The sequence below is a fragment of the Pelodiscus sinensis genome, chromosome 2, assembly GCF_049634645.1.
Source record: "Pelodiscus sinensis isolate JC-2024 chromosome 2, ASM4963464v1, whole genome shotgun sequence".
Lineage (NCBI taxonomy): Eukaryota > Metazoa > Chordata > Testudines > Trionychidae > Pelodiscus > Pelodiscus sinensis.
Genome location: NC_134712.1, coordinates 65,799,557 through 65,927,864, shown reverse-complemented (window position 1 = coordinate 65,927,864; position 128,308 = coordinate 65,799,557). Strand labels below are relative to the sequence as shown.

Below are 128,308 nucleotides of genomic sequence, written 5' to 3'. Positions count from 1 at the left end.
ATGTTCTTAAGCACTTTGTAAAGGCTTACCTACAATACAAAATTAAGATTGATATACAGTCACCACAGTAATTACTGCAGTGGTTCATGTCCACAATACAGCCTCTCAGTCAGTGGTGCACATCTTCACAAGCCTTCCACCAACTTAGCTGCATAAGACATTTTGGGACACTGGCAGACAGAGCTCCCTTCTCCCTCAGCCCTAGGGTTCACAGCTAGAGTCCAGCTACCCCAGGGTCAACAGCCCAGGCAAGGTGATATAAGTAACACAATGTCTACACAGACACTGTGTTGCCCTAACTACACTAAGCGGAAGATTGATGCTGCCGCAGTCTATCTTCTGGAGTTTGATTTAGCAGTTTTAGTTAAGACCCACTAAATAAAACTCAGAGGGCATTTGCCTCTCCTCTCCACCTCCCCCACTGGTGGCCAGTATTCCTGCTTTTGCAAGGAGTAAGGGAAGCTGATGGAAACATTTTTTCCATCGGCCTTCCGCTGTGGGTTGGCAGGGAAACTTGAATTAAGGTACATCGACTCTAGTAAAGTTATGTTAATTACATTCAACTTTCCCCTTTAGTGCAGACCTGGCCTAAATGCTATGCCTCTTGGGGAGCTGGAGTTGTTAGGTAAATGTTGTGGGTGACTTACATCAGCAGGAGCATTGTTATAGGTCAATGTGAGCTGCCTTACGTCAACCTAGCTCTGCAGTGTAGACCAACCCTGAGAAAAAAAGAATTGTAGCCCTCAAAACACTAGATGATGAGGCAGTTCTCTAAGTCCTCCTCTAAACTATGGAAAATAAACAAAGCTATCATATTTCACCATCTGTGGAAGCTGTGACACAGTGCATTCTTGTGCTACATAATTCTCAAAAGAGTACCTTGACAAGGATTACCATCAAACTGACTTCAGATACATCAGTGCATTTTCCACTCAAGTTACCATTCAGATAATCAAGGTCAGCTCATTGTTGGTCTAGTAAATACTGACAGCACTACTTGCATGAAGTCACAATATATGGATGACCTTGCTGCCATGAGGAAAACAAAGCACAAGACAAAGCCCTATCAGAGGACAGAAATAAAAGTTTCAAATTGCTTGATCATAGAGAGAAAAAATAACTTGTTTAAGCATAACCCTAGTCTAAATGAAGGTGGATGATTCATCATCTGCAATAACAGCATTGACAGTCAGATCACAAGGCTTTTTTTCTGTTCTCCTCCCTTTCTTGTAATAAAAACAATTATCTCTCAGTTCCCTATGTATTTGATGAATTGCAAAAGCATAGAGTACCTGTGCCATTTGACCTTTTCAGAATTTTATAACTTGCCTGGCTTTCCATTTCATGCCTGAAGCAGTTTTTAGCCTGTGTAGAAGAAATAATCTGGAAGTGCGATCAAAAAAAAGTAGACTTAAAAGGTCAGGATAGTAGGGCACACCTCTACTGTTCACAAAGTGTACTTGGCATTAAAACAAAAAGAAACAAAAAATGACAAAGCCTTAATCCATTTGTACATGAGGAGGACTTGAGGAGCAGTGCAAAACAAATGTATTTCAAAACAAACGTGTTTCCCTCCCAATGAAATCTTATCTTAACCCATCTGGGAGACTGGATAGAACATTTTTCTTATTTCCTACAGGAAACCATTTCTCAATATTAAAAAGGATTATGCTTTCAAAGTGTTGCCTATGCAGTGGAAAACCACATAGAGTGTCATTTCCTTCAGGCTCTGCTGCATTTAAAATTTGTATCAAAACTTCACTCCTGCCTGAGAGTGGATCACTAAGGTGTGATATTTCCCATTGACTTAAACAGCCTTTGGATCCCACACTAAGGGTATGTCTAGACTGCATCCCTCTGTTGGCAGAGGGATGCAGATTAGACAGGTCAATATTGCAAATGAAGTGGAGATTTAAATATCCCATGCTTAATTTGCATAAAAATGGCCGCCATTTTTGCTGACTCAGCACTTTGTCAGCAAAAAGCAGGAGTCTAGAGGGGGATCTGTTGAGAAAGAAAGCCTTTTTCGACAGATCCTGTAAACGTCCTTGCAAACTTAATAATCTATACCATCATCTAAATCATTGATGAAGATATTGAACAGAACCGGTCCCAAAACAGACTCCTGCGGAACCCTACTTGTTATGCCCTTCCAGCAAGAAGTACTGATTACAGAAAAATAGATTAGCTTTTGTTTAAAAACAATAAATCTCTCATATTCTCCCCAGCCATTCAGCAGGATCAAATAATCTTGTCCTGTAAAGTACAATACAGGAAGGACTGTATATAAATAAGAGCTAGAGCAGGATCATTCTTACACATATGCAGAATATGCAGCTACATAGGGCATCCAAAAATTTGGGGTACCACTAGGTCTTAATATCCACCATACACCTCTTCCTATCCCTAGTCTGTGGCTCTGCTTCCTCAGGAGAGGATCTAGTTAACTTAAAAGTGAAAAAGCCTGCCAGACCTTTTAGCAGACACTGAACCTACGAAAGAGCCATTCAAGTGGTAATGAATTCATTTAACAGGCATTTGCCAGCCTCCAGTACATACTGTCATTTTCTGAATTTGCTATGTTTGTCTACAGGACCTTAGTTTAAAAATATTTCATTAATGTCTTGCTGAAGAGTATAAAATCACATCTCTAAAAATGGTCACCTCTCGGCTGCCATTAGGCATAGGGGTACTAGTTTTATAGTACTGCATAGGGACTCATAAATCCTAAGGTACATCCCTCAGCTAAAAGAAAGACTGTGAAGTTGCAGAACCAATTAATCATTCTTAGAACCCTGAAAAATAAGTGGAGATTGGGGTTTAAATAATGGGGAGTAGTGATCTCTTTCCTCTTCTGAAAGCAATGGGAGATCATGCTTTGCACTCTCTCTGTCTCTGGCATGAAAAAGCCCTGCTCCCCTTCTGCTTCTCCATTGGTTTGTGAAGTATGATTTCACCAGACAAGAATCTGAAGTGAAAGCAATAGGAGAAGCTGGTTCTTGACTGAGAAGACTGCTTTGCTGCCAGTAGGTGGAACAGCTGCAGCATCTGGTGGAAGAAAAAAAACACCTCCCTATCTGGAAGTCCTCTATCTTCATCCTCCCGTCTGTATGAAGAAGATGTTCAGAGCAGTAGCTTCCATTTCTGTTGGGAAGGGAAAAACTGCACCATCCAGCCTCACAGATAATATGTCTGGCACAGAGGATATAATAAATATAAACTTTTTGGTTAAGCCTCCTCAGCGTAGTAAATAGTTTGATTAACATACTGGACTACAACATATGGTAATGATTTCTGGTGTAACTGGTCTCACCCAGACTAACTCAAACAACTTAGAAAGACTTTCCTCTCAGCAGTCCCTGCGTGTCCCCTACCAAGGTAAGAACACAATCAAGGAGCAGTTATTTCTCACTGAGAACAATACACGAGCATTACTTACCGAGTAAAGTATAACTCGTGTTTCCATATTATTTGAATGGAATGTTTGCAACAGTGTAATAGTCCCTCCTCTTTCCTCACTCTGCTCCCACCTTTATCTCAGAAAGCAGAACAAAGAAATAAATCATACAATCCAAATGCCAGTTCTTACACAGCTAATGCATGAATGCTTTCTACTCAGTGTTGCACCATGGTCACACTGTATAAAGACAAGACCTTGGTCTATTAATAATCAGCCTGAAGTTTCAGTCTTTAAATTTAGTTTTAAGCCTTTATCTGCAAACATAGCTTCTGCTAATATGGTATTTTCATTGATGCTGCAAGGATTAACACTATACCATCTGTTCAGTAAATTGAGCACCATGTGATTGACGAATATCATTGACCTAAATTGAACTCTTCCACTTAATGGGGCATGCAAAGCAGAACTGTGTCACTCCATATCCAATTCCTTCTTTCTTCAAGAAGCTACAAATCAAGCCCATTACTTGTACAATGCAATTTTATGGCAAGTTTATGAAGAATGCCTGCATCTCCTGGAAGGCACTCAGTATGCACTCCTTCCTTTTGAATCTTGCCTCCACATACTAAGACAAACATAATAATGAATGTAACCTCTAAGATGGAAGGAACCATGAGTTAATGCTCTGTGGATAAGGCACTGGATCTTAGAAAGCAGATTAGTGCCCCTGCCTGTACTACTGTTAATACTGCAGTAAGGACCCAGTAAACTGCAGGAGGTACAGACATTTGCCCATGTATGAAAGAGATGTTTAACTCTTCTGATGCTGATGCCATTCAGCCCCACATCTGGAATTTGGGTTTGTTTCCTAGTTAAAGGATATTGCTTTTCCAAGAGTGTTCCTTGTGGAATCAGATCCAGGAAGAGCCCCTTATACAAGCAATGTGGAAGCCATATTTGTTCCCCTTTATGGCACTCAGCAATAATGCAGACCATTACAAGGCAAACGAAACCCTACAAAATGAAAATGAGGATGACTCCAAGGACATTCAACAGCTTTTTAAGGTAAGAACAAGTCCAAAGTTATCTAAATATCTTGGGAGGGTGTCTGAAAAGAGTAAGAAAGCACTGATTTATTCACACCAAAAGATTGGTCTTATCTCTAAGCATTCTATAACACTCTATGCATTTAGCATTTCCTTATTACTGAGTCTAGTCAGCTGCAGTCTCATTTCCAGCATATGTGGTAATTGCAGTGAAAAATGGAACTGATGAGTTTTCCCCAAAATTTCTCAGGGTGTTTTCAAACACACGAGACAAAACTGTTTCCCTTTCAGAAAAAGGGATGACACTTTCAGGCGCTAATTTACAATCATCAGTTGAAGGGAATAAGACAATTGTATGGTGGTCCAGTAGAATATAAAGTAAGATGAAGAGATCCAGATTTTTTACTGCCATCACCCCTAGCTGTGTTTTGTTCCAGAATGTCAAGAATACACCCCAAAGAGAATATAAGAAGACAACCTGAAACATGGATGTGCTCAGATATAGGGCAATACAGAAATCACTCAGGGGGGCAACATTAACCCCTTTTTGTAAAATTGCAAATCTCAGAGGTGAGAGCTGTCTGCCATTGGTTTGGAAGCTGTCTGAGGGTTTGAAACAACTCCATCTATGAGAAATATGACATGAGCGCAGTTGCAGGGGAAAGAGAGAAGGGCATAGAGGGTCAAATCCTTCTAGAACTCTGAGGAAGTGGTGCAGTTCCACTGTGTTGTGGAAACAACTTGATTTCTGGAATTCATGCAGGGGTCCCATACCTCCTCTGTACTGCAAAGCCCAGCTCCAGTGGACTCACTAAGCACCAGTGGGGAAGGAGGGAGAGAGTTTGGAGAGCAGTTATAAGGGGTTAGAGACAACAGAGCATGGATGAACCAGCTGTTTCCAGGACCAACACGTCATAGAATCTTAGGATATGTCTACACTACCACCCTAGTTCAAACTAGGGTGGTTAATGTAGTCATTCGAAGTTGCAAATGAAGCCCGGGATTTAAATATCCCGGGCATCATTTGCATCTTGCCGGGCACCGCATTTTTAAATCCCCGTTAGTGCGGATTCCGTGCCCGCGGCTACACACGGCATGGAGTAGGTAGTTCGAATTAGACTTTCTAATTCGAACTACCATTACTCCTCATGGAAAAGCCTAATTCGAACTACCTACTCCATGTCGCGTGTAGCCGCGGGCACGGAGTCCGCACTAACGGGGGATTTAAAAATGGCGGCGCCAAGCAAGATGCAAATGAAGCCCAGGATATTTAAATCCCGGGCTTCATTTGCAACTTCGAATGACTACATTAACCAACCTAGTTCGAACTAGGGTGGTAGTGTAGACATACCCATTGAGATTAGAGATGGCAATGGCTAGTAGCTTATCCATTCCATCTCCCTGGGGCCAGTGCAGGGTTGTCTCCTAGAGTCCATTTTTCTGGTGTGTCATCCAGAACTTGACCCATGATCTACATAGCCCCAATTCTGCTGCTGTGCTTTCTTGTAAAACTGAGGCCCTCACTATTACTGGCTATGCAAGAAGGTGACATGTGTTGTCAGCAATTTCATTGATTGAGAGTACAAAGACATAGTAACTAACCATCCTAAATGTCAGCACTTCCACCAGTTCCCTGAGGAGGCTATTCCACAGCCTATGACATCAGTGGGAGTAAGCTTTTCCTAGTACTCTGAACAAAAGTTTCCTTTCATAATTTCATGTAATTATTCCTAGTGATATACCCACATGCTCCCAGCTATTAATTATTATTGTAGTGGCCAGGAGCCCCAGTCATGGACCATGACCCCCTTGCACATTCTGATACCATATCACATCAGGAAAATTGAAAACATGCTTTGGAGCTACTGAAATGTGTAGGCCACCCTAGCTGACAGAGCCATTCCAAGGCATTTTATGCTCTGGAGATCAGAGAATTCCTTCTTTGTAAGCCCTCAGAGAACCCCTGTACTAAGTTGATGTACTCTAGCAGGGCAAAGAGATTGGCCCATAAGGCTTTGTCTACACTGGCAGCTTCTTGTGCAACAACATCTTGCACAAGGCTTCTTGTGCAAGAAGTCTTGTGCAAGAAAACATCCACACTGCCATGTGCAAGCTGTGCTTTTGCACAAGAGCGCCCATGGCAGTGTGGACACTCTCTTGCTCAAGAAAGCTCTGGTGGCCATTTTAGCCATAGGGCTTTCTTGTGCAAGAAATCCCTGCCGAGCGTCCACACTGCCCTCTTGCGCAAGAGGGCTTACACCTGTTAAAAAAGAGCATAGCTCTTGCACAAGAAGCCCTCTCTTACCACGCTGTACTGTAAATTTCCTTGTGCAAGAGCAGGTGGGCAGTGAGGATGTTCTGGGGATTTTTGCGCAAGAAGGGCCATACTTGCACAAGAAGCCACGAGTGTAGACATAGTCCACAGGTTTAAGGCTTTGTATGTGATGACAGAACTATTACCCTTAGTTACAATATAGTTTTCATGTTAGGCATCATTAGCCTGTGGCTAACACCAACCTCAAAAGCAGTTTGTCTGTTCAGGTACTACAAGATTGGATTTTTTCAGTGATCTAACTCAGGAATCCAGCCTATAAATATGTAACACTACCATCATCACAGATGGGGCTATGTCCAGACGGCAGGCTTCTTTCAGAAGAAGCTTTTCTGGAAGAGATCTTCTGGAAAAACTTTTTCCGAAAGAGCGCGTCCACACTGCAAAAGCGCATCAAAAGAGCAATCTGCTTTTTCGAAAGATAGCGTCCATTCAGCGTGGATGCTATCTCGCATTTCAGCTGTAATTACTGTGGACGGAGGGCACCAGTGCTTTTTCCTCTTCTTTCAAAAGAACTTCCTCTTCCCCATCCACATCTTTTTCTGAAAGAGCTCTTTCAAAAAAAGGCCTCTTCCTCTTAGAATGAGGATTACCAATGTCAGAAAAACCCCTCTGTTCTTTTGATTTTCTTTTGGAAGAATGCAATTGCGGTGTGGACATAATTGAGGTTTTTTCAGAAAAATGGTCATTTTTCCAAAAAAAAACCTCTGTAGTGTAGACATACCCTGGGAAGCTGAGGCAGAGACATTAAATGACTTGCCTAAAGTCACAAAACCTGTGGCTGAGCTGGGGTGAGAACCTAGATTTTATAAAAGATTCAAGACCAACCAGCCTGCTCTAAGCATATGCAAAGTCAGGTTTCTTTGGTTTTGAAGTCTATGAGAAACTCAGGCGCTGTCACTCTGGCAAAAGATTACTAAATATGACATTGATCAGTGACAACAAATATAGTCTTTAGTTCTAAGAGTCTGGTTCACTGTTATTTGAAATGGATGATGGGAATTTGGAGTGCTCCCTAATTCCTGCTCTTCTTCCGTCCTTTGCTGGTGCATGTATTTCTGCCTTCAATGAGTTCTCAAACTTTATTCTTCCAAATGTGAGCACTGCATCTAATGCTAAACTGCCATATGATACATGAAACTTAAAAGCACCCAGTTAAAGTATTTAATAAATGGGACTTAAAAAAATCACGCAAAGTGACTCTTGAGTTAGATTTTAATATATATTCTTGACCATTCTTCCAAAAATCATTTACACTTCCCCTGTAATGTATTTGAAGAGCACTAAGCACCATTTTGAATACTCATTGTGACACTTCAGTTAACTCTGTGAGCTGTTTATTTCTAGACTTAATTTGCAACTGCTTGATTTGCCAGGATGACAGGGAAATATCCGCACACTAGGAACAAACGTGAGAGACTCTGGCAGTGGTTAATGCAACATTAGGGGGTCCAAGGCTTCCTGAAAGCTGTTGTTGGAGCTTAATTAATTACCATTCTAAAGTTCTTTGAGATCTTCTGATGAATGATTTTTCTGTAAAGTGTCATACTGTATTCATTCATGGCATGACCTTTCATAGTCACATGGACCATTAACATGGCATGACCATTTCATAGTCACAGTCCACTAACATTCTATTTGGGATCAGCTCACACATTTCTCAGGTAAAGTGGGGAGGTGTAAAAGTGTGGCTGTACCCTATAGATCCTACTGCTGGCTAAGCATGGCTCTGAGATGCCCTGACTCAATCTCTCCTTCACGAGTTCCCATACCAAACCCTCATTTGGGGAAGTGATTCATCGACATAATACCAAGAAAAGGTTTCTTCCACCCCAGTTACAGACTGGGCACAGCCCTGCCTCCTTAAAGTCTGTCTGGCTCCAAGTCTCTACACTAGGTGCAGTTATTAGACTTTCCCAGGCTCTGCTCATTTAATTTGTCCCCTGGAGATCAGGGGTAGTACAGTCCCACTTTTGGGTCTTTGTTTACTAGATTTTTGGTCTGCTCCTCCAGCTGCTGCCTTCCTCAGCCTTTGAGCTGCAACTCTTCTCTCTCTTCCTAGCCTCTCTGCACTGAAAGGGTGGTAGCCCTTTCCTGCAATGGTCTCTCCCTTTAGCCCAATTGGACAGCAAAGAGGGAATCTGGACAACCTTGCTCCCTCCTCCAGGGGCCAATCAAGCCATTTGCATAATTCTAGCATATAAACAAATCACCACATTTCATTCTCAGAATACTTTATAAACCTTTGGTCACACGCTCTTGCTCACTGACTTGAGTTGGAGCCTCTCTGAATACATGAATGATCAGGGCTTAAATTAAACCTTATAAAATCGTGGGGAGATGTCATAGCTGTGCCTCAGTTTACCTTTCTTCTCAGTGACATACCAGCTATGCTAGAATGCAACCCAAACATTTTGGCCTCAGCAGTAACCCCTTGATCGCAAGTTCCTATACAGATAGTTTTCCAGCTCCCGGCTTGTCTCAGTGTGCTCAGCATTCCAGTCTATTCCCCTCAAGTGAAAGAGTTTAATTTTAGCTCCTTTAAGAGGAATGATGCACTTTGATCTTTCGTACTTCTGCTTGAATGCAAGAGCTGAGGGTTAGCTTTGTCAGGAATGACTGTATTAGGTAGAAACAAAGAAAAAGATCAGCACAGCTTCTTTTCCATGCTATTCTGCAATTGCAAGAACATAAAAAATTAAACATGAGACATTTTTATTCACAAAGGCTTTTACTTTAGCATCAAGAAAATTTGCTGACAGATTTTATGACTATATGCAGTGTTCAGTGTTTTCTGAGAGCCTGGAATAATTCCACAGGCTATAATTAAAGGGCAATTTCTGCATAAATAGTCTCAGTGATAACTTATGCACATTAGTGGGCAGATTACTTGCCTATTAATTAAGTGTACGCTATTCCAGTCTTCAGACCATTTTGTACAAATTTGCAATCTTGCTATTTTCACAGTTGTGTGACCAATGTAGTTTTTCTTTGAAATAGCTCCCAAATTCTCTCCTCTTGCCATGAATCTTTGAAATGTAAATATGCTAAATCCTGGGTTAATTAGGATAATGCTCTCAAAAATGCAAAAATATAACCCTCTGTCACACTAATTCAAACACCTGAACATGATTCCATTCCTTGTTTAGCAAAGCAATCCTAGACTGTCCTGTATCAAAGGGGTATATGTTTTCACAACTATATACAGATCTATTTCAGTGAAAGAAAACATCGTGTTAGTTCCTGAATTCTTCTTTCAATCTGAATTCTGAACAGACTAACCATAGGGATATGGAAGATCTAAACACTCCTCCTCACTAACATAGGGAGATTGAAACAGGACCAAGCAATACCACATTGATGGTACAGGAGGGAAAAGTCAGCAGCTCTGCTACTTCTTGCCTTCTTTCCCCTATGACTGCCTAATGAGTCCAGAGCAAGCCAGGGCACCATCTGAGGCATGTTCCTCAGACCTGGGTGAACGGCGACATGGAAGCATGTGGTATTGAAGGAAAATATTGAAGTAAAATGTAGTACCTTTGTGTAGCCTCAGTCCTAGAAACACAGTCAGTGACTTCAGGGCTCACCAGAAAAAACTATTTAAAAGAAACAGAATAGTTTTCAAAATGATCAGCCTCAGAAGCAAGTATCACATTTCACTAATATCATACATATAAAATGTTATTCTAAAGAAAGAACCAGTATAAGTACATTTCCACTGTCAATTGAGAAATATATGAACAGACTACAACTGACAGGCAAAGCTTGCCTGACAACTCCACCTAGTTAACAGGTATGAATGATCTGGCTGGGAAAGGTTACATTTGTTTTGCTCACTCACTGTTGCAAGTGGTTCATTATCCCACCCACACCGTAGGAAGGTGGGAGTGCCTTTCCAGAGACTGAATATCTAGCATGGGGGCTGACTAGTTCACATGGAGAAATGTTAGATTTGGCTGGTGTTAAGGGGAGGATGGCTTGGGCTAGATTTTGTCTCATTTATTTTTCAGCTTCTTCTATAAATAAAACAAATCCCCAGAAAGAGAGCAAGATTTGGCCTGCTACAACATGTGTGCATTGTGTGTTGGAGCAAAGAGAGGAAGTCACTTGTCTACCCATTTGTATTTTATAGTATCTGTTGTTTGTTCTCAAACATTCTCTAAATAAACCTACATGTGGTGGGTTTTTTTTAATATTTAGATAACAAAATCAAGAACAAAACCCTCATAGGTCAGAGTTAGGCTGTTGTGTGGGGAGGAAATACAATTTTATGTATATGTGAATAACAAGTAGGCATTTACTGTGATCAGTGTCATGTTTACGATGCCCTTAACTATTTTTTTAAGTGCTGGGTTTTTGTAAGTGATGTGATAGGTTCTTGTCCCTTTTCAACTTTAACTGTTTTTTTAAACAAGAGCCCAGATCATACCTCTGCTATGGAGGAACACACAGAGAAGGGAACTCTAGTTAGGAACTCCATAAGAGAATTCACAGAGATTCCCTCCCCCAATCACTCCAATAAGAGGATGGTTATTATACCTTTCAGACCTCTCATGGAATAGGCTATGAGACATTATGAGGTTAGTGGCCACTGGGTCAGGGGCAGTGACTGCTAGCTCTGAGCTGGCAGGCTTGGTGCTGGCACAGGCACTGTGGCCAGAGTCAACCCCTTTATGGGCTCCGGGGCAGGGAGGAGGGAGAAGAGTGTTCTTGGTTGAGGCTGGAGTGGCCACCAGGGCACCCTGGGAAGGCTGGAGGCCCCCTATTTCGAAATAAGTGTCTACACAGCACTTATTTTGAATTAGCTATTTCGAATTTGGCATTATTCCTCGTAGAATGAGGTTTACCAAATTTGAAATAAGCGCTCTGCTATTTCGAATTTATTTCAAAATAGCGGTTTGGCTGTGTAAGTAGCAGGTTTAAAACAAACAAAAGGATGCTTTTCTTCATGCTGCGCGCAGTCAACCTGTGGAACTCCTTGCCAGAGGTTGTTGTGAAGACCAGGACTTTAACAGGGTTCAAAAAAGACAAGTTCGTGGAGGTTAGGTCCATCAATGGCTATTATACAGGATAGGTAGGAATGGTGTCCTTAGCCTCTGTTTGTCTGGAAATGGATGACAAGAGAGGGATCATGTGATGATTGCCTGTTGCATTCACTCCCTTTGGGGCATCTGGTATTGGCCACTGTCAGCAGACTGGATACTGAGCTAGATGGATCTTTGGTCTGACTCAATATGGCTGTCCTATCACTCTGGACTCACTCTGGCTCCTCTATGCTATTTTGATAGAATATTGAGGCTAAAATGAACCTTAGGTAGTAGAAATGAATTCCTCTCACTCAGGAAAGCACAAGGCCAATATCAATGACCCTGCATTGCTCTCCACATTCTTCCCACACACAGATATATGCACACACACAAGGCCTGGCGTAGGTGAGGCAGTAACCATAGTGCCCCAGTCTTATGGGGATTTGGGGCTGCAGTGCTGCTCAGGTAAGACCAGACGTGGGATCATATTGGACATATTTCAGCTCCTCCACTAGCCTAGAATCCATATGAAGTAAAGCTACCTTTGCTCCTACTTCCCAATGATCCATGCTGCTCTCCCACATCTCTCAAGAGCCACCCAGAATTAGAACCTGTAGTAATGTACAGTACATTGTTTGTTCCTTTGTAGTTAGGGAAGCATTGAAAGGTATTCAAGTGATAGCCAAGGTCAGAGAAGCCTCTGATAGCATGTTCTAGCCTGTTCAAAGAGAAGTGTGTGATTGAGCAGCCAGGGGGAAGCAAGGGGACTACTAGACTCCACAGGATCTCTCATGATACACCTGGCTCTCAAATGATACATAAGATACTGCCCCTCATTGAAATCTAAGGGAAAATCATCAGCTGGCAAAACTCATCATACTCACCAGTTGACATCAGTGGAGCTCTGACTATTTACACCAGGTGAGGATCTGCTACAAAATCTATGACAAGTACAAAACTAATCTTTGCTGCCTCCAGTTCAAAACACTGTCTGCTCTCCTTCTGCATAATGCACACATGGTTTAAATGCCATGAACTGCCCACTTCACTGTGAGTGCATGGGGAGGAGTGGGGAGACACTCACTGCCACCTATATCTAACAGAAAAAATATCAGGAAACCCTGATAATAGAAACTTGGGAGGGGTTGACACTCTCCTAGGCAGGAATAGTCTACAACGAGGCTAACACCCATAATCACTGGTGTTATTAGGTATAGTCATACTCTTAGGGTGTGTCTAGACTACTGAGTTTTGTCGACAAAAGTGGACTTTTGTCGACAAAACTATACCAGCGTCTACACTACCGCTGAGTTCTGTCAACATAACGTCGACAGAACTCAGCAGTTTTGTCGACGCTGGTATACCTCATTTTACGAGGCATAACACCTTCTGTCGACAGAGTTCTGTCGACAGAAGGTGTTATTGCCTGTAGGGTTGCGTCTAGACTACAGGATTCTGTCGACAAAGCAGCTTGCTTTGTCGACAGAACTCAATGTGTCTGGATGCTCTTTGTCGACAGAAGTTTTGTCGACAGATACTGTCGACAAAACTTCTGTCGACAAAACCCGGTAGTCTAGATGTACCCTTAATACCCCAGGAGACTTATCATCATCAATGCTCACTTTTCCCAGTATTACCAGAGTATAGCTGCTCTTTATCATTATACTGATAATCTCTACTTCATGCAGGAATCATTCGAACTTCTCACTTAAATATGTTAAAAGATACATTGAAAGCAAAGTTTGGAAGTCACCCTGCACTTTGTGTGTTTGTGTGAGTGGAGGAAGTGTGATGTGGCTTTGTTGTATTCTTCCTGCTAGACTTTACCAATTCTGAGTATGCCTGTTTGTTTACCTTACCATCTGCTTTTTTCTGCCTGCAAGTAGTTATGTAACTTCAAATCTTTAAGCACTCCCTCACTGGCTTCTGCTCATCTTGTCAATCTTCTTTTTCATGGTAACTAGTATATTTCATTGTAGTTATGAAATAACTTTTACTGCTTTCCAGCCACCTCCTACATGAGTGAATTTTATTTCCTCTGATTGCACACTCCATCCTAAATTGATTGATTTCAGAAAATTTTAGAAATGGGCCTGTTCTTGCTCTCATTTAAATCAGTTACAAAACTCTCACTGGCTTCTGTGGAATAGTATCAGGCTGTAATATTCCTGTACTGACAAGTTCCGCAGTCGTGGCTTCAAGTTATTCTTTGCTATGCTAACTTCAAGTTGCTCAAAAGCCCTGCTTCCACATTTTTCTATTGTTTTCATTTACTGAATAAATTCCTCATGATCAGGAGTAGAACTTGGCCAGTTTCTACTTTGGTTGGAGTCTGTACTTTTCGCATTCACAAGTGTCAATCACATTAATTTAGGAACCTCCATAAATAATATGTTTGACTGTATTTATTATTTACCAGTTGTCTGTGCAGTTAAAATTGTTTATTATGGCCTAGAGAACCCATAGAATTTTCTAGAAATTTTTGTCCTCTTTTTCTGTTCGTGATCTTAAGCAGATATCCAGCATTTTTGTTTTTTATGTCCTATATGGTTGACCACCATGCCTTTTGTTCCCATTATTACTATAAAAACTATTGAAATGTAGCTTCTCCTCTGAATTTCAGCCTCACCGCTCTCACCTATGCAGAACATACTAATACAAATGAGAATAATCATTGAGGTATGCCCCGTAGAGCATGACAGGATAATATCTGTACTAGGTCAAATTTGACTATATGAAGGATTTTAATTTTTCCCTATTATAATGAAAAGAGAAAGTTCTCTGGTCTTCCCTCACTTAACAAACATAATGTGCAAGGCATGCATAATAAAAGAGGCCTCCTTGCAGCACAAGGAAGAATAGTACCCTAGGTTTAACTTCATTAATCCTCAACTGATTTTTCTTCAGAATGTAATTTATAGACCAATAGTGACATCTGCTGGAAATTTGTAATAAGTTATTTAAATTAATAGTATACTATTCCAGTGGTCCCCAACCTTTCGGGGCTGCCGGGCTCCAAGGGGCGGGGCCGTTCATGTGCCGCGCATCCGGGGCGGGGCTGCCCACACGCCCTGCACCCGGGGCCGGCACCACACATGTGCCGCGTGCCCAGGGCAGGGGCCACCCACGTGTCTTGCGCCCAAGGCCAGCACCACACATTTGCCGCGCGCCCGGGGCCGGGGCCACCCATGCGCCACATGCCCAGGGCCGGCACCATGCATGTGCTGTGCACCGGGGGTGGGGCCGGCCCAGATGATTCAACGGGCGCACATAAATGCCCCAGCAGGCACCAAGGCGCCTGCAGGCACCGCGTTGGCGACCACTGTACTATTCCATGCTCTGATCTCAAAGGGTGTGTCTACACAGCACCATAACTCAAAATAAGATACAATTGCGTATCTTATTTTGATGCTATTTTGAAATAGCTTTTTTAATCATTTGGCTAGCTACACAGTGCCAAATTTCAAAATAAAGTGCTATTCTGAAATATCCCTTACCCCTATAAAAGAATGAGGTTTACAGGGATGTCAGAATAACAAGCCTGAAATAATGGGCTTGCTGTGAAAACGTGGGATAGCTATTTCAGGATACTCCAGTATCCCAAAATAGCATTGCAATGTAGACATACCCTTACTGTCTTTTGTTAATTGTGGGCTTTAAAGTAAAATAGGCATTTCCTGACCACCATTTGTCAGATCTTTACTACAATATTTGATTCCATCAGAATATGCTAACAAAGTTTTGCAATAAAAAATGTGTTTTAAAGAATCTTGATTAATCTACAAAGTTTTGTAAATAAAATGGATGGAGTTCATACATGAATGTAATGATTTTAAAATATAATTGCATTACATTTTATTGATTGATTGATTGATTGATTGAAATGTTATCACAAAGAATATTGTATAGATGCCTATTAAATCTAGCAGGGCTTCTTTTGCACAAACATAGGAAATGATGTTTTCTGTCTTTATATCTAGTCAAAGATTCAAATTTTTAAAAGATTCTGAATGCAATTTCTCAATATATAATCATCTCCTGAGTAATCTAAGCTGCAGATTTTGGGGCTTTTCTGCCAGTCTGCCAGAAGTTTGGATTCAATAATGTATTAAGCACATGAGCAGTCTCATAGACCTGAGTAGAAGTGCTTCACACACAGTCTTAAAGTTATCTGCATGCTTAATTGCTGTGGATTGGAGCCAGAATAATTAGCATAATAATTGTTGTCATAGATTGAATTAACTCTTCTAAACTAAACCCCTGTATTCATTATACATAACATTCCTTTTGTCTTTTGAGGCAATGTTTCTCATAGTTAGTTACTGATCAGATTTTGTTGTTGTTTTGTAAGATTTATAAACCATTCATGTTATGTAGAGGTGACTTTTTGTGATTGAACACAGCAGGGATTATTTGTCAAACTTTGCAGTTGCCACAGACTCTGGTCCAGATCCCTAGCTAATGTAAATGGTCAGTGATCCCTTGATGTAAGTAATAGAGGATGAAATTAATAGGCAGCAGGTTTAAAAGAAACAAAAGGAAGTTTTTCTTCATTCAGTGCAGTCAACCTGTGGAACTCCTTGCCAGAGGATGCAGTGAAGGCTAGAACTATAACAGAGTTTAAAAAAGAGATAGATTAATGGAGATTAGGTCCATCAATGGCTATTAGCCAGGATGGGTAGGAATGGTGTCCCTAGCCTCTGTTTCTCTGGAGGTGGGTCACAGGGAGGGGTGATCTTGTGAGGATTGCCTGTTGTGATCTGGGGCATCTAGTATTGGCCACTGTTGGTAGACAGGATACTGGGCTAGATGGACCTTTGTTCTGACCCAGTATGGCCATTCTTATGTTCTTATGTGAGGATAGCACGATAGTTTATGTCAACTGAGTATCAACCCTTAGTTTTCGGTGAGGGCTAATGTTTTTGGTGTATCTTAAGAAATTTGTTTACAGGTAACAGTGAAAGATGATTGAAGATGTGCTATTATAATGACTGTGTTGTATGTATGATCTGTCCAGACTTGCATCATTCCATATTGATCGCTTGGATTTTAGAAAAGGCAAATTACTATACAGGCAGTCCCTGAGTTACGCGGATCCGACTTATGTCGGATCCGCAGTTACGAATGGGGCTTTTCTCGCCCCGGAGGATGGGAGTGGCGGGACGCCCAGATGCGCCGCGGTCCGCCGCCCCCGTCCTCCGGGGCGAGAAAAGCTGCTCCCTGTCTCCCTGGTCTGCAGGGAGACGGGGAGCAAAGCCTTGGAGCATGCCCGCAGCGGGACAGCCTGGGCGCGCTTGAGCTGTCTGCCTGCAGGCGTGCTCCGCAGCTTTGCTCCCCGTCTCCCGACCAGCAGACCAGGGAGACGGGGAGCAAAGCCGTGGAGCACGCCCGCAGGGGGACAGCTCAAGCGCGCCCGGGCTGTCCCACTGCGGGCATGCTCCAAGGCTTTGCTCCCCGTCTCCCTGCAGACCAGGGAGACGGGGAGCAAAGCCTTGGAGCCACCCAGCAGCAACCCAGCAGCACCCCAGCAGCTCTGGAGCAACCCAGCAGCAACCCAGCAGCACCGCCCCAGGCGTCCCCAAGTCAGCCGCTGCTGAAACTGACCAGCAGCTGACTACAGGAAGCCCAAGGCAGAGTTGCTCTGCCCCAGGCTTCCTGGAATCAGCCGCTGATCAGTTTCAGCAGCAGCTGACTTGGGGACGCCTGGGTTTCTTAAGTTGAATCTGTATGTAAGTCAGAACTGGTGTCCAGATTCAGCCGCGGTTGAAACTGATCAGTTTCAGCAGCGCTGACGCCAGTTCCGACTTACATACAGATTCAACTTAAGAACAAACCTACAGTCCCTATCTTGTACGTAACCCAGGGACTGCCTGTACAAAAAGACATTAAGTAAGTATAACAGAGATTGTTCCCTTTGGCAGAATGTTCACTTGGGCTTGTCTGCAGTGGAAAACTACCCGGCTACGTCTACACTGGCCCCTCTTCCGGAAGGGGCATGTAAATTTCACTAGTCGTCGTAGGGAAATCCGCAGGGGATTTAAATATCCCCCGCGGCATTTAAATAAAAATGTCCGCCGCTTTTTTCCGGCTTTTAAAAAAGCCGGAAAAGAGCGTCTAGACTGGCCCCGATCCTCCGGAAAAAGTGCCCTTTTCCGGAGGGTCTTATTCCCTCTTTGAAGTAGGAATAAGACCCTCCGGAAAAGGGCACTTTTTCCGGAGGATCGGGGCCAGTCTAGACGCTCTTTTCCGGCTTTTTTAAAAGCCGGAAAAAAGCGGAGGACATTTTTATTTAAATGCCGCGGGGGATATTTAAATCCCCCGCGGATTTCCCTACGACGACTGCTGAAATTTACATGCCCCTTCCGGAAGAGGGGCCAGTGTAGACGTAGCCTGGGGGTAAAATCTTGCGCCCCACTGAAGCCAAAGGTGGCTTTTGTCTACATTGAGTGCTAAGCCATATTTAACACTATGCTAGTGACCATGACTTCTCAAGGTCATGTGATAACATAATGTAATTTCTCAGTGCAGACAAGCCCTAAGGGTGAAATTTATCTTGGTACTAGGTCTCACATATGGCTGATGCATCTGGCCTTGTATGGGATTTCAGCGGAGGGCTGAATTTCACCTTTTGAAAATAAAAGGACATTGTTTGAAATATGTCCTTATTCCTGAAATAATGGATTGGCTCCAGTTGTTTTTCTGTATGATTACAATGCCTATTTAAACAAAGTATTAACAGGAAGTCTTCAGGCATAGTACAGTCATTTGATGTGAAGACTGCCTCTGCTTTAAACTGCATAGGCTTGAATGTTCAATCCATTTACAAGTTTCTTGTTAATTTTAAGGGAATTTAGGAGTTCCACTGTAATTCAGTACAGATTTTACAATTATTATGGTCTCTGCCTCAGGGTTTTCGGCTGCCACCCATTAGTATTGTACCCAGGTGCCTTTTAGCAATAGGTTAATTAAGGAAAGATAGGACACACTGAAAGTTACTAGTTTTTATCTTAAATATGCTCCAATAAAGTGTTTCTGGTAATATGTGCAATTATGGTAACTTAAAATACATTCTTTTAAAAAATGTAACTATATGTGTGTATTTATGATTTCACTCATTAACAAAGTAACACACATAAAAAAATAATTGCTGGCATGCAAACATTGAAATACCTTTGAAACAAAGATTTTAATTTTGAAAGCTTTCATTTCCCATGACAAATAAGGCACAATAATGGCTCCCTTAGGTTATATTGAAATAATTACATCATCTTAATTTAACTAATCTTACCAAATAATAACTTCTGATAATTGGCTAGTTCCTGCAAGGACCCAGTCTTGCACTCTTCATCCAAGCACAAATTAATAGGATTTGGCTTCAGCAAGGGAGAAATCAGGTATGAGCCCCAGGTACTTATACTAACTCTATTAATGCAAAAAAAAAAAAAAAAAAAAAAAAAAAAAAAAGATGCTAATTTGTGTTTTGCAGTGTGATGGACTGAATATTAAAATATATCAGAAAATTACATAGTAATTAGAATTACAGAATCAGCTGCTACTTTACCCTATTTATGATCATCTTGATCTTAAGATTTCCAGCTAGAAACTTCAAAGGGATTGCATTTATAACATTGCAATAATAACAATTACTGGAATTTTCAATCCCATGAGGAACTAATGATGAAAATATATTGACAGTTCCACACTTTGGAGACTGAACCAGACAGGCTAAGTATAAGGAAAATATCAATGACAATAATATATTTTGGTGTAGCTTTCAGTAAAGTCTATTTGTATCCTTTCCAGAATAGAAGTAAAGGGCTGCATCCTAAAACAAAATTAAATTCCAAGTTATTTGAAGTATGTTATCACTAGCTTGTGTGAATTTAGTTGTTAATGTTCAGCAAAGGTTTACAGAGAGATTTTTCTGATACTCTTATAGAGCTGTTCTCTATTATTTGTTAATGCTGATGTTGAAAGTGAGTCCTGAACCTTGAATGGTGCACAGGGAACTGTCAATATTTGGTTTTATGATGTTTTATTCAAAATACAATCCATGTGTTATGACTCCATTTCTAAATCTTAACAATCTAATAATGCAAACATCAGCGGTGGATTATTGAATAGTGCAGTAGATGGAGAATGCCACCAAAGACCACCATTGCTTCCTTGAACATCTCAGACCTGAAGACAGTAAGGAGCTATCTACAATGGGAGAATGGGTGGCCTTTCAGGACATATTAACTAATATATATTTTAATATATAGTGTTAGTAAATACAGTCCTGTTTCAAAACCTGTTATCTGAATATGGTCCACTCTAAAGGGAAGCCTAAGATGAAGTGTGACCAGAAAATACATTTAAAGGTATTATACCCTCTCTACACAAGTATAAATTAAAGCAGGTTAGTTAGCATGTAAAAACACACCTTAGTTCTTACAGATCATTTTTAGCCTGGATAGGCTTTAAGTTAAACATTTCAGTTAAGTTCTAAATGCCACTGTTCATAAATGCTCCCCACAGGCTGACTATGGCTCTGATTCAAAATCCAGTGATGTCAGTAGAAGTCTTTCCATGGACCTCAAGGTGCTTTGTATCAGTCCCAAAAAGATTCACCACAGACTAATCTCTAGGCATAGATGCTAACCTTGTCCCTGTTGTTCCCCACCCTCTCATGTAGAGACAGTGTTATTTAATCATGGACTTTAAGGCTAGAAGGGACAATTGTGGTCATCTACAATGCACCCATAGGGTGGGTCTACACTGCATCCATAGCCTGAAATAAGCTACGCAAATTGCCTGGCTTATTTCAAGCGTATTTTGAAACAGCTTATTTTGAAATATGGTGTAGTCTATACAGTGCCAGATTTTGAAATAAACCACTATTCCAAAATGTTCCTTAATCCTCATGGAATGAGGTTTACAGGGACATCAGAATAGAGAGCCCATTATTTCTAAAGCTATTTCAAAATAACGGGCTTGTTTAAAAGATGCAGAACAGCTATTTCAGGATACCAGAAGTATCCCAAAATAGCACCACAGTGTAGATATTTCCTCTGTCTGACCTCCTGCACATAACAGGCCACACAGACTCACTCACTACATCTGTGATCGACTTATAACCTCTGGATGAAGATGTTAAATCTGAAGACCTTAAACTGTGATTTAAAGGTGTCTAGTAACAGAGAATTACGCTAATTCTCACCAGCACATCATCCATGCCGTACGCTGCAGAGGAATGCAAAACAAAACAAAAAAACAGGGTTTCAATTCCTTTCCAACCCCAAATATGCTGACCAGTGATCCCCTGAGCATGTTGGTGAGATCCATCAGCCAGACACCCAGGAAATAATTCACTGTCATAACTCAGAGCCCTTCCCATATCACATCCCATCTCCGGTTGTTAAAGGTTTTTGCTACAATCCATCACAAATAGGGCACATGCCACAGCAGGCAATCTCATAATACCATCACTTCCATAAATTTATCAAGCTCTGTTATTGTCAAGCAAACCTCAGTGCCACTAAAACCTCTGCATGTAGGATCACCAGGTGGTAAGTAAGATTTAATAACTGTGAAGAATGGCATAATTAACATCCCAGTGGACACTGTGTATGGGGGAAGGGTTTTACAGAGAAGTTTCATAGACAGCAGAGTTTCTTTGAGTTCAAAGAACGGGGAAATATTCAGCTGATAAAAAAATCAAGCTATATTATTTTCTCCTGGGAATACAGGCCAGCTCATTCTCCCACAACCTTTGATAAAAAATGTTTGGCACTGTTCAATGTGACGCTCAACCAAAAAGGGATGGCTAATACAGTCATACAACCCTACCCTCATTCTCTCCTTTCGTTTCTTCTCAGGGCTCCTTTCGTTTCTTCTCAAGACATGTAGAACAGCACCTCTGGAAAGTCGTAAGAGATAGAATAGCATTGGGGCTTTAACACAGAGATGAGTTCACCAAACAGACCTCTACAGTTCCTGCCTTTTCCTAATAACTCCAGCCTGACAGAGAGATTCACTATAGTAATCAATAGGAGCTGGCAGAGTTGGAACTATTAGCTCTCTGAGTCTCTGATTCCACCAGCTCAGGAGTCCCTAAGGAGGGGTCTTCTTCGCTAACCGGTTGGGTAGATTGTGGCTGAAGTCAATGGCTTAGCTGCTCCACCCTTCGGCAGGTTTTCTCCTATTTTCAGGCCACTTATCCTGCCCGTTTGGAAGGCGTTTTTCCACATGAGGCTAATTAGTTTGCGGCCTTCCCCGGGCTCTGATTACGGCTGACTCACAGGCGTGGTTCCCCCTCACCTCCCAGTCCCCGTCTTAGCTTCCCCCCATTGATCGTACCTAGAAAAAAAGCTCTGCTGCTAAGCAACCGCAGGGTTCCGGTGCGCGTAAGAAACAGCAGCTTCCCCTACTACCCTTCTCGAATCCCACAAGCCGCTTAACCTTGCAATAACAACACCGCCGCCGTGTTCTCCTGCCTCATTAACCAATCGATAGGCTTCCGCTGTGCTCTGCAAGCTTGCCGCATAGCGGGCTTTGTGGGGCGCTTAAAATTCTGACTTTGCGCCTTAGAGAAGCAAGTTTCCCTGTCCCCAGTAGCACAGGGGGAAATGAGGATCAGGGATGAGGATGGGTTTACTGAGGCTTGACAGGCTTGCAGCCTGGATTGGGGAAATGCAAGATCTCCATGGTAGGAACGGAGGAGAAAGCTCAGGTATCACTTGGCGAGTCAAAGAAGTCACTCTAGAAAAAGCCCCGTCCTCTGCCTGGCGGCATGGAGCTCCGTGCCAAGGCTCCCCCAGCAGGGTAGAGCTAAGGAGTGTTTGTGAAAGTGTGCACCCTGCAGCAATAGCGTAGGTAACAGTGTTCAGCAAGGGGCAAGCAGTTTGCCCTCGTGTGTCAGCTTCAGGACCCTGGACAGCAGCTCTGCAATTGCTAGCGGCATTCCAAGCTGCCTAAAATCCTTATCGCTGGCTGCTTCCCCTCCCCTCTTATTCCCCTTCCACGCCTTGCCTTTTCGTGGCATTATTCTCCGTTCCTCTCACCTCCTCGCTGCTGCTTATCATTGGCTGCGTAGGGTCAGGGAAGGGTTGTGCCTGGGCTGGCTACCCATCTTGGTACACTCAATTCTAGGACAAGAGTGAGGTTGACTTCTTGGGGTGGTTTGACAAAGTGTATTAGTGTGAAAAGTTGATCGTGTCTTGATATTAACAAAAATATATAGGATCGTGAGCTTCCGTGGGTAAAACCCACTTCATCATCTGAAAAAAATTGATGAAGTGGGTTGTGCTCACAAAAGCTCAAGATATTATCTATCTATATATCTGTCTGTCTCTAAGGTGCCACAGGACTACTTGTGGGTTTCATAGTTACAGATTAACAGAGAGCTACCCTTCTGGGAAGTATCTTGATATTGTTAAGGGGAGAAAGGGTGTCTTAGAAAACCTCAGTAGCTTGGGTCAGGAAAATGCAGCATTAATTATACTGTAAGCTCCGTGTCTGCTCCTATGTGTCAGTGCCTTGCCCAGGGGCCCGGTGCTGAAATGGTAACTAATGGCTAAAATACCACGTCGGGAGAAGCGTTCCGAAGTGTCAGACATGTAAAGGGAAGGAAACGCCGTAGTTGAGCTGTAACGTTAAAGGAAAACAAAGGGAGGGGGCGCCTCGCACTGTTTCCGAAGGGCTGTAGCAGTTTGCGGTCCCATCCTTCTCCCCCGCCCCCTCCGCCCAACAGTATGTGTCCGGCCTCCGCAGGAATTCGCCCACCAGAGCCTTGAGTGGGGGAGAGTTGCGCGCTGAGCCACTTTTACGCCTACAAAAGTGGAAAATGAGATACTAAGCCCCCCCCCCCCCCGCAAGCCGTCTAGGCGTTGGAGGTTACAGTGGGGAGCAGGCGTGTTTGCCTCTCCAAATAAGCCAATTGCCTTGGGGAAGCAGCATTAAAAGGAAATCGTCTGATTCGGGTGTGGCTGGTGGACCCGCTTAGGAATTAACGTTTATTTTGTTTCTCTCTCCCCCACTCCTCCTTTAGCCTCCAAAAGCTTTCCGGGCCCTCGCCCTGCTGCCCCGCTTCTATCTGTTCCCCAGCTCCTCCTTTCGCCCGCTCCTGTCAGCTCCCAGGCTCTGCCCTCGCTTTGCCACCGCCCTTCTTCCAGCTGTGCCAGCTACCCCTGTGTCTAACATCAGCCCCTTCCCAACAGGGACGCTGGTCTCCAGGAAACAGGCCGCAGCCCCAAGCCAGCTGTGGGCGTTATTAGAAGGCCGCCGGGCCGGGCCCGCACTACGCAGCTACCTCTTCTGGAAACACCAGAGATGCCCCAAATGCAAAGGAGCCGCGTTCAGGAAACACGGAACTTTCCGTGAGCCGTTCATTGCTGTGAGTACCACTTCCTCAGACAGGCTCCCCTCCTCCTCCTCAGGGTGCCTTGATTGCCTGGGGACACCTGGGTCTGCAGCTAGAGCAACCCACGGCAGCTAATTTGAACGAGATTTAACACTGCGATCCCGGCTGTAACTGGAAGATTGCGGGGGAGAGGGGGTGTCGAGGGACTCGCATAAATATTCAAGGCTAAGAGCGGTGACAGCTTAACGCCCCTTGCTGGCCAATGGTAGAAGCAGGGCGGTTGTGACCTATGAGACTGTCGCAGGCAGTGATCCCCGCGCGCCGTTGTTTGTGGCTACACACATGAAGCTGGTTACGATGGTGGTTTTGCCCCCTGGTGCCAATGCAGACGGAAATCTGTCACCATTGCCAGGCTGGTTGTGATCCCTCTCTTGTAACCAGGGAGCCTTGATTCCAGCTCCTGGGAAGTCGGAGGAAGTGACGTGAATGTTATTTATGTATCATATCCATTTCAGTTTCAGGGAAATAGCGCGTCGCCTCCTAACTCCTGCCCAGGCAGAGGGGTCACAAAATAGCAACAATTTTGCAAGCCCTGAGCAGCCCTTCGTGGCGAGCCCTTACATCTGTGCTCTGAGCATAGGACTGTGGTTTCCTTTGGAGCAGTGTCTGAATGCAGTACATACGTAGGGATGTTTCCCTGAGTCAAATACAGGCTAGAGCAGGCAGGATCCATTGATCTCCACACGGATGCATGATTTCCCGTTTATGTTGCCGTTTATGCACAGAATTTTTGCACAGTCAAGCATAACCCTTCCTTTAGATCCGATTCATTTCCTGCTCCGTATGCAGCAATTTATCGGAACAGGGGCGTTTTTACACACACGGAAACCAGCGAAGGGGGGAAACTCGCCCCTGCAATTACCTAAACGCGCCAAGCCATACCCATATAAAGACGAGCCAGATTTAAGGGCGCCTATTAAAAGGAAACCCAAATATGGAACACACCACCGCACGACCTCCTTCCCGTGCAGCCCCTCCCTCTTGCCCCCAACACACTCGCTTGTTTATCCTAGAATATCTCCTCTCTACCACCCAGTGGGGGGTGGGGGGGGGGGAATCAGGTTGGATCCGTGGAACTCTCCACCCCCGTTCCCTCCCCAGTCGGTTAACACAATGTGTTTGTGGCAGATGTGGCCCCAGGTGTAGGCTGCCTGTGATGCACACAAACACGTGTGTGTGTCACCCTCTGGGCGCTCGCTGGGTTTAGGGGAAGAGGCAGCTCTCCTGTCAGCAGGGCAAGGTGTTGTGCAGGGACTGAGGGAGGGACAGAAGCTGTTTTCCAGAGGCACTTGTTAAGCAGCCTCGCTGGCATTCATAGTGCAGTTCTCGTTTACTCTGGGCTAGTCCCTTCCACCGCCCTGTGCGGGGCTGTTGCTTTTCCCTACTCACAACCCGATCCGGGGCAGGTGGGGGACGCAGATCCCGGGCATTCTGGTGGCTGAAGAGGGGGAGGGGGACACGCCAGTGGAATATACAGTCAAATAAGCATCCTATAAAAGCTGGGGACGCATGCGCATGGCTGGCGAGCCGCCGTCCCTGGGTGAGGAGCCCACAGCTAACGGATGTGATCGAGGCAAAGATTTCCATCTGGCTCCCGGGACTGATGGTGAAATTGTAAGTACTCTGCAGCCCCAGGGGGCTGAGCCCGCAGGGCCCAGAGGCTGGGCACGTGGGGCAGCGCTCGGGGCTTTGGCCGGGGCTCTGCCGGCGCCTGGCGCGGTTTGTAAAGTGCATTTTTGGAGCGGGAGTGGGTCGGGACCGAGAGGCGCTTCTGGGCTGTACTCGCTGTCCCTAGCCAAGGGGGAGACAGTGGGTGTCGCTTTGAATCACTCCCCTTCTCTCATCTCCCATTGGAGTTGGGGGGGGGGGGGTGCCGCGCGCTTCTTCCATTGTGTGCCCCGGGAACCCTCCTTCGCTTGAGGAGGAGGCTGCCTGGCCGCGAGCGGCGGAGCCTGGCCCTGGCCGAGAGGGCTCCCGGCTGAGGGAGAAGAGGAGCCGGGGCTGCGGGCACCCAGGTGCAGCAGTGGCTCAGGTGTGATCTCACGCGGGCGGCGAGAGGGGCCCGGCGGCCAGCATGGGAGGAAGCAAGAGCTGCCCTGGTTCCTGGAGCTAGACCTGGCGGGCAGCGAGAGTTCGCTTCAGCCGCTGCAGGTGGCTGTAGCTGGGGCTGGCCTGGGGCGCGGAGCTGGCAGCGCTGCGCTCAGGGCGACGGGCTGCAAGTTCAGGGCGGGGAGGCGGCGAAGCTGGGACGGGCGGGGCGGGGGCACCCGGCCGGTCTCGAAGCGCCTTCCATGGGCTGCCGCCCTTCGGAGCGGGGGGGGTGGGGGAGCAGGCTGCGAGGGCAGCGGGACTAGGGAGGCTGCAGCTGCGGCTTCTCCCAGCGCTGGAGTCCTGAGAAACTTCCGCCTGGCGCAGCCCGCTGGGGACTCCGAGAGCGCAGCCGCGGTGTCCGGGACAGGCGCCGGAGAGAGCCCGCCAGCTGCTGTGGCCCCCGCCCGGAGGAAGGGGCTGTGCCCCCGGCGTGCGCTAGGGGAGAGGCTCCGCGGTGCGCTCTGTCTGGCCGGCCCGCGTGTCCCGCGCGGCGGCTTTTCCCGCCCGCCCCACAGCCAGAGCTGGGTCCTCGCGCTTCACCCCCTGCCTCGCCGCGCTCCTCTGGGCCCCCAGCGCCAGGGGGCGCCGTTTGGCGCTGCAAAGCAGCCAGGGAAGGAGGCCCGCGAGCGGTCCAATTAACACCGGTGTCACCCTCCTCCCCCTCGTGGTCCTTTGAGTTTTCTAGGAATTAAGGAACCGTGGAATTACTCCTAGAGGTTACTACAAATCCGGTCCCTCAGTCCTTAGCCTCCTCTCTCCAACAGCAGCCTCATGGAGCTCAGTGAAAGTCAATAGGATTGCAGCCCCGTAAAGACAGCAGGACTGGCCCATTCTCTTAATGCCTGAGCCCAAACTTACGCGGAATGTCCCAAAACAATCAAGTAATAAAATAAACATTGATTTCAGGGCGAACAAGTGTGTCAGTGTCTCCACCCTCTCAGACCCCTTTAAATAGATTGTAAAGTATACATTCTGTGGGCAAGAAAAAAGACCGTTTGCTGATACCGGTCATTTCTAAATCATTAAATACAGGGAAACAGGTAATGAAAATTAGACGACTGCAGAGGTTCAATATGATTATCTTTGCACATGCCAGTAGAGATTACAATAATTTAATAGAGAAGTAATTTCTTCTGTACAGTCACTCCATTACTTCATTTTTGTTGTTTCATTTCAAGACTCCTGGATGGTTTGCTGAAAACTATAAAGCTATGCTACCCCCTAAATATTATAACATGCTAAAGAAATAACAAGATATGGGCAATCTTATTTGTCCTTCATTCTACTTATCCACATCAATGTATATATGCATATACATATTCATTTTAAAGAATTATGCATGGAAACACTATGGCTACGTCTACACTGGCATGATTTTGCGCAAGAACTATTTTGCAGAAGAGTTCTTGTGCAAAAACTCTTCCAGAAGAGAGTGTCTACACTGGCATGTGCCTTTGTGCAAGAGATGTGCGTTTGCGCAAGAGCATCCATGCCAGTGTAGACGCTTTCTTGCACAAGAAAGCTCCAATAGCCATTTTAGCCAAGAAATCGGGCTTTCTTGCGCAAGAAATGGATGTTGCCTGTCTACACTGGCCTCTTGCGCAACAGTTGCGCAAGAGGGCTTATTCCTGAGTGGGAGCATCAAAGTTCTTGCGCAAGAAGCACTGATTTCACACATTTGAACGTCAGTGTTCTTGCGCAAGAACTCCCCACCAGTGTAGACAGGCAGCAAGTTTTTGTGCTAAAGCGGGCGCTTTGGCACAAGATCGCGCCAATGTAGACACAGCCTATTTTTTCTAAGTCTGTGGTTTCACTTCAAAATGTAATTGTACACACACTTGGAAAAATGGTCTAAATTGTCAAAAGTAATGTGATTTGGGGTGCCTCAGTTTTTGGTTGCTCAACTTGAAACACCTTAAGTGGAGTCTAAGGCTACATCTAGACTACATGCCTCTGTCACCAGAGGCATGTAGATGAGGCTACCAGGCATAGGAAAATGAAGCGGCGATTTAAATAATCGCTGCTTCATTTAAATTTACATGGCTGCCGTGCTGAGCTGATCAGCTGTTTGTCAGCTCAGCGCGGTAGTCTGGACGCGCGGGTGTCGACATCAAAGGCATTTGTCGACCACCCAGGTAAACCTCATTCCAGGAGGCATACCTGGGTGGTCAACAAATGCCTTTGATGTCGACACCCGCTTGTCCAGACTACCGCGCTGAGCCGACAAACAGCTGATCGGCTCAGCGCGGCAGCCATGTAAATTTAAATGAAGCAGCGATTATTTAAATCACCGCTTCATTTTCCTATGCCTGGTAGCCTCATCTACATGCCTCTGGCGACGGAGGCATGTAGTCTAGACGTAGCCTAATTTTCAGAGTATAGAATGTTCAGCCTCTGTGAAAATCAAATCTTTTCAAGACATCTCAAAATGGATTGCCAAAAACAGACAACAGAAAAATCACTAGATGCTTTTGAAAATTCAGGCCAATCTTTCAAAACACTCAAATTATCTGGGACAGTTACCCTGTGGAAGCAGTGCCTCTTGGAAGTATGGCTGAAATATGGTTGCACTCGTGTATAAGCAAAGTCTCCGTAATCAAAATATTCTTGTCAAGGATTGGTGGACCCTGAAGTTCTGTTTAGACAGAGATTAGGTTTAGAACTTTTTGGAGACCTACCAGCCATTTGTTTCTATGACATCCATAAGCTATTATCACTTGATTTATTTTCTTATATTACACAAACAACCATTCTGGACTCAATTCTGATTTCACATCAGATTTACATTGGTAATTTAATAGACTTCAAGTGATGCTGCTCCTATCTTTCACTGATGCAAGCCAGATTATACTCAGGTTTCCTGTGTCGTGTGTGTGTGTGTGTGTGTGTGTGTGTGTGTGTGTGTGTACACACACACACACAGTGTGGTCATACTCCAGTATGGTACAATCTGAAGTGGATTGCAATGATCGGATCCAATAGGGGAATGGTGTGTGAATCAGTATTTAATGCACTACAAGATGAGTCAGCCTGATGCAAACCAGTTTTCAGACCAGTACAGTGCCACTCAGTTCCTAACACAGTTCAATATGAGTCAGATCCAAGCATCTATCACAATATGACTCACAGACTAAAACAGCACCATGTGACTCCAATACCCAGTGTGAGCTGTCAGAGTTCTGTGTGAAATGAGTCAGTTCATAGTACAGTAGAATGGGATTTTTTTGGAGGCCATTCATAATTAAGCATGATGCGACTGAGCACTCAGTTGGGTATGGTATGATGGGAATCAGCAGAGTGTATTAGGTTGAGTAGTAATTTACTATGTTCCATCATTGGGATAGTAAAATATCAATCTGAATGAATTTTTTTAGCCAAATGTATTCAGAAAGAATTGAGGCAAATGCTTTCATTCAATATGAAAGCCAGTACTAATAGTACTAGCAAATTTCTGTATTATGGGTTCTTGGTTCCTTGCTGTTATGTGTCACCTGGTAGATCCTCAGGGCATGTCTACACTGGGAAGTTATTTAAAAAATACCTCCTCTTACTTTGAAATAACAAGGCAAGCGTCCATACGACCAAGTCTGTTATTTCAAAATAATTGGCTTGTTATTTTAAAATATTAATTCCTGCTTGTGAAAAGGAATAAGTTTATTTTCAAATAGTTATTTCTGGAGTTATTTAAAAATAACTTATTTCGAAATAACCTGGTAGCACAGACATAGCCTCAGCTACTATAAATTGTCAGAGCTCTATTATAGTCAACTACAGTTGTTACATGAGATAAGTAAATGAAGCTACAACACTTTGTACCAGCTGAGGATCTGCCTGGTAGTGTATTGTAGAGCCTGACTGTGATTCAACACTGCTTTAGTATTGTGAAGGGGCATTGAAATAGGAGTAAATTATAATTACACTAAAGCACTTTTGCACTGTCAGAACAGTGTAAAGTAACCGTAGCGTTAAATGGGAGTCAGACCATAGATATTTATCACCTACCTTATCCATGGGTATATTTGTGTATGCTATTTTTCTGTATATACAATACATATAGGACTCTGTCTCCAAAGGCTATCACCATTTCTCTTCTTTCTAGCTAAACTGGTACATGGATGCCAGGATGATGTGTGTTAGAATAACCCACTTTTACTGAGGTCACTGGTGAAACAGCTGAAGCCCAGAAAGAAACATTTACATAAAGTTGGTGTAGTATGTGTGGGGCATCCTTTAAAAAAAAAAAAACCAACCCACTGAGATATGGACAAAGTCTGGTCTATATAGGATAACATTTCTTAGAAAGAATGTCAGGTTTTATGTAGAGGACAGTTTCAATGAGAAGATTTTTATGAGGATATAAGGCTGATCATGCAAGGTGCTCTAACTTGTTATGCCTCTTGGGCTACATCTAGACTACATGGCTCTGTCGACGGAGCCATGTAAAATAGTTTATCTGACAGTCAAAGAAGCAGGGATTTAAATAATCCCCGCTTCATTAAAATAAAAATGGCCGCGGTGCTCTGCCGACGATCAGCTGATCCGACACAATGCAGCAATCTAGACGTGGTGCAGTCGACAAAGGAAGCCTTTGTCGATCGCTCTGGTATGCCTCGTCAAACAAGGCTTACCGGAGCGGTCGACAAAGGCTTCCTTTGTTGACTGCGCCGCCTCTAGACTGCCACGCTGTGCCGGATCAGCTGATCGCCAGCACAGCGCTGCGGCCATTTTTATTGTAATGAAGCGGGGATTATTTAAATCCCCGCTTCTTTGATTGTGCCAAATAAACTATTTTACATGGCTCCATGGCTCCGTCGACGGAGTCATGTAGTCTAGACGTAGCCTTGGAGTGGAAGCATATCACATTCAGACTATTGCAGGATCAGCCCTTCCACTGTAAGTGAAATGAGCTGTGTACAGTTCCCTATTACTGTGTAGGTGTGTTACATTTCTAAGTGTTCTCTTTGAAATGTAAAGCAATGCTTTAATCTGTATAGATGAACAGAGAGGAAAAACCACAGATGAAGGCAACCAACCTAGTTTCTCTCCATCTATAAATTATTGTATATAATACTTCTGAGTTTGTCCTGACTAGAGGGAGATTATTTTCTTTTGTACTCACATTCACTGATCACCTGTTGGTCTCTGATCCAATTCTATTCCAACACGCTTTTTAATGCAGCATCCTAGGTGGCTGCTAATATCACCTATACAGGACGCTGATCTTGTTTTCTCCATTCCCACCCACCTCAAGCCACCTAATTATCACTGCCATAACTCCAGCTGTACAAAAACAGCAGCGCCAAGTTTTTCCCAACTCTATCTCATCAAAGAGTCCCAAAGTGTGTGCTGTTTATTAATATAAATGATAACTGCTATCAAACATGGTCCTTTTTGATGCAGAAAGCTTAATCATTATATTAATCAATGGAGAAAAAGTGGAGTAACCATCAAGTTTTCTATGGTCACAGTTTTGCTCTCATTATGGTCAGTAACAATCTTACACTGACTTCAGTGAGACTATGTTCCAGCCTTAAGCACTCCAGTCATTGCAAGTATATACAAACAAGGCTTTTTGAAAGTAAGATTTACCTTGAATCTACACCCACATATAACTTTTTTGTGACAATGGTAAAGAATCACAGAATCATTTTCTTCTAACTCATTGATGATCACCACAGAAAAAACTACGAATAAAAATAATGAATGACAATCAAGAGATTTACATAATATTCATAGTGAGCGTGATCCAAAGACCATTTAAGCCAATGGGAGATTTTTCATTGTCTTCATGGGCTCTGGATCAAGCCCAGTAAAATTATTGAAAGTGATTATGCTGTGATTATGGAAATCTATGCACTCTAGCTGTGAGCCATTATTAGATGCATAGAATACAGAGAACTCACATACTATATAATTATTGTAAATCAATCATACAGTAATGCAAATCAGATCTCCAGAACCAATCAGAGTTCAAGGGATTGCATAATTAAGGAAGAAGCAGGGGAAGACTATTGTACTTATGCTTCAGTAACTGTTCAACATTTTTGCATTGTGGTTAGCTAAGAAAAGTCCATTTGTTGCAATATGAAACAAAGGAAGGATTATGTAATATAAAAGCCTCAATCATTTTTTCAGTGCAATTTTGATTTTAAAAATCTGACCTCTTGAAAATTTATACTGCATGTATTCCTCCTTTGGGTGGTGATTTGCACTATAGGGATGGTGATTTGCACTATAGGGAGCTCACCTTCCTGTTACAGAAATTAGTAAATATTATAAATGTAATAATTCTCTCAACCAAACATAATTTAAGCAGCTTTTAACCAAGGATATAACTTTCATCCCTGATGCTTGTACTCATTTATATCCAAAAGGTTAAACATAGAAATGCCACTTAATCTGAATGTCATACAGGCATTCATTAGGGGTGGAGAGCAGTTAATATTTAATATCTAAGCATTAGCACTAGGGCATATACTTTATCTTTGCATTATTTTTGGATAAGTATGTGGCTCATTTTAACCTTTGACTGAATTTCAGTAACAATGAGCAGCCGACAATTGATTATTGTGTGTTGCATTTATACATATTACACATACAACCTATTTTGATAGGAAACATGGATATATCAGATTATTTTTCTTTATACAGAATATGCTTGTTTGCAGCAACAAGTATTAAGAGCAACCACCACTTATGAGCAACATTTCCCCTGGAAACTCTTTCTCTCCTATGAATTGTCCATTCAGTAATAGTAACATAGCCACCAAATAAGAGCACTATTTGTGGCATTGGGACTTCACATCCAGGGCTGAAGAGGCCTGTGGGGGCATTTCCCCTCCCAACTGCATCTTTCTACTCCCCCTGATACTGATCCTTCAGTGCAGCTCCCAGACACACTGCCCCATCCACTTGCTTTTCCTGACAGAACCTGAATGCAGAGTAGGAGTTCTGAAGGGTATGAATGCAGAGTATGTGTAGGATGGAGTTTGGAGGGAGGGTATGGAAGAAAGGGACTTTTCGGGAAAGGGAAGCTGTGGTCTACAGAGGTGCAGCAGCAAGGTTACCACCTCCCTTCCTCAGTGTCTGGCTTTCAGGATGGGGTGGGGTTGATATTTTGCAGTAGCAAGTATTGGGAACCCCCTACTGTATGCACTGAGCTATTCCCCCATCTTGGTTTCTGGTGGTGGAATGTGTTTGTGCTGTTTTGCAGTGGAGGGTCAGGTAACCTCTCCCCCCTCCAGGGCACTGATCTGCCTCTTTCCAATCTCTGTTTCCATGTTAGGAGCTACCCCTACTTCACTGCAGACTGCACATGGTGGTGTTCTCTACAGACAGCCATCGCTTGCCAAGGTGGAGCATGAAGCTACCAGTGAAAGCATCCTCAACCTGTCCCCAGCAGCTGGGCTCACTCAACTGTTTTGCCAAGTGGGACTTTCCCTACCCCTTTCCTCCCAAATTTGGGATCCTCTTACACCACACCCTTCAACTCCCCCTATAATGTGGCTGCCCCATCTCTTCCAATACACTCTTAGGCTACGTCTACACTGGCATGATTTTCTGGAAATGTTTTTAACGGAAAAGATTTCCGTTAAAAGCATTTTCGGAAAAGCGCGTCTAGATTGGCAGGATGCTTTTCCGCAAAAGCACTTTTTGCGGAAAAGCGGCCGTGGCCAATCTAGACGCACTTTTCCGCAAAAAAGCCCCGATTGTCATTTTCGCGATCGGGGCATTTTTGCGGAAAACAAATCTCTGCTGTCTACACTGGCCCTTTTGCGCAAAAGTTTTTCGGAAAAAGACTTTTGCCCGAATGGGAGCAGCATAGTATTTCCGCAAGAACACTGACAATCTTACATGAGATCGTCAGTGCTTTTGCGGAAATTCAAGCAGCCAGTGTAGACAGCTGGCAAGTTTTTCCGCAAAAGCAGATGATTTTGCGGAAAAACTTGCCAGTCTAGACACAGCCTTAATGCTTCAAACATCTTTGGTCAAATGACATTTGCTATAACAATAGCAGGTGCTTAGGAGCCACATAGCAATACGTTGGTATTAATGAGCATTTACCGTATCTGGTTCATTGCTTTTCAGGGACATTTTTTCATAATTGAGGAGGCCTAGTTTTTTAATATATGCTTGGGAAAGTGCCAGATTAACAGGACTGTAAACTAAAATTTTCCACTTTTCTACAAAACAAGCACATTGTGACCAAGATTTTCAAAAATAGGTAGATTCCAAAATCCTTCTTTAGGCACTGACTAAAGGCATGTTTCCAAGACAATTGAAATCAATGGATGTCTTTCCATGGGCTTTGGTTCAACCCCAAAGTGGCCTGATATTTTTTTCCAATGGTACTGAGTATCCAGCAAAGGAAGGATTTGGAACTGGTGATCGACACTTCAGAAAATCCAGTCATTTACTTATTTGCCTAAATATGGATTTTAGGAGCCTAGCATTGGGCTCTTACTTTTGAGGATCTTGGCCCATGGCAGTGGGAGCAAAAGCTTCTCTGTCTTGGCAATCTGCTTCAGACCAAACCTCAGCTCTGACCTCTCCTCTCTGGGCCAATACTGGCTAATTAGAGGTGAGGGTTTGTGATGTGAACACCTTTCCGTCTGAATGAATGGAACCACCAAATTCTTTTCCCATTGGCTACTGAACAGCCATCAGCTAGTAACAATTTTGGTTCATGCCCCACCTGGATTTGAATAGAAAGCAGGTAAATTAATAATGAACCTATTACAATTGTCCAAGTCATCCAATCCCTCCAAGCAGACACAGCATGCTGGACTGAATGGTAACTATTTTGATTGTTTATATTAGTAAAACCGAGTGTAGATATTTGTTTGTTATTGAGCTTAGATATCAAGATGTTTAGAGTATTTGCCTTGACACTGTAAAGCTGATTGTTTGGATGAAGAACAGCTGGTGGACGCTGAAGCCAAGAAAGACAAACGTGGTGGCGGTAGGCAGAGGAGGTTTAAGCATTTGCAACCATCTCCACAATTGGCCAGTTTGGTCTGTAGTTTAGGAATACAGTTGGATTTTTTGTTGATGCTAAGCTTTCATTTGGCAGCATTGGCGAGTCAGGCTTTCTAGCCTCTCCAGCTGTCTAGGAGACTTTGTCCCATCCTGGCGGGTGATGACCTAGCCCCACACCTTTGTTACTTCTCAGCTAGATTGAGAAGTGAACTGGGCAGCAAGCATCCCTAACCCTTAAGCATTTAGAAAACCCCAACTGGTACAAAATGCACATCTTTTTAGCAGCACAGGCCACCACAAGCACTCCAGGCTTGCCCTCCATTCTCTACTGTCTTGGTCCTTATCATGAAGACACTCCCTGAACTTGAGCCCATGAAGCCTCAAAGACTGCTGAAAGCTCCAGGATTGAAGACTGTGGCTGACATCTTCACTTCTCTGGTGCAGTGGAACTCTCTCCCGTGAGGGTAAAGCTCATCTGTAGAAAAAGCAGGGCTTTCTTGGAAGATGGGGAAATAGTTTGAGACTGCGGAACAAACTCTCGCAGGAACTAAGGACCATCCCAACCTCACCACCTTTCTCTCCAAGTGCAAGACACATTTCTTTGACTTTAACTTCTCTATCATAAACATATAGTAACAAGTATATTGGGGGAGAAAACACACCATTACCAAAACAAGACACTCTACTGCACACAATTCTCCCTCTGGGGAGAAAATGAGAAAGCAAGCATGTGACAGTTGTTAGTCACATCTCTTACAGAACTGGTGGTAGGCACTCCATCGTTATGGCAATTAGCATGAAATGAGAACCTGTATGGCCTAGACTAGTTTCCCCTTTTCTGTTCAGATTGATTTTATTGGATGGTATCTAATTGATTGTTAGGCATGCACTCCTATTCAGCTAAGACAAAACTTCTTTTGTCAAACAGTAACCAGTGCCCTCAGAGCACTGCTGAGTCTCCTGTTGCTGATAGTAAGCTTTCCCATGGCAGCATCAGCGAGTCCGGCTTTCTATACTCTGACTGAAGAGTAAGAAGATTATTATTTTCTGGTCATTTTCCTTTCTTTCCAAGAAAGTCTTACAGGTCTTATTACATCAAAATCCATTTTGAGGAATGTCACCAGATGGAGTGGTAATCGTTCTTCCATCCTCAAAGGAAAAGTGCTAATATCGCATTTAGTTGCTTTCCATATATTTTAGAAATATTCCCAGATTCAGCTATTTTGTGTTGCTTTTGTAACACTGACAGGTGGAATTGAACATGGGACCTCTGGAACCTAGTGCACAAACCTCTACACATGAGCTAAAAGCCAGCTGGCTGTTAGCTAAAGTGGTAGAGCAGATTCTTTCTCTCAGTAAGTGGCCTCAGTGCCAGTAGATAGCCCAGTACACCATACCAAGCAAGTGATGTGTGGGTTTAAACTTTCTTGGTGCAAAGCTACAGTAAAGACAGGTTAACTGGCTAGTTAATATGGATGTATGGCCACTTGTTGTTCAGGAGTCTCTCCAAGCAGGAAGTGTTCAGTGCCATTGGGAAGGGAGCGCTGCTGTTGTGTTGCATTTCATTCTTTAATTTACTGGCACAGAACATTGTTCTCTTATTTGCAGTATTCCCCAAAGAGATTATATGCAAGAGGGGGTTTGCTGGATTTCAGGACATCCCAAAACACAAAGCATTCCATATGCCATAGATCTTACTTTGCACACAAGCATGATACATACACCAGAATAGGATACAGATCCAGTGGATTGTGACATTAAGATTAATAGGTTACAAGATGGAATTTGTCCCAAGCATCGTTGAGTTTTGCATATGTGTCTCCATAAGTCCATGTCATAAAGCGGAGGGAAGGGGTCTGTCACAAGGGCATTTATCAAGTGATCCACCCTTTGTTTCCCATTCCCAGATTCTGGCATATGATTCTGTACTGGTTCTGGCATGTCAAGGTCCTCTCCCATTCCCATTGTAGCTATGCTACCAGGGATGCCTCAGCCATCCTGGAACTTCCTTTGGAGGATTTCCCCTACATTAGATGTGGGGCCCTAGGAAAGGTAACACTGTCCCTGCACTGGCTGAATAAATGCTGGTAATTTATTACATTTTTTTAAATTAAAGCTGGTCATGCTGGCTTTGCTTACTGATATCCCTTCCAACAAACAGCCAGAGGAACACCAAGGCCAAGTGAGTCTGAGCCACATAGTTAGGATTCCCATCTCCTGGTTGAAATTACTGTGTATGTGATCAGAACAGCACAACAGTGAACACAATACTATTGGTCCTTCAGCAACAGCTTTCACAGGTTATGTTAACAAGAGCTTCCCTTTCTTTCATTCTGCAGGTACGTGGAAACTTTCTCTTGCAAACTTTATTAGCCAAGTTAAGATACTTAGATTCCATCTCAGAAATGTATTTTCAGTCTAGAGGTGAAATCAATTAAAGTCGAAGGAAATGCTGCCCTTGACTTCAATGAATCGAGGTTTTCACCCTAGATAATTGATGAAGGCTTAATTAAGTGCCATACTCTCTGAACTGCAGTATAAAAGCTATGCCTCCTACCATCCCTGAAAAGTCCCAGTAGCAATTATCCAGAGTGATGTCACATCTCTGAATGATGAAAAATCTACCAGCCACATCCTGAGGAATGTATCAACTTAGTACCTTAAATGAAAAGTTGTTGGAGCAGTTCAGGACAATTATTACATCAGCAGTTTTCTTTTTTTGTATGGCTTGGGTCAGTAGCAATGACTACACATTTACATCTAGATTTGTTTCTTTTAATTAAAACAGTGATTGACTCCATCTGAATTTATCTCTGCTGCTGAACTCGATCTAGGTACATTCACCCAGGAGCATAGCATATCACTATACCTTGTTACAAAATTAGAAAACATTGAAAATCACATAGTGTTCATACACTGAACAAACACTTCACCCCAGCTCTCCATTCTGGATGAGTTCTGCTCAGTGCAGGAACTCAGAAGATCAGCTTTAACAACTAGATAGGCTCTCCTAGTTGAACCAGAAGTTAGATGTAGGAATCATTGAGTGAAATTCTATGGCTTCCATTACACTAGGTGAGCATAACAGTCCCTTTATCACCTTAAAAATCTATGTTCAGGATCATCCAGGAGTGATTTATTCCCCATCATTGGATAAAGCAGTATCAGGGCTGCTCTAATTTAGTCTGCTGAAACAGAAAATAGGTGGAATACAATAAACTCTTGCGACATATCCTTCCCCAGAGCCTTGGCATGAGCACTATGCTAAGAATGAAGGAGGGAAGACAGCAATCATATCACACCACGAGGGGCCGTTCTACCCCATTTGTTTTATACGGCCAAAAAGCCAGACTAGAACAGAGAACTGACCCCTTATCTTATCTTATCTGTCAAAAGAACTACCAGTGTCAAAGACTCCCATGCTCAGCAGTGACGAAGGCCACATAAAGCACATTGTTATTAAAAAAGCATTTTGAGTAGTAGGCGCACAAGAGAGTTAACCACCCTTTCAACAATCTAAAGAACCTGAAAGGAGTTTTAAAAGCTTCATTCCAGGTGTCTCTTCCCTTTTGCCATGAATTACACCCCAAAGAGTAATGCTTTCAAAAACCTTGTAACTGCATGCAAATAAGGTCATTCACTAAGGGTACCCTCTCAGTAACAGATTCCATGTCTGTCAGCAATCATATCAGTCATTCTTTAGCATGCGTCAGTCAGATTCTCAGGTGATGTAAATCAAAAGAGCTCCACTGGAGTCAACTGAGGAGCTAACGCAGCATTTCTGTTGGACATGAAAGACTTGTACATTTTATATGACAGACTATTGATCTCAAGTATAGTGGGGCACAAATTTCTCCCCTTCTGAAAGTCAGGGCAGGTCTACACTTACTGGGAGATTGGCACTGCAATGATCTATCCCCTGGGGGTCAATTTAGTGGGTCTAGTAAAAGACCTGTTAACTCAACCACCAATCACTCTCCCGTTGACTCCAGTACTCCACCGGAACAAGAAGCGTAAGGGAAGTCAACGGGAGAGTTTCTCCTGTCAACCCCATGCAGTGGAGACCCCGTGGCAACTCAACCTAAATCAGGCCTAGGCAAAATATGGCCCACTGGCTGGGTCCAGCCTACCAAGCCACCGGATCTGGCTCTGAGCCAGCAGATGTGCTTGCTTCCTACTTGCCTTGCCCCTTTACTCATAAACTGTAAACTCTTTGGGGGCAGGAACTGTAAACTGTGTTTGTATGGCTCTGAACAGTGTTAGGTTTCTACACTCTACTCTTAGGAAATTAATAACCCTGCAATTATGGAGATGTGGACATTTTGTTTTACAGGCAGTCCCCGACTTACGCGGATCCGACTTACATCGGATCCGCACTTACGAATGGAGCTTTCTCGCCCCAGAAGTCGGGGCGAGAAAGCCCCGTTCGTAAGCTGCTCCGGTGCCCCTGGTCTGCTGGAGACCGTCTCCAGCAGACCAGGGGCACCGGGCGGGTTCCCGCGCTTCTGAGGCTTTGCCAGAGCAAAGCCTCAGAGGCGCGGGAACCCTCGCTGCTGCCGCATGAGACCCGGTGCCTGTGGTCTGCTGGGGACGGTCCCAAGCAGACCACAGGCACCCGGACTGAAGCCGCAGCCGCGGGGGGGTCCCGCGCCTCTGAGGCTTTGCCAGAGCAAAGCCTCAGAGGCGCGGGGAACCGCCACTGCTGCCGCTTCAGTCAAAGCGGCAGCAGCGGCGGTTCCCCGCGCCTCTGAGGCTTTGCTCTGGCAAAGCCTCAGAGGCGCGGGACCCCCCCGCGGCTGCGGCTTCAGTCAGGGTGCCTGTGGTCTGCTGGGGACCGTCCCCAGCAGACCACAGGCATCCAGACTGGAGCGGCAGCAGCGGTGGTTCCCCGTGCCTCTGAGGCTTTGCTCTGGCAAAGCCTCTGAGGCGCGGGACCCCCCGCGGCTGCGGCTTCAGTCCGGGTGCCTGTGGTCTGCTGGGGACCGTCCCCAGCAGACCACAGGCACCCTGACTGAAGCCGCAGCCGCGGGGGGTCCCGCGCCTCAGAGGCTTTGCCAGAGCAAAGCCTCAGAGGCGCGGCACCCCGCTGCCGCTGCGGCTCTGCTCCCCGTGTCCCTGGTCTGCTGGGGGGGGGGGGGCGGCGCAGCTAGTGTGCTCCCCCCCCCCCAGCAGACCAGGCTTTTGTTTTGGACTCTGGGGCAGAGCAGCTGGGGCGCTGCCGATTGGTCCTGCAGCGCCCGTGGGCACTACTGGACCAACCCGGCAGCACCCCAGCTGCTCTGCCCCAGGTCCTGATTCAGCCGCTGCTGGTCAGTTTCAGCAGCGGCTGAATCAGGACGTCTGGGGCAGAGCAGATGGGGTGCTGCTGGGTTGGTCCAGTAGCACCCCAGCTGCTCTGCCCCAGGCGTCCCCAAGTCAGCTTCTGCTGAAACTGACCAGCGCTGACTACAGGAAGCCCCAGGCAGAGTTGCTCTGCCCCGGGCTTCCTGGAATCAGCTGCTGATCAGTTTCAGCAACAGCTGACTTGGGGATGCCTGGGGTTCTTAAGTTGATTCTGTATGTAAATCAGAACTGGCGGTCAGTTTCAGCAGTGTCTGAATCTGGACGCCAGTTCCGACTTACATACAGATTCAACTTAAGAACAAACCTACAGTCCCTATCTTGTACGTAACCCGGGGACTGCCTGTACTTTGAGGTTATGATCAGCAATGTATGAAAAACAGCAGCTTTAATTTAAGAGTTCTGCTCCCTGTAGATATTTAGAATGCTTTAGTCAGCATAGGAAATGTGAATCAAGTGATGTATAATACCAGCTGCTTTATTACAGTGCAGTTCATTGCTAAAGCCAAAGTGATGTTAAAAATATTATGTGGCCCAGTCATCTCGTCATTTGCAGGCACACTACTGCTATGGATACCCAGAGGAGCTGCAGGTGCGCTATTCATTGTACTTTCCTTAGAACAAAGTATCTGCTTTGAACTAGCCATGTTTAAACCAACAGATACATTCTTGCAGGAACTTCTGCCTTAGGTCTCCACGTACTTTTTAACTCTTTTGTGCCATTTTATTGTTTAGAAATATTTACAAAAAACCATCTGTGTTAGAGCAAGAAAATTACTTCGTGTTTATTTAAAAAGAAAGCTAATGTTTCAATGTGAACATGAAAGCTATGTCTACACTAGTGGGTTCTTGCGCAAGAACATGTCCACGCTGCCATGTCCAAGACATGCTTTTGCACAAGAGCATCCATGGCAGTGTGGACGCTCTCTTGTGCAAGTAATCTCCGATGGCCATTTTAGCTATAGGGCTTTCTTGCACAAGAATCCCCTGTGGCACGTCCACACTGCCCTCTTGTGCAAGAGCTGTTGCACAAGAGAGCTTACACTTGTAAGAAAAGAGCATAGCTCTTGTGCAAGAAGCCCTCTTACCACGCTGTACTGTAAATCTTCTTGCGCAAAAGAGGGTGGGAAGTGTGAACAGCAGTACTTGCACAAGAACCCGCCAGTGTAAACAAAGCCGAAGTGTAGAACAGTTTAAATGAGATGACAAATTGCGCCTTTATTTTTTCCTTCCCGAACCCTTCATAATCTATAAATTGGGATATAAATCACATATGATAGTATTGGATTTACATTCATCAAGCTTTACAGCTTCCAAATATCCTTTGGTAGAGTGAGTGCTTTAAAAGCTACATTATAAACACAACACTATTTCAGGGAGAGATGAGAGAGATGGCAGGAGGCATTTGCTATAGAGATGTTTACATGCTCTTCCCTCATGCTGAAGTATACCAGAGAATATCTTGGAAAAGAAATCAATCTGAAAAAGTATAACACATCAAATATACATTATATAATAGTAAACATCTAAAATTATAATTTTATTAATATAATTATGGTTCAAAATAAGGATTTTTTGTAATAATAGGTATTTGGGATTAGTGGGTGGGTACATTGACTTATCCACCTCTTCCTCTTGTGCCCTTCTTCCCACTCCAAGCAAAATGCAAAACAAAAAAACAGAAGACTAGCACTGCTAATCAGATCATATATCAATTCAGTTGCAAAGTGGGTTCTTTATGTGTGCAGAAGCCAGATAGAACATCATCTAAATGAAGCTGGCTGAATTATATAAATAGCACTTATTTGATTCCAATTATAAATTAAACTTTTCTAATTGATAATAAGAAAATGTTTACTGTCTACCAGCAGCTGAGAATCAGATATATCATTGTCTCATGCAATGTTTTGTTTATAATTACTTTTTATTGTAACCACAGACATTGCTTTATTTTTTCAGAAACAGTTACTAGGAGGAAAGCTGAAAATATTCCATATTTCCTTCTACTGTAATGAACTTGAAATGTAAACAAAGAAAACAGGATGTTTTCCTTTTCATATTTATTTTTCCATATTTTAAAACTATCAAGCTGGTATTTTGAGAAGTATTGTTCTTGCTTACATTTTAGACTTTTGATCATGTAGGGACAGGTTGTCAAAGGGAGCAGATCCATAATGGGGCATCATTTTATGTGTTTTCTCCCTATTGTAGTGTAGCTATGCTGGTCTGATGTTTTTCTGCAAAATAGGTTCCTCTTCTGCTGTGCATGACATACACATTGTGTCTTGAACAAGGGGGTATTCTAGCCAAAACAAAAAGATACTAACCTATATAATGCCATCAGTAAAAAGATCAGTAGAAAATGCAGTGATTGTGAATTAATGCTGCATTGAGTTGGAATAACCTACAACCATGATTGTGTAATTTTTGTAGCAATGCCTGCTTCATATGGATTGCCATCACTGTCCTGTATCATTTGAACACACATATAGGAAGGTAATTGTTAACACGATGCTCTCCAACCCATCGGATAGCCTCTTGTACTTGTTATTGAATCATGAACAACTCCTCAAAAATCTGCCATTATTATAGGTATTTAAAGTCCTCTATAATTTTGATGGACTCAGGAAGGTTTAGCTACCTCATCAACTGTGTTATAGGGAGGAAACTATTAACCCCTTACATGCTGGAGTGCCTTTACACCTTGTCACAGAAGCTCAATGAAGCAGTGGATTTCTAAGGAGAACAGTGCGAGCAGTCAGATTCTGAGTTCTTTCAAAAATCTGGCTTTAATTATAGTGGTAAGTCTTTTGTGCAGAGATTAATCCCCTCCCCTCCTTATTTTGGTTTTTGCAGCCCATGGGATCAGAGCGGATGGAGATGCGCAAACGGCAGATGTCTGTGGCCCAGGAGACACCGAGTGCCGCACAGGCACAGCATGGCATTGGGAATCGAGCTTCCAATGCCTGCTGCTTCTGTTGGTGCTGTTGTTGCAGTTGCTCATGGTAGGTCTTTTGGTGTCAACTCAAACCGGCAGGGTCGAATGACTGCCAATGGTTAGGACAACAAAAACAACACAGCACCTGGGGTAATAACACAAGTCTAGAACAACCGGGAAAAGATGGTTATGCTGCAACTCTCAAGGCAGGCTTCAGTGCCAGTTCTTGTGGATTTTCCATTGAAATAATGAAGGATATGTATAAAAAGAGAGTTCTATATACCAGCATCAACTGGGGGAGGGGAGGTAAGTTGGCACTTCATGCAATTCTTTTGTTAGAACTGCTCTAGGCTACACACACATCATGGTAACAATTTCCTGGTGAAGTACCACTCGTGCTTGATGTTGTACAAAACAGAACAGTCTAGTCCCGGCACTACAAAATAGGTTACAATCTAAGTAAGACAGAGTAGACAAGATGCACTGGGAAGTGCAGAAGAGTGAAGAACTAGCATTGTAAAAAGGTCTTCTGGGCACTGCAGAAGAAATGAGTCATCAGGAAGGATTCAGACTGGAACAAAATAAAGAGGACATTGATTTTCAAAGGTAATAAGCACCTGCAGTTTCTGATAAGTCTATGAATCACCTTCAGGCATCCAAGTCTTATAATACTGGCCTTTGTGCATGAGGAGCTGTGTTGCAAACACTTGTAGATGGCTGTAGGAGAAATGTAACATTTAGTTTGGCATCACTGGTGAAGCAAGAAGATTCCTGTGACTTTAGCGTTGTTAACTAATGAGCCGTTGTTTAATTCAAGGAAAAAACATAGGTATTTAAATTCCTTTGGAAGTGACAATTTAAATGTTGTATCTTATATGATATATAACAGAATGGTAAGTGATTGTTTAGGAAGGGGTACTGCTGAAAGGGATCTAGGGATCATAGTGGACCACAAGCTAAATATGAGTCAATAGCGTGACACTGTTGCAAAAAAAAGCAAACCTGATTCTGGGATTCATTAACAGTAGTGTTGCGAGCAAGACACAAGAAGTCATTCTTCCGCTCTACTCTGCGCTGATTAGGCCTCAGTTGGAGTAGTGTGTCCAGTTCTGGGCACCACATTTCAAGAAAGATGTGGAGAAATTTGAGAAGGTCCAGAGAAGAGCAACAAAAATGATTAAAGGTCTAGAGAACATGAGCAATGAGGGAAGGCTGAAGGAATTGGGCTTGTTTAGTTTGAAAAAGAGAAGACTGAGAGGGGACATGATAGTAGTTTTTAAGGATCTAAAAGGGTGTCACAGGTTGAAACAAGGGAACTTTAGCTTGGATATTAGGAAACACTTCCTAACTGTCAGGGTGGTTAAACACTCATATAAATTGCCTAGGGAGGTTATGAAATCTCCATCATTTGAGATATTTAAGAGCAAGTTAGACAGACACCTATCAGGGATGATCTAGATAGTGCTTGATCCTGCCATGAGGGCAGGGGACTAGACTTAATGATCTCTCAAGGTCCTTTCTACTTTTAGTATTCTGTGATTCCATGATGTAGTTAGTTCAGCCTAAACATTGGTGCAAATATGGCTAGGTCAATGGAAAAAATATTCTATTAACCTAGCTATTATCCATTGGAAAGGTGGATTAATTACATGGATGGAAAAAACCCTTCCACCAATGTATAAGTGCCTACGCCATGGCATTACAGTGGCACAGCTGCAGCCTCTGTATACACCCTAAGATCGGGTAGGATAATCATTTTCGATGGAGGGCCACCACTCCAAGTTTTTGGAAAGTGGTTGTGGGCCGCTCTCTTCCAGGATATTAATGGAGGAATTCCGGGGTCTGGGATGGAGAGTGGCTGCAGAAGGGAGCTTGGGGGAAAGCACTGGGGTGCAGGATTTTGGGATGTGACCCACAGTAGGAGGGGATATGTGATCTGGGGTAAGGGATTGGGGTGCCAGATATGGGAATGGGTATGGGTACAGGAGGGGGAAGAGGGTTGGGAAAAGGAGGAGGTGGGGTGCCAGAGGGAGGCTCTGGCTGGGAGGTGTTTACCAGCAGAAATCTGAGCGGACTGTCTGCTGCAGGATGCTTGTTGCTGTATGTAGCTCTGCTCTGGGCATGAGAGGGAGGGGATCGAGGAGGAAGGGAGAAGGCTTCCTACACAGCGCCCTTGCTTCCAGCAAAAATTTTCAGCTCCTATTGGCTAGAAACTGAGAGATTGGCCAATGGGAGGGATGAGATTTTGCAGGGGGGCAGGAACAGCACGAGAAGTATCCCTCCTCCCTCCCAGCCATCCTGAACAGAGAACAGTTGGCTTTTTAAAGAATAGTCTGTTCTCTGCCTAAGGGTACTGGTAAGGTGGCTGTGGGCTGGATCCGGTGGCTTGGCGAGCTGAATATGGCCCACTGGCAGCCTCTTGCCTACCCCTGCCCTAAGAGACACTCTAGTTCAGAGTCTCTCAAGCTTTCCAGACTACTGCAGGCTCTCAGGAGTCTGATTTGTCTTGCAAAACCCCACTTAAAAACTACTTGCTTACACAAACACAAAAATACAAGTCACAGAATACTTACTGAAAAATTGCTGACTCTCTCATTTTACTTGTTAGAAATTTTAGTTTGTACTGACTTCACTAGTGCTTTTTATGTAGCCTGTTGCAAAGCTAGGCAATATCTAAATGAGACCAGGAGACTTCTGTGTGCACCTGTGGTATATGTACCTCTGTTTGGAAACCACTGCTCTAGCTCCAACAGATGTTATGGTCTTGATGCAGAAATTACTGGCTAAGCCCTATCACCAGCTATAATAGTCAGTCTAGATGACCATATTGCTTCCTTCTAACCTTAAAATTAATTATACCCCATTAAGGCAAATTTAAATTAGTCTGAGATGTTAAGTTCCTAATTTTGCTTCCTAGCATTAAAAACCCTTCTCAAATGTAGAAAAACATGGCTCAGACATTGTTATCCCAATTTTACTCTCAGAGAAAACAGACACATGGATATTGAGTTTCTTGACCACTGTCACAAAGCAAATTGGGATAGAGGTAGGGATTTAGAACCCAGATCTCCTGCAGATTTTGTGCTGTAATCATGAGAAACAAGAGAGGAAATTGGGAGGGACAGAGATAGATGTGAATTAGTGTAGGGTCTCTTTCTGAAGGACCTCTGGCCCCTCCTTAAATTCATATGGCCCACAACAAGTCTTCACACCATGGATTAGAAGCCTTGAGCCTCGGGTGGGAGCTGCAAGTGCAAGCTCATGTCAATCCAGGAAGCTCCACATGCTGTCCTCCCCTGCAGGTGCTGCTTCCACAGCTCCCATTGGCCAGAAACCACAGGCAATAGGAGCTGTGGGGGCAGCATCTGCAGGCAAAAGCAGCACATTTAGCCACCTGCCACCCCCTTCCAGGGGCTGCAGGGACATGCAAGCTGCTTCCAAATCTGGGAGTTGCTGAAGGTAAGCACCCCCACACCCGCTTCTGAACTCCAACCCTCTGCCCCAGCCTGAGTCCCCTCCCTCATCATAACTCCCTCACATAGCCTGCACCCTACCCTAACCTTCTGCCCTGAGTCCTTCCTGCATTCTATACCCCCTAGCCTCAGCTGATCCCCCCAATGCATCTCACCCCTTCATCCAAAGCTCCACCCGAGCCCGCAGCCCCAAAGCCTCCCACATCCCAACCCTCTTTACCAGCCTGGATCTCCCTCTGACACCCTGAATCTTTCATTTTTCCCTATGAGTCTTACCAACTTTCCTGACCAGATGGACTGGACACCATTACCATTCGCGGGGTGCTGAAGATGGTCCTGGTGCCAGGGAGGTCCCTTCTGCTGAACCCAGCACCAGTCCCACTTCCACTGACTGTGAAAAGGAAACATGGGTATGTTGCAGACCAATCCACAGGGTCAGCAGCCTGCCTAACCAATGGGGCTAGAAAGGATGCAGTCCTGGCAAAGTTCTGGACCAAGGGTGAGGTTGGGACCAAAAGGCAGAGGTCTGTTGTCTTCTGCCAGAGCAGAATCCCTGCGCTGATATTGTCCTTGTTGGTCCTGGAATCAATGGATTCCCTACGGCTGAAACCAGAGTCAACAATATGATATATCTGACCTCCTTGCCCAGAACCAGTTGACAGGATCTGCTCTATCAAAGGCACCAGCATTTGATCCATGCTGATTGCGATCTTTCTGGAGAATGGAGACAAATCCCTATTTGACTTGAAGCAGCAACCTATTCCTCAGGACACTCCACAGAGATCCACTCCAACTCCTGCCTCAGTATTACAGCTGCTCGCATTGCTGCTGCTGCACCAATCCACCAAGTGATCTCACTCTCCTGCTCGCCATCACTCTTGAGCATGAGTCCTAGATTCCTGAACTCATCCACTAAGGGCAGCTGGCTCCCTCACCTTGAGAGAGCAGTACTCTCTCTTTTTAAGTAATACACAACTAGAAGAGCCACCAAGAATAGAGGGATTATGAAGTGAAAACCACACAGAACTATGATTTAACGGTTCTAAATCCTGCTGGAAAGGGATAACAAGTGGAGTTCCTCAAGGGTCTGTTTTGGGACCCGTACTGTTCAATATCTTCATCAATGATGTAGATATTGGGATAGAGAGTACGCTTATTAAGTTTGCAGATGATACCAAACTGGGTGGGGTTGCAACTTCTTTGGAGGATAGGGACATAATTCAAAATGACCTTAGCAAGTTAGAGAAATGGTCAGAGGTAAACAGGATGAGGTTTAATAAGGAGAAATGCAAAGTGCTCCACTTAGGAAGGAACAATCAGTTCCATACATACAAGATGGGAAGCGACTGTCTAGGAAGGAGCATGGCGGAAAGGGATCTAGGGGTCATAGTGGACCACAAGTTGAATATGAGCCAACAGTGTGATGCTGTTGCAAAAAAAGCAAATATGATTCTAGGTTGTATCAACAGGTGTGTTGTAAGCAAAACTCGTGAAGTCATTCTGCCGCTCTACTCTGCACTAGTTAGGCCTCAGCTGGAGTACTGTGTCCAGTTCTGGGCGCCACATTTCAAGAAAGATGTGGAGAAATTGGAAAGGGTACAGAGAAGAGCGACAAGAATGATTAAAGGTTTAGAGAACATGACCTATGAAGCCAGGCTTCATGAACTGGGCTTGTTTAGTTTGGAAAAAAGAAGATTAAGGGGGGACATGATAGCGGTTTTCAAATATCTAAAAGGGTGTCACAAGGAGGAAGGAGAAAATTTGTTCCTCTTGGTTTCTGAGGACAGGACAAGGAGTAATGGGCTTAAAGTGCAGCAGGGGAGGTTTAGATTGGACATTAGGAAAAAATTCCTAACTGTCAGGGTGGTCAAATATTGGAATAAATTGCCAAGGGAGGTGGTGGAATCTCCCTCTCTGGAGATATTTAAGAACAGGTTAGATAGACATCTGTCAGGGATGGTGTAGACGGAGCTTGATCCTGCCTTGAGGGCGGGGGGCTGGACTCGATGACCTCTCGAGGTCCCTTCCAGTCCTATTATTCTATGATTCCAGCCATTGGCAGTAAGAAGAAACTGAGGGGGTCAGGACAGCACCACCTCATCACATACACCTAAACAGAACACATGGCTGAATATAATAGAAGTAATTTTCTTTCACACCCATTTACTTCATACTACAAAAGGACTTTGGGGCATATATAAAGCATCAACTGAGCAACTCCAATTAACCTAAATGGGAATTGTGCTGTTAATGTTTCATGTGTCAGACTGAGAAAACATTCTGTAACAGCAGTTTTCAAACTGTAGGCCAGGACCGCAAAGTGTATCAATCCCATTTTAATGGGGGTTGCCAGGGTTGACAGACTTACTAGGCCCAGGGCACTTCAGCCCTGGGTGGTGGAGGCTCAGGTTACAGACCCCTGCCTGAGACTAAAGCCCTTGGACTTTGGCTCCCTACAAGGTTGTATGGGCTCAAGCAGGCTCAGTTTTTGGTTCCCTGTGTTGGGGATGTGTCATAATTTTTGTTGTTAGAAGGAGGTCACAGTTCAATGAAGTTTGAGAACCCCTGTTCTATAAAGATTTTTTTGTGAGCTTGCACTGCACCTGACTTCAAAACATAAGCATATTGGCTATCCAGTTAATCCCTCTGCAATGAGCAAAAAGTCCAACAAGTATGTCAATAGTTTTCCAAGTATATGGAAAGAGTTTAACACTTTTTATACTTAATAAGGAAGGACTGACTGAGCAACAGTTGGGTATAGTCCTAAGAAAATACTCAAATAATTTCCACACACTATTGAGTAAACAAGCCTCAAAGTCCCAGTGTATTGACAGCTGTGTAATACTGCTCAGACCAATGACTCAAGGATGAGTTTAACCCACAGGCAATAACATTGACCAATGGTACTCTTGCTCCACCAATATTCAGAACATGAGGGCGCAGATTCCACCCATTTTTTATTCCAACCCTTTCCCCGACTCCTCCGCAGAGCATCCCTGCATTCTGGGCAGGGGCTGGCTGCCGCGCTCCACCATCCTCCCCGGCCAGGGCCACAAGACCCCCCACCTGGAGAAGCCCGAAGCATCCTCTGCACCTGCTGGGAGGAGCCGCAGGGCAGCCACGCTAGCCCAACCTACTCTGAGGAGTAGCTGAAGTGTCTTTCGATTTAAAGATCCTTTTGATTTGCTACTCCACTGCCTCAGTTGTGCTGGAACCCATATGGGGCATATTAAAAGCTTCTTTGAATCAAGACACTTTTCCCCAGAGTAGGCAGAGCTACCACGGTAGCGGCCAGGCCCCTGGGAACTGCAGACTTCTCCCCACCCCTATCGGTGTAGCAGGCCTGGCCAGCAGCGAGAAGGAGGTGCCTCTCCCAGAGTTCACTTGCTGCTGGCAGGGAGAGGGCTGGGGTGGAGGAGGGGAGGCCACCTCTGGCCCTAGCCGGAGGGCAGTCTGCCTGCACCTTGAACTCCTCACCCTCCAGCCCATAGCTTGCATGTCCAGCCAGAGCCCTTACTCACCCGTACAGCCCACCCCTCAAACTCACCTCAGAGTCCTCATCTCGACACACCCCATATATAGTGCAATACAGGAAAACAGTTAAATGCTTACTGTTTCCAGTCCATTTTTGTTTGTTTGTTACAGTTGACCCTCTGTGCTCTGGGTGTCCCTAACTCAGGAATACCTGTAGTACAGATGAGGAAGTGGCTCTGTGCAGTGCCACTTCCTCTTCTTCCAGCTGGGGGAATGGTAGTGCATAAACTGCTTCCCCTGAGGCTATTTCCCATGGCTCCCATGGAGGCAGGAGCAGTGTCTGGGAACAGCAGGGAGTACAAAGCCACATGTGCCCATGGGAGTGGAGTGGCAAGTAAACACCCCATCTCCACCCCTCATGCCCAAATTCCACACAGCCTTCCCTGACATGGCAAAATCTTTACTCTGGCATACTGTTTCACAGGTTTGGCAGATTAAAGAGGTTCAAGTATATCAACTTACGTGGTAGATATGTGGAGGGATGGACTTGGATCCATTGTTGGCATCACCAAAAACCATACAAACCTGGTGCCACTGTCTGTCTGTTTATTGTCTGCGTATCTGTCCATAGCTATAGATTTCCTAAGAAAAGGAAACAAAAGCACTTTATGTACCCTGACAATGGATTAATATAAACTTCACTTCCCACTATTTCTTTTGAATGGCTGATAAATGCTCCTCTGTTCTTTTATCTGATACTCTCTCTGTTGGGCACAGAAAAAGCATGTGTGTTAAAGTGTACAAAGAAAGTTATTTACTCAATGGGGTGTTGAAATTACTCAATTTTGATGGCACTTAAAATTCCTATTCGCATTTAAGAATAGCCTGGGAACTGGGTGCTGACTACAAGCAGAGAAGCTTTTCTCTGCCTTAAAATCACTTCTAATTTTCTGAGAACAACTGTTTTATAGTAGCAAGGAATGCGAAACAAACTACAATTAAACGTTCTATTTATAATCCCTATTCACAGAATGTTTCCTCAAAATAGCTTGAGTGCTTTCCACTGAAAAATTATGAATAGAGACAAAAATAACAGTCCACATGAGTCATGTGGCTGAGAAATAGAGCTTCCACAATTCATGCCCTTTTCAATACTAACATTAGAATGAACCAGTATGGGACCAGAAACAAGTCCGAAGGCCTGGATGCCCAGATCCTGTGCTGGAGTTACAACTTAAGTCACATACTTGTCAGCTTTTTGAAGTCTGAGATAGATGGAGCTACGAAAATAGTATGTTCTCTCTGCTCTGCACATCTACATTTTTAAGGAGTCTTCTGATCTACAGGAGTAGCTACCATTTTGAGAGGTGCAGTCAATATTGTCTATTATAAAGGAGGCAGAATACTATCCTATGGAGACATTCATTTTTCTGTCTCCTTCAGTCTAAAATGTCACTCTGAGGTATATTCTTGATATTTGTGGAAAACACGTTTCAACAATAAAATGTCAGGCTCAGCGGTCACTATTATGCCCTGTATCTTCCCATCAGCCCTACTTCTTTCAATCATCTTGAGACCCAGTGGATAAGGTTATATTATAGTTCTTTACTAATTATGCTACTTCTTCCTTTATACAGAAAGTGAATTAAGATAGCTCAGTGATTTGAAAGCACACATAAAATGAACTGTAATGGGTGATGTGACCACCGTAAGTGATTTCGTTGCAAGGTTCTCCAACTTTGCACTATGTGGATACTTTGAAGAAGGAGGCAAAGCATCTCTCCTCCTTGCCAACCTTCAACTGCATTGTCTGATCCTTTACATTTTTAAATTCTACAGACCTGCAAGGAGATCTCCACAGATTAGAGACAAATGCTTTAGAAAGGAAAAGGTTAGAACTAATTCAGGTAGTGAAGCTGGAACTAAGATATAAGCCAGAAGTTCAAAAGGAAGTGAGCAAATCAAATAGGTAAGCTCAAGATAAAGCAAGACATCGATTTTCAATTTTTAACCTAGAAATTCTATCAAACTCCCCGGACAGTCTGGTTACACTAGGGATGCCTTAAAATATACTTGGTGCCTTTTTCTCTTGAAAAATCCGAAAATGCTTTACAGAATGATCAGTTTACTTCTGACCCCATAAGACAGAATATAGCAGTCATTTTGTGCAAAGACCACAGGCACCCAGATTGAAGCGGCAGCAGCGGCGGTTCCCCGCGCCTCTGAGGCTTTGCTCTGGCAAAGCCTCAGAAGCGCGGGAACCCGCCCAATGCCCCTGGTCTGCTGGAGACGGTCTCCAGCAGACCAGGGGCACCGGAGCAGCTTTCGTCCCGACTTCCGGGGCTAGACCCGGCTAGACCCGGCCAGCGGCAGAGACGCGCTGAGCCCGCCCGAGTCAGCTCTGGCAAAGCCTCAGAGGCGCGGGACCCCCCCGCGGCTGCGGCTTCAGTCCGGGAGCCTGTGGTCTGCTGGGGACGGTCCCCAGCAGACCACAGGCACCCAGATTGAAGCGGCAGCAGCGGCGGTTCCCCGCGCCTCTGAGGCTTTGCTCTGGCAAAGCCTCAGAGGCGAGGGACCCCCCCGCGGCTGCGGCTTCAGTCCGGGAGCCTGTGGTCTGCTGGGGACCGTCCCCAGCAGACCACAGGCTCCCGGACTGAAGCCGCAGCCGCGGGGGGGTCCCGCGCCTCTGAGGCTTTGCCAGAGCTGACTCGGGCGGGCTCAGCGCGTCTCTGCCGCTGGCCGGGTCTAGCCGGGTCTAGCCCCGGAAGTCGGGGCGAAAGCTGCTCCGGTGCCCCTGGTCTGCTGGAGACCGTCTCCAGCAGACCAGGGGCATCGGGCGGGTTCCCGCGCTTCTGAGGCTTTGCCAGAGCAAAGCCTCAGAGGCTCTGCTCCCCGTGTCCCTGGTCTGCTGGGGAGGGGGGGGCGCAGCTAGTGTGCTCCCCCCCCCCCCCCAGCAGACCAGGCTTTTGTTTTGGACTCTGGGGCAGAGCAGCTGGGGCGCTGCCGATTGTCCTGCAGCGCCCGCTCTGGGCACTACTGGACCAACCCGGCAGCACCCCAGCTGCTCTGCCCCAGGTCCTGATTCAGCCGCTGCTGGTCAGTTTCAGCAGCGGCTGAATCAGGATGCCTGGGGCAGAGCAGATGGGGTGCTGCTAGGTTGGTCCAGTAGCACCCAGGAGCGGAGCTACTGGAGCAACCCAGCAGCACCCCAGCTGCTCTGCCCCAGTCGTCCCCAAGTCAGCTTCTGCTGAAACTGACCAGCGCTGACTACAGGAAGCCCCAGGCAGAGTTGCTCTGCCCCGGGCTTCCTGGAATCAGCTGCTGATCAGTTTCAGCAGCAGCTGACTTGGGGACGCCTGGGGTTCTTAAGTTGATTCTCTATGTAAGTCAGAACTGGCGGTCAGTTTCAGCAGCGGCTGAATCTGGACGCCAGTTCCGACTTACATACAGATTCAACTTAAGAACAAACCTACAGTCCCTATCTTGTACGTAACCCGGGGACTGCCTGTACTGTTTTATTAAAAATATTTAATCTGTCAAACTGCTGAATAGTTTCATATTAGTACAGTAACTTACGCCAGATTGTTAGTGCACTAAACACAAGAAAGACTGAATACTAGGACAATTGTCTGAAGAAATGTATTTAATACAACTGAATATTGGAAGGTACGTAGGAACAATTAAAGGGTTCTACTTTAAAAGAAATTACTGCCCTTCCCTGGTGGATTTGACTAAATGTTGTAGATAGAAATTCATTATACTCTTGGGTCTCGTTTATATACCAGTTGAATGACAATTGGTTTTGCCAGTATTTCACAATAAACTTTTAAAGAGAATTTATAATCCAGAGCATATTAAAAGTGCTCAGTTCAGTTCCTAAAACTTGTGAAAAGAAATGAAATGCCACATGTAGCTTTATAGGAACTTTTTAAAAAATGATATAGCTGCTGTAGATTGGCAATGATGCTACATTAGGTGCTATTTTTACTTGTTGTGGAAGAGGGCAGATTTACTATATTTTTCTTTCAACTTTTTCTACATACTGCATTTTGATGTTCGTAGAGCTGGGACTGCTTCTAAGTGAGTTAAATACATTCCAATATGCTTTCTTAAAAAACTACTCCATAATAGTTTGTCAGTGATGATGACAATGTCTATGCTGATAACCTCACACCAGCTGAAGCTCTGTTTGGACATACAGATGATGATGAGGAGAACTCCAGTTTTGAAGGATTTTAGCTCCTGTGTGTTAGCTTGGTTGCTGATTGAGCTAAGGTTGTTGTACTTTTAAAGTTACGGTATTTTTGATACCATATTGTTTTTGTTGACCCCCTTTTGCACTTACAGAGCTAGGTTATTGTTTTTCTTTGAAATAAATATTCATGTAATTTTATTGGTATCTATCTTCATTTTTTACATTTACCAGTAGCGGCCTCATTTCCTACCCTAGGCTTATACTCGAGTCAATACTTTTTCCCAGTTTTTTGGGGTAAAATTAGGTGCCTCGGCTTATATTCGGGTCGACTTATACTCGAGTATATACGGTAGTTAGAAAATTACCACTACATTGGAATATGACCAGGAACAGGACTTGACACCTGCTTCAGTGAAGAGTTCAAGAGAGCTCTTAAAGAACATAGGTGAGGAGACTTTGGCCTGTAATTATGCCTCATATTAATCCTGCAAGCACTGCATTTAGTGCTTATTACAATGCTGGCCCCACTATGTCAAGACATATATTCTTACAAGTTGCTCCACTTAGAAAACTACGCTGCAATGTTAGACTAGTCAGCATTTGTGGATTACATCTAATGTTTTAAAGCACACACAAAACTCCTTCTAGTATGCACTGAGAAACTATACTGGATAACCAGATTCTCCAGGCAACTAGAATAGCTTTGTTAATGTTGCTGGATTTACAAGAGAATCATAAAATAAAAGACTACAGGTAATTTTTAATCTCTTTTAGGTAAGGTAAACAAACCAATTATGTGTAAAATATTAAATAACAATTTGATGTAGTTTCAAGCTCTTCCTTATCTAAATTTGATTGAGTTATTTGTTTGCTACCTTGCAGTCTTACTGTTAGAAATCAAGATGAAGAGAGAGACAGGAGGACATCCCATGAACTAAGAGCAGAGAGTATTCCAAACTGTGAGGAGAGGTATCCTTTTTTTTCCTTTGAGCATTTATATATAAAGAGCTAAATCTGCAAGGCAAATGGTTTGAAATGCACAAATTACTCCCTTGCTGTCATCCATACTCCATCTAAATTCGATTCTCAGTCATCACTAGATGAATGTTTCCTACTCTAACCCTTCATTAATTCATGGGCTGAACCAACACCCACACTTTAAAAATATTCTGTGTAGGGAAAGCTTACACTATGTGGTGATACAATAACAACAACATAGTAAAGAAGCAATCTCCCATTCTCTGCCTACATGTCTAATTTTTCCTCTCATTTCCATCACTTCATGAAATCTTAACCAATCCAATTGGTAGCTCCCAGCTTTAAATTAGGATTAATAAACAAGGGAGAATATTGATTCTATCACGAGTTAGCCAACTAATTAACTTTTGCTATTCTTTCATGGGTGCTCTATGATGAAGATCTATACAAATCAAGATGAAGTAAAGCTTTTGTCATAACAGCTATAAACATATTGACTGGGTCTACACATTACGTACTTCTAATGGGGACACTAGCTAACTAAAAAGATAACTGTTCATTTGAATCCTAGAAAAACACTTTATTCTGTCCCTCAATGGTTAAGTACATTTCAAGTATTTGTTTAAAACCGTGTATCTCTGAAAGTGGTCTGTGAATCTACCCTGAGAAAGCTGCCAATGGGCAGCTCCAGTTTATTTATTTACCAGTACCGCACCCTGGAACCTCATGGCTCTCACTGGCTGTGGTCTGCCATTTGCAGCTTGCAGCCAAGCGGAGCTGTGGGAAGCAGCGGCCCGGCCCATGCCACTTCCTGCAGCTCCTGTTGGCTGCAAATGGCAAACCACAGCCAACGGGAGCCACAAGGCTGGTAAATAAACAAACAGGAGTGGCCCATTGGCAGCTCTCACAGAATGGATCTGTGGACCACTTTGAGAAACACTTAAAATAAAGCTGGTATAGTCAACAGAACACGTGATCACATCTTTAAGAGTTTATCTTCCACAACCCTCTTATCCTTTTACTAGAGTTTCACAGCAGGGTGACAATATTGGGTATTGGTTAATAGAGTCTGACCTACCATGCATTAGACTCATATAAAGCTTTTTTTCTTTCAGTAAAAGTGAATGTCTCTTTTCTAGTGACTGAATTCTGAGAAACTAGCATCAATATCTCCTTTTCCATTCTCTCATTCAAGTCCCACTCCTACACTTGAAGAAGTAAATGCATGGGCTCAGTCATTTGACAAGCTAATGATCACTCCAGCTGGCAGAAATGCTTTCCGGGAGTTCCTCCGAACAGAATTCAGTGAAGAAAACATGCTTTTCTGGATGGCCTGTGAGGAGTTAAAGCAGGAATCCAACAAGAGTGTCATAGAAGAAAAAGCAAGGTTAATCTATGAAGATTATATTTCTATCCTTTCTCCAAAAGAGGTGTGTGTCCCTCCCCAGCTCATTCCTTAATTTTGCACTGCACAGTGTTAATTGTAACATGAATAAAGAAAGGCAAAGACGGCTAAACCCAGAGATACAGGTCTTCTGAGGTTTAGTGGTAAAAATCAGGCTGGACAGAATTTGATTTGTTTATAATTGACAGAATATCTACTTTAAGTAGGAAAGTTAAGAAGCATGTAATTTGTTTATCGTGTAGTTGACAAACATTTTTGTTGACTACACAATTAATTGATAAGGGATGGCACTTCTACCACTCAATCCTGACTCCTGCTGGGTCCCGCAACTACCTCCACTTTGGCTCTACACTACAAGCACTAAGTCAACAGGGGTTGATGCCAGTCCCAGCATGAATCGAGACTGAGCTAGACTGTCAGCCAGCCCACTAAAAATTTATTGGGGGCAGAGGAGGGGGTAAGAGTGTTGTGTGTAGTGCACAGCGCTAACTGATAAGAAACCACTTATAGGTTAATCATTTAGTCAACTATACTATTAAATCCCTAAATTTAAGTGTAATTTGTATTTATATTTTTATACTTATGCAATATTATGGGGTTTAAGCATTTTTTAATTTTTACCCATTTACATTTTCAAAGTTTCAGGAAATTATGTCAGTCAAGGTCAGAGAATTATTTAATGATAGACTCTGGGGTTCAAAAAGCTAATGTTTTAAAAGTATTAACACACAAAATGTCAACATAAATATCAAAATATACAAAGTAAAATTTCCTTAAATCTAACTCTAAGGGTGAGCCTACACTGCACCGCTATTTCAAGATAACTAGCTTTATTTTGAAATAACAATTTGAGTGTCTAGACAGCCATTCCTTTATTTCAACATAATTTTTAAATAATGGACAAATCTGTAAACCTCATTCTACAAGGAATAATGCCTATTCTGAAACAGCTATTTCAAACTAAGGCATGTGTAGATGCTCCAAAGCTGCTATTTCAAAATAGCCCCTTACCTGGGTCAATCTAAATTATTCCTCCCCAGTGTCTCCTGGGGCTCTAAATCGAGATAGCACATCTACATTAGGGAAGCCTGCCTTGGACTAATTTTGAGGCTTCCCTGTAGTGTAGACATGCCATTCTGAAATAAGCTATTTCGGAATAACTGCTCCAGAATAGCTTATTTTGAGATAGCCATGCAGTGTAGACATATGCTAAGACATTCTCAAGTAGCATTTTTCTTACTTTGCCTATCAATGCATTTTGATAATCATCGATGGAAATTTTGATTTGTTTAAACAGTAATACTGATGCTTATCTACATTTACAGTTAAAAAAGCCTACTAATAATGGAGACTTAGAAAGTGAAGGTATCAGAGTGCTATGATTGAAACTATCCTCCATCTTCCTGGTTAACAGACAAAGCAGCAGATGTGGTACTATAAAGCACTGATATTAGACTGTAATTCCTAGGCATAACAGTGCAAAGAGCATCTTCCTTGCTTAAATCAAACAAGCTAGATTTTTTTAAATAGCAGCAAAAAAAGAAATGGAAGACTATAAATGAGTTTAAAATCTTTATATTTCATGAAAAATTCCATTTAAAGGAATTGCTCAAATATAATCTGTTCTAACCATACAGCAAAAGTTAACCATAAGTGAAAATTTCTCTTACAATCAGCAGATATACAAAACTACCTAGTTGTTTGATATTGGTAAATATTTCATACACTGAACATTATACTATAAAGTTGAGTTTCTTCCTTTGGTTAATTTCTTGTTTAAAAAGAAATTTAGTACCTGTTAACATAGTATCTTTCAGACTACCACCTCAGTGAAATTTTAATTTTCACAATATCCATCTAATATGGAACCATTATACAATTATTTGCAATTCATATCTAATTCTGCCCACTCTTTAGTAAAGGGATTTGCTTAAACATTTCTGTTAATTGCAGATGCTTTCCGCTTAATCCTAAGCCTCTGAGATATTCCTTCCCAAGGAAACAAAAGCTAGTCACACAAAATTCACTGATTAAGCAAAAGGAACAAAAATTCCAGCAATATCTTCAGAATTTAGCACTAATACGATTCCAGATGTATTGTTTAAAAGTAAGGGGGCCTTTTTCAATTCTACTTCTGCTACTCAAGGTGACTATTGCTTACAAAGTTAGAAGGCAGAGAGAATCGTTACAAGAGGATTCCTCTACTGCTACCCTCAAGGCGATAATTGTATACAAAGTTAGAAAGCAGAAAATTGTTATCACTATGTGTATCTGACACACTTTACGCTTTGTTTGAGGAATGAAGATTAAAATTATTAAAAGTGTTTTAAAATGGGTAGAGCTGGAAACGTGTGCGCGCTCACCAATGTCAACAAATGCATTTTTAATATACAGGTCAGCCTGGACTCCCGAGTAAGGGAAGTTATCAACCGAAATATGCTGGAACCATCACAACATACTTTTGATGATGCACAGCTCCAGATCTACACCTTAATGCATAGAGACTCCTACCCACGGTTTATGAACTCTGCTATTTATAAGGACTTGCTTCAGTCCTTATCTGAAAAATCCATCAAAGCATAATATTTTTATTAATGTATTTATTTTAAAAAAAAAAAACAAAAAACCAGAAATGGGACTGAGCTACATCAACCAACAAAGAATTTAGAGTTAATAGGATATCTACCTGAAAGTAACTCAGGTATATTTTAATATGAACTTTCAATATTTTAACCTGCAGAGGGCTCTGATACCACAAGCTAAATGCAGCCTCTGATCAACTAAGTGACACTTTGCAAAGGAGAATGTGGAGACAGATTTTTACAGTAGCAGAATGTACTTGGACATGAACTCTTGTACAGGAAGTTAAAATTACTACTCTGGAAAAAAATAACTTTCCAATTTATTTTTTTAAACAGTGTTAGTTATGACTGCTCTCACCTTTCCCAACCATTGTGCAGCCACAGTAGAAACAGTTATGCTGTTGATAGTTGGACTACAGTAGACTGAAGCCTAACATTTTATAATAGTTCAACCTGGTCCTATTTTTGAAGAAGAGATGGTACTTGTCTTGGAGTGGCTACTTGATACATATAAACAATGTGCTCATGGAAATCAAACATTACAACTTCAAGTTTATGAAACTAGTGGTTTGGAATAATACTGCCTATAGAATTCTCTTAATGAAAAGTGTTATTTTACTATCAGAGTCTGCTGAAAACATTTTTAAGTTCATAATGTCAAAGTTTATAAAAAGCTGAAGAATTTAGGAAAGGGGAAGAGTCTGGGAATTTAGAATAATAAATAAAGCACAAGAATTCTCATGTATTGTTCTATTCACTGCACAGGCACATGCAAATAACTGTAATTAATATGTCAATATTTAGTCCCTGGAGATCTGCAGTAGCAGCCATTTTGTGTGTTCATAGACACTGAAAATCCTAAATTACAGGATAGAGTGTTTGGGGCTCCCTTATTTCAGAGGTGATGTTCAAATGCTTCATACAAAAGCAAGTTAAAACAAGCTTCCAGGGATATAGCATTAAGTCAGGCTCAGACAAATCTCAAAGCAAAGCAGTATTCTTCTATGAGCTTCATTTGTGCATTTCTGGTATCCATAGTATATTGTACTTATATGTACAAACTAGTGCTTTTTGCCAAACCTCATACCTATTACAATATTGCATTTAAATACACCTCAAATTAGTTATCATGGTTAAACCTTGGAAGAAGCGAAACAAATTTATGAGTTTATAGATCCATTTTTCATCAGACAAGTGATTAAGCCAAAATATACTGTAGTTTAATGTCATTTCCACTACATACATTTTCATTTACTGTAGATTTAACTCCTGTGGTAGTTTCCTATGTATTGATTTGAAAGAATGCAATGAGATATGAACCAGAAGGTAGGTGGGGAGGAGAAGGGTGGGAAGTAAAAAAAAAAAAAAATTACCTCTTTAAAAGGGATGGTCTCAGATAGTTTTGCATTGCTTTTTCTAGTGAATTTAATCTTTCTCCAGCCGGGCACTATGATATACTCAACTCTTTCTCTAGGGGGGCGGGGGAGAGGGGGGAATTCAGACACATGTTCATTTACTAGCTTGTTCAATGCACCATGCCGGAGATGTTTTTCTCTTTGTGTTAATCCCATTAAAATAATTAATGAGCTTTGTCCCTACACAGAATCAAGGGAGAAGACCTGCTACAAGGTGAGTTGTAAGCAACAGCTGTAGCTATCACCAATTTCTATAAAACACAACAGCATTTAACATGCCAGTTTGAAAAAAAAAGTGATTAATTAAAACAACAACATTGAACAAGTAACTGGAAAACACTTCTGCCAGCAGCACATGAGGTTATATGACTCAGTTAAAAAGAGCTCTTCTAGATCACCAGTTGAAATTTGGTCCAACTCAGTAGTGATTTCCAGGTTTTTTTGCTATATTTAGCAGCTGGATATATCAATTTCAATATCTCAGTCCAGTTCATTTACATACTCACAGCACTATTCACATTAACAGTTTCAATTTATTCAGCGTATTAACTAGCATACTGGCTAGTAGTCGCAGTGCTAGATAAAGATCAAAATAGACATGTCGATGAGGCAGCAATGGGAGAACTTGGGAGTATTAGCAAATTATTAATTTGGTTACATCAGACCTCTCAGAAGCACTAAACTGACAAACGAAGTTAAACTGGGTCACTTTCAGCTTGCTGGTGAAATCAGATATGCGTTAGAAAAATTCAAAGCTGTATCATTTCACAAAACCGACAATTGAGTTTTGCTCATGTTTTCCCTCATCTTTTTGAAGGTGCCTCATTAAGAGCTAAGAGTCAAACAAAGCAAGTGTGTATCTCATGAAACACAATGGGTTCTCGTCTATTATATTCAATGGAAGAGAATTACTAAAATTGAAAGGATACTGTCCAGAATTTTTTTTTAAAATGATCAGATTAGATTTTAAAAGTACTTTTACATTTAATAATTTGCTCATTTCTACTACCTGTTTTCACTTTCTGCATTTCACTTGGACAATTAAGCTGGTCAGTTTTCTGGAAAAATAAAAGTTAATGGAAACATTCCCATTCATTTCAGCTATAGTTAAAACACATCCTCCTGTCACACAATTCCAGGATGCTGGACCCAACTAACCTGACAGCATCCTAGAGAAGTGTTAAATATTAGCATTTTAATTGAATTTTATATATGATTAAATAAGGTTAATTAAATCACATGAGATCACTTATTCCCTGTATTTTGTTTCACTATGCATAACTGCAGAAGCTCATCTCTAGCGAAACACGCCAATCTTTTCTAAGGGCCAAGTTTTAGTCCCACTGAATTGGGAGATAGTCATTACCTTGTTATAGTAGACAATAATTATTAAAGAACTATGAAGACAAAGGGATCAGATTTACACAAGTTATATAGAACAAATAATGTCAAAACCATTATCACAGGATTAATATATCCTGGCCTGAAAATAAACATTGTTTGTGTTGGCATTTATCTAGCAGCAGGACATCATTAAGCTGCAATAACCTTCTATTCCACTGATACAAGCTTTTAAATATCTGCACTTTATATACCAATAACTCCCACAGAACATTCATACTGTTAAAGGGTGTTCTTTTCATGAACCTGCTAAGCAATATTAAAATTGCATGGACCCCTTCAGCCAACACATCAATTGATGCCATCAACATTGTGCTTCAGACTGAACTTTAAATTCCAAATTCATTAGTACAATATAGCAAAATTCTGTAGGTTACACATTTTAAATCAAATATAAATTTAGCATAGTATATCTAAGTGTTCTTTCCAGTAATAGCAGGCACTCAGACACCAAGAATGACCATTAAAGCCTTCTTTATGTGAAATTTGAAAACTAATTCTCCTAATTGAGATTGTTTTTAACCTTTTAATCTAAAGCCACAACCAAGTTTTAAACTATTAGTGACCAGTCTCAAACTTGTTAAGAAAACACATTTTATAGTAAAATATACTACAAATAACTTTATGGGAAATGAATGACTCAATTTAAATCAGCAATCTATCTGGGTCAGTGGGGATGAGGGTCCTTAACTTGTCCCACTGACATCCATGGGTGTTTTGCCTAAGTAGTTGCATGATCAAGTCCCAGAAGCTGTTTACTACTTACTCTTCATCTGAAGCCACAGTCGGTATCTCATTCCAGTTCCCATAGGACATCCACTAATCACGAAAGCCAGTATCACAGTTCAGACTCTTGTGGGAAGTTTCACAAAATCAAGCAGGCATGGAAAGTGAATTATTATTGTATCCTTTTATCAAGGCAGGCCATCCTTACATATAAGGTTTGGGATAGGTTGAGAGTAGATAGAATGTGAGGAACTTCATACTTCATGTTATGAGGAACTTCTCATTGTGCCTGTTCTGTAACTAACTTAGATTTCCACTGGCTGTCAAAGTCCAACTGGCACCCAAGTAACAAGACTACCATTTGCTTAATACAATTTCTCAGACTTCTCCTTCAGAAGTGCCCAAAAACAAAGGACAGATACACTGATATTAAACATTTATAATTAAAGTTCATTTGTTATTATCTGAGGCGACTTAAAAGATCAAGATACTTTCAAAGAAACTGTACATAATTCAAACAGTCCTGCTAAGTTTTCATTGTAAATTACTGCATTCACTTTTACATTCAGTTTAATTTTAAAAATATCTTTCTGCATTATAGCACAAATATCAACCAAGCAGAGTTCAAATTCTTTCCATACAATTATGCAATAACCTTTGAAATATATGAATAATTTCCTTCCTTTTTTAGGCAGATGTATCTACAGCAAGCTAAATTCTTATCCACATTTATTTTCCCTTCCAAAAGAACAGACTATTCTTCTCTTTCAATGGAAAATTGCTTAATTTACAATGTACGATTAAAGCTTTTAGCAAACTGTTTTTGGGGTCTCTCAGATCAGGTTTTTTTAGAATGTAATGCTGCCTCCTTTGAAAGCATGTCTCCCCCATTACAGAGCAAATCAGCAAAAGAAAAATCTGACTGCCCATTTCAGGTAAGGAGTTTATTATCCAGAAACTAAATGCATTTACATGAGTAACTATCCACAAATTCCTCATAGACTGATTGGTCAGATCTTCCCCACCCCAGAGCTTAAATATAAATATAAATATAAAGATGACCAAAAATGTAAGAATCTTATGTCCTCTAACAATGCTGGCTCTTTGCTAAATAACATTTGCACAGTATTTTAAAAGCTGTATTGTCAAAATCACATTCTAATAAAATACATCTTTCTATCATCTTGGATGGTGAAAGACCATAAATTTAATGATTTATTCTGGTCTATGGTTTAATCAATGGCATCAATGATTCTACATATCAAAATAAAGTTCATGAGCCATTCACAGGAACTAATGCCATTTATATGAATTGATGTGAAGTAATATTACTTCCCCAACCAATCTTTTTTATCAACTAGTTTACTGATTGCCATTTAAGGAGCCTACCACAAAATGTCTTTGCTCATTAACAAAGTCTAAAATAAATTGTGGTATCAAACACATAAGCAAAATAAAACAATTAAACCAAATTTAAACAAGCTATAAAGTCATTTCTCCAAAAAAAAAAATCTGGTTGTAGTAATTTACAGACTTTAGGGCAGTACAATAAATTGGATTGATCAATGCTCATTACATAACCAATCTCATCCAAGTATTGTAACAGAAGAGTTCAATAGATCCATTAACAAAATTCCAAACTTCATGATTTGAATTTAAGCATTAAATCATAAACAGTATGTACAAATGAGACAGAGCCAACAAGCTGCAATTTAGACACCACAGCAGATTTGGTATAATTAAAATTAAGTTAGTTGTCCTCCCTCCCCACAAAATTAGTAGGAATATGCCAATAAGAAACAAATGCAGATTTCATTCATACATTTTTAACAGACTGGAGAGGTAAAATGTGTCTAGTGGGTATGTTTCAGACTGTAAAAAAATATACAGTACATTGTTCACATAGTTAAGAAAAACAATTCTGTTACCAAAAGTTTATTGATAAAAGTTTAATGTCAACTTACTTATAAAAATGAAAAAATATTTTAAACATACAGCGTACAACTGAGCATCCGGGCCCTACTATTAACTATAGGAAGGCATTTAAGGAAGGGATGGTTGTGTCAAAAACCAAAGGTTAACTCCAGGGATGTATGCTGCTTTAAAAAAAATGTTTCTCGTTTGCAGGAACCTAGATGCCTGGCCTAGTTCTTAAAGCTAAATACAAAATCCTCTTTCATACTGGTCCAGATGTCTTCACAATTGTTTCTTCTAACAGAACTGTCAAAAGAAAGAAATATTTTATGAGATATCTGCATACAGCTTATTTCTAGCTCTTTGCAAGAAGGAAGAGAAGAACACACTCCTCTATGATGTGGTAATTACCAGTCTGAGCATTTGCTTACATCCCTTTTAGCATTTTCTTCTTTCAAGAATTTCTAAAGGGACTGAAAAAAAAAATCCTTTTCTGTTCATTGGCCCACAGTGAATGCAGCTAAAAATCATTCGGTCCTGAATTATTTGTATTGGTATGAAAGAACTTCTAGACTTGGCAGGTTGTTAAATACTTTTCAGTGCGCATTTAACCTAACATTAAATAAAAGGGCAAAAATACACGGTAAGTGTATAAAACTTCAGCAAGATGTATAAAATAAAGAATGCTTGTCTCCAATCCCCAGCAGTTTTCCCAATTTTCTTCTGCTGACATGTTTAGCATGGAGACAATATATGCTTCTGCGGTGCTACCACAGCTGAATAGGTGAAATAAATATTAGAATTAGGGAAAAAACAGATTGAACCTCTCTCGTCCGGCAATCCCTGGTTCGGCAGGACCACAGATGTTATAGCAGAGAGCCCCAGCTGCAGAGCTTGAGAGCAGCTGTGAGCGTAGCTGGTTTGGTTGGTGGCAGCCTGCAGAGGCAATGACAGGAGGGTAGAGAGCCCTGGGAGTAGCTGCCGCACGGGAGCTGGGGAATCCCTGGAACAGTAGCCCTGCTACGTGCAGGGCCTGGGAACACCAGCAGCAGCTGCCATTGCCACCACAAGTGGGGCCAGGAAACCTTGGCAGCAGCTATTGATGCCGCATGTGGGCCAGGATTCCCCAGGGAGCAGCAGATCCAGGCAGGTGGGCTTGAGGTGGTGGTCAGGTCTCCAGGTTCTCCCGGGGCCGCTGCCAGAAGCGGAGCCTCAGGAGAGCCCAGACACCTGACCTCTCCTGGTCCAGCAAATTCCCTTGTTCGGGACCACTCCAATCCTGAGGATGCCAGACAAGAGAGGTTCAACTTGTATTCACAATTCACTGCACAATGGCCCAAAGATAAGTAAAGGGGAAAAAACCCTTTTTTTCTTCTAATTATAGTACTGTCCTCACTTTACTTGACCATTGTAGTTCATCAAAACTTCTGAAATAATTTTCAAAAATACATTAGTCAAAGCCAGAGCGCTCTCGCCAAATCTTCACCCATTACCCACCAGGCGATCTAGCAGCAAGTCTCCTTGCCCTCTCCACAGAAAAAAAAGAGAAGCCAAAAGGTGATGAGATCTCTTTACAGGAGTCAGAAGTTTTCCACATCAATACTGTACACAAGTATGGACTACAAGTCATCAGGAACGATATCCTCAATGATGACATGGTACAACCGGTTACTGAACTTTGTGCCTTTGTTTTCATCCACAACCATTTCAGATCTGGGAATGATTTGTATCTTCAAGTTAGAGGCACTGCTATAGGTACCTGAATTGCCCTACAGTATGCCAACATTTTTACAGCTGACTTAGAACAGCGCTTCCTCAGCTCCCATCCCCAAGTGTCCCTCCTCTACTTGTGCTACACTGGCAACATCATCATCATCTGGACCCACAGAAAGGAGGCCCTTGAATTCCACTGGGCTTTCAACAACTTCCACCCCACTATCCACACAGGAGATTCACTTCATGGACATTATAGTACAAATAACTGATGGTCACATAAATACAATGCGGCGTGCCAGCTTTGAAATGTACAAGAGTCCCCAGCATTTGCTTATCAGATAGTCGACTAGTGCTTAACACTTCGCCAAAGAATCAATGCCCACAAAACAGACAGACAGGATCACAAAGAAAAAACAGTTTCTTGCCATTTCAACCAGAAAGGTCACTGTCTCAATGACCTAATCACATGCATCCTACATCAGAAGACTTTCAAATCTGCACTTGAAAGGGAATCTTCTGACCTGGCATTCATGCTAAAATTCGACACTGTCCGCAGGGGGCTGAACAAAGACCCCAACTACCTTACCCATTACAAAGATAGCTTCCCCAATTATCACCTCTAATACCATTAACTCTCAGTCATCTACCCTTCCCCACCTCTAATATCATTAACTCACAGGAATTTACCTTCCTTTCCTCCCCCCTCCCACCGCATCCCCCTTCTGTTCTGAAATGTGATTTGTCCTTTTCATATGTGTTCACTTTTTTTAAATTGTATCCTTTGGTATATATGGTTGTGACTATTTTCTTCCACTATTTGATCTGAGGAAATGGGTCTGGCCCACGAAAGCTCATCATCTAATAAACCATCTTGTTAGTCTTTAAAGTGCTACATAGTCCTGTATTTTGTTCCTTAACATCCTTACTTTATTCCCCTCATAAGTCAAAGTCTCTGTAGCTGAGGTCTCTGAAATACATCCTGGGATATATATGGTACAAGAGCAATACTGGTAGTATGTGCTGTGCCACCATCAGCTCCTTTCTGTGCATCTTCAATTCTAGGTGTGACTTGTCTTCTGTCATCTTCTTGCTTCCTTCTTCACAAGAGAGTACAGAGCTCCTTCCCCACCACTCAGGCTGGCCTCTTTCACAGCATCAAAACTGACTTTGAGGTGTCAATTTTGATGTTGAGCCTGACGAGGGCTTTGGGTCTAGGCACAGCATTAGTACTGATGTTGATTCTATGACTGGCTTTGGCACCACTGTCTCTGCTAAGGTCTTAAGAGTCACTTGCTTGCCAGTTAGATGTAGGTTTGAGCATTAAAGTAATTTGGCTCTTCTGTATCTGATGGCACTTTCATAGATTGCTCCAAAAGATGGAGCTGCAGCCTTGCATCCCATGGATTTGAGAGCTCTTTCAGAGAAGGAGAGGCAAAGTGAGCAGCTGCTTAGAATTCAAGACTCTCCCAAGTAGACCACACATCTGCTGGACCAATATTTCAGAGGAATTAAGACAGTTACAGGATGGACAAGCCTGAATATTGTGGGCTTTGGATCCACTGTGCCAAGCTGCTGTTCAGTGAGGTTTGGGGAATGTGCGTTCATGTGTGCGTGGGTGTGGGGCTTAAAAGCAGCTTTCTATCTGACAAGCACTAAGACTAGGGTAATAAAAAAAATGAAGATGGTTCTGAAGAATCTCAGAAGTGAACAAGCGTTTTGAGAAGTTTCCCTAAAGCTAATAGTCTAACAGATTGCACATCAGCTAGGTTCCATCTTGTTGCCCCAGAGAATTGAAGGAGGACTGCAGACACCTCATCTTTTAGGCCCTCATGCAGGAACATGATGAGCCAGAGAGAGCATATGCCACCCCACGAGACCTGGATTTTCAGAAAAATCCAGATTAACGTGCAGAGGCTCATACAAACCTAGAGTGGATCCACACTGACACATACTTGAAAAATGAATTCTACACATGGTTGAAAAGCTTGGGCCCTTTGCTTTCCAGTGTTTTCATTTCTAATCCTATTTGTTCATAATGTGTTTGGCCAGAACAGTCACTGGCTCCTAAGACCAGCAGTGTCTTGGTTTTTTTTGGGCATTGATCCATGACATTATACTAAATTGCAGAGCTTGAGGCACTGTAATTTTTTAATATGAAAAATTTAAAATTAAATTAATAACTGTATTCATTGCACAGTAAGCAACATTTTGTATTTAATCTGATCTTCTGGTTTAGAAGTGTTATTGCTGAATCCTATTTGAGAATCTATGATGAGTTAAATATGTAACTGTCTAGATCAAATAGTTTCATTTTGTTTTCCTCCACATCTTTTGAATTCAAATTCTAGCTGTTCTAAAAGCTCACACACCCTGCACTCAGTTTTACACAATGGTAAGCCTTAACAGAAAAAGAAAGACAAAACGAGACTACAGGACAATCTGAAAACTGATTTAATCAATATAGCTAATGGGACATCTCACTAACTGCAAACTATAAGAGTTTCGTTTCCAAATATATTTCTAGGTTAAAGGTACTTGGCAATATTTATGATTTATCAAACTGGTTTGAGAAGAAAAACAAAAGATTAACAACTCAAATAGGCTTTCTGTAATCAGAAAAGTAAACTGGAAATTTGACCATCTGCTACACAATATATAGAAGAGAACAAAAGCTTTACCTTCCATCTGTTTCCACATTCATTACAGAAAACGAATGTTGTCATAGGTTCATCAGCACTGCGAGTTTGAACCTACAGTAAAGGGAATGAGAAGGAAATGAAAAGGAAAGAAAAATACTATCACCACAATCCTGTTCAATTATTCCATTTTTGTTCAATGTAAAGTTCTTACTGTACACTAAAATAAAACCTTTATATCCTAAATAAAAGCACTATAAGAGCTATGCACATATGCTCAAACAATTACTTGAAATCCATTGTGTAAGAATGGTTCAACGTTCCATTTAAAGTATTTATAAAGTTTAACAAATTCTGAACCTTTACAACCCACAAAATGGTTATACCCTCACACATGAAAAACCTAGGTAAGTTAAAATTTTAAGCACCATGTCAACTATGAACACAAGAGAGTACAAGTTAGGCAAACACTTAAATTGGAATTACTAGATTTTTAACAAATAATTATGATAATTTCATTTATAGGAAAAAAAGGGAGTAAAGTTTTTGTGCCAACACATAAAGAGGGAACCCTTTTGCTTGGCTGATTTAAGTACAAAAAGTATTAATTTCAATAATGAAGATCCGTGTAGAACTGTGAAATATTTTTGAAGGTTTTTTTTTTTTTTAGAAGTAGCAATTGTACAGTCTTCATAGATTTAAACAAATGTACTTATGATGGGGTGACCTAAAAGCACCAAGAATTGAGAGATTTTTACCGTATGTGTTTGCATCAAAACATTTTACCTACTAGAAGCATACACTTAGCTTATTATGGTCAAATATATTCTCTATAGCATTACTGAAATCAATATGGACTTGACTTTGCAAGCTTTTTGCACACAATTCCCAATTAAATTAGCGAGAGTGGTACAAATAAGACCCAGAATATCTTACTGCCCTGTATAAAACTCTGATACGCCCACATCTTGAATACTGTGTACAGATGTGGTCTCCTAACCTCAAAAAAGATATTTTGGCCTTGGAAAGGGTTCAGAAAAGGGCAACTAAAATGATTAGGGGTTTGGAACGGGTCCCATATGAAGAGAGGTTAAAATGACAGGGACTTTTCAGTTTAGAAAAGAGGAGACTGAGGGGGGAATGATAGAGGTATATAAGATCATGAGTGGTGTGGAGAGGGCGAATAAAGAAAAGTTAGTTATTAGTTCCCATAATAGAAGAACTAGAGGACACCAAATGAAGTTAATGGGTAGCAGGTTTAAAACTAATAAAAGAAAGTTCTTCTTCACACAGCGTGTAGTCAACCTGTGGAACTCCTTGCCAGAGGAGGCTGTGAAGGCTAGGACTATAACAGAGTTTAAAGAGAAGCTAGATAATTTCATGGAGGTTAGGTCCATAAAAGGCTATTAGCCAGGGGATAGAAATGGTGTCCCTGGCCTCTGTTTGTCAGAGGCTGGAGAAGGATGGCAGGAGACAAATCGCTTGATCATTGTCTTCAGTCCACCGTCTCTGGGGCACCTGGCACTGGCCACTGTCGGCAGACAGGCTACTGGGCTAGATTGACCTTTGGTCTGAGCCAGCACGGCCGTTCTTATGTTCAAATAGAAGGCTTGTAAAACAGGCCCTATGTTAATAAAATTATAACTAATGTTAATATTCAGAGGCTTTCTACTAGGGATGTTAATAATTGTGTATTTGTGTAAACGTGTAGCCACTGAAATGTTTAGCAGTTACATGTTTACACACAGGCCAGGTGAGCACCAGCTCTCGCCTGCCCCTACTCCCCCTGCCTCTGACAGAGAGGCAGCAGTGTGTTTGTTGAGGTGCGGGGGAGGAGGCAGGAGGGGAAACAGGCGGCTCCACAGGAGCCTGCATGTTCAGGGAGACAGCTTAAAAGCCAGCTACTGTCTCCCCCACCTTTGTTGCCCTTGATACGGAGGCAATAAAGGGTGGTATGTGTGTAACCGTTAGGATTAACCGATAAGCCTGGGTTTATTGATTAATCGTGTAAATGATTACACGCTAATATCCCTACTTTCAACATATAACATTTGCCATCACCACCAAAAAACACAGAAAGATAGTTCAAGCACATTAAGAACACTAGTTATATCAGTTGATTTCCTGCACAAGGAAAGGAAACGGAAAGTCCTTTTCATTTCCTGATAAAAGGAAAGTCTAGCAAACCCCCCCCCCCCCCGCCAGTATTGCTGAAATTAAAAAAAAAAATTCTTGTCAATGTTAAAGAATGTCTTTCCTTGGATAGAGTATTAAGATTAGGCTTAATTGCTAATTTCTAAGAAGACTGAGAGAAGCAATGTAATAAGATGAGCATTTTCTCCATCAAAGCAGATCTAAATCTATGAAATACCAACAGAAATAAGCATATTTGGAAATAAAAAATTACTGCTTATAATTGGTTATAAAAAGAGGCTCTCTGTTGCCACTGTTTACTGTTTATTTCTCAAAGAGCAGAATATTCCTTTGCTTTAGGTTAATTGAAACAAAGAAACATTTCAAAGCAACTCAAACACTGGTATATTATAAAAGAATTTCTTTCAGCTGTCAAGTTACAAGAGACTGAAATACAAATTCTTAAAAAAAAAGAGAGAGAGAGAGAGAGAAAAGTGTCTTTAAAATTGAGATTCAGCCTTGACAAAAGGAAATAAGAATGATTACGTACCTGCGTGTAAGTGCAATTCTTCTTTTTACATTTGCCGCATGTGAACAGGTCAGTCTGGGTGCCTCCTGTTCTAGCCATCTGGTGCTCTCTAATAGCTTCTTTGGTCAGATTTTTGCGCATCTCTTTCAGTTCATCACTTGCCATCTCCTGTTATGGAAAAGAGACTGTCTACCATAACATTCTCAGTTTGCTGTTGGGTATTCACTTCTTACAATTTTGATAATATGTCCCCCGCATATATGAGCCTAGCAAATTTCATTTGAAAAATGTATCTATTCATATTGAAGATATGATTTTGTTTTTAAATCCAGGAACATGTGTCCTTTCAAGCAGCTAAATCATTCTAGGAATCTTGGATCTTTTATCTTGGCTAAATTCAAACGGAACAAGGTTCAACTTAAAATTTCACAACTTTCACTAAGTTTGCCAAAGATGCTACCTAAAGATAAAACATTTCTTCACTCCTTTATACCCCTGGTTAAACAGCAGTAGTTACATAATCACCAAACATGCGAAAAAGGTCTTTGTGAAAAACATATAGACCTAAGTGAACATACTAATTAGTGTGAGGATAAAGAAAAAAAGGCAGTAGAGAAAGGTCCCCAGGAATGGAACCTTGTGCAATTTTCTGGTTGTGCAAAATTGTATTTCACTATTTTTGTCTTTGCATAAAAGTTTATTTCCACCATGAAATACTCACAATGTGAACAGTTTTGTAACACTGTCCTTTCATAAAAAAATAATACTAGCATAGTTATAATAGAACCTGGGAGAGAGTATGGGTGCAGCAGAGATTCTAGCCTGGGAGAGGGATGTGGGAGTGGGTGCAGGAGTTGGGTGCGGGAGGGAGATGGGTGCCAGAGAGAGGCTCTGACTGGGAGATGCTTATGTAAGCAGCTCTTGGCCAACAGCACACTCAAGCAGGCTTCCCTGCATGTCAGCAGCCCCCAGTCGGCTATTCCATGTGACTCTGTGCTGCGGGGGATGGGAGGCCAATAGGAGGGCACTGGAAAACCTCCACTCCACATCCCCTAACTTTAAGGCTGGGGCTAGTCTGTATGCAATAAAAAATGCAGCCTAAAGACATTATACCTGCCTCTTGCCTTATGCAAGCATCACACCTTTTGAATTATCCCACAATCTCTGAGTCTGCAAGCCATCTTACTGCTGAACGGACAAATCACAATTGAGACCTAAGTACCTATGTTTATGAGCATGTGCAGATACAAAAGTATAAAAAAGGCAAGAAAATAAAATTAATTTTTGTTGATAGTTTGTATACTTAAGTCAAACAATAACAACATTTACAGGACCTAATATTTACTTACCTCTGCTGTCATTTTGGCAAACCTGTCTGGAGCTATGTTCCCACATAATACGTTTTTTCTTAGATTAGGGTTCTTTGTGTCTTTGAGATTTGCTATCCTACTTCGTACCCGATTTTTGTATTTCATGTCAGTGTTTTTCAATTCTTGATATATAGGTGCTTATGACTTAAGGAATATATCAACAAGAAGTAATATGCAGAACACAATATAATATTTCTTTCACAAATGTCTACTCAGGCTTGCACAGGTTTGGCAGCATTAGATGTTATCAGTAAATGTCACTAAACATTGCTCTGACCCTACGCAGATGAAAAATATTTTCATCAATAATAATAGAAATGTACAGATCAGCATAGTGATAAAAATACTGCTCGAGAATGTATTAGTTTTATTGAAGTATATTTACTTTGTACATTGTGATGTGATGTTGAAGATTCTTCTTTTAATGGTCATAAAACTAACTTTTTAATCACAGTGTCTTATCTCTCCAATAAAATTTAAATAGATAAAAGTTTAAAAAAAACGCTTAAATATAAAACACAAATCCTATCTACTGAAATTATATATTAAAAAACCCAAAGAAACCCCAAGCTCTGCTAAATCTAGTCTTACAATTCTGAACAGTTTCTTTCCTTAGCAATGGCTACCAATGTATGTATTACATAATTTTCTCAATGTTTTCTGCTCAACACATGGCAACCAGATCAACACATTAAGAAACAGTTTTGCTGACCATTTGGAAGACTACAGTGTGAAACTGAAGATTGCTCAAGCTCTCTCTAACTTGCAGAAGCCTCCCACAAACGTACAATGGGCATCTTAAATTTACTCTTCTGAGGTACAGATTAGTTTCCAAAGTAATGGATGGTTGATATTTGAGCATCAGTAATACCAACTCAAATTTCCTATGAAAAATTAAACAAAAGTTTTCACCAATTTCTTAACAGAAGACATATTTTAGGCTAAATGTCTACTTGTCAGGGTACTATCAGGTAGCTCAGATTGTTACTTCCTTTTTTACCCTATTGCTTAGTAACAGATACCGTCTATTGCTAATTTGGCTCATTTGAAAACAATACATTTACTTCAATATGAAGTTGGGTGCAGGAGGAACAGCCCTCCTTTGTAAAAGCATTAACACAGAATTAAAAAACAAACAAACACAAAATAGAAATTAAGCAATTTAAAGTAAAAGACGACTTAAGCACTTTGATAGTTATACATATTTTGTGCATTAAGATTTCATCCAAGATAACAGGAACACCACCACCACCACCACCACCTAGATCCTACATAGTACTTGTCCTCAGCAGATTTCAGAGATAAGAAATAGAGATAAGAAATGAACTTGTCCAAGATCACCCTGCAGGTCAATGGCAGAGGTGAGAATAAAACCTCATTCTGCCAAGTCCCAGTCCAGAACTCCATCTACGAGGCCACACTGCCTCTAGAATCTCACCACAGGTCTCTTTAGTAAGATATCTGCTAAAGCTGCTACTAGCAGCAGCAGCCCTAGACCATAACTTAAGGAAAAGAGTTCTGAATGTAATTTAATGTTCATATACTTAAGAACACTAAACATTTTCACACTGCTGTATTGAGAAAAATTAATATTTTCCTACTGAATAAAATTAATATTTAATATTTCGACCAAAAACATTTTTAAACATCAATATAAATCCATCAGCAAATACTAATTCTAGAGCAAAGGATATCTTCTTCAATCTGAGATCCCAGTTCTTCCTCATCAGCACCAATAGCAACGTAGTCATCTGAACAAAAGAGAAGTTTGATTATTAACATTAAGTGGACATTAGATTTCCTTAGCATCTCAAGGACCCATTGGGAACCCTGGAAAGAGTACATTATGCCATAACCCCGGTTTGCATTTAAAAAAAATAGTGCAATATATACTGTACTTTTATGGCAGAAAAACCCCATTAGCTCATTATTTTGCAGAATACACAGAAGTAAAGAAAACAAGATTGATAGAAAGTACTGGCCTAAAATTTTATTTGATCAGAAGCTAAATTGTAAATGTAAGTACCATACAAAGAGCTCTTAAATTATCAGTTAAGTCTTGAAGAATCTATTCAGTTTGACAACTGCCAATCTTTACTCTGAAAAAAAGACTGAACCATCACTTCAATGTCAGTGATAAAATTCACTCTCAAGGGAGTATGGGCACATTCACTTACATTAGTGTTAGATAAAAGCAGAATCAGTCATTTATTTATAGAGAGAAGCCTAATAGACATTAAAATATACAGAAAGCAGACAAACTGAACTGCAATAACACAGGAAAGTAAATATTTTACCTATTTTATTTACTGCTTTAAAACTCCAAAGACAGTATGAAAAGTTTGGCCTCAAATGCACAGTCTTAGAAATCTTTCAGTAGAAATTTTGGAAAGAAAAAGAAAAAACCATTTACTTTCTAATTTAACATTTAATTCCCAATCTGATGGGCGACAGGCTAGGCACTGTGAGCACACTATCAACATTTTCCACCTTTCTTCCCTACACCTTCATTTACAGTTTACAGAATTCCATCAATGTCATAAAGTTAAAAAAAATTCAAGTACCATATTTATCAAATGCCCACGACAATTTGACAAAAAGACCAACAAAAACAGCAGAACATGACTGATTACTAATGGGAAAAAAAACAACAAAAGTGCCTACACTCAAAATGTCAAAATGCACAACATAAGAAAACTGAAGAAAAGAAATAACTCTTTTTAGTCTGTTAGACTTGTAATAATTTTAGGTAAGTTTCCAAAGACAAGAGTGTTTTCAACTGACCTTGAGCAAAGTTTGTAAAGTTATCTAAATGATTTAGGAGTCTAAATTACATTTTCACAAGCATTTAAGTCAGTTAGGCATCCTAACTTTCATTTATTGCCAGCTAGACTTTGACACTTGTGTAAAATATTACTCCTGTTTAACTGCCTCTGGATGCTCTCTGCAAATGAGTGTATACAAACTTGATGACTTGGTATTTAGAAAGTGAGCCCTACTATGGAAGAGATAGTGTTAACCTGAAGGCAGAGCTTGGACCTACAAACAATACTCTTCTGGGGTCCAAAAAAAAGGCTCCATTTTCTGAAGAGAGAAAGTAGTAGGAAGGATCCAAGCTGTCTGCACATACATTGCTTTGAACATCCTGATATTTTTGTACATATTCTCAGTATTATACGATTTGCCATTTTCATTCATTTACTGTGCATCATGCTCAAAATTCTCATGTATGTGAAAGAAAGAGAGATTGTCCTTTACTCTTTATTACACAAAACAGTTTGAACCAAAGAGGAAGTTAATAATGAACAGATTTGGTTCCCACTGCTATGGGTCTATGTTTATTTCTGGAACAAGTTTTGAATTTAAATTTAAAAATGAGCGTTTGGCTAACGGATAGCTTTAGAAGGATGGCAGCATTAAACTGTACGATTATTTGAAGGGTGTAAACATAAGCAGTAACAGGAGAAGCTTTGATGTGAGGATCTCATGGAGATGTGCAGATTATGCATCAAGTTTATAGGTTATTTCTGTATTTTGAAAATAAAAAGGAACAGTGGGAAGGGCAGATGTAGGAAGAGCTGGAAAACAAAAGCCTTGACAGAGAGATCTACTGAATTACAGAATAATTCCCCCAAAGGAAGTAGTGAAGATTTTATTTTCTAGCATAAAAACACAAAGATATGATAAATCTCCTGACACTGAAAGCAAGATAGAATAGATTATTTCATAGGTCTCATTCACTTCTACATTATATAACTCTCAAAAGACACAGAAGCTAACACCCCTGAAACTGGACAAGAAGAGGATACTGCTGTTCTGGGTTAGATAAATAAATTAAATTATTTTAGGTATTTAAAATGATCCAAACACCAATGCCAGGTGTATTGTAGCAAAATTAAGTCCCAATTGAAACAGAGATTCTGGCTACTAGAATTTGAAAAGTCACAGGACTCAGACATAATGGTACCCTAAAAACATCACTGAAAGGATATCTTTCATGGAAACAGATTAAGTTGATGAACAAGGAGGTAATGGCTAATATGCACTATGAAGAGAATTATCTCCGGTTGGAAAGCATTTGTCAAATGGACTGCAACATGAAATGCACCTCAGCATGCTCCTAGGTTGCCAGGATTATGCTAATCTGGATGAGCCTATATTTTACTAGCCAGCCTGATTGTATAGGATTCTGACTGGTCCAACAACCACTGCTAGGATACACAGGAAGAAGAAACAGAACAAAATCAAATATTGTGAGTAAGTTCTACAAAGCTCACCTCCTGTTCTGAGAGCAGCAGCTAGCATTTCTCTACATTTCACTCGTACAGAATCTGAAGTACTTGGAGCCCGAGGAAAAGAAGGGATGAAGGAATCTGAAGGAGCATTAGCCTCCTCTTTCCTGATGCTGGAGTTGCTACTGGAACTGCTAAAGTAAATGAAAACAGACAATTAATATGAAGTGTCTCTTCTCCAACATGTTTCACCCTAGATCAAAATAAACTTTTTTTTATCTTTACATCTCATTAACAATATTCTCAAGACAGAAGACAACATTTATGCAATTATTTAGAGCTACAGAAATGATTAGTCTTCATAAAAAAGAATCTTTGTGTGATCAGAGATGAAACAAGAATATTACTATAGAGGGGGCAAAGGTCAAGAGATCAATCTCATGGGCTCCTATGTGTTGGGGAAGCCATTCCAGCCCCTCCAGGTCCTACTATTGTACTTAAAGTACTACAAGGGATCTTTCCAGGGGATAAGGCAAAACACTTCATTCGTTCAACATGGCAATCAATTAAGGAAAAGGGGGTACAAAGATATCCTCTTTATCTTATATTCTACAAGATACAAAGTTTCTATGTTCTATATGACAACGTACAAAGTTTCTACCTAAAAGGACTTGATACAAAGCTATATAAAATGACTTATAAAGGGCCCTGATACAAAGTTAAAAACTTCAATGAGAAAATGATTAATAGAGATATTTGTGATTAATACAGAGATGTATCTACACCCCTTACACTTCCACCCCCTACACAAACACGTTAGGGCAGAAACACAGATCTGTCCACCACAGCATTTGCACTGATCTATGGGGTGGAGGTTCCCCCAGTCTGAGGCCCATTGCAGTGTCACAGGAATCACCTAAAGGAAGAGTCTATGGTAACGGTATGGCAGAGGAATGAATGGCAGGTACTGCACCTTGTTACAATGTGGGCTTTCCCTAAAATAGTACAAGGGGCATACGTAGTCATTGCTGATCAAAAAGGCGTGCAGGCAGGAACCACAAATTTTGAAGCCCAGAGTACAATAGCCAAACAGGGTGTGCATGCTGGGGAGGAAGGGATGCACACCTCAGTTTGAGAGTCAAACCTTATCTGATAATTTTAGCATTTTATAAACTTTAAAACTAGACCATAAAACCATGTACTCTATCTACATACATTCACAGATAAAAGAAACCTGAATATTCAGACACTGAATGCTCCAACCCAGACCACACAGAAGTGGGAAGGAAATGGAGAGGTGGTTGGCCTGTTCCACCTTTTGTCTCCTGAGCTGAAAGCACCAGATGACACAGGGCACATATGCATACCAAGAGACACTGCTTTCAAAATTCTCTACCTCCAGGCACATGGAGTTCATGAGTACATCACAATTGTAGTCACATAGGGACCAGCACTCGAAGAAAAAAAATTACATTTTCAAAGGTTTATTCTTCTGGCAACACACCCACACTTTCAGTTCATATTGTGGTCAATGACTTGACACTTTTTCATACTAAACAACAGAACTGACTTACCTTCATCCCCACTACAAAAGACCCTATATTTTGTCTTGATAATGATCACCACTTTTTTTTATTTTACACTGATCTGTCTTTGACATAAAAACATGGCAGCCCTCCCTACTCCCAGATATACTTGTACCAAAATTAAATATTTTAGGGAAGCACCTAAGAAATTGATTCTTCACATTAATAATTCTTCAGTTGTGATAGTTCATTTTATATACACACACAGGTTCAAATACCTTTCTTCTCTTGCTTCAGGACTGTTTTGTGATGAAGATGCAGGTTCCTTTTTTTTGTCTTCAGAGTCTTTATCGGTTGAAGGTCCATCTGGAAATGTACAAACCATGAAATAAGCATTGCCTCTTATTGGACAGAAATGGCAGCTAAGTATAAGTTAAATGCAATGTAGGTTATTTTCATTACATTCAATTAAGTTCTGATGAAATACTAAGTAATAGCTAACTGTGACCTCCATGATCTATTTTATTTTGGTAACCTAAGGAAAGGTACCCACAGTCAGATTTCCTTCTGCTTCCAAGACACTTCCCAATACATGCTTAGAAATTTCTGCAACTGTTTCCATCAGAATTGCTTAGAAGTAGAAAAATTTCAGTTTACTTTCCCCACCTAAAATATCCCTCTGACAAAATATCAAGAAGAATTTGAAAAACCTTTAAATCATTAAAAAGATGTCATCAATACAGCCTAGTGTTCTACCCATTTTGTAGAAGATATTTCAAGCACCAATGAGTTGATGAAACCAGAAAATCAACTAGGCACCAAACTCTAGGGCTGAATTCTCAAGCCAGTGACACAAAACCAGGCATATCAATCTTCATTCACACACCTAAGGAACTTTCATAAAGGCTGAATCCCCACAATTCCAACAGGAATTGGAATATGCCCAATATCTGTGAAAATCAAGCAACTTATTGAAGTATCCAAATTTGAAAACACTGCCGTGGTTATTAGAATTCAATATCACATATTCAGTGCTTATTAAAAAATATACAGCTCTACAGTTAAGTCTACACAGAGAAGACCAAACAAAAATTAGTCCCTTAAATCTTTGATCCACTATCAAATCAAAAAATAAATTAGTCAAAACTCATCACCCTGAATGAAAACAGAAAAGAAAACATAAATGTACCCAAATACAATAGATGCTGCATTAAAATAGAAGTGGTACAAGCTGAACCTCTGTAATACGGATTACCCTAGACCACAAACACTTCCTGATCCAGCATCATCAGTGATCCTGTGGGTCCTCCAGAGCTGGAGCACTCACAAGGGCTGGCCACCAAGAGCAAAGGGCCCTGCATTAACTGGGCCCTGAGGTCTGGGATCTTCCCACACTGCAGATGTTTTCTTTGTTGTGTAGACATACCTAATGTAACTACAGGCAGTCCCCGGGTTACATCGGATCCCTACTTACAAACGGGGTGAAGCAACCCTGCACTAGCTGCTTCCCCCCAGCAGACCAGGGAGACGCGAAGCTAGCACCCCCCCCCTCGCCCCCAGCAGACCAGGGAGACGCGGAGCGGCTTTTCTCAGCAGACACCTCAGCTTGAGAATAAAGGACTGAGGGAAGTGAGGTGTGGGAGAATAAAACTGAGCTCTGGAGAAATGTTTGGCTAGAGTTTCCCCTACAATATGTACCAGTTCCGACTTACATACAAATTCAACTTAAGAACAAACCTACAGTCCCTATCTTGTACGTAACCCGGGGACTGCCTGTACTGATATCTGCCCAACAGAAAAAGGGAGGCAAAATGTACAATGAAAAAGAGTGCATTGACTCAGGTCAAAGCATCTCTCCTGGTTGTCTTTTTATAAGGCAATCGTATAAACCATGCCGAACAGACTTTCCTGACTATCATATTTGATAATCTAGAGTTTCTTGTTCTATTCCTGCTTCTTTATGAAACTCCTCTCTCCCATCTTATTCCTCCATTTATAACTATACAGGTTGAACCTCTCTAGTCCAGAACTTTCTGGTCCAGAAACATCCATTGTCCAGAATTATTTTAGTTAGCTAGATGTCCACCTTTCATGGGTGTAGCCAAGTTTCCCGCGGTCCCATAAAGTTTGTTTACAGCTACCAGCACAGTGTTCTGTGTTCTTACTTAGCTCTAATTTTTCCCAAATGTCCTACAGCAGCACAAGTGTTGGAAATGATACTAGACAATACTGACCTTCCATGGTCCAGAAAATTCTCTGTTAGAAAGAAGAGTAAGGGTCATGTAATCTTGCCCTCTGCCAATGAGCAGGATCTATTCTTCTGAACTGTCCAAGACAAATGTGGCTGCCTAAATTCTTCTTGAAAATCTTCAGTGAGGGAGATTCTACAATTTCCCTGTGCAGTTTGTTCCATATAAGTAACATGAGATTCATCTAGTGAAATCGTAGGTCAGTTGGTGGGAAAAGATGTTACTACAGACGTGAGAGTTGGGGGAGGGGGGACTGTGGCTGTAGGGGAGGAGACACAGAAGGGGAGGGAGCTTTGATAGAAGGGTCTGGCAGGCAGGATATGGTCTGACCCCTCTGCATTAAACTCTTGAATGAACTTACACTAGAAAATGACAGAACACAAAAACACTCTGTTACCTATGGATGAACATTTTTCACAAAATAAATGCTCTATCAGACCTCTTAGCCCTCTTCCTCAAAAAAAAGCTGCACAATCCTTTTAAAAGACAAACATGGAAACTTAAATTCATAACTTCTTTAGACACTAAAGATCATGGACTGAATACAGACACCTGATTTTTACAGCAATCTCTAACAACCCCAACACCTTGCCCTCAAGCTGTTGTCCTCCCCTCTTCCTTTCCTCCCTGGCTACATCTACACTGGCCCCTTTTCCGGAAGGGGCATGGTAATTTTTGAGATCGTAATAGGGAAATCCGCGGGGGATATTTAAATATCCCCCGCGGCATTTAAATAAAAATGTCCGCCGCTTTTTTTCCGGCTTTTAGAAAAGCTGGAAAAGAGCGTCTACACTGGCCGGATCCTCTGGAAAAAAGCCCTTTTCCGGAGGATCTCTTATTCCTACTTCAAAGTAGGCGCCCTTATAGACTAATCGAATAGTCGATAGAAATCCCATCGACTATTCAATTAGTTAATCTAAATTTATCATCCCTACTTAGGGGATCATTTTAGGTTTATATGGGACAAAAAGATAAGGTATTCAAATAGGACTGAGAGAAATAAAAAGTTTGGTGCACACAAACTTTGAAATCCAGATAAAATTTATCTTCATTTTGTGAACTGTAATTTGAAATTCCATACTATTTGCAGTTCAAAATCCTTCCTTCAACTTTAGAATTGCAATGTATTAGTTTATATTTTTAAAGCTATATTCATTAGCAGGGCTCGACAAACCACAGCGAAATCCACTCGCCAGCCCCGCACCGCGCATGCGCCAGACCCGCACTGCGCATGTGTACACCGCCGGTGAATGGGGCGACTGGCTGCAATCTACTTGCCACGGGCGAGTAGATAAATGAATTTGTCAAGCCCTGTTCATTAAGGCATGAACTGGTGATTAATCAGCAGTTTTATTATCTATTCAAGATCTTCCCTCAATTTCTGAAGTATGTCCAAGACCTTTCCCATTTCTTCAAAAACCTAACAAGAAAGATCTGTTACACCTACTTGTTAGTGAGTATTTGGACTATATACATCTGGAGTAGACACTCTGGTCTCTAGTAATTAAAAATCTCAATGTAAAGTAAAATTCAGGAGAAATTAGGGATCTTAAAATGTATTTATTCAAGTAAACATGTTACCCCTGAAAATTTCAGTGGTTACATGTGGGGGAGAGGGAGCAGGTGGCTCCTCAGGAGCTGGTGCACATGGGGAGCCAGCTTTTAAGAGCTGGCTCATCACTGCAAGCACCAGCTCCTGCCTGCTCCCGCCTCCCTCATTGTTGCCTCTGATACAGAGGTAGCAGCTCGGGGGGGAGGGAGGGAAGGGTGAAAGAAGGGCCTGCATGTAACCATGCAAAATAACTGATGGGCCCAGGCTTATCAGTTAGCAGTGTACACAGTTACACTTTCACATCTCTAAGAGAAATATGAACTACTCTAGCTTGTCCATGGTTTGCTTTTAAAAAAAGATGTGTACAGCCCCACTCTCTGCACTCCTGCCTCTGTATCAGAGGCAGCCCCTGCAGGAAAGGTTGGAGACAGTGAAGTTGGAGACAGCTGGAGGTGTGTGTGGGGGGAGGGGGGGAAGCAGGCATCTCTGTGGAGTCGGCATGTGGAGAGCTGGCTTAAAAACTGGCTTCCCATGTGTAATGGCTGCTTCCTGCCCCCCTCACCCTCTGCACTTTTGCCTGTTTATCGGGGGGCAGGGTGTGGGAGACAGGCAGCTCTGCGGGATTCTGTGTTTGAGAGGAACTGGATTTTAGGGGCTCCCCATGGGCACTGGCACCCACCTACACCCTCCTTGCTGCCTCTGATAGAGAGGCAGCAAGGGGAGGAGAGTGTGTGTAGTTGTTTGGATTAACTGATAAGACTGAGTTTATGAGTTAATCCAAAATGACTACATGCTAACATCCCTAGTCCTTTCTCCACCCCTGCCCTCTGCAGGCTGAATGGGGTTATAGCTGTTGCAGTCCCCCCATCTCTGGCTCCTTGTTGCCCCGTGGTCATTCTACAGAATAACTCCCTCCTATAAGACCCCTCCCTTTCCAATTTCCGAGACACAATACAATTCCAGGCACGTCCCATTGTCTTCACACAACCGAACCCTTACCTTGCTTTAAGTTATGATAAGGACAAGATGCATACCAAATTTGGTAGTCTTACCTCTTACCATTTAGGAAGAGTTCTTAACAAATGTACTCACGGATGGACAAACAGACACACATTTCTCAAATATATAGTAAGATTAAAGCATGAAACAAAATATGGAATACAAAACGTGGTTGAACAGACATTTTCTGAAGCCCACAAGCAGAAGTACAGCAAGAGTAGTGGTGAACTAGCTTCTAATACCATGTCCTATTTTTGTTATTACCAAGAGAAATACTTTCCATAATAATTTGATCTGATGTTACTCCTGCTGCTGCTGGAAAAAGCAGCGTGTGGGCAGGGGGAGTGGCCATTGGCAGCTCATGCGCCTCCCTCCTTCTTCATGCCCCCATCCTCCCCAAGTGCATCTCGCCACGCGCGCAAGTGGGAGGAGGGAGGAAGGAGCCTCCTGCTCTGCTTCCTGAGCCACCACGGCTGCCAGAGATGAGCTGCCAGGAACAGCCGGCTTGAGCTCCAACAGCCACCACCGCCGAGCAGTGAGCAGTTCATGGCCTAGCAATGGGCCATGGACTGGAGGTTGGGAACCACTGAGCTAAACAAACGAAAGGTCAGTAGCATTTAATGCAGCAGTAAAGCCACTATGGCATTTAGTTCAGTATCAAGAAGTAGCAATAGATATTAGTCACAGCAGAGAGATGTGCTTCCTGCTGCTTGACTGCGAGCAACACGTTATTCCCAATGAGGATACAGGGACTATGGCCCAGAGGTGACCCATGAATGATGGAGGGCAAAGGGAAAATTGAAAATGGTGCAGGTGATGCACAAAAAGCTTCAATATTCAAATGGGAGAACTGGTGAGTTAAGAATCAAATGGAAGCAATTGTTTATAATGCCCACAATACACATGATCAAATGCCAGAAGGAGAAGAAAGATCATGAAAAAGCTTTTTGCACCATACCTAACAGCTTCTTCCAAGATTTGATGAGAGATTTTGCTAAAGATGTAACCTCTTCATCTGTGCTTTGTTTGCGTATTGCATTCACTGACATTCCAATTCTTGTGGACTGCAATAGAAAACAATATACATCACAATTTGTGAAAGGCATTTCACAGATACAAAAAGATAAGCTGCCTTTTGACAATGCAAGATAAAAATCTAAGCACCCAGTCCGCTGTATACTTATGAAGTTGATTGAAATTATGTTATGAAGTAAAGATGTAAACAACTACTTGAGTAGTCAACTACCCGATATACTTAGGCTTATCGGGTATTCGAGTTACTACTCAACTACTCTCTGTATCCGAGGCAGCAAGAGGAGGAGCAGGAGCTGGGGAGAACTGGCTTAAAAGGCGGTTTCCCTTCCCCCCCTAGGACTATCTCCATGGTGCATAGAAGGGCAGAAGGGGAGGCAAAGTCACAGCAGGGGACTCAGCATGAGCCGGGTCTGCGTCTCTCCCTTTTAAATGTAGGAAGAGCCAGGTAGCTCTTACTATATTTAAAAAGCAGAGCCGTAGCGGTCTGGGACCCAGTGCAAGCCAGGACTGCTAAGTCCTGGCTCATGCCGTGTCCCAGACCTACCCCTGCTGAGGCTCTGCAGTTTAAATATAGTAGGAGCCAGGCTGCCTGCAAGCCCAGCTCCTACTACATTTAAACTGCATAGCTGCAGTTTATCGACTAATAGTGTACTCGATACAAATTGTATCAAGTACACGATTAGTCATTTATGTGTTTCTTAACATACTTATTATATATATTTATATATTATAAAGTTGACAAACCTTACTAAATTCATTTTCCCAAATCACGCTGCACATTTGTACTGATACCATATTGAGAAACTTGTCTCCCATTAGAACATGAAATCAAATTTGCAACAAAACATATGTTTTATGGTTTAAGTTGGCATCATTCAATATTCATATTAGATTGAGCTATCCAAAAAAAGGAAAATAGAAATTGCATCACTTGATGTTATCCTATAAGATGACTTTTTTAAACTACTATGCTGCCTGATACAACAACACTGAATCAAAGTAGCTTGAAATTCATTAGAAGTTTGCTTTCATAGCACAGGATCCCATATTTCAGTACCATTAATACAGGCTGAACCTCTGTGGTCTGGGACGTTCTGGTCCAGCAACATCCATGGGACCATGGATGTTGCTGGACCAGAGAGGCTCAGCAACAGAGGTTGCTGATGACTGGGAGCAGAGCACGTGGGGCACTAGGGATGTTAAATTTAACTGGCTAATCAAATAGTGGATAAGTGTAAGCTTCAAAGTGAAGCTAAGCTTCAAAGGCAAAAGCGCTGAGGGTGAGTCCTCTGCTGGCCCTGTGCTCCCCATGGCATTTCAAAGAGGCAGTGCTGCATGGAGCCCGGGGTCAGTGGGGGAATCCCCAGCTGACCCCAGGAGGCACACACTGTTTCAAATCTGTAGACCCTGGGCTGCATGTGGCATTTAAAAGCAGCAGCATCACATGGAGCCGAGAGTCTGTCGCCAGGCTGCCATTTTGAAGTGCCCCCTCATCTTTGCCCGGCCTCTTTCTGATGGAAGCAGCAAGGGGGTGGAAGGGATTAATTAACTAGTGTATCGCCTATCCAAGAAGCATTTGCTTATCGGACAGTTGACTAGCCATTCACATCCCTAGCATCACCTGAGCCCACAGCTGGCAGGGGAGCAGCTGAAGCTCGCAGAACAGCAGGGATGCCAGAGCTCATAGGGCTGGGAAGCCGCTAGGGCTGCTGAGACCGCTGGAGCTTGTGGGGCAGCAAGCTGGTAGGGCAGCAGGAGTTCGCGGGGCTGCGGAGCCCACAGAGATGCTGCAGCGAGGGTAGGGCAGCAGTGCCAGGTGGCTGGGGAGAGGAGCCCAGTGGGAAGGCTGGAGCTCTCCCCTCACTCCCAGACCTCCTCTGGTCTGGCAAACTCCCTTGTCTGGGACTGGTCAGGTCCCAGGGTGCTGGACCAGGGAGGTCCAACCAGTATTCACAAGAATGGGACTGGAATAGTATGAGAGAGAGAACAATATGGATAGGCCTATCCATGATCATAAAGAAATCTACCTTTTCTTTGAGGCTGGCTAATGGCTCACTAAAATAGAAACAGTAGTCAAGAAACTTTTCAGGAACAAGTCATTTTAAGAAATGTCATTTAAAATGTCCATCTTCCCAGGTTTCTATATTTATACTTGTGAGTAATGACATATTGTAGCTGCCAGATAATTCTCACTATTTTCTATTTCCACTGGAAAACTGTTTTAAAAGGCTATGTGTAGGGGTAAACTGAGATAGTCCATGGGATCGTGCTGAGAACGGAGATCCTCTGCTTGTTTTCACCTGTACCCAGTGTCTCCGGAATTATTCCCTACACTATGTTTATTGTCTATTTCTCTGTACTCAAAGCCAGTAAGAACTATTGCTCAAATTTCCTAGAAAAATTCATCTTCAGACAGACTACTGAAAATTTCAGCCTAAAAAAGGGGGAAAGTTACAGGATTTTTAAAAAGAGGGTGTTTAAAATGAACGTAATTATACAACCTAAATTATAACAGCTTTCCAAAACATTAAACTGATATACTGATGTGTGCATAGCGTTAGAAATCAGAATTTTGTAATTACGAGCAATTTCATTCAGTAGACTTTCAGTGGGATTTTCACATGCAGCTAAAAGTGACTTCATGAGATGGTTGTTTTAAGTTATTTAGATGTTTTAGAACAGTTGTTTTCTATTGATAGCTAGTCAACCGCTGAAGGTATGCAGACTACGTGTAAAGAGCTTCAGTCATTTGAAGAAGTGGGTTGCATCCACAAAATCTCATGATACCATCTACATGTTTTGTTAGTCTTTAAGGTGCTGCTAGACTATTACCATAAATCAGCATATATAACCCGCGCATGTGCATTACCCGCGCATGTGCATTACCCGCGGTTTTTCCTGATTGTGTAATTAAGTCTTGGATAACCCACACAGGTGTATAGCCCGTGACAGATGAACCGTGGGTACTGTTAATGAACAGCACCTGTAATGACGTGTTAATGAACTGCAGCTGCTGAGCAGTAAGTATGCTACAACCCTTACTGCTGGTATATAACCCCTTTGAACCACACCCTTATTCCTTTAGTAGTTTTAACTTGTAATGAATTTTTTAAAAGTATTTAAAACTTATTTTAAATTGTGTGCTGTGACATATGCAAAGGACAATGGAAACAAAGCAGCAGGAAGAAAATATTCTGTCAATGAAAAGTCTCTTCGGGAGTGGAGAAAGGAAGAAGCAGAGACTGAGAAATTACACCCTAGGAAAAGAGCGCACCACAGAAAGAAAGCCAAGTGGCTGAATCTAGAAGAAAACCTGTTGAAGTGGGTTCGTGCACAGAAAGAGAACAAACAGGCAGTGTCAATGGTAGCCATACAGCTCAAGGCTCGACTTATGGCTATGGAACAGAAATCTATTATTTTAATGGGGGCTCTGGAAATTGGGTGTACAAATTTATGCGGAGAAACAAATCTGTCCGTTCGTGAACGGACATCTGTTGGCCAATGTCTTCCCGACGAATGGGAGAAGAAAATGGATGATTTTAAAACTTTTGTACACAAAGAAATTAACCAGCTGGGCTTGAAACCAAACAACGTTATTAACATGGATGAGGTGCCCATGTCATTTGATATACCCGCTACTCACTCTGTTGTGGAAACTGGATCGAAAACAGTCAGTGTAGCAACCACTGGTAGTTGGGATTGGTCCTGCCTAGAGCAGGGGGCTAGACTTGATGACCTTCTCAGGTCTCTTCCAGCTCTATGGTTCTATGAATGCACCTGTTTTACTGTAGTGTTGACATGCACGCCAAATGGTGATAAATTAAAACTAATGTTGATTTTTAAGAGGGTAACGATGCCTAGAGAAAAACTGCCGGCTGGTTGTGTGGTTTGTAACAAAAAGGGCTGGATGAACACCGATGTTATGAAGACATGGACATACAGCTGCTTTCGTGCATGAAAAGTGGGTTTTTTAATCCTAAATCTCTGCTGCTTTTAGATTCCTAGGCCACCCATAAAGACACTTCAGTTCAGAAACATATCAACGCCGTGGGTGCACATATTGCCGTAATGCCAGGTGGACTGACCTGCAAGTTGCAATCACTTGATGTGGCTGTCAACCACCCGTTCAAGAGCTTCGTCCGAGAGGAATGGGAAAATTGGATGACAAATGGGGAACACACATTCACTCCGGCAGGTCGACAGCGCCGTGCAACTTACATGGAAGTTTGCAAATGGGTTTTGGCTGCTTGGGACAGAATAAAACAGGCTACTATTCGGAATGGGTTAGGTAAATGTGAAATTCTTCCCGACGCTGACTCGTCTAGCTCCGAATCCGACTACGACAGCGATTTTGATTCGGCACCACAGACCTCAACCATCACCGAAGCTCACCTAGCCCTGGTTTTGGATTTTATGGATGTTTTTCAAGCCAGCCACAATGATGAAAGTTTTGATGGTTTTGAAAACTAAGACGCTGAGGTGGAGGATGCTACCTCTGATTCTAGTGATGCAGAATGAATAAACATGTATTTTATGACAATGCAAGGATGGCTTTTTTAAACTGTTTTACCATATATTTATTCTTTTATAATTAGTTTCACATTAATGTTTTAACTTTTAATATACTTTAATGTATTTTAACATCACTGCCGCTATTATTAAATTAAAATATGCTGCTTTTATCAAATAAGAATCAGTCTTGTGTTCCTGTAATTTCAGTAAAAAAAAAAAACTTGTATAACACGCGGATTAGTATAGCCCGTGGGGGGAGGAGGGGGAAATTGTAAAACCCTGCATAACCTGCGGGTTATATACACTAAATGAAGGTAGCTGTTTTTTAAGTTTTTATGTGTAAAGAGTCGGCAACAGGTTATTAATGAAAATAAAATTTCCTATTTAGAAAAGACATTCCATTTTTCTGATCAGCCAAAAGAATGTCAATTCCGCCACCTATAGGTCAAACTCCAGAAGTGTTGTCATTACTACAGAAGCCCAATTTAGCAAGTACCCTTTTCACCCAATGCATCAAATACCATGCCAATGTTTACAGTTGAATTTTGTTCAGTCACTTTTCAGTCTAAGATTCCTATGGGAAAGGTCTGTGGACTACATTCAGAATTTTCAAATAGATCCACACTTCTGTTGAAAATTTTTAGGGGTATGCAAATGAAGGAGGGTTGAAAAGTATTGCCTTAGAAAATCCCATCCTTCAGAAAAAAGATCTTAGAAAGCTACAATGTTGACTGAGAGGATCCTATAACTCAACTACCACAACTTTTACTAACAGTCTATCCTTTTTGTCCTTTTGTATACAGCCGCTCTCCGAGTTATGAACGAGTTACGGACCAACACTTGGTCCGTAACTCGAACTGTTTGTAACTCGGATCCCATAGAGTTACATGTCAACCGTGCTGTTTGTAAGCGCGGATTGCCGTTCGTAACTTGGATCCGCATTTACGACCACTTTAGTTGTAAGTGCAGATGGTCGCAAGTGGAGGTGGCCGTAAGACAGGGAGTGGTTATATACGGTACACATAATAAACTGGTTTACCATTTTGAGGCTACCTGTTAGTAGCAAAAATTAAAACACCAAGTGCTACTGCCACCTACAGTGTAAGAGAGATTCTTCTACAAGCTACACATTTTATAACAGCAGGTGGGGTATAATCCCAATTTAGAACAATAATTTGATACGTCTTACTTTAATAATACTCCTAAGATATTCAGAGGTCTATCCATGTTGAAGGATATTCCTTTCTCCTGCTCCAAAACTGAAATATCTGACCCAAAAAAACTTAGTATCGTTTTCTAATTTGATTTCAGATTACTTTCTGCTAAAAAATAGCAACCTTGTTTATATAACACTATCCTGTCTTTATTGTCAAAATTTTAACAAAGATTCAGTTATTCTTATTTCATGTCATTTAAGACATTAATGCAATATGTATTTCCCATATTGCTTATAAAAGGCTCACTTTTTTCATTATTTTTTGTATTGTTGCCAAAGAAAATAGGCCTTAAAATACCTTGTAATCAAGCTGCTTGCTTATTGTTTATGATTGTTTGTTCTATTTCACATTATAATGACTTTGTATTATTTTTCTTCTTTAAAGAAAAAATTCACTTAAGAGATTTTTGTAAATTCATACTGGAAGTGTACACATTTGTTTCTCTACAGCAGTGTTTCTCAAACTGTGCTCCGTGGAGCCCCAGGGCTCCTTGAGACATCTCCAGGGGCTCTGTGAGGTTGATGAACTGGAAACATTGATAGGTACAACACATACAATCAGTGGACCGTTGGGTCTCCGCATACATTTTTACACATGTAAAGGGCTCAGGAGCCCAAAAAGTTTGAGAACTGCTGCTCTACAGAATGCCTTTTCCCCAATCAAAATTCCTGTACCACATTTTTGTGAGCAATGAGAATACGACAACTGTTCACATTTATAAGCAGGTGATTATTGGGAGGTTTTAGTATAGGTAACCTACAGTCGCAATAGTATAGTCGATTAGCTGATAAGCAAAAGTTCATAAGTTAATGCTATAGACTACATGCATTCTGCCCTCTCCCCACGCCAGTAAATTTTTTAGCAGGCTGGCCAGCAGCCCAGCTATGTCCTGGCTCATGCCGGGTCCGGAACCTACTCTCGCTGTGGCTCAGCATTTAAAGTGTATCAGGAGCCAGGCAGACAGACCGGCTCAGTTCTGGCTTGCACCACATCTGGGAGCTCAGCTCCCCTCCCTAACCCCCACTCCCGGCAACAGGGGCAGCTTCCATCCTGTATCTGTATCAGAGGCGGCAGCAGCATGGGGTGACAAGCAGCTGTTTTTTAAACTGGCTCCCTTTGCAAATCAGCTCCAGGGCTTGGCACCCTGCGCTGCTGCCTCTGATACAAGAGGCAGCAGCACAGAGTGGCAGGAGGCTCCTCGGGAGTGGGGCCGGCATGTACTGGCTGATGGTCCTGCCCCTGAGGACTATAGAATATTCAAGTAACCGATAAGAATTCATGAGGTTAATCTATTATTAAATTAACCAATATTTAACATCCCTAAGGTAACCCATCAAATAACCTCAGGCCTCAGGACTTGGAAATCTTGACTTAAAAAAATGTGCAACTATTAAATTTTAGAGCGACGAGGAGTCCTGTGGCACCTTATAGACTAACTGAAGTGTAGGAGCATAAGCTTTCGTGGGCAAAGACCCACTTCGTCAGATGACATGCATCTGACGAAGTGGGTCTTTGCCCACGAAAGCTTATGCTCCTACACTTCAGTTAGTCTATAAGGTGCCACAGGACTCCTCGTCGCTTTTGCAGATTCAGACTAACACGGCTACCCCTCTGATATTAAATTTTAGAGTAAAGGAAATGGGAGACATGTTTGGCAGAGAAATATGTTGATCAAAATGGAGCATAATATGGCTAATACAGAGCACTGATTAAAATCTTAACCTATCTGGTTTGTTTCCTCAAAGTCTGAATTTATACAGACTTTGTAAGGCTCTTCTGGATCCTTATAGAGACTTCCATAGCTACAAAAATTCTTTATATTTAGTATATTAGTAAGTAGCAAATATAAAACTTTTTTTTTTTTTAAACAAATGGATGGTATTTTTCTGCAATGTTAACACAACCACACTGGATGCGCACAGTCTTTTCAAATTATTTTTCTATAAAGATAACAATATACGTGTATTCCACAAAAAATACAGGATGTATGATGTGGCAAGCCTAGAACTGCCACTGCAACCATAAAATTAATCAGGAAATGTAAACATTATCTGTGCAATGTTAATGTTGAAGTGTCACTTGGGAAGACTGTGTTTTAAAAACAATGCTTCTAATTCAAATTATTACAGCAGCCGCATGTATTGCAATGTTACAAAGGAAACAGGCCTTCACTAGACTCTGCTAAAAATACCTATTGAGCTTTTCACAGTTATTATATATCCAATTATTTGTGCACAAATACTTACTCACTGCTGAATCCAAGATAGCACTATTTATATGCCTAGTTTCATAGTCCATCTATTTTTAATCATACATCTATTTTTAATCTATTTTTTCTTAATAGACTGGGGGGGGAGGGGGGAAGCATACAGTTTTATAACTCAGCCCCAACTAGAAGGGTTCCTTTAAACTGTAACCACGACAAAATGTATTTTATTTTTTGGCTGAAACTAATAAAACATTTTCTATAATCCAAAGTTATAAGCAAGTAAAAACAAAGTTATACCTGAAATAATTCTCCAATCTTAATTACAGCACTTCCTACCAAGTACTACAATTATTACATAAAAGTACAATACCATTACTTTAAACTGTTGCTTCATCATGGGACAATACCAACAGCTTTGCAGATTCTGACAAATTTCGTTATCATAGATTTTTACCCCACCCCCCTCCTCATCTCAAAAAAGATATACTGGCATTAGAAAAGGTTCAGAGAAGAGCAACTAAAATTATTAGGGGTTTGGAACGGATCCCATATGAAGAGAGATTAAAGAGACTAGGACTTTTCAGCTTCGAAAAGATGACACTAAGAGGAGATATGATAAAGATTTATAAAATCATGAGTGGTGTGGAGAAAGTGAATAAGGAAAAGTTATTTACTTGTTCCCATAATATAAGAACTACGGGCCACCAAATGAAATTAATGGGCAGCATATTTAAAACAAATAAAATGAAGTTCTTCTCACACAGCGCATAGTCAATCTGTGGAACTCCTTGCCTGAAGAGATTGTGAAGGACAGGACTATAACAGGGTTTAAAAGAGAATTAGATAAATTCATGGAGGTTGGGTAATGAATGGTGTCCCTAGCCTCTGTTTGTCAGAGGGTAGAGATGGATGGCAAGAGAAAGATCGCTTGATCATTACCTGTTCAGTTCACGCCCTCTGGGGCACCTGGAATTGGCCACGGTCAGCAGACAGGATACTGGGCTGTATGAACCTTTAGTCTGACTCAGTATGGCCATTCTTATGTTCTTATATGTGATCGTACTTGTGGCATAATTAAAAGCCAAGTTTTCAATTAAAGCTGGTCATAATTGAGCAATATGTCCAGGGTTGGACAATAATTTTTAAAAGGGGATCACTTCAGAAATTTCTGAAGTGGCGCCGGGCCACTCCAGAAGGGATAGGGCTTCAGGTAGAAGGGGTGGGGGCAGGGGACTTCTTGTGCTTTCCCCCTCCCCCTCACTGACCTGGGGTTAGGGAGACCCAGACGTCTTCCCCCTTCCCCTCCCTGGAGATAAACACCAGCTATTTTAGAACATCTATTTTAGGTGCCTAGTGGGAAGAGAATTTGTGCACTCTCCCTGCCCCATGGACAATCAGGGCCTTGGGGCAAGGGAGCGCACAAAGTCTCCTTGCCCCGCAAGAGTGTGCTGCAGCTACAGAGAGATGGACCAGCTGTTTTAAAACAGTTGGCGTGTCTCTCTTGCCCCTGCATGATCCTTGCAGGGCAGGGAAATGGATGAGAGACACTCGGCATGCTCCCTGCCCCCAGGCCGTGATTGGCCTCATGCAGGGGGAGTGGCAGGGTGGCTGTGGGCCAGATCTACCAACTTGGCAGGCCCTTTGCTCACCTCTGACATAGGCAAAGCTCAAAGAGAGACCCAGATTATGTAACACTTTCACTTCATCCAGACACGAGGGAGATGAAGGGAATATTAGTATTCCCCACATCTATTTCCATGGTGGTCTAAGACCTACCCCATTCACAGATGTACATGGAAAGCTGGAAGGGGCTGCATATCCAACATATCCCCTCTAGTGGATAGGGAAGAACTATGGCTCCATTCCCATATGATCTAGTCAGTGGAGCGGACCAGACCCATGAGGGAGGTAGTATGGTACCATTGTAAAGGGTTGAAATAGGTTTGTCTTCTCCCTCAGGAAAAGAGCACATCAGATTAGTGTCTCAAGTATAATCCCTGAGACAACTTACCAATAGGCTGATGCAGTAGATAAGTTGCCTTTTGCTCGGGCTATGCCACAATGCACAATCTTTCTAGGCCAATTAACTGAAACAGAAAAGGCTTAAAAGAATCTACAAAGACTTGATTCTAGACTAGGGATGTTAAATTTTAACTCATCAGCTAATTGAGTAGTCAACAGAATTTCTATCGACTGCTCAATTAGGCGGGGGGGAGGGCAGTGTGCTCGCTATCCCGGCTGTGCCTCTGCCTTTTAAATGTAATAAGAGTTGCCAGTGGCTTTTACTACATTTAAAAAGCAGAAGCACAGCAGTCAGGACCCAGCACGAGCAGGAACTGCCTCAGGCCCCACTTGTGCCATTTCCCCCACTGCGCCTCTGACTCTCCTGCAGAGACAGTGCTAGGGGGAATGGGCTTCTAAGCCAGCTTTCCCCAGCACCAGTTCCTGCTCCAACCCAACTTGCTGGACAAGAGTAAATCTAAAACAACTGCCATTTGTCAGTGTGGAGGAAAAGACTCATTATTTACCATACCATAATTATGGTTCTTTGAAATGTTTTCTCTTTGTGGATTCTGGGTGTGATGACGCATGCAAACTGTCAGAAAGACACAATATAGGTAAATGGACAATTTATTTGGTTTTATTTGCAAAGCAACACAGGTATACAACAATGTTCCCCCTAAGTTTTTCCATTCATGTGCAGAATAAACGGTGTTCTGTGCACCAACGCATGTGCTGATGTGCGCCACCAATAGAAACAGAAGCTGCTGGCTGTGGTCAGCTTTGGGAGCTCTGCTAATAAGCTGGGCAGCACCTGAATCTCTCCTGAGTGGCTGCCCAAGTGCTCAGCTTACAGGGAACACTGGTGTACAGTACTGACAGGTGTGGAGGCAGTTCTCCACCCCAAAGATTGTGTACTCAAATTGAAACCTTTTCTATTGAAATCTGATGCAAGAAGCAGAGAATATTCTCGTGAACCTCCGATCTGTATCTATGCATCTCTTAGGTTTTATTTTTGCCATTTAAAAATTAATTTTTAAAATAGAACAGCAATATAAAAATGTTACCTGTAATAACTCAAGGGTCATGGGTATATTCTTAAGCTCCTTTAGCAAATCCAGCGCCCCAGCCTGTAACACATACATAAAAGTATTATTACTCAAAATATATTGTATTTCCTACACAACTGACTTTTAGAATTTTTAGCAGAAAACACATTCTCTTTAAATTCCCAAGGTATAAGTTTTAGTTTTGTGAATGGCACCAGACTCGTAACTTTGAAGATTTAAGTGCTATTTATCTACAGAACAAGCTCAGCACGAGATGATACTGCAAGTTTCTCCAGACTCTTAATATCAATGTTCTTCCACCCCAACTGGGCATACTATCTCAGAGGTGAGAATGATTTAGTATCACACCATTTAGTTCTTGACTGCCATGTAATGCAATGATATGGTTCCTGTTTTTTTGGTTTTTGTTTTAATTTTTACTTCCCTAAAGGGGAGGGGAGGTTAAAGTCACATCAATACCTGTACTCTAGGAAGTAGACTTACAGCAGACTCATTTCACTCAAGTTCATCAGAAAGACATCATACAACAGCAAGTTTCAGTCCATAATGACCTAGGCTAGATTAGAATAAGCATTCTGAAAATGAAAGGCTCTATATAGTCCATTACCTATCCTTAAGCAACAAGTTCTTCTATTAAAAACATTTTAACTGGATTTTTATGTTGGCAGGGGCTATATACATACATTTCTTTGAAGATATACTCAGGTGGGCAAAATACAGTATTTTACTAGAGTCTAGACACAAGTGTAGCTTTCCCCTCAGGACAAAGTGTTTATTTTTCTAAATTACTCATAAGTTGTGAAAGTGAAAAAAGTTGAATGAGGGCTTCCTTTCAAGCGATATCTATCTAAAACCACTCTTATGTGGTACGCAGAGTCGTAGGTATATACTGCAAGTGGCTCTTTCACATAAGACTTCAAATGAGGTTGTGCCCAAAAGTTAAAAATTGAAGGGCATGGATCCATACTTGTTTCAATCCTACTAAATCAAATCTAATAAGTTTAGATGTGCAGATTTCTTTTCCCCCTCTAATGGATAACACTGCAAACTCAACCTGGAATCTGAGTTCTTTCTAGAACACGTATCACTAATGTAGATCCATCATGTAATTAATTTTGTAGTTGATGCATGACCCACAATAGACTCACTCAATTAAGCTGCATGGGGTTAGGTCTATTAAATACAGTTTTAAAAAGTATGGAACTTCAGTCATTACTGTAAGTAGCTATTACCTACTATATTTTTGAGAGAGTGTGTCTGACTGTGTCTGTCTGTTTGAGAACTTTTCCTAAATGGTACAAGCCAGAACCACCAATATCAGTATATACTTTCCTCTTATTGTAACTTAAAAGCAAGGTAAAGGTTTGGTTGTGCCAGGAAAATGGGATGTGCTTGGAATGGGACTGCTGCTCATAAAACCATACTGAAGAGACACAGAATCATGAGGCAGATGAAAGGGGCTGGCTGGGGTGTCCACTCACCCCTGTGCAGGCCTGCCCCAGCTCTGAGCCTCCCACTACTCAGGCACCTTTTAAGGAGGGTGCAGGAGGGTTGCCCCTCCCCCCTCTCTATTTGTACAGGAACATTGCTAGCTGCTCCCCATTCTGAGGGAGCAAGGGGAAAGTGCACAGTTTGCTACATTCCTCATTGTGCCTGGAGAACACAGAGGGCAGATGATCCTGGACCCACCCCAGCTGGGGAACAAGCACCCCGCCCCTGTCTCTGCCTACTGGAGCTGCAGAGGCCATAGAGAGGTGCTTCTCACTCTGCCCCAAGCTGCTGTAGTGAGAGAGGAGAGGGCTAGTCCTTTCTCCCCAAGGCAATCTGCATTAAGGATGTTAAGAGATGAGTAATTGGGTAATCGTGTAGTCAATACAATTTTTTCTGGGCACCGCATTCCAATTCTGGGCACTGCATTTCAAGAAAGATGTGGAGAAATTGGAAAGGGTCCAGAAAAGAACAACAAGAATGATTAAAGGTCTAGAGAACATGACCTATGAAAGAAGGCTGAAAGAATTGGGTTTGTTTAGTTTAGAAAAGAGAAGACTGAGGGGGGACATGATAGCCGTTTTCAGGTATCTAAAAGAGTGTCATAAGGAGGAGGGAGAAAACTTGTTCATCTGGGCCTCTGAAGATAGAACAAGAAGCAATGGGCTTAAACTGCAGCAAGGGAGGTTTAGGTTGGACATTAGGAAAAAGTTCCTAACTGTCAGGGTAGTCAGACACTGGAATAAATTGCCCAGGGAGGTTGTGGAATCCCCATCTCTGGAGATATTTAAGAGTAGATTAGATAAATGTCTATCAGGGATGGTCTAGACAGTATTTGGTCCTGCCATGGGGACAGGGGACTGGACTCGATGACCTCTCGAGATCCCTTCCAGTCCTAGTATTCTGATTCTATGATCAACTACTCAATTAAGTCAATCAGGAAAGGCACTCAGAAGGAGTAACCACCACTGTGGCTCTGCAGTTTAAATGTAGTAAGAGCCGGGCACGCAGGCAGCCCAGCTACTACTATATTTAAACTGCAGAGCCACAGTGGGGGTAGCTCCTGGACCCAGCTCAATTCGGGACTCAGCCAGACTTGCTCAGTCCTGGATTGCACCGGGTCCAGCAGCCCCTGTCCACGGAAGGGTCCCAGCAGGGAGCTGCTGTGGCGAAGCAGCCCCCCTGTCCCACCTCTCTCCCTGCATTGCTGCCTCTGATAGTGTCCCCTCTGATGGGGGGGGAGAGAAGTAGCTCTGTGGAGACTGTGCTGGATGGCACTGGCTTTTAAGCCAGCTGCCCACTACCAGCTCCTGCTTTCCCCCTCCCCCTTGCCGAGGCTGACTTGGAAGCCAAGACTTTTTCTGTGGATACAACATAGCAGAGATATTGATAATGTAGTCTGTCTCCAACATACTCTCATTGTACAGATTGAAACGCAATCAGGATTCCCTGGTCCCTCAACACCCGTGGTCCTGCTGGACCAAAGAGACACAGTAGAGGGCCAGAAATAAGAGCCCGGCAGGAGCAGAGCCGGGCTGGGGGGCTGGTGACAGGGGGCAGAAATGGTCCAGCAAAATCCCTCATTCAGGACCACTCCGGTCCCGAGGGAGCCAGACAAGGGAAGTCCAAACTGTACTCCTTTCCAAATCTGAAAGATCTCCAGGAATTTAAGTGTATTGGGTTTTCCTGTATAGTTCAGGGTCTATTCAATTTTGTTTTCTGCTAAGATAAACATCCAATTAGTAGTACTTCAGTGTAGTGGTAGTGTCTACACCTGAGATTAGCTCAGTATATTTCACACTCCTGAGTACAAGATAGTTGTACTAATATAAATCTGTAGCAGAGACCTGGTTTAGGCTGTTTAGAATTCCTCCCTGCATTTAAGCGAACCTCTATCAAGCATAGCTCATTCTGCTTCTGTGTGGTTAGAAGTGGCCATTCTACAAGGACAAATACCTTATCTTCCGTTACTCCCAGCACATAGGAATCTAGAACCATATTCCACAGCATGCTGTCTTCCTAACTCATTAGCACAATCCCACTCTCCTCACAGCCTGAATCTTCCTTTTTCCACTTTGATTATGTTTACTTTTATTAAATGATGCCCGATGAAGGGTATGCTTGTATTTATTATATACAAAACGTGGTTTAGAGGGTGTGTATGCACAAGGAAACATGCTATGTCTCACCACCCTAGGACCATTCTAGAAAGAGGCCAAGGGGGAGGAGGAGCTCAACAGGTAGAGTGGAAAAGTACAAGCATGTGGTAAACAAGTCTATATATGGAAATGTTAAAGATGACTGGTCACACTGAGTATAGAGAATGTGATATGATTGGCCAAAGGTTCATGTAATGTAACTGCCATGAGCCATAAACTATCAAGAGGAGGGGCTCCTCTCTCGAGGGAATCTGGCTGATTTTGTACCAGGGGCTCGCCTTTTGTGCAGGCTGAATAAAGATCTGTTGAATTGAACGAAGCGTCGAAGACTTAGGTACCACAAAATCCCAACACTGAAAAAATACTGACATGTTTAATTGAACATTTATCTTTTTACACCTCATCCCTTTTTTTTACAAAAGCAAAATTTTACTTCTGTACTCTGAAGCTCAGCCAGTAGTTATAGAAGTACTGCTGTACATGCTACTGAAATATGTTGACTTGGGAAGATGTCCACAGCAAGCTTTTCAGTTGCAACAAAGGACAACCTAAAAGGTGATGTTGGCTAATCAAAAAGAATCTACTATCCCAGAAGCTTCTCAGAGAAGGCGCATCTATCATGGTAGAGGAGTGACCCATGTCACAAAGATCTTTCTAGCAGCTAGAAGTATAAAAAAGTGGCAATAACACCATCGCTTGGCCCAGGGTTTCCCAACCTATGGGTCAGGACTCAAATATGGGTCGCTATTACATTTCAAAAGGGTCGCCAAGTGTCTCCCCAAGTGGCTCTGCTCTCCCTCCTCCCCCCATTTTTGAATTGCCTTGGGTCACCAAGACTTCCTGAATTGTCAAAATAGGTCCCCATCTGGAAAAGGCTGGGAACCGCTGACTTGGTCTCTCTTTCCCCCACCCTACTCTCAACATCTGGAAGATTTTTGTAAGACAAAGACTTTGAACTCAAGAAGCTGGTCCCAGGCTGAAAAGCAGTCTGAAAGTATTGAGCAACTGTAAGCTGCCTGTAACATGTTAGGGTGCAAAACTGCTTGATTCAAATTGCTTAATCTGTTCAAGTTAGAATTTAGGACTGTGTTTCTGTTTTTATTTTTAGGTAACCAAATTTGATCTCTATGCCTTCTATTTATATTAAATTAAAATCCATTTGTAATTAATTAATCTGGGAGAATCTCATCTCAAATTGGACTTGTATGAGCATTTTGTACTTTCCAATGAATAACTGATAAACTAAATAATGAGCTTGCACTGATCAGGCTTCTGACCAGTGCAAGACTGTAGAGTTCTGGGGTGCGGGGCTGATGCTGGGGCCTCTCTACTGATGGTTCATGAGTGGTTGGAAAATCCTTCAAGTAACTCAGTTGTGCATGTCCCTGTTAGAGGCATGTAGTTGGACATTAGCACCACAGTATCAAAGACAACCCAGGCTGGTGAGTTTGGAAGGCTTGGCAGTCCCACAATCCAGGTTACACCTCAGGGATACCAGCACAGGGACACTCCAGCACTAGTTCTGTTTTAATAAAGGGTTAACATTTAAAAGAGGTGGAAAACCACTTTGTTACAGAAATTGATTTGTGAAGTAGTGCCACAGTTTTCTGTACAAAAAAAAAAAGGAAGGGATGGCAGTAGTTCAGTATTTCAGCTGGCTCTCATAACTGATGAAAAGAAATATGCTTACAGCCCCACCTAGAGCCATGCATAGCCATCCACTTGAAATAGCAAATAAATGTTTAAATAAACTTTATTCCCAAGCTTTATTGGAATAGTCCTCTATCCCCAGGTGAAGCCTACATACCTAACTCCTCATCCCCAGCCCCACCCAAGAGTAAATGAACAAAAACCAAAAATTGAATTAAGGACCCGAGCAATGCCAGGTTAATCTTCTAAAAGATTATAAAATGAAGTAACTTTTTAAAAGAGTCCCTATATGAAGTTAGTTACACAGTAATAGCCTGTTCTATTTAGGGGAGCTACAATTTAAATTTAGTAAGATTAAATACTCCTCTTACCTTTTCTTCTCAAAACTTACTGAACTGTCCTTGATTTTTGAAAATTCATATGTGCAACATTAACTCTGCCCACTTGCACCTATACATTGCAATAAGGATGTTATTACACTTATGAAAATATAAAATAAAAATGGCACACATTTGTAACTAAGACTAAACGCCAGGTGCTGGTGAAATAATGAATAGTATACATTTTAATGTAATAATCTTATTAGAGGAGTTAACGCGCATTTGAGATGCACGTCAAGCATTACATGTTATAAAACATAATATTTCAATACAATCTTGTGTGATTGCTGCCGACTGAAAACTGCATATGTAAAACAATGTATTATTACTTTTGATGAATCTGAGTATATGAGTTCAACACAGCTGCAATTTAACAAGTCAATTTATTATATACAGAGCACTTATAGTCTACCCATGAAAAGCGATTGTCCATGTTGATGTTATACTTTCCAAATCAGAAGTCAAATTCTGGACAACTAGAATACTATAGCTCAATCTTCTGTCATGAGCCAAAAAGCCAGATTTTCAATAGCGAGTTAAATAAAAGCATCCCTTCTCGTCTGTTCTTTGACAAATTCAAGGCTCAAAGAAAGTCCTTGGAAATGCTTGTGCACAGACTTTTACATCCGTCACATCATTTCCACCAATGCACCAAGATTTTATTCAAGTGCTACAGTGCAGCATATTTAAAAGGGGGTACTGTCAGCATAAAGAAAAGCAAAAAAAAAAAAAAAACCTAAAAGACTTTCTAGAAAGAGCAGTTCATACTGTGGAAAATAGGCAAATATGACATTTCTGTCAGAAACTTTGTTATAAGAGGTATGTGGGAGAAAGCACATTCCAGCTTCATCCTCCAATAAAATAATAATCTTGTATTTGTCAGTTTGGGGCATTTTCACAGGAATAGTCTATATCAGGGGTAGGCAACCTACAGCACAAGTGCCACACAAGCCAATTATGAGCAGCACACAGGGAGCTCAGCCCCCACCCCCTCTTCCCCTACGGGAAGCTCAAGCTGCCGCTGGTAGGGTTACCAGATGATTTCAAAAAAATACCGGACACGCTTGATCTCAGATGGGGGGGGCGGAGAGGGGGGGAGATGAGGTCGGAGGGAGCTGTGCTGGCCAGGGGAAATCCGGTGTGGGGGTGGGAGGGGAAGGGAAGGCTGGCGGGAAGCAGGGCTGGCCGGGAGGGGATTGTGGGGGAGCAGGGCTGGCTGGGGGGAAACCGGCCGACAGGTAGCTGGAATGGCTGAGAGGGGGTTGGAGGGAGCGGGGCTGGCCGGGAGAGATCGGGGAAAGGAACCGGCTGGCAGGAAGCAGGGTAGATCTGGGGGGGATGACACCGGCCAGCAGGGAGCAGGGCTGGCTGGGGGCAGGGGAGAACCAGCTGGCAGGGAGCGGGGCTGGCCCGGGTGCATGCAGATCCCAGGGTGCTGCCCGTCCCGCACAAGCACAAATCCAGCCCCAGAGATTCCATCCCACCCTGGCCCCGCCCCCGCCCCCACCCCCATCTCTCTCCTCTCTACTGTGTAGTTGCCTACTGCCTGGCTGGTAGACACGCTCACACAGTGTCATACTCATGATACTAATAATAAATATCATGATACTCATGATAATAATAATAAAACTTTCTTAATTAGAAAATACTGGACATTTATATGTCCGGTATTTTCTCAATTCATTTCCTGGACAGAAAGCTCAAATATTGGACTGTCCAGTCCAAAACTGGACACCTGGCAACCCTAGCCACTGGAGCCCTTCTCCTTCCTCGGCAGCCTGTCAGGCTGCACCATGCCCAACAGCAGTGAGAGGAGGCAGTGCTGGAGCTGAGACAGTGGCCAGCAGGTGATGAGAAGCCGTCCGGGAGGCCAGCAGACTGGGTTGGGGGGGGGGGCCAGTGGCAGAGGTCCAGGAAAAAAAAAAAAAAAAAAAACCACTTTCTCTAGTCTGGCAAAATCCCTTATCCAGAACTGGTCAGATCTGAGGGCGCTGGATCACGGAGGTTGAAACTGTAGTATTTCTAAAGTGACATGCACATAAAGCAACGGTGTGTCAAATGACGTGTGCTGATTGTACACAACATTGAAAAGTGAAAGCCATGCACTCCCTCTGCATCCAAAGTACTGCTACAATTCAATCAGCACACCCCGCAAATTCTAGATACACAAATGCAAAACCACTCTATCCCAGGAGACTGTCTCCGTTACAACAATCTTGCAGTCCACTGGAATGAAAAAGGGCAACTCATACAGACCACTCACTAGCCTAGGCTGCCAATTGCTGCTCTTAGGCATGCTACTAGGCAACTACCCATTCAGCTGCCCCTTCCCCACTGCCATGTTGCTCCTGCAGTCTGCCTTGGAGCTGTACTTAAAAGGGCAGTGTACTTGAAGGGGCAATGCATGTTTCTGTCTGCCTCTCTCAAACACACACACACACACACACACACACACACACACACACACACACACACACACACTGTGCATCTCTGTCTCACACACATTTGTACACCCTTGGCACTGTGCAGCTGTGTATGCCTTTTTTGAAGAAGAGAGTGGTGCGCTCCAGCATGACAGTGTGGATTCATCATCATCTTCAATTTCTGCTGAGAAGTGTTTGTTGTTTCTATTATGTGTCCTCCTTCCTGCCTCAGTCCATGGTGCCTTATTAAGTGTGAGGCTACATTAACAATGTGCTAACCCTTGAGGGCTTAGCAGAGTGCTGGTTCACCATTTAGTAGGAAGACAATCCCTGGAAAATATTCCGTCCTCGGATTCCACCACTTCACCCACACATCATAATCATCATCTCAGGTTACAATATTGTTTAAAACTTATGCTCTATGTATATACTGTCTTTTGTCTGTGCAAAAAAAGGTATCTGGAACCTAACCATTTACATTTTTACGGGTAAACTGGATTCTCTTACCATCATTTTGCTTAAAGTAGTTTTTTTCATGAACATAACTACAACATTAAGCAAGCAGTTACTATACTTGCCCAACTTATGTGTTACTTCGCATGAACAAACTAAGGTCTCTAGCACTACAAAGCTTTGCTTTCCACTTGAACTAACCATGGGGATGTAAGTAATTGTTCCATAAATTTCCATTCATATGGTGCCAACTGCTACTTGTTTTCATTAGCATAGTAATAAATACGTCTGGCTTTAACATTCTCATAGAGTAAAATATCTGAATTGAGTCAGCTGCCAGTGCATGCAGCTGCATCTCAGAATCCCATACTTAGGTTGTACTGAGCACGCGCACTGATACTAAGCATGCTCAGTAAAAGCTGCCGTTACTGCTGCCCTTACTTGGATTCAGATGCTCTTTGCAATCATTGAAAAGGGCTCAAGGAGCAAATCGCAGCAGGGGGAAGGACAGGGTGTGAGAGAGGCAGAAATTAATCATCGGGGGGGTCAATTAACTGGGTGCAGCAGAACAGGGGCTGGAAGGGAAAATATTCGGCGGGGGGGGTAATTGGAGCTGGGAGGGAGACAGTGCCAGCCCGTCATGGGGTTTTGCCCCCACACAGGGAGGGACAAAGGGTGTAACAATTACCCGGGGGGGGGGGAGCCACCTGCCAAGTATGCAAAGCCGGGCATTGGGGTGTCCAAAAAGGGGCAGAGAGGGGTTTTTATTTAATCCCCTCAGGGAAACTGATACCATCGTCAGAGCACAGGGTAGCTTCCTGAATGCTCTTAAAGGTATAGATTCCCTAATGCACTGTCTCTCCCGGCTAGCCCCTGCAGCGCCTCTGTTTGCTGTTGTTTTTTAAAATTTCCTATATGGGTACTAAACAAGCAACCCATTGAAAGCATGAACACAATATTCCTAATGATTTGAAGATAAGTAAAGGTAATATTAATACAGGTTGAACCTGTCTAGTCTGGCACCCTTGGGACCTGATGGGAGGTTAGTGTTGTCTAGAAACATTACCAATATTTACAAGGCTTACTGGGGTCTTAGAAGACATTTAGGGGCAAATTAGAGCAAAACAGTAACACAGAACACTGAGTACCAGGACTGGTGGCTGAAAACAAACTTTATGGGACCGTGGGAAACTTGGTCACGCCCATGGTAAGTGGACATTGAATCTACATCTACACTACTTGTTTTCTTGGCAAAAAATACCATTTGCATAGTTTCAGCCAATCCATTTTTGCGCTGGGGTTTTTGCACATAAACAAGCAGTGTGGATGTTTCCTTTCTGCGCAAAACCCCCTTTTTCTGCAAGATCGGTAAACCTCCTTTTTTGAGGCATATGGATCTTGCGGGAAAAGGGGTTTTTGTGCAAAAAGGAAACATCCACACTGCTTGTTTTTGCGCAAAAACCCCAGCAGAAAAAACAGATTGGCAGAAAATACTGTAGTGTAAACGTAGCCTGAGTTAACAAAAATCATGCAGGACCATGAATCTTCCCAGGACAGAGAGTGCCAGACTAGAGAGGTTCAACAAATATATTTTATTTTTAAGAACAGATTAATCAGTTCAGCAGAGCATCCAAAAGCAGCTGAACTGTATTGGTGAATCTGGCCACTAATAACAATTGATGGATTCATTCAAAAGCCTGTGTTCCTATATTTTATAATTGTAACTATATGGAGAAAAGTCTATATTATATTTCATGATGAACATAAGATAAGTCCAAGTGAAGACTGGTAAAATATGAAATATTTTAAAGGTCAATTTTAACTCATTATTTAGAAAACTGACTCGCACATTCTTAGAAAATTAATTAAAAACTCAAATATTAAGTGTAGTGAGTTTGGGGAGGACATATTGAATTTTTTATGCATAACAAGAAGTTGCTTTAAGTGCAAAATGCAACTCAACCTGATATATGGAACTACTCACAACTGGTGCCTCTGTTACAAAAAGTCTTACTGATAATACTTTAAGAAAATGTTCTACATTTACTCAGAAACAAAATAACAATTCCGTGTTTTTATTTAAACATCTTCCTGCAATGTGTGAAAGCTATAGGCTGCAGTATTGTGCTTATGAAGGGAAAGAAGAAAGTACTTAATTGGCAGGAGGTTAAAACAAACACAAGGAGGTACTGCTTCACACAACACAGTCAACTTGTAGAACTCCTTCCCAGAGGATGTTGTGAAATCCAAGATCTATAACAGGGTTCAAAAGAAGAGCTAGATAAATTCATGGAGGATAGGCCCATCAACAGCTATTAGCCAGGATGGACAGGAATGGTGTCTCTAGCCTCTGTTTGTCAGAAGCAGAGACTGGGCAATGAGGGATGGATCATTTGATGATTAACTGCTCTGTTCATTTCCTTTGGGGCACCTTGTATTGGACACTATTGCAAGACAGGATACTGGGCTAGATGGACTTTTGGTCCAACCTAGTATAGCCTCTCTCATGTTCTTACATAGCTCTGTTCACTAATTGATCCTGCCAGACTCAATTATTTTAATGTTCTTCTCTAAAACATTTTCAGACTGTCACTATCTTTTTAGGTAATGTGGAGCCATAAATTAAATACCAAAGTTGCTACTGTACCAGAGCCATTTACTGAAGGACTATTACCTCCATGGTCTGTGATGTGTTATCTTCAACCCAACATCAAATTGCTCTTTTACTCAAGGCAAACTCATATCTGAATTACTCTCCACTTCCCTTCTATAATTCTCATGTTTGGGTTATTATCTCTGGTTGAATATCTGGTTTTTAGATTGTTATTCCTCAAATGCAGTTGCTTCTATCATCTAAGGTGAATCTTATTTTATTTTCCATTCATATGTCCAGCCTCTTTGCATCCATTTGCATTATTTCTCTGCCCTCAGTGTTGTTCACAAGTACTCCTAATATACTTTTATTTGCAAATTTCATCAACGTGGTATTTACTTCCTCTTTTAGGTCATTAATACAGATGGCAAATAAGGCATTAACACATTCAGCAATGTGCTTGAGCATATGCTTAAGCCTGAAATTATTTGCTGAATAAAGATAGCTGAAATAAAGAATGTGTCCAAGAGCTGTCCTAAACTGTGACCTAAGGCCTCAGTTCTGCAATTTACATGAAGGAAGTACCCTGTTTTTTTATAGCCACTTCAGTCAGTGTTGCTCTGTGCTGGTACAAGGCTTCATCTGCACATTGTAAATTGCAAGGCTGGGCCTAAATCATGACCTGTAACATGATTAACTGCTCCATTCAACATATCTTACAGTTCAGTCTAGTGTAGTGCCCATTCATTGCTTCTGATTGTTTACAATAATTTCCCACCCCATGGTCATAGCCAGAGCTCAACACACGGTGGCGAAATCCACTCGCCAGCCCCGCACCGCACATGCGCCAGACCCGCACTGCACATGCAAGCACCGCCGGTGAACAGGGCGACCAGCTGAAATCTACTCGCCACGGGCGAGTAGATAAACAGATTTGTCGAGCCCTGGTTATAGCCAAGTCAATTTGAATTAATTTTTGAGAGACAGCAGTAAATGTTTTACTGGAGTCCAAGGGTCTAGTTATGATGTCCTTCATTGTGTTGGTGAACACCTATTCACACAAGTAGGCTCATTTACTTTGACAGTAGTACTTTAATTCACTAATTTTGTAATTTTCCAAAAAGAAATCAAGTTTGCAGGTTTGTCGCTCTAATTGACATTGGATCAGCCTCTAAGGGCTTGATAACACAGTAAAAAAGACCAGAACAGTTATTGTGGAATAAACTAAACCATAATAGCTATACTAGAACAGTTGCCTGTGCCTTAGTCTATACTAAGGCTTTATTTTGAAATAACCCCACTTAGGTCAAATTAATAAGTGGCATGTCCACACTACCAAGCTTGTTATTTTGAAATAATGGGCCTCTTATTTAAAAATCTGTACTCATTCTCTCCTTGAGGAATAACGCTAATTTTGAAATATTTCAGAGTTGTAGCCATGTTAGCCTGCAACTAACAAAAACTTAAAATATACTAAATAGTATTGCAGCACCTTAGAGACTAACAAAAAATGTAGATGGTATCATGAATGTTCATGGGCACAACACCCTTCTTCAGATGACCAGAATCCAGGTTTCAAATAAATAGCAGAAAAAGAGAGGGGATAGGGAGGGAAAGAGAAGGAAAAAGAAGGGGAAAAAAGGGAAAAAATATTGTCAATTAGAGTGTCCATGCTAAATGAAGCTAATAAGAGTACACTGTACCCTCTCTAATTACCCATTGCTTGGTTCCTTATGTCATTAGGATCCTGAATGTAGCTAAGGTAATCCAGCTAAGGCAGTGGTCACCAACCAGTAGATCAGGTTCTACAGGTAGTTCTTGGAGCCTCTGACAGGTGATCTTGACTCGTTTGGCCAAGAAGCTATTGAGCGCTGGCACTTCAGTTGCCACTGTCATGCTTCTCCTGCCCTGATCCTTGGACCAGCTCCTCCCCCCCTTCCCTCGCCCCAAAGCTTCCTGCTTGCTGTGCAGAGTTTGGGGGAGGGAAGGGGAGAAGTGCCAATGTCAGGATGTCCCTCATCCCCCCATTCCTGTACCCAGTCTACACGTGGAGAGAAGGGGATGGAGGGAGCTTGGCAATGCAAATCTCTGTCAGTCTCTCACAGTGTGTGTGTGTCTGTCATTCTCACAAACACACACTGTCCTTCACTCATCTCCCGACCCAACACATATTTGGGTTCTTGTTGTTACTTCTTTTACTGCTTCCAAAGTGGGTTAGTTTTGGTTTCTGACTGGACTGTGCATTTCATAATTTTCATTTCTCTCTTACGCCTAAATTTAATTCTTTGAGTAGTGAGTTCTAACATGCCAAACCTGTCATGGCTGAAGTCATTATCCCTATGGTAATTGCTACTCCTGGAAGTGGCTGGCATGTCACTGCAGCCCCTGAGAAAGGCAGAGCAGAGGGTCTCCACATGCCATTCTTGCCTGCAGTCACCACTCCTGCAGCTCTCATTGATCAACTGAGACAACCAGCAGAAGCTGTGGATTCAGTGCGTGTAGATGAAGGGCTGCACATGGTGCCATGGAGCCATTGCTGTACATGCCAGCTGCTTTCAGGAGTGGTGCAGGGCCAGGGCAGGAGTAACTCTGCCTTAACCCCACTGTTCAACCATCTGTAAGCCATCTCAGTTAAATGGTGCCCAGCCACAGCCTGCTTCCTGAACCCCTATCCTAGCCCTGAACCTCCTCCTGAATCCAACCTCCTGCCTCAGATGTGAGTCCCCCTGCACCCAAACTCCTTCCCACAGCTTGCACCCCGAAACCTCTTCTGGACCCCAATCCGCTGCCCTGGGCTAAGCCTGGTGCCCCTCCCACACTCCAAGCTCCTTGGCCCAATTCCAGAGCCTGCACCCCAACCCCTATCGCAGCCTGGTGCAAGTGAGTGAGGAAGGGGGATGGAGTGAGCAGGGTGAAACCCTTGTAGAAGGGGAGGAGGAGGGGCAGGGCTTCAAAGAAGGGGCAGGAAGGAAGTTGGGCAAGGGTATTTGGGTTTGAGGTAGATCTTACATTGCACTTCAATTGAAAAAGTGATCTTGTGGTTAAAAAGATTGGAGACCACCTAGTTAAGGTCTTTGTTTAAACCTCTGTTACAGGTATAAAAATCACTTTATTCCAAAATAATTATTGCACTCACAAAACATACTAATCATTCCAGAGTAAAATGGCTTTTATTCTGGAATAATGTGTTTACAAGTGGAACTATTTTGCAATAGCTGCTGAAGAATAATTTACTCTACAATACCTACTCTACAATCTAGTCAATTTCATTTATAAACAAGCCCTTACTGGTGTTTTTCTGGCAATATTTACTTCATTTTCAGATTATTTAAATAGATACCATATGGAGGTCAATTTTCATGACCATTCTTTTCTTTTTGTCAATGTTGGTATCGCGTGTCCTTTTTCTTATCTTCCAGATCATCAATTCTCCCAATAACTGTTAAATGTTAACAGCTAATTCTTTTTTCACAATAGGAGAGGAAAGTTAACATCTATATGTTTATAATATATGGATTAACATTCCTTTTCTACGGTGAAGGTCTGTATATTCAAATTTTTCAAAACTGCACTTTTGTTTATTTGTGAATATCAATTCAAATTTTTAAATGAATTTACTTTAATTTTGACCAATGTCTGTTCAAGTTCTTGTGAATAAGTTTACTTGTAAGCAGGAATATTTGTGAAACAACAAATTTTAGGCACATATACCAAGTATTCTAAGAAAGAAAGCAGTGAGTGTTAATGTGAGAATACACATTGGCAGCCTGAAACTGAGTTATGATAATTCAGTCAGGTAATGAGTCAAATTTTATATTTCTGTATTCACTGAAAGCTAACTAGAACAACTAGAATTTTGAATAGTGAATACTTGCAGTGAAATGCACAAGAACAATACACACCAATGACGAATGCACAAGCAGCAAAGTCTGACAAAATGCTGAAGGAACAGACCAGAGTCCATGCGCAGCTTGACCTGCTGCTGCTCACAAACAGGGAGGAACTAGCAGGGGAAGTAGAGGTGGGTGACAACCTGGGAAGCAGTGACCATGAGATGGTAGATTTCAGGATCCGGACCGAAGGAACAAAGGAGAGTAGCAAATAACACACCCTGGACTTCAGAAAAGCAGACTTAGACTCCCTCAGAGAACTGATGGGCAGGATTCCCTGGGATGCTTACATGAAGGGGAAAGGAGTCCAGGAGATCCGGCAGTATTTTAAAGAAGCCTTATTAAAGACACAGGAAGAAACCATCCCAATGCGCAGCAAGAAAATCAAATATGATAGGCGATCAGATTGGCTTACCAGGGACATTCTTGGTGAGCTTAAAAACAAAAAGGAAGCTTACAAGAAGTGGAAACTTGAACAGATGATTAGGAAGGGGTATAAATATATTCAGGGCTCGACAAACTATGTAATCTACTCACCCGTGGCGAGTAGATTACAACCCAGAAGAGCCGGGTTCGGGCGATCTGCGCATGCACAGATCGTCAGTCAGCGCGGCTGGCTAGCGGGGCTCGCCGCAGCTCGGCAAGCCCTGAATATATTGCTTGAGAATGCAGGGGAGTTTCAGGAAGGTGAAAGCCCAACTGGAATTGCAGTTAGCAAGGGACGTGATGGGTAACAAGAAAGATTTCTTCAGGAATGTTAGCAATAAGAGGTGATCAGAGAGGATGTGGGGCCCTTACTGGATGAGGGAGGTAACCTAGTGACAGATGATGTGGGAAAAGCTGAAGTACTCAATGTTTTCTTTGCCTCTGTCTTCACGAACAAGGTCAGCTCCCAGACAAATGCACTAGGCAATGCAGTATGGGAAGGAGGATAGCCCTTGGTGGGGAAAGAACAAGTTAGGAACTACAGTAAACTTCCGATAATCCGGCACCTTTGGGACCCAGGGGGTGCCAGATTATTGGATATGCCAGAGTACTGGAAGGGGGGCTATGAAGGGACTGGGGGAGGGGGGTTGGCAGGAAACCGCGCAGCGTGGGCAGCACTCCAGCTGCTCTGCCCCTGGCTTTCCTAAGTCCACCGCTACTGAAACTGACCAGCAGCGGACTTAGGGAAGCCGGGGCCAGAGCAGCTGGGGTGCTGCCGGGTTGGTTCCTCAGCGCCGCTCAGGTGAGGGGTGACGCTGCAGGACCAACCCGGCAGCACCCCAGCTGCTCTGCCCCTGGCTTCCCCAAATCCACCGCTGATCAGTTTCAGCAGCGCTGGACTTGGGGAAGCCTGGGGCCAAGCAGCTCCAATTGTCCGGCTGGCCAGAGCACTTCTGGGTTTCAGCTGATGCCGGACTATCGGGAGTGCCAGACCACTGGAGTTTTACTGTATTCAGAAAAGCTAAACATACACAAATCCATGAGCCCGGATTTAATGCATCTGAGGGTACTGAGGGAGTTGGCAAATGTCATTGCAGAGCTTTCGGCCATTATCTTTGAAAACTCGTGGAGATTGGGAAATATTCCGGATGATTGGAAAAAGGCAAATGTAGTGCCCATCTTTAAAAAAGGGAAGAAGGACAATCCAGGGAACTACAGACCAGTCAGCCTTACCTCAGTCCCAGGAAAAATAATGGAGGGGATCCTCAAGGAATCCATTCTGAAACACTTGGAAGAGAGGAAAGGGATCAGGAATAGTCAACATGGATTCACGAAGGGCAAGACATGCCTGATCAATCTGATTAGATTCTATGATGAGGTAACTGGCTCTGTGGATATGGGAAAGTCAGTGGATGTGATATACCTTGATAAAGCAAAGCTTTTGATAAGGTCTCCCACAATATTCTTGTCAGCAAGTTAAGGGAATATGGATTGGATAAATGGACTGTAAGATGGACAGAAAACTGGCTAGAGTGTTGGGCCCACCGGGTAGCAATCAATGTCAGGTTGGCGGTCAGTTTCTAGTGGAGTACCCCAAAGATCTGTTCTAGGGCCGGTTTTGTTCAACAACTTTATTAATAACCTGGATGAGGGGATGGATTGCACCCTCAACAAGTTCGCAGATGACACAAAGCTAGGGGGGAGGTAGATATGTGCTGGAAGGCAGGGATAGGGTCCAGAGTGACCTGGACAGATTAGAGGATTGAGCCAAAAGAAATCTGATGAGGTTAAACAAGGACAAGTGTAGAGTCCTACACTTGAGACAGAAGAATCCCAAGCATTGTTGCAGGCTGGGGACCGAATGGCTAAGTAGCAGTTCTGCAGAAAAGGACCTGGGAATTACAGTGGATGGGAAGCTGGGTATGAATCAACCATGTGCCTTTGTAGCCAAGAAGGCTAATGGAAAATGATCCTGTTAATAAGCATTTACTGTTAGCCCCAAAATGATTAGGGGCTGGATTGCATGACCTATAAAGAGAGACTGAGGGATTTGGGTTTGTTTCGTCTGCAGAAGAGAAGAGTGAGGGGGGAATCTGACAGCAGCCTTCCAGTTCCTGAAGGGAGGTCCTGAAGGGAGAAAGGCTGTTCACAGTAGTGACAGATGGCAGAACAAGGAGCAATGGTCAAAAGTTACAATGGGAGAGGTCCAGGTTGGATATTAGGAAAAACTATTTCACTAGGAGGGTGGTGAAGCACTGGAATGGGTTACCTAGGGAGGTGGTAGAATCTCCACCCCTAGAGGTTTTTAAGTCTCGGCTTGACAAAGCCCTGGCTGGGGTGATTTAATTAGGACTGGTCCTGCTTTGGGCAGAGGGCTGGACTTGATGAACTCCTGAGGTGTCTTCCAGCTCTATGAGTCTATGACAAAGTGAACCCCTATTTGTCTGGATTTGCTACCCCTGGCCTGTGAAAGGTCCCTCTGGACCAGTGTGGGGTGCCCAGGCAGCAAAGTCTGACAAAGTGAACCCCATCTGCCTGGATTTGCAACCCTTAGACAAGAGGCTGTGAAAGGTCCCTCTGGGCCTGAGAGACGTGCGTGGGTAGCAGAAACCGAGCGAGTGTGTCAGTATCTACTACCGGGTTTGGACAGCAGCTGCTTCTGACTCTACATCGGCCAACGCAGAACGTCTCGCATTGTCCGGTCCAGGCTGCAGCATCTCACGTGACACAGCCGCACACCAGGCGGTGAAAGCGACGCGTGTAACCGGACCTGCCTGCCTGCCAGCCCAGGCTGCGGGGCGTGAGCGAGGCTCCCCGCCAATCCCAGCCCCGGCGAGCCGGCTGCTTCGCTCCCGCTCAGGCTGGCGGAGGAGAGAGCCGAGCCGGGGAACCTAGCGAGGGGCTCGCACTCGCCGCGGCCGGCAGCGCCCCGCAGCGGGGCGGGGGGCTTCAGCGAAAGTGGGAGGCGATTGCCCGGCCCTCACCTCCGCCCGCGCACACGCGTCACTCGCTGCTGGAAGAAGCCCGCTCAGGAGGCCCGGACAGAGGAGACCCGGCGCTGCAGCGCCCGGGCTAAGGGACGAGCCCGCTCCCAACGCGCCCGGCGGGGAACAGGCTGAGCTCGCCCAGCAGCAGCGCGAGGCACCAACCGCACTTTCGGGGGACGGTTGGGGGGGGGGAGGGGCCGGGGTCTGACAATTGGGCGCGAGGCACCGCGCGGCCGGGAGGGCAGGGGAGGGGCGAGCAGCGAATGGCGCGCGACCCGCCACCCCCCGGCGCCCGCTCACCGCGTTCTTCTTCTGCACCATCTTGTCCATCTTCTTGGCGATGCGGATGATCTCGTCTTCCGTGCTCATGGCTGCGGGGGCCCGGCCGCCGCGCCGAGGGCTGGGCCTGCGGGACGCACGGGAGAGACGAGAAGGGAGCGGCCGCGGACGCCGCCGCTCAGGCCCCTCGGCTCAGCAATGGAGCCAGGTCGCCGGATCACAAACGCACCCAGCAGCCCGAGCGGCGGCGCCGGCGCCAGGCAGCGCTCATCAAGCGCCAGTCGGCGAGACAGGCCTCAATCGGGCAGCCCGAGAGCATCCACCCGCGCGTGGGGGGCGGGGTTAGCGAGCGGCGGGCGGTGCCCGGGACTCCGGAAGCAGCTAGCGAGGGGTTGAGCGGCTCCGCACCGGCCTCCTCGGCTGCGCTATGGGCTGGGCCCGCGAGCTGCAGGCTCCAGCTCCTGTGACAATTCGTCACACTCGGCTTGTACTGGCAAGCAGCGCCTGGGCGCCTCTCCGCTGAAGCCATGATACCGTCTGGCGGGGACAGAGGTTGCCCCGGATCCCCAACCTTGTTGTTGGGTCTGGAGCAGGATTTCCAATAAGAAGCTGCTTTCACCTTCCCTTCTTGGCTGGCGTCACTTCCCTGAGGGCATGGCTGCTACAAACTTAAGTTGACCGGCCCAGATCACCGCGACCAGGGTACTTGTGGTCGTGTCCACGCCACTTTCGGTGCTGCTGCTTGTCCCTGCCGGAAATGCTCCCTCTGGCTTAAAAAAAGTAGTGGGGAGTCTGGGCAGTAACTTGTCTTGGAGTGGGGACAGGAGCTCCAGCTGGAGTCCCAAGCCACGTCTAGGATGACAGCCAGAGCTGTGACGAGCATCCCCTGTAAGCTGTGTGCTTGTGCCGCTGCTAGGAGAAATTCAGATGCGGTGCATGTGATTAGCAGAGCACTCACAGCTGGTTTGTGTGTTTCTGCTGGTGGTGCACATTTGCACATGCTTCTGTGCATATAAAATTATTTTGCACGTGTATAGAAATGATTAGAGGGAACACTGACTGTGAGCCTAGCTTTTTTGTCAATTTCATGGCATCCTGCTGGAGAAGTTACCAGAGTATCCAGGTGTACAGCAAGCAAACCTGGTTTTGCCCCACTGCAGTCTAGCCTATTCACTAGTCAAGGCCAATGCAGGGAAAGGGTAGGTATGTAGATAAATTTTCAGTTACAAAAATGGGATCCCCATAGTTGCAGGATACATCTTTTGACTTTGTATTGATTAACTCATACTAGAAGAGGTATTGATACAGCCAAAAGAGGTAGAGTTATCTGCTTCTCATTCCCTTCTAGATTTGTGGGGGAATATGCAGAGTAGTTTGTTTACATACACAGAAATGTCCCTACAATCCTTCTGAGATGTTGCGATAAAACTTTCATCAAGCTACTCTGCAATTCTCTGCCAAATGTTTGTAGAGAGGGCTGCCTTATTTCGTCCTCTGTGGTAAGATGTTTTCCCACACTGTTCAACAATAAGTTCAACAGTCACCACTGCAGTACACAAGCTACCAGCATATGTGCCTTGGCAGCTTCATGGCCAGAAGCAGTAGCCACTGTGCTCTCTTTCCCTTTGTGACCCTGATGCAAGATATCAGCTAAAATCACCAGCACATATAGAAAACTGCCAGTTTTCAGAGATATTGCCTTTACAGTGAACCCTCGTTTATCGCGGTAGATAGGTTCCAAACCCGACCGCGATAGTTGAAAATCCACGAAGTAGGGACACCATATTTAACATGTATACAGCGAGCCCTCGCTACTTCGCGGTTCGACCATCGCGGATTCACGTATATACATAATGTAATGAAAAAAGTCCGCGAAGTCGTGAATCCGCGATGGTCGAACCGCGAAGTAGCGAGGGCTCACTGTACTACTAGAATTATACAACTGAGAAAATACCCTTTCATTTTTGTAGTCACTGTAGCTGATGCAGTAACTGGCACTTTGCACAAACAATTCCAAGAAGTAAGAATGTAGTGCTTACAGCTTATGAGGAGCACATTTAGCATCTTAAGTTTTGGTTTCTGTAGTGTATTCAGTGACAACAGTACTTCCGTGTGCGTTATCTTCAACAACTGCTGTTTCAGCCTTTGGGATTCACACCCACAGAACACCAGAGTCATAACTAGAAGAGGACTTGGGCTAACAAGTTCAGCAAGAGCCTGAAAGCTAGCACTGCATTGTAGCCTGAGTACAGGATGAACATTGCAGACAGCTTGGAGAAGGAAGAAGTGGATAGGTGAAAGGTTCAAGAATCCTAGCAAGAAAAGGAGGTACACCAAGCCATAATGGGGCTTTTCAAACAGCAAATACTTATGCTATAGATCCCATGTTTATTTCCCTCTGCCTCCCATTGTCAGCTCAGTTCAGTACCTCCCTATTGCCCTCTGCTCTAACATTTCAGGGGGAAACAGGGATGGTTTCACTTACCCCTCCACTCCTGGGGAAATTAAAGACAAACACAGCTTCACATACATTAAGCCAATGGTCATCAACCAGTAGATTGGGATTTACCAGTAGATCTTGGAGCCTCTGACAGGTGATCTTGACTGTTTTGGCCAGGAAGCTAGCAAGCTCTGGCACTTCAGTTGCCCTCCCCCCCCTTGTCTTGCTGCTCCTGCTCTCTGCCTTGGAGCTGCTCCCCTGGGAGCCTCCTGCTTGCTATGCAGGGTATGTGTGAGGAGGGAGGAAAGTGAGGGGCACTGATGTCAGGGAGTCCCTCCTCTCCCCACTTCTGTACCCTCTCTCCACATGGAGAGAAGGGAACAGAAGGAGCTTGGCAATGCAAATCTCTCACTCTCACACGCTGTGTGTGCCCATCATTCTCACAAAACACACTGTCCTTCACTCTCATCTCCCGACCCAACATATATGTGGGGGGTTATTATTTTTATTACTTGAAAAGTGGGTTAGTTTTGCTTTTTGATGATCTGTGCATTTCATGATTTTCATCTCTCTCACACTTAAATTTTTTAGTAGTGAGTTCTAAAATGCCTACTCTGTTGTGGCTGGAGTCATTATCCCTATGATAACAGCTGCTCCTGGAAGTGGCTGGCACGTCACTGCAGCCCCTGAGAAAGGCAGAGCAGAGGGTCTCCACATGCTGTCCTTGCCTGCAGACTCCATTTTTGTAACACCCATTGATCAGTATTGAGGAACCATGGTCAATAGAAGCTGTGGGCTCAGTGCCTGTTGATGAGGGGCAATACATGGTGCCATGGAGCCATTGCTGTACATGCCAGCTGCTTTCAGGAGTGGTGCAGGGCCAGGGCAGGAGTAAGCCTGCCTTAACTCCACTGCTCCACCACCCAGAAGCAGTCTCAGTTAAACCGTGCCCATCCAGAGCCTACTTCCTGAACTCCTCTCCCAGTCCTGAACCTCCTCTTACACCCAACCTCCTGCCCCAGACGCAAGTCCCCCTGCACCCAATCTCCTTCCTAGATCTTGCACCCTGAAACTACTCCTGGACCCCAATCCTCCACCCTTGGCTAAGCTGGGAGCCCCTCTCACATTCCAAACCCCCTAGGCTCAAGACCAGAGCCAGCATCCCAATCCCCTATCCAACTTGGTGAAAGTGAGTGAGGATGAGGGAGGAAAGGGGATAGAGTGAGCAGGGTGAGGCCTCGGAGAAGGGGTAGAGTAGGGGCGGGGGCTCAGAGAAGGGGCAGGCAGGAAGTGGGGCAAGGGATTTGGGTTTGAGGTAGATCTTACATTGCACTTAAATTGAAAAAGTGATCCAGTAGTTAAAAAAGATGGAGACCACTGCATTAAGCTGTGAAGGCCATTGCTGCTTGGTGTATTAGTAGCTGAAATAGACATGAATGTTTTCCCATTCATAGTATCTATTAGTAAAATTTATTAAAGTTTTTAACATCCATTTTAAAACTGTCCCCTTTTTACACTGGTTTTGTTGCAGAATTTTTTGAACATAATTCTTATTACCATATGTTAGTTGGAACATAATTCATTTTTATTAGGTCATTCATGTCTGAACAGTATTGTTCCCTCTTGAGGTCTTCAAAAAGCCTTTGTATCAGGTTCAGACAGCTGCTCCACTTCTGCCTTCCACCCCAGCAGAAACTTTTCCCTCTTTGCTTCACATATATTATGTAGTATACAACAGGCAGCTATATAAACATGGGGATATTTTTCTTGTGAGCAGGGTTCAGCAAGCAGATCCAGGAATGTGATTTTAGAGCCCTGCAAATAACAGCTTTTTATCCACATCCAAATATTCACATACTCAAGCAATACAGGCAGTCCTCGGGTTATGTACAAGATAGGGACCGTAGGTTTGTTCTTAAGTTGAATTTGTATGTAATTCTGAACTAGCATTCAGATTCAGCCGCTGTTCAAACTGACCAGCAGTGGCTGAATCGGACACACCTGGGGCAGAGCAGCTGGGGTGCTGCTGGGTTGGTCCCGCAGCGCCGCTCCTCGGCGCTACTGGACCAACCCGGCAGCCCCCCAGCTGCTCTACCCCAGGCATCGGCGAGAAAAGCCTGGTCTGCTGGGGGGGGGGGGCGCACTAGCTGTGCCCCCCCCCAGCAGACCAGGGAGATGCAGAGCAGCTTTTCTCGCCACGGAGGACGCGGGCGGTGGGACCGCCGAGACGTGCCGCGGTCCCGTTGCCCACGTCCTCCGTGGCGAGAAAAGCTGCTCCGCGTCTCCCTGGTCTGCTGGGGGTGGGAGGGGCGCTAGCTCCACATCTCCCTGTTCTGCTGGGGGGAAGCGCCCCCCGCGCCACCGGAGGTGGCAACTGTGGGGGAGGCACCCCGCACTAGCGGCCCCCCCGTTCGTAACTAGGGGTCCGACTTAAGTCGGACTGACGTAACCCGGGGACTGCCCGTATAGTAACTACGGCAACTGTACCTGATATAACTTGAGCCGACATAAGTTTGGACTATAGACTTGGCCTACAATGTGTGAAATCATAATTGGTTCAAATAATAGCAGCTAAGCTAGAATTAGGCTACTGCCTGTGCTGGGATAGGAAATAGTTTTGAGGCTATATAGTTATCTTTGTTTTTCCACCAATGGTACCAAAGGTGGGAATTTTTAAGGAAAACAATCAAGTGGCCTGTCGGGAAAAAAAGGGCTAGATTTGGAAAAGTAAGCAAGCATGGCTGAGGCATGTTTACTGAAATTCTGTAAAATATTGTTTTGTACTGCTTCCAGCTTAACTTTGAATGTGGATGGGGTTCAAACCTTTTGGGAAACTATGATTTAAACTAGATAACAATCACTTCCTATCTTAGTGAGCTGTGTTTATTCTGGACATATCTCATTTTTACCTCCTTCCCTACACTGCTCTAGTGCAGTCAATCTGCTGGCACCTGCAGCCATTTCCCCAATCAGCATTAGTTGAGACAATTAGGCTATGTCTAGATTGGCATGATTTTCCGGAAAAGCATTTTCGGAAAAGAGCGTCTAGATTGGCATGGACGCTTTTCCGCAAAAGCGTCCATGGCCAATCTAGACGCGCTTTTCCGCAAAAAAGCCCCAATCACCAATTTTGCAATCAGGGCTTTTTTGCGGAAAACAAATCTTAGCTGTCTACACTGGCCCTTTTGCGCAAAAGGGACTTTTCCCCAACGGGAGCAGCATAATATTTCTGCAAGAACAGTGACAATCTTACATGAGATCATCGGTGTTCTTGCGGAAATTCAAGCGGCCAGTGTAGACAGCTGGCAAGTTTTTCCGGAAAAGCGCCTGATTTTCTGGAAAAACTGGCCAGTCTAGACACAGCCTTAAAGTGTTGACAGCCAGTCTATGCTGAGCCTATCAATGGACAAACTACATGAATGGCAGCAGTAGTGAGAAACAAAAAAACAAAACTAGTGTAAATAAAACTATTGTGTTTAATCAGAGTTACTGTGAAAAAGGTTAAAATGTGACTAGAATGAAATGAAGGTCTTCAGTCCTAGTTAACTATTTTCAAGTTGTTTTTGATTATTGGAAATATGCCAAACAAACAAAGCCCCCCCTTGTATGCCTTAGCAGCTACAAATGCAACCTTACTAATGTTCATTCTGTAATAAGTAAGGAAATAATAGCAAGGTAACTTAAATGCTACTCCGTGCCAATGAAAAGCCAGCTACTTTGCTGGAGTATTACATGCACATACTTTACATTCAGACTAGTGGATTAAGAAGATTCCAGAAAATAATTCAAAAGAGAATGGAGAGAATGACCAGAATGCTGATTGCTGTACCAGTGCTACTGCCTATATAATACTCTTTTCAGAAGATGAAAGCAAAGAATAATCTAGACAAGCCCATAATAGCCACAGTTCCCACAATTTATGTAATCAGCTACAAAGATTTCTGAATATTTATGTATCTGTAAAATTGCTAAATACATTGTGTGGATTAGCCTTATTAAGTATTTTGTATTTAGCCAGTAACTGTATTGCTGACAGACACGTGTCCAACATCAATTTTTTGAGTCTCTTTCAGCTGCTCTTTGGAGCAGGCTGTTTTGCACCAGCACCTGTCTTATGCTAGAACAAGCTGCCAAGAAACAGAGCAGAAGCGAGAACAGACTTTGCATACGTCTTCATATTTTTATATTTTTTTAGAAAGACACAAGATTGTATCTTCAGATAACCCACCAATACGGTAAGCAAAGAAAATAAAGACAATAGGCAAGGGAGTTCCTAAGACTTAGCAGATCCACATTTCACTGATAGGATAGGACTTACTAAGGATAAAGTAGGGAAGAATGCCCCACTCTGGCTGGGCTTGATACAGCATAGCTGGGTGTCATTTAATAGCCTTTAATATACAGGCAATTAGATGATGTGGTGGTCTTTTTTAGTCTTAAATTTTATGACTAAGTTCCAATGAATTGTCTCTGTGGCTATAAGGATAGCATACTGAACAACTGGTGCAGTTTCATCTCAGTATCTATAACATTTGATTCTAATGCGAGCCCTATTCACCAGCCGCGTGGAAGCGCGCACTGCATGGCCCCGCCGGCTTAAAATCTACTTGCCATGGGCAAGTGGATTGAATCATTTGTCGAGCCCTGGTCATGAATATGCCTAAATCCACGGTTTCACTTTCCTCAAGACTGATTCTATGTATGAGAAACTAATAAGACAATTCATCATTCAAGGCAAACGCCAACATTTGGTTGCATGTGAAACTAATTCATCTCATTAACAGCAGCCATAGTGGGTCAGACCAAAGTTCCATCTAGCCCAGTATCCTGTTTGGCAATAGTGGCCAATACCAATTGCCCCAGACAAAGGGAACACAACGTGATCCCTCTCTTGTCATCCATTTCCAGACAGAAGCTAGAGACAACATTCCTATGCATCCTGGCTAATAGCCATTGATGGACTTAACCTACATGAATATATCTAACTTTTTTTGAACGCTGTTAAAGTCCTAGTCTTCATCACATCCTCTAGGAAGGAGTTCCATAGATTGACTGTGTGCTGAGTGAAGAAAAACTTCCTTTTGTTTTAAACCTGCTATTGCTGCCTATTAATTTCATTTAGTGATCCCTAGTTCTTATATTGTGGGAAGTAAATAACTTTTCCTTATTCATTTTTTCCATACCAGTCATGATTTTATAGACCTCTATCATATCCCCCCCTTAGTCTCCTCTTTTCTAAGCCGAATAGTCCACATTTTAAAAATCTCTCTTCATATGGGACCCATTCACAGTCTGCTTTGGTCTTAGCTATCTTGAGCAGCTTGGTATCATCTGCAAATTTTGCCACCTCACTGTTTACCCCTTTCTCTGGATCACTTATAAATAAGTTGGACAGGATTGGTCCCAGGACAGATCCTTGGGGGACCCCACTAGTTAACTCTCTCCACTCTGAAAACTTACCATTTATTCCTACCCTTTGTTTCCTGTCTTTTGACCAGTTATCGATCCATGAACGGACCTTCCCTCTTATCCCATGATAGCTTACTTTACTTAAAGAGCCCTTGGTGAGGGACCTTGTCAAAGGCTTTCTGGAAATTTAAGTATACTATATCCTTTAGATCCCCCTTGTCCACATTTGTTGACCCCTCAACGAACTCCAGCAGATTAGTACGGCATGATTTCCCTTTACAGAAACCATGCTGACTTTCCCCCAACAAAACTATGTTCATCTATGTGTCTGACAATTTTATTCTTTACTATAATTTACCATGTGCATCTTTGTTAACACGCCCAATTGCATGATCACATCTCAGAATTACACTCACTTTTTAACAATCTAGGATTCAAGTGATTGCTCATATCCATTCCATTTAGGTGTGCACGTGCTGCATGCACAATTGTGGGAAGGTTTTTCCCTTATTGGTACCCATTGGGACAGCAGGATTGCCCCCTCGAGTGGCATCTCCATAGTGGTGCTGGCCCTCTGCCTCCTCAGTTCCTTCTTACCACCTGTGATGGTTGTTAGAATGTTCTCCTCTTGCTACGGCATGTGTTTCCTTAGTTGTTGGTCTATAAATAGTTAGAACTTCTTCATTAATTATACTTATATTCATAGTTGTAGTTGCTAATAATGTTAGTGAGCAGGGTTTCCTACCCCACACCAGAATATGCCCAGGCCTCAGGGCTTTAAGGTCTGCACAAAATGGCTGAAGCCTATACCTCAGGGTTCACCTGCATGATTCATGCCTAAAGTTTCTGGGAGTGGGTCACAAGGCACATAGGTATAGGATCTGCCAGGGATTTAAGCCTCACATGAAAAAGGAGAGACACAGCTAAAATCTCTCCTTAAGGATGCTGCTCTTCAGCCCCAGTCTGCCTCAGAGTCAGCACCAAGGCAACCATCTCCAACCCAGAGATCTGATACCAGCGGGTAGCACCAACCTCAGTCCCTGGTGCCCCATAAGAGGGCAGAAAGGAGCCATTCTCCATCCTGGCATGCAGCACGATTGCATCCCCAGGTCACCAACTAGTAGATTGGGATCTACTGGTAGATCCTGGAGCCTCTCACAGGTGATCCTGACTTGTTTGGCTAGGAGGCGGTCTTAAGTTGTCTCTCCCCCCATTGTTGTGCTGCTCCTGCCCTCAGTCTTAGAGCTGCCTCCCAGGAATCCTTGCTTGCTGTGCAGGGTGTAAGAAATGGAGGGGGGCACTGAAGTCAGGGTGTTTTCCTTTCCATGTCCCCAATCTCCCCAGAGTGAGCAGGGTGGGACATCAGTGCAGAGCTACAGGGGAAGAGGCTGGGCAAGGGTATTTGAATTTGAGAGCTCCTGGATTGACAAATTCAAAAAGTGTTCTTGTGCTTAAAAAGGTTAGAGACCACTGCTCTAAAGTGACTGTGGCCACTGGGAAAAGTGAGCCTGCAGAGGAGAGCTATACTGCAGAGACACCACTAAGGGCAGCAGCATCACAAAGAGAGGGGCCAGCTAGGCTGGGACTCGCCATCTTGCCTGCCACAAGACTAGGTAAGTAGCCCTCCTTGCCCCCAAACCCCTTTCCTCACCAGCCAGGGAAGTCTGGGATGGGGAGGAAAAAAGACCCCTGCAGGATAGGACTCCTCCCCCCAGGCCCCTCCTCACCCTCCAACCACCTACATGCCCAGTCCTGCACCCCCACATCTCCAAGGCCCAGCATTAAACTCCTGCATCCCCCACCCAGCCAGTCCCTGCCTTAAAGGACCCAGGCAACACTGGGTATGTCTTCTAGTCTACTGAGAGTTTGTCAGTCTGTTCAAGAACTTCTAAATTGTAAGAGAGAGGACCACCAAATTTGGTATACAGCTTCTTATCGTAACAAAGCAAGATAAGGGTTTGGTTGGGCAAAGAAAAGGGGATGTGCCTGCAATAGGACTGCTTCTCATAAAACACAGGAGAAGCACCAGGAAGGTGAAAGGGGCTGGCTAGGGCTGCACACACCCCCTTCCCCACCTGGGACTGCCCAAACCTCAAGCCTCCTACCCCAGGTGCCCCTTTGGGAGTTCGGGGAGGCTGAAGCTCTCCCCTCCCGCAGATTCGTAGTGGGACATTGCTGACTGTTTCCATACACTTCTGGCCAAAGGGGAAGTGCAGAGTTTGCTGCATTCCACTCATTGGTTGGGGCAGACAAGCTGTGCATTTTGCTCTTAGTCCCTGGCAGGGACAGCAAGGGGCACATACACCCCTAGAGCTCTTCCTCACTCCCTGACTCCTGAACTTCCCACTCCCTGTCTTGGAGTCCCTCCTTAAGAACGTGAGAAATGCTGCGTAAATGTGCTAGTTCTATATACAGAAGGATCTTGAAGAATTGTTAGTTGTCCCACCTGTATCTTCTTAAATAAATCATGAAGTAAGAATGTATAGAAATTACATGTTTCTAGGTGAATTTTCTTAACAAGATTTCCTTTGTCAGAAATCCTATACAACGATACAGATATGGAAACTTAGCTGAGAGAATTAAAACTGCCATGTCCCTTCCAGATGCAGGAAAGATACCTATCCAGATCTTAGTCCGACAACAAATGGTGATAATTTCTCTCTTACTTTCTGTACAGTGGGGAACTAATTGGATTGATAATCTTAAACAATTCCAGTTGAGCCTGTTATTTCAACAGCATTGAGTTATTAACTCAGATGCACAACACTCAATTCATCACTGAACTAAGTATCAGATACAAGAGAAAAACAGAAAGCCAGCACTCAGGCAAGTTGAACATAGCTGAGCACTTGGGCATGTAAGATTTTCAAAGCTTTTTTATAAACTGAAGATTTTTTTTTTTTTTTTTGCTAATTTATCCACAGTTTCATCCTCAAATATATTTTTAGTTGAAAGATGTCCAGTATCCAATACTATACTTCTATAACTCTTACTCTATAACTAATCTGGATCTTTATTCTTTGTAATTGATACATATTTCTGATATGATACATTAACCTTTTCCCCATACAGATCAGCGTTCCCTATAAGCTGGATGCTTATGCAGCCATTCATGAGAGATTCAAATGCCACCCAGCTGATTAGCAGAGCACCCACAGCTAGTATTTTGTTTCTACTGGTGGTATGCATTTGCACATGCCTTGATGCATATAAAAATTTTATTCCACAAATGGATGGAAAAGATTAGAGAACACATTGACACAGACTACTTGAAATATAGTATACCTACTCACATTTTTATAGAAATTGCATCACCACCCACTTCTGGAGTATCTTACATTAACTTACAGTAAATTGGACAGTAGAAGTCGCATCTCTTTTCAAAGAAGAAAGAGGGATATTTTCCAAATGCATACATTCTTTTGGTCCAGTAGACCCAGCAAGTCAACTCTTAAAGGTAGAACTAATAGCTCCTCCCTCCCCTTTACTTTTTATTTTGTAACTGAAGGATGTATCTGAACCATCTTTTGGATAATGAAGTCCTCTAAAATTAACTCTCACAATGTTTGATGTTTTTAAAAAAATAGAGACTTCAGTGTCAGAGTTGCCTTTGATGTTTACTCAAGGCAATATTGCCTTTAGGGATAGAGAATTTTTGGGCCTTGTTCAGTACCATTTTTAGACTGTTACATAAATAAGAAACTGAAAGACTTTGTTTTAAAGCAGCAATTTAGTAACATGTGCTGGAAAGGGATGTATCATCCATTTCATACCCAAGTAGTGTTTTTAGTACAGTATTTGCATCAATACAATCCAGGTCAGTATTTAAATAAGTATTGTAATTTGCATATAAATTGCTTACACCTTTTTTTTTTTAAGTTGAAAACATTTAAGAACTAGGGATATTAGATATCTAATGTAATAATCGTGTAACTGCACCAAATCTTATCGGTTTCATGATTATTTGATGGTCTCTGGGGGATGTAGCCAGCAGTCCTGGCCCCACCCCCAGGGAGTCCCCTACTGTCCCATACTGGGTGGCAGTCAGTCTGCAAAGGGAACAGGATCCCACCTCCCCCCCTACTGCCTCTGATACACATGAGGAGATGGGGGGGGGGGGCACTATCAACTCCTGCAGGCTCCTGCCTCCTTGCTGCAAGGGGAGGGGAAAAGAGTGCATGTAGTTTGGATTAACCAATAAACCTGGGCTTATTGGTTAATTGTTTAAGCACTATATGCTAACATCCCTACTAAAAACATACTACTGTATCGTGATAGAAATACTGTATCGTCACTCTTATCTGTTCCTACATCCATAGTTTTTACTAGGTACCTGAGTACAAAAAAAGCAGATTTGTTACATCCTAATGCTGAATGCTCCAAGCAATACCAATAAATTTCATATATTTTACACATCATTTCAACGTTTCCTTTTTCCAGTTTATGGATCATCATGGCCACCCTCCCTAAAATAACCAGACTTTTCTTCATATGATGTCTTACATGATATAGTAACAATAAGGTACAAACATCACTGAACAGCCATAAAGAATGGAGCCAGCGGTTAGGATCATATACAACTTACTACTTCGCAGTTTTCTATTGAAGTGAAAATATTAATTGTAACTGTTAATGATGTTGAAAACTAGACTGCTGAAAAAATGCCTTTCCTAAGGCACAGAACTTCCTGAAGAAAGCTGTGCCATTACAGCAGATTAGGAAGACTGACGTTCATGTTTGCTATTAAAAAAATCAATCAGATAACCATCATAATTTTCATAGCATTTAAAAAATACTTCATTTTCTTTCAGTTTCCTTCCTGGAACCATGAAGATGGAAAAAGTTGAATTATACTTTATAACTAAGGTGACAAAGAGCTAAGCTGTTGCTGACAGTTTTTATTTCCAAGTTGAGGGAAACAGAATTCTTTGTATGATGGGGAGTGCAATTATACCAAAAAACAAAAATAACCCCCTGCATCCTTGAAGTGACTGCAATTACACATTATTCAGAAAGCCAACTTTCATTAACACTTGACACAACTGTTTTTGCTGGTATGTTTTTCAAACACTGATTGTCATTGTGAAATAAACTTCAATCAAACAAAAATGTTTACATTTTCCCACTAATTTCAACAAAGCTCAAGATTTCTTACCATAAATAGAGTAAACTAAGTAACAACATCTTGATTTTTATGTTGAACATCTGTTTATACTCTTGAACATAAAGGAAAGCTAAGTGTTAAAATGATTATTTATAAAATTAAAGATATCTAGGCCTTAAACATATGGCTTCATTATCAACATCCTACACAGTACATTCTTAAAATTATATCCATTATATGTCAAGTAGATCCTATGTATAAAAGGTGCATTTTAAGTTTAATGAAGTGTAGTACACTTCACAGACAGAACACATTTAAGAGCTCTAATATATTAGTTACACTACAGGCAGTCCCTGAGTTACGCGGATCCGACTTATGTCGGATCCGCAGTTACGAACGGGGCTTTTCTCGCCCCGGAGGACGGGAGCGGCGGAACGCCCAGATGTGCCACAGTCCCGCCGCCTGCGTTCTCCAGGGCGAGAAAAGCTGCTCCCCGTCTCCCTAGTCTGCTGGTCAGACCAG

The 128,308-nt window shown here is 42.8% G+C and overlaps 2 protein-coding genes and 1 long non-coding RNA gene across 7 annotated transcripts; 1 reads left to right on the top strand and 2 right to left on the bottom strand.

Moving 5' to 3' along the window:
- Positions 1-8,406: 8,406 nt before the first annotated feature.
- Positions 8,407-22,115, bottom strand: LOC112547094 (uncharacterized). 2 transcript variants are annotated; one of them, XR_012900933.1, is made up of 4 exons: positions 21,637-22,115; positions 19,094-19,227; positions 10,316-10,374; positions 8,407-9,452 (listed from the first exon to the last, which is right to left on the bottom strand). It is a non-coding gene; the product is annotated as an uncharacterized LOC112547094 (long non-coding RNA). The 2 variants fall into 2 exon arrangements; XR_012900934.1 differs by having other exon boundaries at positions 8,407-9,397.
- Positions 22,116-25,539: 3,424 nt separating this feature from the next.
- RGS20 (regulator of G protein signaling 20) lies at positions 25,540-59,664 on the top strand. 2 transcript variants are annotated; one of them, XM_075920705.1, is made up of 6 exons: positions 25,540-25,822; positions 33,585-33,652; positions 43,475-43,623; positions 55,581-55,667; positions 56,872-57,106; positions 59,476-59,664. In XM_075920705.1, the coding sequence occupies exons 3-6, from the start codon at positions 43,478-43,480 to the stop codon at positions 59,662-59,664; spliced, it is 657 nt and encodes a 218-aa protein (XP_075776820.1). In that variant the 5' UTR covers positions 25,540-25,822; positions 33,585-33,652; positions 43,475-43,477. The 2 variants fall into 2 exon arrangements, with proteins under 2 accessions (XP_075776820.1, XP_006112247.3); XM_006112185.3 differs by lacking the exon at positions 33,585-33,652.
- TCEA1 (transcription elongation factor A1) lies at positions 58,641-115,185 on the bottom strand. 3 transcript variants are annotated; one of them, XM_075920703.1, is made up of 10 exons: positions 114,855-115,185; positions 96,103-96,165; positions 85,020-85,125; positions 79,540-79,627; positions 77,781-77,929; positions 75,198-75,254; positions 73,483-73,637; positions 72,155-72,301; positions 69,514-69,585; positions 58,641-65,425 (listed from the first exon to the last, which is right to left on the bottom strand). In XM_075920703.1, the coding sequence occupies exons 1-10, from the start codon at positions 114,921-114,923 to the stop codon at positions 65,417-65,419; spliced, it is 915 nt and encodes a 304-aa protein (XP_075776818.1). In that variant the 5' UTR covers positions 114,924-115,185; the 3' UTR covers positions 58,641-65,416. The 3 variants fall into 3 exon arrangements, with proteins under 3 accessions (XP_075776818.1, XP_075776819.1, XP_006112250.1); XM_075920704.1 differs by lacking the exon at positions 114,855-115,185 and adding an exon at positions 114,552-114,676; XM_006112188.4 differs by lacking the exon at positions 114,855-115,185 and adding an exon at positions 101,774-101,852.
- Positions 115,186-128,308: the final 13,123 nt, after the last annotated feature.

Excerpts from the sequence above, each read along its gene's own strand:
- RGS20 (XM_006112185.3), top strand. The coding sequence starts at position 25,718 with ATGCGCATGGCTGGCGAGCCGCCGTCCCTGGGTGAGGAGCCCACAGCT. Across the intron at positions 25,823-43,474 it reads CCGGGACTGATGGTGAAATT|CCCATGGGATCAGAGCGGAT; the intron begins GTAAGTACTCTG and ends TGGTTTTTGCAG. Across the intron at positions 43,624-55,580 it reads TGTTGTTGCAGTTGCTCATG|TCTTACTGTTAGAAATCAAG; the intron begins GTAGGTCTTTTG and ends GCTACCTTGCAG.
- TCEA1 (XM_075920703.1), bottom strand. The coding sequence starts at position 114,923 with ATGAGCACGGAAGACGAGATCATCCGCATCGCCAAGAAGATGGACAAG. Across the intron at positions 75,255-77,780 it reads TGCTGCTCTCAGAACAGGAG|ATGACTACGTTGCTATTGGT; the intron begins GTGAGCTTTGTA and ends TCTTTTGTTCAG. Across the intron at positions 72,302-73,482 it reads TTGCCAAAATGACAGCAGAG|GAGATGGCAAGTGATGAACT; the intron begins GTAAGTAAATAT and ends TTTCCATAACAG.